The following is a 144,179-nucleotide window of genomic DNA, read 5'->3' as shown; positions in this document are numbered from 1 at the left end:
TGATATAAAGCTGCTGTACTCTGTGCCCTAATTGAATGAAACTATTTTATAAACACGCATTCCCTGAATCCCAGAAAAGATCCTTTTAGAGGGGAAGATATGGGGAGGGTGGTGGGGAGGTGGGGAGCTAGATGGGCTCAGTTCCTGGCAAACCAATTTTGTCTGTGAGAGAAATTTCTTTGTTCCCTGCAAAACTGCTTGTCGTCTATGAGCAGATATCGTGGGGTTTTTTTCCCCTACAAGTCAAATGAATGATCTGACCACCCACTTTTAATCCTGTGATTTTCTGCTTTTGGCCTGGATTACAAGTCACCTATGGCCACCTTTAGCGTGTAGCAGGCTGCAAGTTTACACAAGACACCTAAGGGAAAACATCCGTTCCTCCCTGGCCCTGTTTGTTGACTGTTCATGTCTGATAATTTAACTGTCTGACTTGGTCACATTAATGACCTTTTGGTAGCAACACAGGGAAGAAACCTGCCATCTACCCACCAGGATACTCTCATCTCTCTCATGAGATTGTATTCATGTGTACGTCCTAAACCCACACCACTTATCGCGGGAGCGACACTCTGCAGATGACTCGTTAAGCAGCATCCCTTTTTTCAAGTGCTCTGTGCTCATGCTCTGGAATCTCCACTGGTGATTCACTGTTTTCCAGGTTAACTTTTAAGTGCTGATTTTGACCCATATTCCTGTCCTGGCTATTTCTCTGTTCCCATGCAATATAACTGCAGCTGTAGCAGATAGAAGTGCTGTGCCGGAGCCTCGAAGGGTGCAGGATCTGTGCTGGGCCAGTGCCTTCTTGGAAACTGGTCCCCCAGTTGCAGTTCAATAGTTAAACTAATCTTCTGCTATCTGTGTGTTTAAAGGTGAAAGGCTTTTATTGTTAAACAAGCTTTCCTTGGAGCCTACATTTTAGTAAGAATACTCTAAAACTGCTATATGAAATTGTATTAATAGACAACAAAATTACAGCCAATTCCTGGTACTATTTCAATAGCTACGTATGAAATTTACTGCATAAGGGATGTTGAGTTAAAAGTGGTCAGAGGAATTACTTTTATCTTGGCTTACATACAGCATTACATTTACACCTGAACACAGGGTGAATTATCATCCAGAGGAGTTGAGAAGGAATCTCTTTTCTCCAGGAATGGCAATTATATTTGATTAGGTACATGGGAGCTTTTTCCTCTCCTGGCCAAGGAGCTGAGGGCAGTGCTTTGAAGACACCCAGCCTCATGATCAAGGTGTAAAGCATAATGACAAATGTGAAGTTCCTGCAGGGTCAGAGTCAGCTACAATAGTTCAGGGGAGAGGGCATCGGACTGGGACTTAAGAGGCTTGACTTGACTGCCCTGTTCTTCCACTGGGCTGCAGGACAAATCACTTCCTTTCTATGCCACAGTTTCCTTATCTGTGAAATGGTGGTAATGAGCCTTTCTTCTTCATTTCTCTTTGTAATCGCTCCAAGAGCTGCAGGTAAAACATGCTATACAAGCACTTGGTATTACTGTGTTTGATTTGTGGGATTTTTCTGTGTGATATCCTAATGCAAGGAGTTGTTTCAGATTTGCACACACAAGCTCAAGGACCATGGTGTTTGTCATCCTGCTGTTAACAGCTCTTCCCTGAAATAATTTGGATGTACAGGCAGTACTCTGGTTTTGTTTTAGTTAGGATATCTGCAGCCTGCAATCTTAGTGCAACAGGATTTGCTAGTCAAGCATAGTCCTCGAACAAAGGCATCCAGAGGATGTGCCTTTTTAGATGCTCTCCTTTGCACAACAAACCCCCTGTCCTTTTGCATCTGGGCTCTGCTGGTCCCCTGTTGAGAGGCCTCCATGCCTGCAGTCATCAACAGTTTGCCAACATGATGATGAGGGGCAGGAGGAAAAAAAAAAAAACGTTGACATGTGTAGTAACCTAAGCCTCATTCCAAATGTGTTTGCTTAAGCATTGCTAAGAGTTCCCTCCTTCCAGTCCCCACCACTTCTCCCCTCAACCTGTCTTTGTTTCAAGATGGGAGGAGGCTGCTGGAGGGGTGGGGGGGTTTCTGTGATGATGCCTGCTGTGATCTGGGCACTCTTTGTTTGACAACGCGTGTGGAGTCCTGGTCACCGTCTCCTCTTGCTAATGAAATGCATTGGGATGAAGAGTCCTAATTGTGAGGTGACATCCCACTGGGTGTCAGAGCAGGCAGGGTGTGCATGATGCTCTTTAGTTTGGGTCATTGGAAGTGATAGATGCAGGAGGATGGTACATTAGTTCCTGCTGAAACCTGAGAAGCTGCCTGTGTTGGTGAATGTCACCCAGTGCTCTGCAAATGCATTCAGACGAAATTGCTGCAATCTTGGGTTTCAGGCCTAAGTGACCACTACAGGCACTAGGAGTTCCTGCCTGTGGAATAAACATTTGCTGAACACACTTCAGCATACTTTGTGCAGCAAGCAATCGCTCACCACCCTCTGCCTCTTCTCACTGTTGTGACAATCCAAACGCTACCCAGACCACAACTATGTCAATCTCTCCTGGAAGTGTTTTACTAATAAATTGCTTAACTTCACTTGCCTTGGCCAGAAGTCAGGGTGCAATATTTGCTTGTTGAATGTATTTGAGTTTACTGTGTTCCCCTATCTGTTCCCTGGAGCTGGAGAGCAGGGCACTAATGGGAGATGCAGGACGTGCAACCTTTCCACTAGCGTAATATGCAGATAGTGCTTGGTGCTGTTAGTGAGCTGAAATATCAAATGACTTGTCCAAGGCCATAAGTTTCCTCCCCTTCTCCACCTCTCCAGCTCATCTGCTGAACACCATTAGCATTTTGGGGTAGGAGCTGTACAACGCAGATTGTTTATCCAGTGCTGTGGGATATGAGATCTCACTCTAATACAACAAGTTTTTTTTTAGTTGTAGATCAATTTTCAGAAGGTCCAATGGGTGTACCTTTTCTTGACAGAAAACATCACTTGCAGAGTGAGGACTGGAGCCAAGTCTCTGGACTCCTGGCCCATTATGTCATCTGTAATGGGATCTTATTCTGGGGTTGGAGCTCCGTGATGCTACTATGCATTTATGCAAGAGGACTGCCCACAGTAAGAGATGAAGGGGTCTGCTTTGTAAAAATGAAACTGTACCTGTAAAACCCTTATAACAAAGTGTGGACAATGGACAGTATTATGACTTCAAGATTATGAAGATTACAAAAATGGAGAAGTGCTTCTCTTGCATCTCATCAGGCCTTTCTGCAGTATTTAACTCTGGAATCAAATTTCTCCTCCTGTTTTCAAAATTTATAGAGCCAACCATGAAATTAGGGACGTGTCAACTGGAAATAAGGAAGCATTTGACTTTGACACTAAAATTAATTAAACTGTTATTACATTGATCTCTACAGCATCTGTTCCACTTGTATGCAGAAATGCTAGTGTGCGCTACGGGGCCATTTCATATTGGTGGAATTGGATGCTCTGATCAGCCATATGCTGATAAAATTATTCTTTTGTCAGCATGTCTGCCTGGAATTGCTTCAGGAGCTGGAAACATTCAAAGCAACAATGCTCAGTGCTGAGTGCTTAAGATTGCTGATGTGAAAGGGACTTTCAGTCTAGTTCCATACTCCACATACACTTCATACCTCACATACACATTGGCAAGCCTGTTCCTGTGTAAGCATCTAAAAATGGGCTTTTAGAGCACTTGTGATTGGAGACCAAATTTTTTTTACTGAATGGGGTATCACTTGTTTGCAAAGCTCCATCCAACTCTAGTCCAGTTGGATCTGGTAGTTCTGTTTCCACTTTGGAGGGATTGGGTCAGACCCCAGAGAAGTCACGGTAGAAGAAAGCTGACAGAAAAACCCTGCTGACTGAGCGTGTCAGGTGGAAGGTATAGGTAATTAGGTTGGTTTGTTGGATGGTCCTTGGTGACCTGTCTGTATTATGCTTGTGCAGCTTATAGATAGATCAGTTGCAGGCACCAAATTCCATCAGAATATAAAAGGTTTGTGTGGCAAACAACAGAGCTGCATTCACACTTTGCCTTCCTCTATGGTTTGCATCCAGAATTTGCAATGAGTCCCTATTTCACTGCACATGAAGAATGTGAGATTTGTCAGGTGCTGGGAGGGGAACTGGAAAGAAGAAAAATGAACCAGCCATTGCAGCACTTTGTAGAGTAATGATAGAGGAACTGTCTCAGTCCAGAGGTTATCTCTGTTCCTCCCGGTGTGGTCAGCATTGCATGTGGAGCCTTGTAGGGATTTAAAAAAAAAATAATGATGATGACATAGGCCAAATCCATCCACAGCTAAAGATACCCTGATGATGAGCACAGCCTCATCTGATTGTCTGGGTACTGTCCATATCTGTAGTTAGTCCCTAAATATGTACCTGAAACACAGCTGTTAAAAGCTTTTTTTAGGAAAAGTGGCCATTTAAAAATGGGTATTGTGTTGGAGAATTTTCTTTTCAGTAGTTTCTCTTTACAGTTGAAAGCAATTCTCTTCAAGCCTTGAAAAGGATGTAATTATTTGCTTTTACAATTAAAGCCATAAACCAGCTAGCTATTGTTGCATGCTCCTTGAAAATATGCTATCGCTTTGGTGACTGTGATATTATTAATCAGTTAATTATCAACACCGGATTAAAATTAAAATGCCCAAGTAAACACAAATGCCTTCTCTTTAAAGAATTCATCTGAATGCTTCTGAGTTTGCATGTGTGTTGTTGAGCAGTTGTTACAGCTGTGCTGTACCTCTATGCACAACCGCCACGCTCTTGCACGCAACGTGCGCAGGCAGAACCTGCAGCTCTGAAAGCGTGCAAGCCCCTGAAAGGTCGGTGCTTTGTAACAACCCCATCAGATGTCACCACAAGGTATTTGTCTGTCAGCAATGGCCAGCTAAGTGATTAGTTGGCACAGCTACTCACTGTATGGGTCACTGGCAAAACAGACAGGTTCAAAAATTTAAGACATTTGTTCCAACTCCTCCCGAATGTCTTGCCTGCTTCGTTCAGCTATCAGTCTGTTGTCTTGTGCAGGCAACATAACACATGTTGGCACTTAAAACGAGCTGTTTAAAAATAGCTGGTCAAGCCATAGTGGGCATAAATACTGAACTTTGTTTGTCTGGAGGGGAATTTTTTTGGCCTTCCTAGGGCTGTTTGCTGCCTCTGGTAGAGTGGAAAGGAAAGGCAGCCCCATCTTCCATGCTGAGCACTGCATGTGTCCACACTTGCACTTGTGCTACTTGATAACTATATTAAGTTTCTTAACTCTGGCCTCAATTTTGTGTCCTGTTTTCACAGTCATAGGAAAATCCACATCAGCCCATGAAACTGGTTCTAAGAGACAAATTTAGCTTGTGTGTCTCCAGAAGTGCAGCTATCTGAATCCACAGTGAAATGGGAAATCTGTTTTCATCAAGTTCCGCTTCAAACTTGCACCTCCCATCTCCTTTACTCAAGCAGGATTTGCGTGAACTATAACCAAGGGATAGTTTGGTGGTTTAAAAGAAAATTAGTGGTAATGTCCGAGCCCTGTAGATAAGTGTAAATGAGTATGATTGCAAGCTATAACAAGCCATAAAAACTAATGCCCAAAGACAGTAATAAGAAGTGCCAAAGATCTATGGCGGAGCTGATAGCTTAAGAAATGGACAGCCCATTCTTGTTACAGCACAAGGAAAAAGCTAATCTGCTTTTCCTAATTAAAGCTGCTTTTGGCACTTAGTTAGGAGGGTTAAAAGTTGCTTTCCATTTAACTTTTTTTTTTTTTTGAGAATTACCTTAATGATATGGTACATCAAAGTTTCATAAGGGCCTGCTTTCTTGAATTGCCTCCTCTGCACTCATGCATGTGATTCTCTCTTGAAGTGGTAATGGCTGGTGATGAAAGCTAAGGGATGGGCACAAGGTGATTCTGCTGGCCAAAAAAGTTGCATAGAGGGAGGAAGCTCAAGAGCAGTTTTCATGAAATATAAGAGGCAAGTGTGATTGAAAGTCGGGGGATATATTTAGATAGAACAGGATCATGGCCTGTGTCTAGTTTCCATGGTGTCAAAGTCTTAGCTAAATCCTCATATCATAAAAATAAAAGTAGACAGAAATGTACTGTTTTAAATTTCGATTATGTGTCAGAGGGGAAGTAGGATTTGAAGATCTTGTCAACAGCAAAACAGAGAAGTATTATCCTTTTGTAGGATTCATCACACAAAAGATACTACTCAGTTGACCACAAATACAAATGTTAGGAGAGACAAGCCAAAGAACATTTTGTACCATGTCTGTAAAGGACTTTATGTAACTTACACTGGGCTTAAAGCACCCCAAAAAAGGCCCATGTTCTCCTAATATTAAGGGTTTGACTTCAGGCTGAGAGAGCAAAGCTATTCAGATCCTGAAAGCAAAGTGTTCTGTTGTGTCAGTTGTCTGAAAAAGACATGCAGCATCCTACTGAGAGACATGGTGGAGTGAAATAAATCTACCACTCCTCCATCCATCCCTCCAGCCCTCAATTTAACACCCATTTTTCACAAATCTTAGCAAAAATCAGTGCCTGTATTTCAACCTACCTATCTTTTTTCTTCCCACAAAAAATGGGAAACCCATAAATACTTTCTCCTTTTTTTTTTTAAACCTGAAGAAGAGGAGAATATTTATCAGAGGACACATCACTACTTACTTCCATGTAGTTTGTGAGTGTGGTTGAAAGCAAAGACGGCCTCATTTTGATGAAGGTCCTGTATGCTCTACTGCAGTATTTTAGCAGTCCTGTCCTCAAGACTACTAAGACTCCTTGAAGTTACACAAGTCTATGGATGCCAGCAACTCTGCAATAACAAGCCATGGCTCTGCACTCAGGCTAATTACTGCTGAAGTCAAAGGCAGCCGGATTATTTCCTGCCAGAAAGTGCTTGAGCTGCAGCAGAATGAATTCTGTGTGCAGAACCATTTGCGTGAGTTTTACTGTTTTCTATCCTGAATGCTGAAATTGAGGCAGAACAGAAATTAAGCGATTTGCCAGAGGCTGAACAGAGAGGCCCATACTACAAGGGGGAAGAGGTGGGGCTGGTGACTCCCAGGATATATTCATCGATTGGCAGATTGCTCTGTCCTACCAGCATGCATTGCAAGGAAAATTAACTACCTAGTTGAGATGATTTTGAAAGGACTTTTTTTAGCATCTCCCTCAGCTGTTTTTTTGGTAGAGGAAAATATGGGATGGTAGCCAAAACTATGTATTCCTGTAATGGCCAAATGTTATTCAAGCTCCAATACCAATAAGAGCAGGATTTGGCCCTGTATGTTTGTGTCGTGCTTTTCTCTCTGCTCTATACTACCTGATGTTGGATCAGCGGTTACTCCCCATTGTTCAGAAAACAGGAGAGGTACATTTACATGAGAAGCTCTAAAACTCATTGAATTCATTGTTAATTAGGAAGGGGTAGAGGAAAGAGCCCTGTGTCTAACTCTCTTGCTGAATTCTTGCAAGAAAAAGTCCAGCCTCAAGTATATTTAAATTTTTACTGCCAAGTTAAATCCTTGCAAGGAAAAAAGTCTTACAATGGAAATGCTGACAGGTCCTTAACTATAGTAGCAGTAGCAGTCTCTGCCATAATAAAGATATTGCATGTTATCAATAATCCTCTTTTTGCCTGAATCCCTGTCTTTCTAAAGAGAAAGGGCTTACTGACTGGGCAAATCTATTTATAAATTTTGTCTTGGCACAAAACGGAACATATCGACAATGCAGTGGAGATCTGGGGAGGCAGCTGGTCTGACAGCACGCAAGCAGCAAGCTGAGTGTCAAAGCAGGGCACTTAAATTTTCTCTCATTCCTCTAAAAGAGGGAGTGGGGGGAATTAAGAAGGAAAAAAAAGCTTTCCTTTGAACAAGGCAGGGTCAGAGGAGTTACAAAAGATTGAGTAAACTGTCACACTTGGCTCACTGAAGAGCTTTGAAGGGCTTTCACATACTACTCACCATTGGACGGAGTCATCTGAACTGGGAACCAGGGTGCGCGTGTATTTATACCGTGCAGAGGCATGTGCACCACAACAGCCCTAGCTGATAAGGATAGCTTTTCCTGGGGTTTGATGATACTTTGCTTTGAATAAAACGATAGAAGGGTAAAGCTGGAAGGAAAAGAGATAAGGTCTCAAGGAGGACACTCACTTTTTTTCCCCTCCATGCCATTTTTAAAGGATGTTTTTCTTTGAATATGCTGTGGTGGATTTCACATCTGTTCACTTCTAAGCAAAGTCTTACAGAGAAGATGTTGGATTCATTTCATCAGCAGCATAAACTGGCAAAAAAAGTTGAAGTTCTGTCATTTACCATGTTTTCACATTAGTGATATTCCAGTAGAAACTGCACTTTTTCCCTTCAAATGGTAAGAAATAGAGATGACAATGCTCCTTAATGTTCCTGTTCACCTGCAGCTGAGCAGTACCAAATAATTGTCGTATTTCCTTAGGTCCTTGGCCCATTTCTAACCAGCGTGATAGAGAATAAAGCCACCTAGATATTTATTAAGTGACGATGTTCCTGTGAGCACCAGGGCTTTCTTTCTCCTTTCTGCAGTTACTTTTCACAATTCATTGTATGCATAGCATCAATACTGCACATGTACAAACACTGAGCTGTTGTGCGCTACGAGTTACCACCTTAACCCTGCCTGCAAACTTTCCTTACAATTCTTCACAACCCTTCTGTATGTAGTCTCCTGGAAATGCTGAGAAGTTGATAAGAGAAACTTTTCACTCTTATTGATGGGGTTGACAAAATGATGTGGTAATGGAGTGTGTGTAGAACAAAAAAAGGGTGCACCGAAACGGTGTGCAGTCTGAGCGATACAGCTCTGGTAATGGTAAGGTGGGTGTTTCGATGGAGGTGAGGATGTGTGCTCTTAGCTTTGCTTCTCATTTTCTGGCAGCTGTGTTGCTTTGCAAATCCCACAAGTGCTTCACAACAAAGTACTTTATGTATTAGTATACCTTGGGCAGGATTTTTTTTTTAAAGAGCTCACTGTTGTCCTAGCAATGTTTGATTTCAGGCCAGGGGTGAATGGTTTTGAATGTATATGGCTGTCCTCTATTACATGGATGTCAAATTTTCCTCTTTTTATATCCAAAGGCTAAAGTTTACTCAAAGCAGAACAGCAAGGATCACATTGCTCTCGTCAAAATAGCTTACAACATGCAACCAATAAGTAGGTCACTTATCTGAATGGGATACTGTATAAGTAGCATGTTTGCCACAAGAGACTTATGAGCGAGTCCCCTATGGTGTATATATAATAGTCTGTCAGTCTGATTCAATTCCCACAGATGTTTAAACTAGACCTTGGTTTAAATGGAGATGATGGATCAAGGGGTATGTATCATGTATGAACTATGGATGTGTCTTTTTCTACAAGGGCTTACTGAAGTAACCAGGGATGTCACAAAAGGCTAAAATTGATTGTATAAGTTCACTTTCAGTCTTTACAAGCCATTTGAATGATCCGGACATATTCCTCCAGAAAATGCAGGGTATGCAGGGGAGGAGAACAATGCATGTGGCAGTGTTAGCTCGGGACATCGACGAACTGTTCAAATCTTGCAGGTGACCTGACTCTGACCCTTTTAGTGACTAAAGAGACATGAGTGTTTCTTTCACATTTCTGTCTTCATTCTCGGCTGGCTTTGGCAGAGCGGCTCAAAGTTATGGGGAAGATGATAAAGACAAAATTCCTAACTAAAGCAAAGAAATGCTGAAAATCTTGCTGGAGAGGCTGTAATTTGGGCAATAGTCTGCTGACTGCTTTTGCTAATGGAGAGCATTACATCCAACAGCCCTAGCTTGGGAAAGGAATCGCGATTCGGGGCCCAGGAGCGGTTAAGCTTCCCTTCCAGCACTGCGCGTTTCGGCAGCACTAGAGAAAATCTCCCTCCCTCTGCAGTGAAATTCCATCTAGGGAAGAGCATGACCCAACACATTTAAGTTTAAACTTTGACATGGCTTACGTGAAAGATAACCTTTGACTGCAAGGACCCAGGAAAGCGCTTGCCACAGGAGTCGTCCAGCTGAGATCCCAGTGCCGAGTTTGCTTCCCTCTGAGTTTTGAAGACTGTGACTATAATTAGGAGGTGCCTTTGATGGATTCCACCAACACCTCTTCTCCCAGAGGACAGAAGTCAGGCTTGTGGCTAGTGGGAGATCAACTGTGAAAGCCAAGACTCCAACTGTATTGCACTGGAAAACCATAAAGAAGGGGACAGTGTCATCATTAATTTAAAACTATATTTACAGTGCTGATAACATGACACAGAGAAAGGATTGGCACTGAAAAAGGATTGTTCTGCAGGGACGAGTTAGTTCTACAGTTCTCATTAGAGGAATTGCCTTGCTCTGGAGGACTGTTATTCAACAGTAAAGTACAACATTTCCAACTGATTTAAAAAACCAAAACACCAGAAAAAACAGCCCTCTTTGCCCTTTGTATAATTGCATACATTCAAAGTCTGATCAGTCAATCTAGGGTGGAAGAGTTGAGCACTGAACAGAACTGAACAACACCAGACTGCCTGGCTGTACACTCTGCAGCTATCCATTTTTTTTAAGGGACAGGAGGTGCATGTGGATTTATTTCCCTGGGTATCCAGCGTTATCTGATTTCAACCAACATAAACAGGGAAGAAAAAAGATGTGCCTTATTAGATGCTCTGTATATACCTCCCTGACTGGGTCCTCACTCCTCACTTTGTTGTAGCTCTCCCTTCTAGCAGCACAAGTTTTATACAGGTCTACCTTTTGCCCTTGGTCTTTGCACAAAATTTCAGTGCTGACAAATGCGCTTAAACCAACTCTTCTGATTAAGGTGTAAAATTAATTGTGATTTTCTTTCTCTTGCCTGTACTGAGATACTTCACTTCAAGGAGCACCCTTTAAATCTGTGTACAGGAACCCTGGGTGCCATCACCACAAATACTGTGTATGTATGTGGTGTGTTACAGAGCAGGAAGGGGTGACCAGGACCTTCATTAGGTGGCATATTTCCACATTAAAATGAACATTAGCAATTTCAGCCTCAAAAACACTTCTTCTGAAAACAGTTAAAAGGCACTGAGAGCGATAAAATATTAATCATTGGCAGTTTTAAGAAGGTAAAAGCATTTCCCAAGGGGCATCTTGTGGTGCTACAGCCTTTCCTTATGCACAGTTTCCTACCTCTCACTTCCTTCCTCATTAGGTTGGCATTGGGATAAAAGAGCAGAATGGGTCAGGAGGTCCCGTTCCAAGTAATTAGAGTTGCTTCTTTTATCTAAGTGTACCTTGTTAAAGTATATCAGTGTCAGCCAGGTTAATTGGAACTTTAATACATAATTGATGCTAATTTATGGCCCTTTTTGTTCCAGGATGCTCATGCAGACCCCAAAGTCAGGATACAGTTTTCTTGTTATTAATTATATACTGAAAATCAATATCCCATTGGGAGGAGACACACAACTTATTACAGTTGCATAGCTTTTCTGCCCCTAAACCCCTTGGTTCAGTAGTGTTTCATGTTTTTTTAAAAAGCTCCTACTTAGCCTCCGCATAAAATAAATGTAAATGTTTATTTCTGCTTTCACCAGTCAACTTTCCTCAGCTCAATGGAAATGTTCCTCAGTTGTGCTGCTATGAGAAGGGTAGGACTCCAATGCTGTAGCTGACACTATTGTTCCCACAAAATGCTTTTCCCCCTCAAATTGATTAAAAAAATCCATGAAGAGTGAAGTAAACGCTATCAATGCCTTTTAATGAATTTAAAGGGTGGCGTCATGGCTGTGCATTGCTTTTCCAGGTGGATACTACTGAGAAGGAAACACCTACAAAAGGCAAATGAGGGCTGAGTACTGCGCACCTTTGAGGCACAGTGTTTTCACTGTCTGAGGTTTGGAGTGCCCTTGGGGGGTAGCAGCTTTCCCCCAAGCAGCAGTATTTAGTGTAGTTGCAGAACTGAGATTCTCATGGTGACATTTCATCCGAGACAGCCGGGAGCTGGCATCCCACAGTGGCCAGGAAGGACAGCAGAGGTGTGGGTCGGTCTGCAGTTCCCATGTAAGATAGATAGGGAGCTGCTTAAGAAAATCATGGGTTGTATGGGATGGCCAGTTCATTAATTTTCCTTATGGTCTGCACATCTCAGATTCAATGTCTATGGGCTTTCAGTGGTTGTGCAGGCAAACTGAGAGGAATACTTTTCCCTCTCGTCAGTTTAGCTGAGATTTTAGTCAGATTTTTTCTCGAAAGTGTTCTTCTAGCACCTAAGTATAGCAGGGGTTGCACAGATAATATGGTGTTATCAGATGACCCTGCTTAGACTTATCCAAAAATAATGCCATTTCTGGGCTTAATGATGGTCCTACAAGTACACTGGAAGTTCACCTGCTCCTGTACACTGCCAGATATTTGAACTGGTTAGATCTGATACATGTACAACTGGTTCCTCCTTTAATTTGCTTCTCGGTTCATTTTGCTCTCTGGAAACCAGATGTGACATAACATGATAACATACCTGTAGTGGGTTATGCTGGAACATGACACAACATGTGTCAAGTTTCTTTTGAACCTTTCTGAGATCAGGTATCAGTCAAAAGGAGGTCATTTTAATTATCAATGATTAATTAATTAGATGATTGTTGGACAGATGAATCCAAAGATTATATAGCACTCTTGATCAGTGTCTGTAACATAGAAGAAAAATTAAGATTTTTAAGTTGAATGAATGGAAAGAGTGGTGCTCAAAATTTCAGCTACTCGTGTGACATTTGTGTAGCATTTCAGAGGGTCGAAAGTGATGAGATGAAGTAGCATCTCTCAGTACAGCCTCATGAACAGTGGCAAATAATTAGAGATCACGCTGCATTTTAGAAATTACTTTTTGATTTAAATATATTCCTATGCCGTTTTGGTTTCTAGATGTCCCAACTGACCTATTTTTATTCATACTGCTATTTAAGGATTTGAGTGCTGTGCAAAGCTGGTCTGTGCCAGCAGTGCTTGCCCAGTTATCCCACGTGGATTCTCCTGCTGATGCTGCTGGCTGGTTTGGCTGGGGATGTGTAGGACAGACTGATCCTGATCAAATTGAAGGCAGCACTGATCACAGAAGGCAAAGCGCAGACGTTGGGATGGGGATGTTTTGGCAGCAGAAAAATCCTTTTGGTCAGATCTGTTGTTTTTAATGATGCCTCGTGTGTTCTGCAGCTCTGTATATGCCGGGGACCTGAGGGCACTAATGGTCCTTGCTGGCCCCATTTCAGCCCAATAGTGTGTACACAACTCAAGCGCTCATGCGCCCAATATAGTACATAACCTAAAGTGTTGCCAAACTTTGATATAAGATCAGTGCCTTTGATAGTACAGCCTTTTGGAGACCACTTTACCCAGGAGGAGCTAAGGGGATGTTAACTCTTAACTTTTTTCAGTATTTCAGCTGATGCAGTGTTTGCTTTTGCATCATGTGAAATGTTCACGTTAGACAAAGGTCCACCACTGCCCCAGATAAGGTGCAGGTCACCGCGAGAGGGAGCGTGGGGAAAGCCTGAAGGTCAGTCCATGGCTCCCATCAGGAACAGAGAAATACGGAGGCACCAGTGAGCTCCAGCTGCTGCAAGGCGATGGGCCTTTCAGTAACAAAACTGCATTTGTGAGTGCCCACTCAACAGAAATTGTGTTGGCAACTGTGGCAAAGAGGAAAGAGGGTTTGGCAAGTTGATTAGGCTCGTTGTTGCCTGGATGGCTCAATGTTTAACACATCAATCTCCATGTGACTATAACCACTTGAACTAGCTTCCTTGCATTCAATGCTTTCTGGGTGCCAGGCTGTACAAGGTGAATCTCTTCACAAAGTTTTGGGAGCTCTAGGTAAGACAGCATCTTGAGCAGTTCTGATAATTGACATGACGTTGCACTGTACCTTGCTGTGTAGTGTTTTAAATGTGGCACAGACTGGGTGTACTTGGCAAATTAAAGGTGCAGTTCAGTATTCCGGGTTGCTTTATTTAAGGAATAATATGAATATCTAGAAGCATGCTTTCCAAGTAGAGTGAGTCTGAGACAAATACCACTAAAAACTGAAGCAATCTTGAGGCTAGAAAGATTGCATGAAAACCTCCCTTGGCTTTTTGTCTCCTTATTCTTTCCTGTCCGAGGATTTCATGAGAGAGGACTGAGTGGAATCGATTAACCTCACAGAAACTCCAGCAAGACTTAATATTCTCAAAGGAAGGTCACCAGGTTTCGGTTTGTGCCAGCACTCACTGTCCTGAGGTATTGAAGGCTGGGGAGCTGGAAGTGAACCTTGGTCTCCAGCAAAGGAACTAGAGAAATCTGCCAAGCTATTTGAATAGAAATTGATGTGACAGTAATTTTTTTTCTTTTTTTTTTGTAAGTTGCTCCTGTTTTCAGGCCCGTGCTCACCTCAGAAAGGAGGCTGGGGAATAATGCTTCACACAGCTGATTGTTACTGCTTTGGTGGCACAAAATAAACAGAATGGGGAAGGCAGCGAGTGCATTAGGGCAGGGGAAATAAAGAAGCGTTTATAACCTCTCGCAGCAATAGGCAGCAGGGCACATAATGAGCTCCTCTGCACTAGTGTGAACTAAAGGAGTTTTTTCTTTTCCCATCTCCCTCCTAATGCCGCATCTACCCATGGCCCGTGGAGAGAAGTCAGCCAGGTTTAGCAGCAGATAACCCTGTCTTACTAACTGCAGGGTCTGATTTTAGGGTTTTTTAATTTGATTTGATTGGAGGGTTTTATTCTTCCTAAAGGGTGGCTGAGAAACCTGCAGGCCGTCAACTTGGATGGAGTTGGCTAGGATTTTTTCAAAGTTGGGCCAGAAACTGTCCCTTGTAGCTGCAGCAAGGCTCCTCAGGTGAGGAGCCAGTGCTGGAGCAAATAACCCTTAAGAAAAACAAAGCCCCTGTTTTCCTGTAAATATCTGCAGTAATTAAACACAAGTGAATCATCAGTTGTCTGACATACCCACAGCTTTGCCTCTATACAGGCACGGGCTTGGCATGACAGACAGGCTGGTGGTGGGAATTTGCTTCCTCTCAGACATTTCTCAGCTCTTGCTGAGACTGCCTGCTTGTCCCTACTGCTTTCTGCACTGGATGTACTGCTTTGAATTAAAAGAATAATGATAACGAAAATAGTATTGACTCATGAGTCTCTTTAAGACAAAGAATGTGCAAAACGTACCTTAAGGTTGCCTGTTTCTAACCAGCCCCACAAAGAAGCCCAAGGATTTTTATTTTTATTTTTTTAGGAACAGAATGTAGAGAACAGGGGGTTTCACTTATTAATAAACAGTTGACTCCAGCAGTGACTGAACAAAACTGGCTAATCAGAGCTCCCTCAGGAGGGCCGGCAAAATTGGGAAGGGCACTATTGCTCATACCAGTAAAGTACCTCCTTCTATAGCTCCATCACCTGCTAGAAACACTTAAACAAAATGAGAAATTCTCTCCCGCCTGGTCCCCAGCCCCGGGAGCAGCCCTTCCCAACCGCCACTCCACCCGTGGAGGTCCTTTCTGCCTGTTATACATGTTTTGATTTTTTTACCTTGGGGACACTTAAATTATGAGGCTGTGCTTGCCACACATAGCAGATGTGCTCCCTGGGGTTTTTAGCTGCTTGGTTTTTAAATCATGCTGCTGCTGCAAACCAATTAGGTCTTTTTCTGTGCGTTGTTTTCCTGGTCAGAAGAGTCCAGTGGATGTTTCTGCACGAACTGTTCAGCTTACCTGTTGCAAGGTACTTGCACTAATGGGCACTGATTGCACTGGCGATGCTACAGGCATCTGAAAATGACTTGTGCTCTAGTATGAAAGGGTAATGTGCGACTCGGCAGACACTGGCTTTGTAACTCTAAAATATTCAGGTGTTATACATCACCTCTTCAAAGCTGTTCAGATTAAATCAGTAGAGATGTACTTTATTTCAGACTCACAGATTTCTGTTGTAAGCATCGCTGTATGTGTTGCATAGCACTGTTTTTACAATCTTAGCTTTCAAAAAGAGATGAATGGTATTGGGGTTTTATTGAGTCTGTGTTGACAAGCTTCGGCTCTAAGTACTTTCAAACACCTATGACTGTGTTCGACTCCAAAATAAAATGTATCTCAAAGACATTCCCAGGAAATACCTAGTGAAATGCTGTATAAGCCTCACGCTTCCTCAAGGTGTGACAAGTTTCCCAAAGCGTTTGTAGCCGCTGTATTGCAAACCCAAAGTTAAGGAGCAGATTTACATTTCACAAATGTCCCTATAAATGCACCACTTATCCTATGTAGCTAGTTACTGCAAGAGGAAAGGAAACAGTTTGGGTGACATTTGCTTAAATGGGAGGCAGCGCTGAGCTCTGAGCCTGGAGCTCCCTTCAGCGGAGCGAGGGGTGCAGTGCACTGCATCGGCTCCTTTGGCTCCTGGTGACGTCAAACCGCAGCAGCTTAGACAGACAATATGAAACGCCGTTATCCGACCCATCTCCCTATCCGTGGAGAACTGCTAACATAAATCCCGTGTTTCAAGAGTGTTGACTTAAAATGAAGTCTCTGTTAAAGATGGGGACAGATGCCAAGTCTCCCAACTTCCACCTGGTAACCGAAAGACCAACCTTTCCTTCATTTGTGATAGTCTGCTTAGCAAAAAGCTGGACTCCTTTCTTGGTTCTAAGTGTGGACTTGAACCCCCCAGCTGAGCTGGTTCTCCTGCTTGATTTGGAAAGCAGGCGCCTCTTTAATGCTAAGCTCATAGAGCTGGGACTGCTGTGACTTGAAACAGTTCTTTCCTTCCTTGGTCAAGTGGGTTACAAAACCAAACGTGCTCTGTCACTGTGTGGCTCCAGCCCAGAATAATGGAAGACCTCAAGATCGAAGTATTTATCTGCAGGGAGTAAAAGAGGCCACCTGAGGAGGTGACGGGTGGAAGGGAAGGAATTGTCTCCTCTCTCCAGTGGGTGTGAATTACCCTGTCACTACAAGGACACACCGTAGGCCTCTTACATCTCAAGTGCTGAGCGTGTGACTTGCTTGTTTCACCTTCCCTCTCCCCACTTACTGCGGTGGCTGAGTCTCGGGCATTCGGAGCACTGTATCATATGGTCTCTTTCCCCCTTCTTGACCCCATGGGCAGACTGTGCTGACTTCTCTGGAAAAGTAGGACAGGATGTAGGACAGTAATGTCAACGATGAGTCCTTGGAAATAGATAGGCTGTCTCTGGCATGTGACCTCTGTGTACCTGAGCCCATGCTTTGGGAGTCAATGCTAACTCAAGCCTCTCCTGCACACCACGGCTGTCTATGTGGTGAGGTGAGGTGGGGCAGATAGCAAGTTTGTACTCCAGCCTATTCCCAGCAACTCCTGTATATCGTCATCAACCCCTTGAGTTGATGATGTAGAGTCCTTTTGTTTATACATCTGAATATGTTACAAAAATATTGTTACAAGCCTGATCCTTTGTTTACTTACGTTGCCTACTGAGGGCACTTAGGAACTCCCAAGGAGTTACCTGCTTCTGCAAACCTTGACATACAACTTACAAACCATGATACAATTCTGGAATTAAAAGTGCTCATTAAGAGCTACGTGAATGACCAGAGCAACTATGAATGGAAATATGGACAATGGCAACCTGATTGAGTTATGCTTCTGCAGATAAAAAGCTTGAATGTCAAAATCTTGTATTGACTTTTTCAGGTATGACAAAAAATGTCCTTCTAAGATTTCTTTTTCCCCATAGATCCAATGCAAATTTTAGATTTGCATCCATTTTTCATGGGAACTGTTTTATTTTTATTGTTTTTTTTGCTCTGTGAGTGAAGTCATCTTCATGTAGGAGCTAGTATTTGGCCTGAACTGCTGTGTGATGAGTATTGCTTACATGTCTTTCTTTGACAAATAGTTTATTCTTATTTTTACACACCCCTTTGCAATCCCTTACCTTGAGTCCAGCATGCCAAAGTGCTTGCCTTGCTGAAGTTCAGACTTCCCATTAACCACTAAAATTCACACTGCAATGTATGGCATCATAGATTTTTAAGGAAGTAATCTATAACACTGAAAATAAATATTCAAAAGGCACAGATAAGTGTCTCTTCCCTGAAAGAATGTCTTGATAAGGAGACTGCAAGTCTAGTCTCCATATCCATTCAGTATAGATAAGTGAAAACCAATGGTCTGAGTTGCTGGCAGCCTATACTGAGTTTGGACTGGTAGCCTGTATGCAAAAATGTTTGATTTCAGTATCAACTGCTCCAGCTGTCTGGTCCCCAAAAGTTTTTCTTTACCATCCTTCAATGCGATGTGATGGAAAAATACTGATAACATGCAGGCATATTGGAGTAAATATGCGAATTTGAACCCCCCATATTATAGAAGTTGTTGCGTTTTAGAAGAAGATAAAGAATGAGTGGCTTCCTCGGGAGCAGGAGCCAGTGCCTGGCTTTGGATGAGAATCTAAATTTTCTAAGTCCCAAGAGTGGTCAGGTCTCATGTTGGAAGTCTCGTCTTCCAGCACACTTTGGGGAAGACTGGTTGCGTGTGGTAGCACATTCGACAAATGTGCAGGAAATCAGTAGCAAGTCTGACCGGTGACTTTGAAGAATGGGGGAGCTGGCAGGAGAGAGCAGGGGATAAGATCTTGACAATGTGGCAGCTTCCCATAAGATTGTTTTGTTTAATTCCATGGTTTTGAACATACGGTCTATCTATTGACTTCTCACAAGCATTTAAATTACATTTCCTAGTGACACTGAGGGATACATTATTAATGCAGGATGGTGGGAGGTGTGTTCACAAATCCATTTATCAGATAATGGGATTAACACGCATACCTCCCGAGTGCTGCCTTAAAAAACTTACTTCTAAATCTACATATTCAGCGACTACAGCAGCCACATTACAGCACAACAAATGAAAGTGCTGGACAAGCATTTTGAAGGCCTTCTCTCACGGTTCTGATAATACGGCAGCGGCCCGAAATGGTGCACAAGCTCTCGTGTTACCGAGTCGGTTGGAGGATGTGAGCTCCTGAACTACTGATAAAGTGAGACAACGGTAGAGGAGATTGCAGTTGCGTTTGAAGCAGAAAAGAGCAACACCGAAACACTGAAGGACATTGTCCTGTCTGTACCAGCATCTCCTTTGCTTCCAGTTTCAGTGGGAGACAGAATGGGCCCAGGCAGAAAAGGGGAAAGATGCAGATGATTTAAAGATAGGATCAGACCTAAACTTCACAGTTATCTTCTGCTCTATCCTGTATAGGTCCAGCCAGGCCACAGGCTACGTCTGTTTCCATGCACTGGTGTATTACAGCTTTTTGTGGTTTTATTTCTTATCCCACCCAAATTCTATATTTTTTTCTACTTTCTCCTGTATTCTTTATAGTTAACTGGTTTTTTAATACGTAAATTGTGGTTTGATGTGTTCCTTTTCTGAAAAGTCTCACCTCTAGAAGCAGTTCTTTGAGTTTAGAATATGATTAACACTGCATTTTCACTATTACCAGTTTTCTACTTTTATTTTACAATAAAAGTACAAGAAAATGCATCAGAGACAGGTTCTCTATGAAAATTAGCAAAACAATGTCCTGTTTGTACAGGGACATGTACCTTACTTAGCACAGACTTCTGTTTTGTATGTAGCCAACCACAAAATTTATTGAAAAATTATTTCCATAAGCGAATACAGTTTAATCCAAACTTTATTGTTTTTCTCTCTTTTTAAAAAATTCCTTGAAGGGGAAAAGAGTATGGTTTTTTTCAGGAAAAGAATTGCAAGTTTCTCTTCATCTGTGTTGGTAGACATGAACAAAACTCCTCAAGCTGACACCACTGAACCTGTGTTGTAAACACAACCTGTGGCTTTGTAGCACCAGCCTTTATAGTTCTCTCTTTGCTTGTTTCATTCTTGCAATGCAGAGACAAGGGAACAGTTTCAATACGCTAAAAACATCCCACCATTTGCAGAACAAGCTGTTTTCTAAGCGATGCTGGTTTCTGCATCCATAACACCCTGGCTTTGGCAGGAAAGCACTGCTAACAATTCCCCTCCCCTGTACAACCTGCTGCTTCTTCTTACTCCCCTGCTGCAGCTCCTGCCCCAGCCCCATGGTACTGACAGTGCTGGTAGGCACTGGTGGGGGAGACGTTTCTCACCCTGACTTTGCTGCTGAAGCCAACACATCCGGCATACTCTAAGTTTAATACTCTCACAGTGCGTGTGTTAATGTCTACCTACTGAAGAACATGCACAAATTTAAAGATTAGCAATAACACAGCAAAGTATATTGTGAAATAGGATATGGAGTTTTATGAAGGAAAAGGATTAGTAGATATTGAAAAAAGCCGCTGCAGTAAAGGAAGTGCTGAGATTTTAATAACCTAAGGTATTAAGTTTTTATCTCCGTTTTTCTAAAGCTCTGCATCAAGGTTTTTTTGGTGCCATAGGGAGGATTTACACGTACGCATCATCTATTAATGGAATCTGGAAGCCGAGCAGAAACTCTGGGCATCTTGGGACAAGCTGGGCCCAAACTTGGTTGTTCTTCTCCTGATACAAGTCCAGGGTGTGGACTGGGCCATGGCCCTATTAGGAGTCACTGTTCTGTTTGGCTCCTAACCTTCAAATGTCAAGGTAGATTGGATCTGTGCGAGTCCGGCACATGCATTTCTCCCTTTAGACAAGCAGAACATAGAAGAGTAGCCACCATTTACTCACATGGTAATTTACTCACCATTTACTCACACCTTACTGCTGCAAGGCCAAAATTGGGAAGAATCAGCCTGGCATCAGTATGGGATCCAGAAGAAAACATCTTTATCACAAGCACTCACCTTAGCTGTGGCACTTGCAGTGTCTGACTGTGTTTCCCTTCCATAACTCTTCAGGGATCTCTACCTTTAGTGCCATTACCAGATTTTCTTTTTTTAAAAGGTGTAACTATTAGAGTACACCAAGCTGCTCCTGTCCGTGTTCATGATGATGAGACCTCCCTTGCTGATGTGTCTTCAGGAAAAATGCGTATGCAAAGTGAGAGAAAGGTGTTGAAAGATTCTACAGTTTCATGACCCAGGGCTGAAGAGGTCTGCTCTGACTTCAGGAGTAAAAGCTATGCAGTATCTTTGTGAGGCTAAAATACAATATCCTACAGATTAATCTTGTATTAATCATTGGTTTTTATCCTGGTACACATATGCATGCTCTGTCCAAAGGAACCGATAAGGAAAATTTATGGGGAAAAATCCTTGTTTGGTTGGGTTTTTTAACTGAAGGTAGACTTTTTGAAGTATGACATGTAATTGATGTTCTTAGATAAGTACCTGGGCCCAGTGAGATAAATAACACAGCAGTAAGTAGAGGTGGCAATAGATGACTAAACAGGGACAGGAATATTGGCCGTAGCTCTGCTGGGTTGGCTCTCCACATCACCCCAGTACAGCATAGACGGGTGCTCCTAATGCCATCTCGCAATAGCCTCAGAGATCTCCATCTAAGACCTCTCTGTTGTGTCAGCTCAGCAAGGTGCTAGCTGCCATCATGACTCTGTCTACTGGAAAACCCAACCATTGCTTATAGACCTTTGTGCCACCTTCGGAGGAGAAGGACTGCTTGATTCATGTTGTCCTTGTTGGGAGAGCCCTGGCTATAAAGGGATACATTCACAGAGCCAGTGGGACCCCTGTGCTGTTGGACCCTACGTGTGCTGGGAGAACAAGGCCTGCAGAGACTGAGTCACTGCATGTGAAAGGGTGGTTTACTACCCCATTTTGATATGGTAGCATGGAGCCAAATGAACAAAAGCTTTTCCTTAAACCCCCTTGGTCCTGTTTGCATGGTCAGCCTGTGCCAGCCGGCACATGGCCTCTGATGGGGGAGGACTGTAAGCAGCAGTGAGAACACATGAGAAGCTCAAGGTGGATACGGCAGGAGCAATGAAGAGTAAAATATATGTGCAGGGAGCTTAAATCCTTAATTCCCCGTAGGTTGTCACCTTTTTCCATTTTTTCTAGCCCCAACTTCTTTTCTCAGTTGTGATTATACCCTGATTCCCTCCCAAAGAGAAACAAGAACATTTACTCCCAGGGAATCAAGGCCATACCCGGGCTTGTTTCTTTTTCCTTAGTGCATATTGCTCCCAAACAAGCCATGTGTCCATGTAAATCTGACCTTACACAGATTATTTTTTTTCCACTAGATGGTGCTTGAACATCTCCTGACCGCACGCCCCTGCAGCTGCAGCTCTTCTGCCCTGGCAATCCGCTCTCTGCCCAGGGAGCTCAGTTCAGGGGTTTGGAAGCAGAAGCATCCAACAGTGCAGGTCTGGCTCTTGGCCTGCACCATTGGCATCGTGCTTGCCATGCCATATCATTAATAATACATTTCTTTTCCTCTCCTGAAAACAACAGCGGCAATAAATTATTGATTAGTGGGAAGCCAGAGACCCCACAAGCTACTTCCTTGTGAGAGGATTCCTGAAGTCACACACCTGATTGCAGAGCAATCATGTCCTATATATAATAGGGCAATCTGCATGTCTTTGAGTGTTTTTATTTTGGAAGTCTGCAGTCTAGCTGTGTTCCAGCATCAGCTTTGGGCTGTATGGTTTGGGAAAGTAACTTCCAAAATATGGCTGGACTCTGTTCTGGTACAATGCCATTTGACGGCAGACTGAATCCACAGATCTCTAGTGATAATAGCACTGGGAGAAGGAGCAACGCCTGCTAGTCAGGCTGTGGTGCATGTTAGCTCTGAAGCTCAGATACAGTATGGCTCATGTCAGTACTAAAATTCACTGCAAACGGTTCTAGACAGATATGAAAACCGCTCTGTGAGGGGCTCTGTGAAGACCAAACTGAGAGTCATTGATATTTTTCCGGAGCCTGATGGGAATGAGAAGTTTAACTGCATTTCCTGAAAAAAAAAGTAATTTGATTTTACTGTCCACAAAGAAAAAAAACCACATCCCTTTCCTCGTATCTTCTGAAAATCATCAATACTGGGTATTTTTCTTTTTCTTACATTCTTTTTCTTACATTCTTTTTCTTACCTTTTATTTCTTACATCAGCTGGGTATTTTTCTGAGTTTTTAAAACTGTGTCTGTGCCCTTCTCAACCCTGGCATATGCTAATTTCAACTGGTTTTTTACTGTGTATTTGTACTTCCATGAGTGAAATCTTAAAGTTCTCTGAAAGGGAAAGGAGTTTCTGTTAGTGAGGGAGGAGGGAATTACCAGCTGCAGAAGGAATTCAGTACTCAGGGAAGTAAAACTTAAAGTAAAGCTGCTGATTTTCCCAGATCTGGGCCTCTCTACATCATTGAAGGAATAGTAAATCAATCTTTTTAAACAAGCTCACACAAGTGAAAAAATGTGACTGTTTCCTTCCCATGTAGGTAAAAGCTGAGAACTTGTTTATTTGACTGAAATGGTCCTCTCCTAAGAATTGTTTCCCCTATACAGTTAGGGAAAACCATGTTATTAATCTGTATTAATCTGTGTCTATATTAAATCTGTGATATAATACTATGGGGAAGTGATGCTTCTGTAATTTTTAACAGTTCTGACTATAGGATTGAACACCCTCAGTGGGACTGAGCCCACCTGGCTGGTTCCTGTGAGTCTGTACAGCACCTAGCTCAGCCTGAATAGACTGAAACATCTTGTAAATCACAGTAATAGCAATGTGAAGCGTGCATAACTGGAGGGTGCACTGAGCAAGCACTATTCCTTAGGGAAACATCAGATAGTAAATGTTATTTCCAGGCTATTTTGTTCTAAATCAAAGCTTTAGTTGCTAGGCAATTTATCAGCCTTAAAATTCAAGATGCTCCTCAAGCTGAATTTTACTGATCATCATTAAACTCCGTAGAAGAGTTGTTTTCCCTTCTCCTGAACAGGAGGTTTGGAAACTTGCTGTTGACATAGCAGTCATTCTGCTGCAAATGAAGATTTCTGCCAAAACTGCATCAGACATCCTTGAAAGCCTGGGCACGTTTGCGAGCTTGACAAGCAGCTCACCTCCAGGCCTTCCGTCGGCACTGGCGTGGCTCAACGTGGGTGTCAGTTTTCTGGCTCCACTTGCAAAGTGCTTAATTGTGATTGAGCCCAAAATGATCAGCCTATTGTGCACTGTCCTCCCCAGCGAAGGGTGTCCTCGTGAATGGCTCCTATTACATTAGCTTCCCCAATGTACTGATTGCAGGGATAAATAATGTATGCTGGGAACTACCCAAAGTGATGGGTGAGCTTTTTGGAGCCTGCCTCTGTCGCAGGCTTCAGTCACAAAAGGCATTGCCTTTTTTCTCCTCTTGTTCTCTGGTTATTTTGAAAGTGTGTTTGGTTTCCAAAGCTAATGGCAACATTGTTTGCTTGCCAGTCAGCTGATTAGCCATTGTTCTTTTAAATTGGAGGGATTTAAACTAATGCTCTTTAACTGTTCTGGAAAAAATATAACTTTACAACTGGACTCAAACAGATAATGACAGTGAGAAATGCCACTCAGTGTTGCAGGAGGGCTGCTTTTAAAATGGTTTGAGGTTGCAGTGGAAAAAAAGGTTGACTGGCAGCTGGTAATGTAATGATCCACCTGATGTATCTATTATGCTGTTATAGCGGGTTTGTAAAGGGCACCTGAAGAGTCGGCTAGTGCACCAGAAAAGCGAGGGAAAAGTTATCCTGTGAATGCTCAGAAACAAACATATCACCATTTCAGGGTCATCCCCCCAGTGCTGCTTTGCATTTCCAAGACTCACTTCTGAACGGAAAAGTACTCGGACAATATTGCTCAGCTTTGCTGTTTTCAAAGGCATCTCCATGGGTTAGATGCCAGACCAATAAGATGGAGGCTGGCTGTATGAGTTGAGCATCTGAAAGTCAGAAAGGCAAACGTGTTTAGGACTGAAGTCAGAAAAAGTCCAAGATTTGTTCAAAGGGAGGTAAGAAGTCTATCACATACCCAGAACACCTCTTCCCCACGGAGCACTGGAGCTGTCAGACAGACATCTCCAATCTGACTATTTAAAGCATTCTCACACTCCTGTTTTTTTCCTATTTGTATGCACAGAGGAGGACAGAGAAGTTTCTGTTTTCAAATGAGGCTGGAACAAGAGAGTAGGAGAGCATGCCTAGTGCTCCCAAACCCTTTTTATCTTCCACCTTTTCATCTGACTGCCTGCAGTAATGATAATACCCACAGGGATTTGCACCTCTCAGCTGGAGCAGGGGATGTCCTCCAAGCACGGCAGGGAGAGGCACACAGTTTTAGAGCATACCATAGATATACCTGCCAGGCTCAGGGCAGCACAGCTCAGAGATGTTGATTTGAAGAGTTAGAAGGTGGAGAGCAAGTCACCCTTGGGGATAAGGATCCAGCTACAGGGCAATAAGAGTGCTACGGATGAATGCAGAAGTCAGAGAGAGTCAGTGCAAAGCTCGTAGCCAAAGCCATGTAGCAGGTTCTTGGGGCTGGGCTGTGTTTCTTCAAAGACTGCCATCTCCTCCAGAGGGGAGCACTTCATGTCGCAATCGGTGCGTGAGTTTGTCAGCCGCCTTCACACCCTGCTCTCCCACGCTCAGCAGTGACTTCCTGAACCCTCTAATGCTCCTGTTTCAACTGTATTTCCTTATTATATTCACCAGAGATTAATCTCTCTTGTCACTTCACTTCAGGCTATGCTGTGAGTTGTTTTTTTGTTCTGTTACTTTTTGTAAGTGCTGGTGTGTAACTGAGCTGTCACAAGAACAAATCGGCAAAATAATTGTCTCTGACTGGGTATTCACATCATGTAACTTGCAGTGTCCAGCACAGATATTTAAATTAGCCAAGAAAACTGCTCTGAATCATGGAAAAGCTTTGATTTTTGAATATGTATGTCATACGTCTGAGTGTTACCTCCCCCCTCAAGGTCCCACTCCTACCCCTGCAGTTTGGAGACAGCCTTTGCATTGCCACCATGTCCAACATGGAATATTAATTGAATATGTGAAAGATGAAGAAATCATGACAGCTGTCTCAAAACAAGTCTCCCCCTGCCCACTACCCATAGTCCTGCTTAGTGGTTCTAATTCACACCCAGGGATGGGGCTAAGGATCTGATTTAGTAAAGCCTTCAACACTGTCTCCCACAGTATTCTCCTGGAGAAGCTGGCGGCTCGTGGCTTTGACAGGTTTAGTCTTCACTGGGTAAAAAACGGGCTGGATGGCCGAGCCCAGAGAGTCGTGGTGAATGGAGTGAAATCCAGTTAGCAGCTGGTCAGAAATGGAGTCCCCCAGGGCTCAGTTTTGGGACTGGTCTTGTTTAATATCTTTATCGAAGATCTGGATGAGGGGATCAAGTGCTCCCTCAGCAAGTTTGCAGAGGACACCAAGTTGGGCAGGAGTGTTGATCTGCTCGAGGGTAGGAAGGCTCTGCAGAGGGATCTGGACAGGCTGGATCGATGGGCCGAGGCCAATTGTATGAGGTTCAACAAGGCCAAGTGCCGGGTCCTGCACTTGGGTCACAACAACCCCATGCAACGCTACAGGCTTGGGGACGAATGGCTGGAAAGCTGCCCTGCAGAAAAGGACCTGGGGTTGTTGACTGACAGCCGGCTGAATATGAGCCAGCAGTGCGCCAAGGCGGCCAACAGCATCCTGGCCTGTATCAGAAATAGTGTGGGCAGCAGGAGTAGGGAGGTGATCATGCCCCTGTACTCGGCACTTGGTGAGGCCGCACCTCGAATCCTGTGTTCAGTTTTGGGCCCCTCACTACAAGAAGGACATTGAGGTGCTGGAGCGCATCCAGAGAAGGGCGACGAAGCTGGTGAGGGGTCTGGAGCACAAGTCTTCTGAGGAGCGGCTGAGGGAACTGGGGTTGTTCAGTCTGGAGAAGAGGAGGCTGAGGGGAGACCTTATCGCTCTCTGCAATTACCTGAAAGGGGGTTGTGGTGAGGTGGCTTTTGGTCTCTTCTCCCATGTAACTAGTGATAGAACGAGAAGAAATGGCCTCAGGTTGCACCAGGGGAGGTTCAGGCTGGATATTAGGAAAAATTTCTTTACTGAGAGAGTGGTGAAGCACTGGAAGAGGCTGCCCAGGGAGGTGGTGGAGTCACCATCACTGGAGGTGTTCAAGGAACATGTAGACGTGGCATTGCGGGACATGGTTTAATGGGCATGGTGGTGTTGGTTGATGGTTGGACTTGATGATCTTACAGGTCTTTTCCAACCTCTTTTTCTGTGATTCTGTGATTTAGAGGTAGGGCTGGCTTAGTCCAAGACAGCTGGTGGTGTTACTGCTGCCGGCTGTCCACCCTCCCATTCTGCTTGGATGCTGGGATGGGTTGTGGGTGAGCTCCAGCCCAGCTGCAGCTTCCAGCTCAGCACTGCAGAGCCAGGCAGAACTGGTAATACTGGGGAAGATATGAGAAACTGCACTTCTCACATGGGCATCTTATTTAGGCACACAAAATTAGGCTGTCTGATTACATGCTGGCTTGTAATTGGTCCTGTTCTCCCCCCACTTTGATCTTAGAAGGATTAAAGACTAAATTTTATGAAATGTGTTCAAGTATTTAACTATGCAATTAGGAAATGCAATTTGAAAGTCCCACTAATTGCCTGTCTGCACCATTAGCCATTTAAATAGTTTTAAAATCTATCCCCTCAGTACTCGACCCTGTTTCATAGAGCAACCTTCTTCCACTTGGGCACGTAGCCAATACTGGGTGCAAAGGCATGTGCGTAACATGGTGCAGGGGATTCTGCCTTTAAAAAAACCCAGAGTTTCTCCTGCAGTTATGGGGCTTCTTTCTCCTCCCATTTCATCTGCAGCCACTGTGTCCTCACTGTTTCCATTGCAGAGAGACTGACTCAAGCCATGAGCAAGGGAAATAGGTGGCAGTAACACAGGGAGTATATCTATACTGGAAGGGATGGTTAAGAAATACAAACAAAGCCGTAACGTTCCTTTTCACCCCACCTAGCCGAGATCAATTTCAAAACTACCACCCTACAGAATAGCCAAGGTTGACAACAACTACAATGTCCAAATACGCTGCCTAAACCCACCATCAGATTACAAGGAGGGGTCCCTCATTGTGCCCCTTGTTCTTAGTCTCCTTCCCTAATCTGCTGCTGACTATTTTGGAATACTGATTTGGACCAGCTGTTCATATATATATATATGTATTTATACACATATCTATTTTCATACGTGATTGCTTTATGGCCATCCTCGATAGATTCAAGAAAGCCATCAACCTCAGACAAGATTTATTAAAGGTTTTAAATTAGCAAGTTTGTTTAGAAAACATAATTGTTATCTTAATAGTATATATTGATAAGGAGATAATTGTAGCCAAGATTCATGTATGAAGATATGTAATTTCAGAGTAGCTCAAAATTTATAGTTAATATTGTGTATAAAGAGAAGTAACGATTTGTGATGTCCTTAGGTAGACTTTAGTACTAGAAAACTGCAAGCTACTAGCTAATTATCACTCTTATTAAATGTCTGTCTTAGTGCAGAATACAGCTTATGAGCTTTAAAGCTTACGATAATCAAGAAGCAAGATCAACCACTGATGTAGGTCACTTATAGCTCAGCTAATACAGAGCTGCTCCTCACTGACATTGCCACTTAATCATTTATATTGATGAAATAAAAAAAGTCACAATTCTACCATCTGAAGTAGGGGAATAATTACATTTTGATTATTAGAAAGTCAGTCACCAGTCCCATTTGCACAAACACTCAAGCAGATGAAAGGACAGAAAACTAAATGGATTCAATGATACATCATCTGAATTGAATCGCTTACAAGAATTATTGGAGCTTCCATGTAAAAGTCTTAATTGCTTTAGTATTGTTATTCTAACCACAATTATTGATTTATATTGCGGAAGTGCTTAAAGGCATGTAATCACTGGGCTGTGGGCTGTTGAGAGGAAATCTTTCTAAATCTCTCCTTTATTTATGCAATGCAGAGATGGTCCAACACTTTTATGGAACAAGAACCTGGACACACATCTCAAGTGAGTGTCCTAACCACCACATGATGTAACCCAGCCTCTCTTTCTGTCCCAGTGATTACTTTTTTCATTCACTGAAAAACTGTTTCAGCAGTCAGGCTGCATCCCACGGGACACTGTTGCTTAATAGTCAGAGCTTTCTCCTAGAACAGAAGTGATGCAGATTCGGGTCCGCATTTCTCTCCTGGCTCAGGTTGCTCTCTTTGCTTGGTTTCTCATGATATCCCCTCCTAAGTGCTTAACATGCTTAGAAAGACCTCAGATTGAGGCATGAAAATGAGTAAGAAAGAAATCAGAATATGTCAAGCAACTGTAGAGTAACTCTGCATCCTTCCGTGAGCTACCTAGCTGCTAATTCCTACTTACATTGGTTCCCAGGGAATGCAATTGCATTATTTTTATGTATTCTTCATATTATGAAAACTGTTGCCTTAGAAGTTTACAAACTTTTGTGCATGTTAATCATCATTAGTAGTTGATATTTATATCCTGGTTCTCCTTTCACTTGGGCTGGTGTAGCTGGGGAGTGGTTTGGTGAGGGCAGATCTAAAGCGGATGTAGATCAGCACATCGCTACTGATTTTTAACAGTGGTTCATAGTAACTGTGGCTCTGCCCCAGCAGAGTTACACCAAAATAAAGCATTACAATTCAGTTCTTGAATTCAATACCATAATTGACATCTAAAAGCTTGAAAATGGAGGCAAGTATCCCATAGCTGTGAGCTCTAGGGCTACTCAGCACAAGTATAGAAGGAGAATATTGCAGGAATAATACAAAAGGATTGAGAGTTTATTAAAGCTTAGAAAGTCATTCACACTCTCTCCTTGGATTACTTGGACATGTATTTTAACACTCTCCTTTCTAGTTTAAGTAACGTTGAGGTCATGAACCAAAGTAGCAAAAGCAAGAAAGTTCACAGTTAATGGTGATATTGTCCTTAACTTGCCCTGAGCTGGAAAGGTGCCTTCATGACACAGCAGAGTACTCTAAGGACACAGCAGCAGACTTAACTCATGTTTCACCTCTGGCAGTGTACAGCACAAGTATAAAATAACTTAAATAACTCGGGTTTCGTTGAGAAGCAGGACCAGTGAACAAATGTCTGAAATGGACTGCTAGAGACAGAGCCAGTTTCTGATCCTCAGTTCCTTACTTAGTGGTGCTATCCTGAATTTGCATTTATGCAGTAATTTGGCCAGGGTTAAAGGATCTTGCGAAGGCTTGGTCTGCCAATCCTTGCGCTTACCAGTGATGGCTTTCCATGGAGTGCAGTGAGTACTGGGTTAGACCCAAAACTAATTAATTTTCCAATAGCTTGTTCTAGAAGTTATTTTTAGTTTATCCTGACCTAGCTGCATTGTCATTTTGTTAATAGCACTTTGATAAAGTAATTCAATCGGATGTACTACTATACAGCAGAATCCATAAAGCAACATCTTGTGTAATAAGAGAGATACAACAAGAGTTATCAGGTAGGAGCTAGCATTTCCATCTGCAGTATTCAGCTCATCGTATGAGATTCTGGGTAACATCAAACGATCGTGTTTCACAAGCTGTAACTAAACAGCTGCCAAGAATAATAAACCTTAATTCTTGCTTTTAGCTGTCTCTGGTGTAAGGACACATCCTTGTCTTGGAGAAGCCTGTTCCATTTTCCAGGCTCCTGCACCAGGAGGTTAGCAAAGCAGTGGCTGACTGAAGTTCTTACCATGTGGCAAAGAGCCTTTTCTTTTTCCCCACCTTCATTTTTGGAACTGGCTGCAGTTGTTCAGAGATAGCATTTCTTTTCCACAGAACTTGGCCTGTGGCTGATCCCAATATGGAAAGTCACAGCACAAGTTTTAAGGTGGAAAAATTGGCCTTACTCCTTTTAACAATTTGTTTAGGCCACAGTTTTAAAATCAGGCTGCCTAAGTGTAGCACTCTAACATATATCCTTCGAATCCATCTGCAAGGATTTAAGAAGCAATTGCCCACGTGTTGATGTGGCCTTTCTGTCAGGAGATACCACATGCCAAGGAGGGCATGAGCCCCTAATTCAGGGGCTCCAGTTCATGCTGTGGTACCAACGTAGGCAATGGGAACTGATGATTTCTGTTGGATCGGCAGTGGGAATAACAGAGCCTGAAGTTAAGCATCTGCGTGAAGTTATGCATGAAACCAAATTGGCACTTTAAATCTGCACTGAGGCCTCTTAACATAAAGCTGAGTGCCTTGGCAAGCTTATGTCCACATTAATAACAAATCCTGGTGACACAACCCCTTTAAGAAGAGCAGTAAGAGCTGAAGCCTCCTTAGTGGAAGCAATCTGCTTTGTTTTGTTTCAGTGCAGCCAGAATACTTGGAAAATCTTTCTATTTTACTCTGTGCTCTCTCTTATTATCAGTGTTTCTAAAAAGAGTATGATTCAATCAATATTCTTTTAACTAGCTTGTTACTTATCTGGTTAGTCATTTTAGGGGCTATCCACTTGCCTGGGCAAGTCTGTGTGTTTTGATTTTATTTTTATTCTGAATGACTGCAGTCATCTGGCTGTTTACGTGAATGATTAAAGTCTTTAAAAGCCCTGATGGATTTTTTTTACTCCCTTGCTCCCATTACATTCCAGATTTCTGCAAATGCAGACTAATGATTGTCACTTTGTTAAAACAAAGGCTATTATTAAACAGTAAATAAACTAAACTCAACAGACAGACTAATGAGCCAAGTAATTTGAATTTGAGTGGTATAAATAAGGAATGGCCAGAAAGTGAAGGAGGCTGTAACATTCCATTGTAATAAGAGACTGAGTTTACCAAAGTCTTTCAGCGGAGTCATTATTTTATAAAGAGCCTTACAAGCAAGGTCCTAGGCTTGAGCCCGCTTGTACCTCTGTATTGCTCATAACAGGAGAACCCTGTAAGTGTTAGTGAGATCTGGTTCTCTTGGGTCCCAGTAGAACTCCCAGGAGGGGAATCTGGTCTCATGGCTGATGTCGCTCATTGGTGGTACCAGTCGACCTGGAGTGCAAAACCAGGCTGGATTTCATGTGAAAGAACCATTTACGTAAGTTACCCAGCTCAGACATGGCCCTGGCAGGGGAGGTAGCATGGGAAAGGCCCCCCAGCTTGAAGCTGCACAGTGGGACAGAAGCACCACTTGCACGGGAGAGGGTAATACGGGAATCAGGGGAGTAGCAAGATGTGATTTGAAGGGGGAGGCTTGGTGGAAAGGACGGTATTAAACTACCTTGCCTCTGAGATGAGGCAATATGATGCATTTATCATGTGTGTATATACGTCAGTTTTACAGAGCTTGTTAATAGATTTTGGAGTGTCAGAGTATAGGAAATAAACGGGCATAGACACTGGATATGACACTGAGGGTGTAGCACCAGGTAAGCAGGACACCTTAAGGATTATCATCTATATTTGAAGAATAGAATGGATCTCGTTCCACAGCACCAAGCCCTATACAAACATATTGTAGGACAGAGAAATGTTTCAATTATATTGTCTTTCATAACAAGCAGTTAGGATTGGTATACGGATTTCTTTAAGACAGTGTCTTCCTTGCAGAGTAGCATGACATGGTGTGAGTCTCAGGTCCAGACCAGGAAAAGGAAATCCTGCAAAGGTGTGGATATATCCAGGGTTTCTATTCGAGCTGAAGATGTGCTGATAAAGAGTAGCCCCTGCTATCCCCACATGAGCTCTTCCTTAGCCAATGCTAAACATTTTTCCTAGTGTATTGGCTGCCAACAAATGGCACAGGATACTATAACTACTTTTCACTCTTGTCTCATACTTTGCTGATGATGACTTTTGACTATGCTTACTTGTGTCTGTGTTGAAAGAAGATGGTGAAAATCAGAGAGTTTTGGTTGTTCTGTTGTTCAGTTCTGTCAGGTTTTAAACGACTATAAGCTCATGCCTATAAAAGTGTCCTTGTTTCCGTCACCTGTGTTTGGCTTCCAAGCTACATACCATGACTGAAATTTGTATATATTGTGCAGCTTACAGATGCTTTGTGGAGATTTTTGAGGAACTGTGCTCTCCATAGGCTTTGAAACTGACACTGTATTTGAGTGAAAATGGTGTTCAGGGCCCAGAAACAAAGAACAGGCAGAGTAAAAGCACTTTCTTGTGAGCATAATGGCTGGAAGTTTAAAGTGTTTGAAAATGGCTGGTAGTGTAAAGCAGTTTAAAAATGGCTGCAAGAGTCTCCTTAATTATTTCAGGCATTGCAGAGTAAACAATCATACCCCATTTGTACAGTCTATGACATAAGAACAGAAATTCGTCATCTCAGTCCAGAGGTGTCCTTGAGCAGGTTGATGCCATTAAGATTCATATTAGCTCTTCTATGTGCCACTGAGCACTGTGAACGAAAGACATGCAGTGCCAGTGAGAATGGTCCACAGAGAAGGACCAGTGAATGTCAAACTTAGAGCCAATGTCTCTGGGTTTTGCTTTACCCCACAGCTGAATATTGTGTCATCCTTTTCTATTTAGATGCTGAATGCCACCAGCAACGGTCTCCGCTCCACGCAGGAACTGGTCTGTCCTCCCATGATGTTTCTGAGTTCTCAGAAATGACCAGAGAGCTCTTTGGACCTTGCTGGACCAAGCAAATAGACATCAATGCTTTTACAAAAATACGTACAATTGGCATTTTTTTTGCCTGATTCTTCACTGTGCTTTAAACTGAAAAAAAAGACCTCCTTCCTGTAATATCCTTCAGATATTTGTAGCAAGTATCTGAAAATGTAAGTTAAGAAATGCTGATAATATTGATTAGTCCAGATTGTACAGGAATATCTGTGCTTTACAAATACTGACCACCCTTCTCTGGAATGGTTCAGCATGCTTTTGGTTATATTTTCCAGCCACATTGAATTTTTCCCTGTAGCAGGTGCAGATGAGTACAAGAACTGAAACAGAGAGCAGCAATGTGCTTCTTGGGGAAATGGCAAGTGACTATATAATTTACTCAGTAGTGTGTTTCTACTTATAATTATTGCTAATTCAAAAAAAATGAGCGCAAATTGCATGACAGCTCTGTGTAAGACGGGTGTAGAGAAAAAACATGAATACAACACTTATCTTGTAGGCTGACAAATGAAGTGTAAAACGCTATTGTTTGTTTACTGACTGCCTAAGCATGTGATGAACGATTATCTCTGCCTCAAGAGGTAGCCCAAGGTTTCCAGTGGTATCAATCTTCCTGTTTGTGATTCACTTGTGCAAACAATGGAAAGCTGAGCGTGTAACCACGAAGGCCATTACCTGATTACGTCTCAGCCCCTTAAAAATTGTGTTGTTTCTCCATCCTCTTTCAAAACTCAGGGTTGCACTAGAGCGAGCCTGGGAGGGTGAGCCGCCCTCCAGCCTGAACAGGACGGGGCAGGTCCAGAGCCGTAGTCGTGCCTGTAAAACTCTCCGCTGCGAGTTCCTGCTTCGTGGCAGCAATATTTTTCTAATGAGCTCACGGGGAGTGGGAGGAGAAGCCGGATTCACCACTGTGCATCCAGGGCTGCTGAGGGGCGGGAGCGACCTGTCGTCCTCCCAGGCGGAGGTTGCATTTATGTCCGTGTCAAGAGACTGTTGGACGGGGTTGTTTTTAGGGTGCGACATCCTTTTTCTGCTTCCTGCGCGGAGGCGTGAGGAAGCTGCAGGGGGTGAGGCTTCACCCCAGCTCACACAGCAGCTGCCACGGCAGGCCGTGCCTCTGAGGAAAATGAAGTCCCGGGCCTGCTCTAGGCTCTCCGTGCTGGCCCAGCTAACAGCAAACTCAACGGGGAAGCTGGTCTGGACAGAAAAAAAAAAAAAAGTAAGTCAGGTGTGAGCCTGATGGGTTCCTGAGTCCTCTCCCCTCCAGTGCAAGGTGAGAGCAGAGCAGCAGCGGGTCAGGGAGGACCAAGTGCCCGGGGCGGCTCCTGCCATCTTAACCCAGCTGTGAAACCGCCATGTTGCGCTCACCCCCAGGGGTTCAGCTCACAGCACCTCAACCAGGCACTTTGGGAAGAGCCCCTCTCTCTCTTCCTACATCATCCCGCACCCTAAAGAGTATTTCACCTCTGAAGTGCCGTGGTGCAAGGACTCTGCAAAACCCCCGCGGCAGTGTGTGCCAAACGGGAGGTGGGTCTCGGCGGCATGAAATCCCCGGTTTGGCCAAGACATGCCAGGTAGCATTACCATTTTCCCACAGCCAGAAATTACGCTCAAGTGTTGTTTTGCCTTCACAGGTGCTTCTGTCTTTCTCATTTTGATCTGAAATATTTTATTCAGTCCGTTTCTGGCCATCTGATTCCCCACAAAGCACTGCCTGTCTGCAAACCAAGCTGGGAGAGTAAACTGAGATCTGGAAAACAAACAAAGTTCCCCGTGAAAATTGCGGAAAGCTTAATCCGTTTAGTGGATTAACGCGAAGGTGAAGTGGTGACTAGACAGTAGTTTGTAAATATTTACATAAATAAGATATCTGATAGTATTGGACTCTCTAGACTTTAAAGTACAAGGGACTGCTAAATCCAGCGGGTACCTTAAATCGGATTCAGGTTAAAGTCTCGCCTCCATTTTTAACAAAGACATGATTGGACACTGCAACAGCTTCATAAGGGAGGGCTGGGCTCCTCCTCATTTGCAGTCATTAAGTAAAGAACTCGTTCTTTTTTTTCTGTAAAGGAAAAAAAATACCCAGTTTCACCAAAAAGTAGGGTCTGCATATGGGAGGTACTGAGTGAAACTGCCTGGCTGGTGGCAGGAGGAAGGTTAGACTAGAAGGTCTGACTGGCCTGTGAATCTGCAGTATCATTAACTACTAAAATAAATGCTTTAAAATTAACTTAGCAATTACCCAGCAGCTCTTGAAGAGAGAGTTAAAAAGCTAACTGTGGAAAGGTAATGAAAACAACATTATGACAAGGCACAAAGTCCTAATCTCCCAACTCACCAGGCCAGTGAGGACCCCAATGAGAAGACTGGAATGGATCATTTTCCTACAATCTGCAAAATGGATTGTCACTTCTTTGTGTGTGAGAAGTACCTCAGAAGAGCACCTCTGTGTGGCAGATCTGCCCCCTGAGGCAAATAAAACACCAATGATTTAAAATTTTATTCTGTATAGTCTATGTCAAGTGTTGTTAATTTTTGTCAGAACCAGAGAAGTTAAATTTCATCTGCCACTTCAACAAAATGGAAAGCCGTAAGCAAAGAGGTGACAATAAAATAATAGAATATCTTGAAGCCAGGTTGTGACATTTATAGGAACACCTTGCCTTTCCTTTAATTGCAGCATTAGAAGGATGGGGAATAGTTGTCTTGCAGGAAACACACTGTTGGTGCAGCCAGCTTACAGCCCTATAGACTAAATACGAACAAAAAATGCAAATACAAATAATTATTTGACCATACTACCTTTCTTCTGGAACTCAGTTTGGGTGCTAAAATAATGTGCACCTCATTAACTTTGGTTCTGAATGCTCCTGGTTTGCTCAGTCCTTGCTTGTGTAGCCGAGTGCCTGCAGGAGCATCACTGGAGCCTGAGGATGATGGAAAGAGGTTCATTTCCACGGACATGTTAGAACTGATCTCCCAGGAGACTGACTCTCCCTATCCACACATCATTTCCTCCTTTTGTCTCTCCAATTCAAACACTGATGTTCAGCCTCTATTAAAACTGAAAAAATGATTAATTATTCTCCAGGAAATAGGGATCTCTTGCAGGACCATTTTTTTTAATATTACTTTTAACCTAGCAGCATCATTACATTGCTACCAGAGTGGAAATGTATACAGTACAGGCTGCAGCCTTAGCTATCTGATCTTATATAGTACAGTCTATCCGTGTACCAATTTGTAACATGTCCAAAGCCTTGTGAAAGCATCCCCAAGTGTAGAATTACATTTGTGTCATATTTATTTAATGATAGATTTGCTAATACAGCACCTGCTGAACAGAATTGCAGACTACATTGAAATCAATCACCGTATGCAAACTGCTTCTAGCAAGTGGGATAGGATATCTGCCCAGCTTATTTCCAGTCAGACAGTTGAGTATAGTTTTAACTATGCATATCTCTGTGTGTTTAGTCATCTTTTTTAACATAGCTAATAATCTTGATTGTAAGTCTTTCTGGACACAAATGTTTTTCTGTTTCTACTGTGTTTAACTGAATGAAAACTGGTCCTTCTCTAGACTTGGAACCAAACTGCTGGGAAGTCAGTGGGTATCAGAAGTCAGGGCCTCTACGTAATTAGAGAGAAAATTCAGTTTCCAACTAGAGCTCTAGCTAAAGCTATAGTTTCTTCTAAGTCTTTGTGTGCATGTCCTTGGAGATGGATTTAGAGAAGTTTGAGCTTGAAAAGGCCATGTTGGGGTTACCACTTTCTGGCGATGCCTTTGTGGAATGCTTGTGGCTGCAAGGAAGTATCGTGGGCTCTGACCTGCTGTCAGACTGGGATGCATTCTGCTCACCCTCCACATCAGATATGCCTTTGGGCACATACCTAAGAAAGGGAAAAATCCCTTTCCCCAGTGCTATGTTGACCTACAACAGCCCCTGGGGACGGCATCATGTCTGGGAACCCAAGAGCCTCATTCTCATCCCATTTACATCCCTGTTTGAACTCCACTTGCTTAACTAGACTTCTTCTTGAATGACTACCGCTCCTAAATACCTCCAAAATACATAAATAAACATTTGTCTTTATAAACTTCAACAGAGTTTCCTTGGTTTAGAAAACCGTTTTATTTAATTTGTGTTTTTAATACTTACTCAGAAGCTGGAAGTACTTGAGCTATAAAAGGAGTTTCACGCACTTGATGCAGCTGACTTGATTTCCATCATGAAAAACATATTAATCATCAGTTGCAGGAGTACATCTTGAATGTTTCTGATTAAAGTGTCCCCCAGAAAGATGTTCTAAAATTCAAGGTAACCAAAAGAAATATGGTATTTTTTAAGACACTGGTATGAATTATAGCATAAACAATATGTTATATTCAATAAGTATGACATCAATGATAATTAATTAATTAGTAATTATTGATTCAGTAAATAAATTAATTATTCCATATGCTACCAAAGACTGACATGGGGTTAATTCTGGCCATGACTGGAGGAAGAGCCAGAATCCTTCCATGATTAATACTAATGCCTTTTCTTCACGGTTCTGGATGAAAAATAAAGTCGGTATAAAACCTCACAGTGTTTCCTTAGCTTTAGAGGTAACTTTCATATTGACATTACAGGCCCCTGCTGTCATAAATCAAACAGGATGGGACGTTGGTTCCTTTCTGTACACACTTCTTGCTTTTTAGTAAAAAAACGGTTTTTCAGATCTGCCAATACAGAAAGCTTTAGATACTCAAATATTGGAGACCTTTTCTGTAACAGGAGATTCTAACAGAAAAACTGTTGCTCAGCTGTATGCCATCATTATCACGGTAAAGGGCACTGGCAACAGAAAAATATCTGACAAATTGACAACTTGACAGGAATGCAAGATGGTGAATTAATCTACCTTGGCAGAAGGCTGTTGGTGAATATTTAAATAGGTTAATAGTCAACATTAGAACCCTGAAACCAAATACAGGCTGGCAGCAGAAGAGAACAGGAAAATCTGATATCTAAATTATACTGTTAATTGTGTGCTTCAATCTCAGAATGAAAATCAGATTCTCAAATCTGAAATAAAAGAGTTAATAATCTTTCCTTACAGATTCTTTTCTGAGCAACCGCTTTTTCTATCAAAAGAAGGATCTTTTCCTTTAATTTATGTTTGTCTTTACACAGGCAAATGCCCAGTTCCTTATTCAGCTCAAAGAAATATGCGTTCAAATAGAAAGACAGGTAAGGTCAAGAAAGAAAAATCTATTAAGAATAAATAAACTCTGTCTGGATTGGTTTTGATAAATTTTGAACATGTCCATAAGTCCTTCAATTCCTCTGGTCTTTCTCCCAAAATATCATGAGAAATGCCTGCTGGTCTGACCACGTATGACAGACAGGCAAGAACATGTCTCTTTGGGGTGGCTTTCACGGTGATTTTACAGCCAAGATTTGCATTCCTGAGGGTAGCATCAATTCAACACCAGAGCTGGAAATGCAATAAAATGAGAAGTGAAAAAGGAACATAAGGAAGTTTAGCAATTGTGTAGATGATCTAACCTCGGCTGTTAACTGCTGTACTTGCTGGGTCACCTGCAGTATCTTTCTGGCAATATGCAGAAGGGCTGACTCACCTGGCACCAGATACATTTACCTTGCAGAATATCATTAAAACTGTACAAGTTGGACAATGGACCTTGTCTGTATCTGTTTCAGGTACTTTCAGGTGGCATTTCTCCAAAGGGCTGAACAGTTCAATAACAATTGTTTTAGCCATCTGTGTGCTCTGTAATGAATTCTTTGACTAATCCAGAATGCTGTTTATCTCAAGAAAGGCTCCAGGGTAGTCATGCAAGTCAGGTGCACTGAAAACTATCAATTTTCTTAAGGATAACTCAAATACAAATAAGAGCTAGAGCTGGTCAAATCCATTTTCATTGTGAAAATGGAAGGATGGTTCTTACTGGAATCTGTTCTGGATCCAATACTAATCAGTACTTTCATTTAGCATTCAGGAATACTGTGTTATTATATTTGCAGATGATACCAAGCTGGGAGGCACTTTGACTGAGAAGAGCAGAACTCAAAATAATCTTGGTAAACTAGATAAATGGTCTGGTTGGTGTTAAAAAATGACCAATGAAAAAATAGGAATTACTTAAGAATAATAAATTGCATGAATATTAGATATAAAATGACTGATTTGGCCTGCAGGAAAAAAGGTGAAAAAAAGTCATAGTAGGGCATACATTGACCAGTAGTCAACAGTGTAATAGCTATGGGGGAAAAACCCACCATATCTTGTTAAAGGTTATACAAATGTATGCAAGATAAGTGAAAAGATTTTTCCACTGTGTGCAGCACAGATAAGGACTCAGTTAGAGTACTGGCCCTGTTTGGTACTTGGCAATTTGGAAAGGAGGTGGCCAACTGGTTAAAGTCCAGATGAGAGCAACAAAAATAATCACAGATTTTATGATCAAAGCTTGAGTAAACTGGGGGTTCTTCAGGTTAAGAAAGAAGGACTGTTATGAGATAATACAAAGCTATTGCTCAGTATTGTTCCTCATATTTGGGCCAGGATAAGAAGCAAAAAATCTAGCCTCTGGCAAAGATCTAGGTTAGAGGTTCAGATAAACTTAATACTTCTGGGGATGTTGACCCTTTGTCCTTGATTTTTAGGAGCAGCTGGATAACCAGGATTGGCCAGTGCAGCAGGTCCTGCCTTGCGCAGGAGTGTGGGGCTGGAAGACCCGTGGCCATTTTATTTGCTGGAAAACAGTTGTTTAACTCACAACTTATGTCAGTGATATTGAAATATTTGAATATATTTTTGTGGAATGATCACAAAATTAACAGAGTGAGCAAAACAAAAGAAAATACAGTTACTTAAAAAACGTGAAACGCTATTGTTTTGCTTGCTATTGCTCATCATCCAATAACATATGCTTGAGTACTATTTGCTGAACTGTTGCCTTACATTTTAGCACAGGATTGTAGTACCTGCCATGAAATCTGTAAAGTAGCAAGTGGCTAGTAAATTCATTATTCAGAAAGCTTTTCTGTTAACTATAATCTCATATTAAATTTGAAGTCTTCATATTATTAATACAAATAATCATGTCACCTGATCCATCATTATCATTGTGATGCTCTAAGTCCCATCTGTGAAAGAAGCATGATTTGTGTGGCAGTGCAATAGCAATGATTAAACTGATTGATAGAACTGGAGAAGATGACAGACACCCGAGCTCTTATTTCCATTGCCAGGCACTAAGTTTTTGACTGCATGTGTTCTTTTAGCCTCTGACCAGATAATATTATATATCACGTCACCAAGGGTTAGTTATGCAAGGCAAAAGAGTACTTAGTTAATCTGTGTGGATTCCACAGAAAGAATTACTCTAAATATATGTTTCAATTTGTAAATACATTTACAGTGATTATGTTGGGTTTCTGCCACATATATTTTAGTAAACAGATTCATGGGCAGGCATGATAGCAAAAAAAAAAAAAAATTGGAGAATATTTGCAGGACTCACTCACCAACTTAAAAATGTGTATATTATCTGCTTAAGAATGTTTTCTGTTTTCGCAAGCAAGAAATAGAAGGAATAATATGTCAAATGTGAAACAGCTCATTCTTTCAGTAAGAATAACTTTGGTAACATTTACAGAGCAGGAATAAGCCTCCAGTGGCCTAGCACTGTTCCCACTCAATTCAATGAAAAGCCTGCTATTTATTTCAGCTGGACGATCTCAGAGCTATTGTAGCAATTAGGGTCATATAATGAATTAATTACATAAAATTATAAGCAATTTGTAGACCAATACAAAGAAATTAAATTAACTGGATAAATTATATGCTGTGAACCACTCAGCTGTAATACTTATCTTTTGCTACTGTGCACCCTTAGAAATACTCAAAATAAAATATACAGTTCAATAAAAGGGACTTTTTAATAAAAATTAAGAATAATAATTGTCATAAGATGATTTAATTGATATGTGGATTATTTTATAAAGTTTTTGGTGAATTTTATTAGGCTGGCAAATTCCAAAACGTCTTCTGCAAATGTATCACAAAACACAACCACTAGCGCACTCTCCCTTGTTTTACTGAGTCCAGCGTTTAAATCTGTACAGCATCCAGTCCCTCCTAGCCATTTTTCATTGAGCCAGTGAAATAATTTCTTATTATACCAGTGTCACAAATCCTAGGGCAAAAGCAGAAACAGTGTCAGGTTGCTCACAGAGAACTTAGTGCTCCAAACCTAAAACTGATTTTTTGCCAACTAGTTTGTTTAGTTATCTTGGATATCTTCTGGCTACTTTGAATTATGCATTGTTGACATACCCTCAGCCAAACCCTACTGATACTAATAAAACATTGAAAACAACAGGTATTCAACTAAGGACAGAGTAAAAAGTTTTTAAAGACCTCTAGATTTCTTCCAATAGGTGCTTCAACAGGGTGAGGCTTAACATCTTACAGGATTGGGCACCAGGATAGCAATAGCAACAGTAAAGCATCTTTGCTGTGATCAAGCACACAGTACCATAAGGAAGCTGGTAGAAGGCTAAAATACAGACCTCTCATTCCATTAGAACCATTATCAACTAAAAATTTATGCTTTCAGAAAAAGACAGGAGATTGGGGAACCAAAATAAAAATATGAGGGGAAACCCCCAAATACGGGAGATTTATAGATTTACAGCTGCAGCAGGCCTAGATGGAGAAAGTGAGACAGCAGAAAAGGGATTAGGATTAGGATTGCTTATGCACTTACATAACATTTGTTCTAAATGTTATTACAGTACTCAGTAAAATGAGAACTCAGTATTCATCATGCACAGCAAAAAACTTTACATGTCAGCATCATCATTTACATTTGCAAAAATAATTAGGAATCATTTGTAAAATGCTTTAATTATGTTAATCAGCCAATGTTTTGCTGCACTTTGAAGACATAAAGCATTGTAGGAACTTCAGATGGAGAAGCCATTTGTTTCTTTGTCTCTTATGGATGCAGGAACATCATCTGTCATGTTCACAGCTACTTTTTTTGTCTGCAGAGACTGCAAACATCCCTGCATGGTAGATAGATCATTGCACCCTACTTCCAGAATAGTATGCCACAAATGGATTTTTTAAAATGAATAAATATATATATGCACACACTAAAATTTTAAGTATACAGTTTCAGATTTATAAAGCTTGAGTTTAAGAAGTGCTAAACACTTCCTGTGATTTTATTCATTACCGTAGTTAGTTCTGAAGTTTGACTCTGAAATTATAGACAGGTTTTTGAAACTCTGAGTCTATGTGACTCTTCTTGAAGCTTAGCCAGAAGCGAAACGCGGAGGTGTTGTGGTATCAGTAGTACCATGATCTGTCATTAGACTACACATATACTCCTGCATACACATATACTCTTGTTATATGAAATAGTATATATTAGTATAATAGTAGTATATATTATCCCATTTTACTATGTTTACCCCAAAGTAAAGAGGGGGAAAAAAAAACCAGCCAAAACCCTTTTTGTGATTGCCATTCAAAACAGTCAGTGTACATCAGTGCTAACCTAAACTAAACTACAGCGTGCTGTGTCTGGGGGTGAGGAAGACATGACTGACGTGCACAAACCAGCACAGGGCACAGCACGGGACGGGGGCTCCTGGGGGGCCAGGGAGTGGTGGGGGATCCCTAGACTGACAGGCCAGGATCTATCCCACCACCCTAGCAAGGCAGCAGGGCCAGCCTGGACATGGTGGCCACATTCAATCAAGACACCAGATCGTTAGTTTGCGGAGATGGAGCTGGGATGAGGTCAGGGTCAGGATGAACAGGTCCACAGCCGGGCAGGGCTGGAGATTGGCATTCCATGGTGTCGTAGGGCAGGATTGGCAGCCCCAGGCTGCTGAAATGGAGTCCCCAGGCCCACGGACAGGATGCGAGGGAGGCCCTGGGGGCGCTGCTGAGGTCCACAAAGGTCCATTAGCACCCTCAGGGCCCTGATGGGGAGAGGTAGGTGAGCAGCTGTTTGGAGACTGCATGGCATTGCTGGTGGACACACCTACACTTCTTGGGAGATCTGCCTGGCGATATGGAGTGTGTTATTAGCACACATGTTAGCACTTGGTTTAGGTAGGAAGGATGCTGGTGCTTAAGAGAATGAAGATACTAATTCTGAAATAGGTCCCACAGCAAATATCAGCTGGAGGTGTGATTAATTTACAATTTCTGAAGCACCAAAAACTTTACTGTCAACATTGTACTGGAAGGAAGAAGTATTTTTGCCAGCTTATTCTGCTTGGCAAATGCTTTTGCTAAACCCTTTTGATGTATAAAATGCATCTCTATTAGAAAAATCTGCTGTTACAGCTGTACTAATGAACAGCCTCAACAGTGTTAAGTGTAAGCTAGTGATTTTGTCTTGATCTGTGAGACCTTCTCATATCCGCAGATATATCTGAAACCTGTGTTCATGGCCAACATTGGCAAAGCTCTTCTATTTTGTCCTTTACAGCTCAAGGTGGCTGTATCAGTTTTAGATGAGGCACTGAAATTTTCTTTACCTCTCCAAGGTGTTTGTCTTGCCCCTCCAAACTGTCTCTGCCTTGTTTGCTGAGGCTTTGCGTAACCCAGACACACTGGAGCCCCATGCTTTGTCATGGACATGCCTGAGTGAGGGAGTAATCATTACTCTTTAAGACACCTGTACAAAGCAGCTACAGAGTTAGAGTCACCATCCACCAGTTTAATCTCTCACGCTCTAGGGAAAGGGACAAACTCACTGATACTGGGTAATAGCCTGTCACTTACCATTGATGCACATGCTTAAATGGTGGGGAATGCTGAATTAAGGGACTCCTAAATTGTCTTGCCTTTATCCTTGGACGAGTTGAGAGAAGGGAAGAGTGTTGAAGAGTAGCCTTTGTAATCACAGCTGATTCCTGCTGGAAGTGGTAAGATCCATAGGCACCCAAGTTAGGTTTTCAGTGTTCAAGCTGGCTACAATCCAGCCAGCAGCACAGCAAGGAACACTTGAGGAATATCTACTACGTAATTTGAGCGCAGTATAGGGACATCCAAGCTAGCTTTATATAAACTAGCTCAAATACTACAAAAGCTGAGCCCTGGAAACATAAAAAATATATAGATACACGCTTAGTTATGACAAGTTTACTTCATATCTAAATCCCATTGAGATTTATTAACAAAGCTTTTTCCCACTTATGTGACTTGTAAAGCCTCAACCAGAAGGCGGTCTCAGAAAACCTCTATTAAATTCAGTAGTTTGTCCTCCAAGACATGGGAAACAGAGGTTCTACGTGAGGGTGTTTGAAATCCTACCTCCCACTACCTGGAGAACGTCCCATATAGTTGATGTCACACTATTTTGAAATAAGCAATTAAGCCAAGATAGAGTGTGTACAGCCATGAACACAATTCCTACGTTCCTTTCCCACAAAGATCTCAAACTTCTTTCCAAAGTAACATACCTAGGTGTGTAAGTGTTTGTATTACAGTTGTCACGGTACTGTCCTAGGAGACTAGTGTCAAGAGACCTAGATATTAGTCCCTGTGTTTATTCCCCAGAATTCAATCTTTCATTATCCACTCAGTGGTCTTAACTGAGATGCTACAAACCAGAAAAAAACTTCCCTGTAGAATATATTATGAGATGAGTGTTTATTAAGAAATCCCAACATTGAGATGCACCCTTTTCTGCCTGGTGATTTTTTACAAGGGCTAACCATGAGATGATGTATGAATGTGCCTGATAATCACTTGAGCATATAAATTAGAAAAGTAAATTGTTATAACAGGGGAGTATAAGAATGAAATAGTTGGAAAAGTGTATTTTTATAAATAATTCAATAAAGAGTCTGGATAAAAATTCATATTTTATAAGGATATCCATGTTTGTAATACACAATAGCAAAATTATGTCACTGTCCAGGATATAATAGCAATTAACTGACTAATCTTAACACATTTCCTCACAAAACCCTGCTTTGCAAGATTATGAGTCCGCCAGCTTCCATCAAGACCAGGCCATTGGAGATGTTCCAAATCTTATGAGCCATGGCTTCAAAATTTAGCCTTCCTTTAAAAAAAAGAAAGAAACAAAGAAAAAGGGCATGAACAATCAGAGTTTTATCTTTCATCCTGGTCATACTCAGCTTCATGAAAGTAAGGGATGGCTTTTAAACATTTCCTGTTTCCTCTAATCTTGGACTGCTTCCCTAGGGAAAAAACCCCACAGTTCTAGAGAAAGCCACAAGCCAAACATTATGGTTTACAGGCAACACATAATTAAAAAGTTAATAGTGAGGCTGAAAGGAAGGATGAACTATAACATTTTCCACAGATGGCTGTTATCCTGGGGCCTTGCAAACTGAGTAGCACTGACCCTAAACCCTCTGACTTGCATTTAGAAGGCCAGGCTATTCCACACAGCCAAGAGATCATGTAAGTGCAGAGCATCGTTTTGTGGAGTGCGGTGCAGTGCAAAGTCCTCTGTGTGCGTGCAGGGAACCTGACACTTTTGACCTTCTGTATGCTGCATGGGGCCCCTCACCTGGTGCTCTGGGATCCGGCTCCGTTGAGCTTAATGTGTTGGGTAGAAATTGAAGCTCTACACTGCAAGCAAAGCTTTCAAGTGAAAAGAAAAAAACAGTAATAGAAAGGTGAGGTTTTACATCAGGATCCAGGTTTTAACAACTGAGAGAATGGGTAGTAAGAAGAAGAAATAGTAAAATAATGTACTCTTGGGTAGATCCAGTAAGTGTCTTGGAAATGTCACCTTGTTCATCCTGTAATTTAATCTGATCTTACTTCTTGCAGGGCACAAAAAAAGGAATAACAAACTACACACAAGGTTTTCCTTTAAAAAGCTCAGTTCATTTTCTAACTCCTTTACTTTTTCCCTAAACACTGGTTGCTCTAGGCAAGAATCCACATGTGTGTTTAGATGAAGGGCCTTGTGACTGAAAATCAGCCACTGATTATCTATATATAATTGGTGCTTCAGCCAGTAATTGAATGCCTGTGGAATAAAGATGCCTTGAAGAAACCCTGTGTCTCTCAGGCAGCTCTTTCTCTCTATGGATTAGAAACAAAACGGGCATTTTTATAGTTAGAGTACCTTTTTAATTAGCACCGTAGTTACCTAAGTAAATAATGCATAGATTAAAATACTCATTTAAAGAAATGACAAAATAGTTAATTAAAACATAATGATGAGTGAAAGAAATTATCCACCAGGAAAACAATGAACTGTAAGGAGCTATTACCAGTCCTTTGCTACACAAACCTACATCCCTGCTCCACTCCTCTTCGGCTTTGCTGTTTTTCTGTTTGGCCCCAAAGGATGCTGGTGCTCACTAGCAGCAACACAAGACCTGGGCTGCCTCCTTGCCACGCAGCTGAGTGCTCCAGAATGCACCAGCCCCCTTTGCTATCACGGCCCTCATTTGCACTGTGGCAGCAACCTGGGATGTGGCTGGTGCGCCCAGGAATGTGGCTCAGGAAAGGGTTCAGCTACCGAGCTGAAAAGTTTTCAAAGGCACAAATGCTGGAGGCAGCTCACCCTCTGGCATCAATGCTGTACTTCCATCTCATCTTATCATATACTAGATGTGGCCGTACAGCCATACAGCATGCCAACACTTCACCAGCTCCTGCTGAAGAATGACCCCAAAGCACCATTCAGTAATAATGGAAATGCATGAATGTCTCCGACAAGAACAAGCCCAAGGAGTAACATCAGCAGCTCCAGTATCAATCTGATGGTTTCATGTTCAGGCAATGATTCTGTGGATACCAACGTTTAATTTTATAAACCTAAAAGTAGTACCATTGATTATATAAGAATTACTCATGCACATATAATTAAAAGCTTGCTGGACCTCACATTTAAGCGTGAGCTTTTATGTTTGTGTACGCGTTTTTATATCAGACAACATTTGTGTCCTCATCTTGCTAAACAAACATCTGAAATCATTGCTTCCATGGATACTTAACTGGAAAGCTTGGAGTCTCATCAAGAAAGCCTAGGCAATGGGTTAAGCCTAATCTTCAGGTCAGAAGGTAACTTTTTTCTTCAGCAGTTGCTTTGTTTTCTGTATAAGCCAGCTGTCCGAATTCAGGTGAGGCTTCAGGGCAGTATTTTAAAGTGGGATCTCTGATATGGGAATCTTCATTCTTAATACAGTTGACCTTTGATTTCAGAAGTTCTGGAGTGTTATTGGCTAATCAATATCTGGCTTGGCTGCTCTGCTTCAATTTTTCTCTTCTGAAAACTATTTACCTCTCAAGGGTGAGATGAAACTTCATAAATGACTACTGTGGGCTTTTGAACAATTTAAAAGGTGCAAAGGTTTACTAGCCAGAACGCTAGGCAAGGATATTATTCTGGTGGAATTTTGCTGTATTGGAAAAGAAATGCGGTCAGAGCCTTCTGCCGCACACAGCAAAATAACTTCATCCTATCAATATACTTTCATCCACTTAAATATATACTTTTTAAAGTGAAAAACATAAACTGCAGGGTTCAAATCACTTGTAAATTGCTTCCAAGTTTTGTCTGGTGAAATAGTAACATTACAGCAACATGGTACAGGAAGCTCAAACTAGCTTTATGTAACGTAACTGCAAGCCGTGGAAATAGAGGCTTGCAGAAAGTGCAGCTTATACTTGAATCTGGCAGGGACACAGCAACAAATATACTTGCACTTCAGAGAAATGGCATATGATTGTTAGCGTGCAGTGGTCAGGACCCTGTTCTACATCTGATGATAAAGGACGAGCACAAGAATATTGAGGATATCAGTTAAGCTTCTGGCTTAAGGCCACTCTCCAGGCAACGTGCCACAGCTATGAAATCACTATTATTTTAGACTTCACATTAGATGAATAGGGTAGTGCAAGCTGTTTGAAACTCAGCTTTGATGTATTTAAATGTTTTGAAATAATGCCTAGCATTTAATACAGAGTTTTGCTAACATTAGCTTTCCTAAGTGCCTGATGAAAATAATCTTATTCCCCACTGCTTTAAGGTTATTTTTCTAATTAAATGCAGATGCTTAAACCATCAGCATTCACCACCAGATTCAGTTGTTCAGACATTATATTGTCTATAGCTTAAATCCTGAATTATGTTCTAAATTTCTAACTGAACAGTAAAAACTACATTAGCTCTATGGCAGATACGATTATGATTTGTTGCCATATATCATAATTACCTGGAAATAAATGGGAACGGTAGGAATAGTACTCTGATCTTCACACGCAGAAAGACGTCTCTTTAAGTCAGTGTCAAAATTGTCATTGACTTCACTGACAACAGTACTCGGTCACAAATACCCAGGTACTTACTGCTTAAAATAATCTCTTTCAGTTCTTAGCCACACAGGCCCAGGAGCTGCAGACTTGTATTGGTGAAACTCAACAGTTTTGTTTTCGTAAGTAGTAGCTGGTTTTGGAGCAAAATGGAGGATTTCAAAGAGATCACCACCTGACGTCAACACATTTCAACATCCAATTTTCACCAAACAGCAGTTTAGCACAATACTGCCAGTAGCAGGAAAAGAGAAAGATGCCAGATCCTCCCAGCACGTGTACCTTGCTTTGGGATACCTGCACGCCGTGCGCTTGCCTGTTAAGTTTACATCAGTGGTTATCAGGCCTCTTTTCAAGGTCTTTATTCCAATATGTGCATGTTTTGCATTTTTTTACCAGAAAACAAAGACAAAAATAATGAAGTTGTGAAGTAGCTTCACTTCACTAGAGAAGGGGAGCCTCGGAGACGCCCAGGCCCCGGCTGAGGGGCCCAGAGACCTGACAGGCTGCGGCTGGAGCTCCTGTATGGGGAAGGGGGCATTTCTTCCAGGCCACCCCCCGTCCCCGTCCCTGCAGGAGGCCGCTTGGACTCAGGTCACTCGGGCCCACGGACGGCCCTTGTGATCCAGCAGCGGCCCCTCGGGGCAGTGAAGAAATCGGGACCAGCGATCCACCCCCCGCAGACAGGGCCCGGGGTGGATCAGGCGCGCCGCCCCCTCCTCCCTCCCCTCTCCCCCTTCCTCCGTCCCGCCGCACCCCACCGCCCTCAGACGTCACTTCCTGGGGGCGGGCCGCAGCGCCGAGAAGCGGCGGGGTGTCAGCGGCGGCCCGGTGATGGCGGCGGTGGGGCGCCGGCAGCCACGGCGGCTGGGGGCGCCGGGGGGGCTGTGCCGCTCCTAACTCGGCGTCGGGCCCCTGCGCCATGGAGAGGAGCCGCGGCGGGCGGCTGGCCTGAGGCGGCGGCGACAGCGGAGGGCGCGGCACTGCCGAAGGGGCCCCGCCGCGGGGGCCGCGACCCGCGCCGCCGGGGATGTTGCGGTGGGTCCGGCAGCAGCTGGTAGGTGCCTCCCGCCGCCGCGGAGCGGGGAGGGCGCGGCGCTGGGCCGCGGCCGGGGGCTTCCCCTGCACCCCACGCACCCCCGGGCCGGGCGGCCCCTCGCCTCGGCCCGGCTCTCCAGGGCGGCCCCGTCCCGCTGCCTCTGCCCGGGCCGCCGCCGCCGCGGGGTCCCCGGAGGAAGCGGGGGTGCGGGCGGCCAGGTTGGGGGGGAGCAGGGCCGGAGTGTGTGAGGGAGGGGAGTCCTTCCCCCCGCCGGGAGCGGGGAGGCGCAGGGGCCGGGGAGACCTGCAGGCTTCACGTGGATCGTTATTGGCATTTTTGAAAAATTAATCTTAAGACGTATCAGAGGGTTTGGGGTGTTTCGGGTTTTTTTGGTTGGGGTTTTGGTTTTTTTTTTTCTTTTTCCTTGAAACCGCGTTGACACAGAGGAAAGCACTTTCCCGTATCTGTGGCCCCCTTTGGGAAGGGCTCCCCAAACTTCTTTTCCCAGAGGAATGACGGTGCCTTTTTCTGTGGACTGACACTTCGGGGATTTGCTGCCTCTCTTCCTCCTTCACGTTGCGAAATCTTCTAAGGTTTTTTCACCTGCTCTGCGTCTGTCTCATTTAATATTTCCCTGTACCTGAGAGCTTTGCAGCCGTTGCCTCTGCGTGTGGCTTAAGGCTTTGAAAGTAACGAGAAATGGAAGAAAAACATCCGTGGATCGCTTTTCGCGGGGGAAGGCACTTGAAAAAGGCTGCAGGTGGAGGGTGTCTCCCTCTAAACAGGCGCTACTTGCTGCGCTTGTATTCTGGCATGCAAGGGAAATAAGGTGTCCGTGACGGTGATGTCTGTGGTGCTGAAGAGGGAAGTACCTTGAGTTTGGCTGTTCTGATTGAAGTGTTGGCCGGCTTCCTGCCACCTCCAGCGTTATTTCATAGAATCATAAAATCGTTCAGGTTGGAAAAGACCTTTAAGATCATTAAGTCCAACCATAAACCTATTTCTCTTGTGTTTTCTTAAGGGGAGAAGTTACTTCTAAATGCTGTATTTACAAACTTATTTTTTCCATTCATTTGAGTTACCTTGCATCACAGATGTTGCCCAGGTTAGTACAAGAACTTACATTAGTTAGGTTTTTATGTTTTAATGGTTAAAGCTTTTGTCTCACTGATGATTTGTTTAATTTGTTACATCACTTTTTGCACAAAAAGATAACTTGGGTTTGTTTTTTTTCCCTTCTCTCTGCTTTCCCATGGCCCATAGATTTTCCCAGATCTGTGTCTGAAGCACAGAGCTTGTGGTGATGGTCTCAATGCCAGCTTGACAGTGCTCCCTAGTTTGGTGTGACACCAAGAGTTATTGACCTGAAAGTTAATTGCTCTGTCTGAGCTCTGACTGCACTCTTCTGTTCTGTTACAGTCATACAAAAGTTTTTTTAGAAGAAGGTCTGTTTGGCATAATGTAGCTATCATTTTTTCCCCTTGAAGGTGGCTTGAGGTTTGTGTGTGTGGTTTTTAAAGCACCATTCTGTAGAGTTTAGATTAGGACTGCATCAGTGCTAGGAATTCATGTATCAGTCACGGTTGCTTTTCTCTCTGTGAGTACACTGACCAGCTTTCCAGAAATATGTTTGCCCTTAATAGAAAGTAAAAACTCATGTAACAAAATGAGCAATAAACCTAGCACTAAGAGGTTTTTGTTCTGCTACAGAAAACTGTTTGATGGGAAAATAACTGCTTAAAACTTGCGCTAGTTTTGACATGGAAGGATTAGTGTAGCAGAAGAAAGAGATAATAAAAAGTCAAGATGCTTGAACAGAGATTTAAATATGGTACTAAAGAAAAAATTATTGAAACAATACATGTTTTGTGTTTTCTTTTCTATAAACCTCACTGACATTAATGGCTTGATTGTTTCACAGTTCATAAAGATGAAAAATAGCCTAAGATAAGTATCTCACTGCGTGTCTCTTCCGAGGGACACTCGGACAACTCATCCCTGTGTGTAATCATTGGTTGAACATAGATCCCACCATACATTTTCTTCTTCATATGTCAGTGATGTTTAGTTTCTGAAAGAATGTCAAAGGGTTGAGAACCTGGGGAAAGAGGCTGAGAAAATAATCGGAGCGAATGGGAAGAGTGGGGTGGCAAAAATAGGGTTGTACTGTGGTTGTACTGTGGATGGCTGTGGAGTTTAAGGAATACTCAGATTATTTGAATCAAAGGGTGGCAAAATCTGTCTGATTTATTTCTGATAGGAGAAGAGAAGAATGTGTGGGTTTGTATGCCTTTAGAGCATGTATTTGTACCTGTGCTTGTTGTGGCAACAGGTTTTTTCAAAAAGTGTTCTTCTCCATACGGGAGGGTTGGAACCAGGCAAATATGTGGGAGTGATTTAAGTGGGAAGTTGTAGTAGTATAAAAGAACGTTGCTGTGCAGGAATGTGGAAAGTAGTAGGGGATTGGGGAAAGGGGGAGGGACTCGTACTTTGCTGAAGGTGCTTTTTGGTAGTTATTAAGTACTCTTTATACAAAACCATCAAACGTTTTGCAACTTCTTGTTTGTTTAAGAGGACAGTATTTCATATACTAATTAATGAGATTGTCCTGAGTGTATATGGTCTTGAGAACTTGCATTCTCAAGAGTTGTAAAAGGGGCAGGGAAAATGAAGCAGGTGGTCTTAGAGGTAAGTAATGAGAGGACCTGGTATGGAATTAAAATTATTTCAGCTGAGTTCAAGTGGTGATTTTGCTCTGCTTTAGTCTGTGAAGATCTATGCATGCCTGTATAGCTACGTAAAGGGATGACTAATCCTCTGAGAACAGGAGATGTGCTGAGAATGGTCTTACAAATCCAAAACAACTTTCTGAGGTATTATTTCTCTTTTCAGTGATTTGTTGTATAACAGAAATTGGTGACAGTAATACTGTTGCTCATTCTTCAATGCCTGTGTGTGACTCTTACAAATCATCAGTTTGCTTTGGTACCTTGGCCTTCAGTCTGCTTTGTTTGCTCAGAAACAATTAACACCACCCTACACAGTTAGTTTCTCAGTTTTTCTTCATCTAATGCTGTCCCGTAGTAAATATAACTGTGTAGTAAGTCTTTAACAGCATGCAACTTTCTAGTTAATACTATTATAATATCATTATCTAGTTGGAAGTACTTAAGTTTTAGTAATAAAAAAAGTAGAGACAAATGGAGTACAATTCATTTCTTGCAGTAAAATGCCCTGATGTATTTCAAAGACAAGCTTTGAGCAGGAAAGGTGCCTGAGCTCCAACTCTGTTACCTTGAGATCTCAGAAAGACAGTAGGCATGCGGATATGCTGAGGGTTGCATAACACCACAGGCACAGCCAACTCTGCTTGAAAAACGCAAGCGGGTAAACAACGGTTGATAGGAAGCATCATTAATATTTGGGAATAGTACACTACATTTTATCTGCATTTCCAGATATGATGGGTTAGACTACATAGCTGATCTGTGTACAGCAGAGCGCTATTACGGCTCTCCTGGTCAGGTTGTGCAGTACCAATACAAAACAAGAGTACAAAGTGGCATTTGTAATGCTCAGTGACTTTCTGTACCACTCCTAGTTTGATAGATTTATGACAGTGTTTGGACTGTGCTAATGTCCTGATGGTGTACATGGAGTGTAGGAGCTGTTGCGGTCATATTAACAGAAAGTAATGACAACTTCAGTTGTCTGGCAAGGAGGCCTCCAAAAATTGTGATAGAATACCGTTGTATGTATGATCTTAGCTGCATGGTAACTATTAGTCAAGTGAAGAAGGTTCTCTGGATTTCCCTTCTAGTTGCTGTTACGTGGAGTTTGAGCCTTTTGATCTATTATCTAACAGTTCAATGATGTACAAAAGATGCTGTGTGGAGAAAACCTAAGAGCTACCTGCCTGGTTCCTCTTTTATAAATGACAGTTCAAGAGAAGCAGAATTATGCTGTATTTGGCAGAGTATCTTCTTCCTGCAACGTAAGAACCTGAATGCTGTTGTGAGCTGACAGCAACTTTTACACTATGCAGAGTAAGGCATTCAGGTGAATGCAGCTTTGATATTTAACTGGAAGTCAAAGACAAATGGTATAGATTAATTGCTTTGGACTGGTGTCTTTTTAACTGGAAAACCTAGTTACCGGACTATTTTATTTCGTGGTTATAGGAAGGTTCAGATTGGGAGGGACATTAGGAGTTTATCTAGTCCAGAAGTTCTACATAACCTGCATTGAGAAGTGATCCCAGGGAATGTTTTTCACTGTTTTGTGTTGGTTGTCCCTGTTACACCCCATCCCCTCCCTCACCCCCGAGGGGAGTAGGAGTGTTCTTGTTCATCTTTTGGATGCGTTCTAATGAAAAGTTTCTTCTACTAATAAGAGAGATGTTCTAGAGGACTGTATGTTTGGGATGTTCTTCCCTTTCCTTCCAGGTGTTGATGTCTGTTAAGATGTTCTGAGAGGGGTAGATGGTATTCTGTGATAAATCGCAGTTATTGACATTCTGAACAAGGTGGACAGCATTTGATCTCATTGTTTGCACTGACATGTGTGTATTATTTTCACTTAATCATTTTATAGAATTGAACAAATACAGTTACTTCTTCTCCCCTCCCCCTGCCCCAAGAATTCTCTGTATTTTTTGAATCCTGAAAGTACTTTGAACTAATCCAATGACTGAGAATCCTAGCTTCTGAAATCACATGTCATTTCTGGAGTACTATTTCCCCCCTCTTTTCTTACTTGTCATTGAAGCCTGTTCCCCTTTTTGGCTAAAATTAAGTGGGTGTTTGTTATTGTATACTAGAAAAACAAATGCATATTTGCTCAGAAGAGTTCCTCTGGTTCAGACTGCCCAGGTGATACCTTCTGTATTGTCGCAGGAGGATCAGCGAGATGCGTGTTAGAACAGCCCAAAGGTTGCACTGCTTTAGTTAGAGTAGTTTGAGAACTGGGGATTAATGACCCCCCTCATGTAACTTCACACAGGAGAAAACGTGGCCCTATTTTTTGCTAGTGATCTTCTGTGATCTGCTGGACTAGTCCTCCCATTGTGTTTGGGTCTTTTAACCTTATTTTCTTTTTATATTCTGTGACTGCTGAAGGTTAATACATTTACAGCACAGTGTGTTCCAAAGCGTGCAGAACCTGGCCCTGTCTCCAGCCAGCTGTCTGCTCCAAACGGAGACATCCGTTGTGTCCTGTGTGTAATTTTTAAACCTTATCTCTTAAAAATTAAACTCTAAATTTAAGAATTGCCTACCAAAACCTAATCAAACTAGTCTGGACACTGTTTCTTTCAAATACCATTTTAAAAATGGGAAATTCAGGGTTGCCTGATGTGCTGCCTTGCTGTGAGACTTGGGCGTTTGACCTGTATTTTGTCCCATCTTTTTTTTTTTTATAGCCATGAGCCTTTTAAGCAGCAAATTTTTATTGTGGCAAGCTTCCACTTGTCACACAATAATGTGACGATTTAATTGACGGTATGATATTCCTGCACTAACAGGGTCCCGCTCCCTTATTAGCTACTGTCCATTTATGTTTTATGTGACTGAGGGAGGAAAGTATTATTTTCTTGACAAAGAGCAAAAGCTTTTTGTGTTCTGGTCAATAGGTGGTATCTGGTGAGATGGGGGAATGGTCAGGGTGGATACCTCTTTGTTTATTGCTAAAAGATTGCCTCTGAACTCTCATCAGAAGGTAAAATTCATAATCTAAGGCAAGTAAATATGTGCTGAATGTAATAACATCCAACATGTGTTTTGGATATCATTGGTATTTGTTTTTCTGGTTTTGGTTGGGTTGGCTGAATTCATTAAAACTTTTGTTTGTTTTCTTCTGGGGTGGAGAGATAGGAGTTGTAAGGGAAAAGTATAAGGTGTTTATATTTCATTAAAAGCATTGTGACTTGTGCTTTCACTAGTGATGTGCCATCTGTTTTTCTTTGTTGTATTGTGGTGTCCTCAGTAGTTATGACTGGTTTTGTAACTATTTCACCAGGAAAAAGGTATCTACCTTATACCTCTAAAAAAAAAATCCTTTAATTTCCAGCATGAAATATGTTTGTAAGCCAGTAGATAAGAACTGCAGCAAAAGAGATATGACAAAGTGCCTCTGTAAATGCAAGGTCATATCTGCCGGCTAAACAGAGGTGACATATTAGCAGCTAGACTTTTTTTTTATACAAACCTCTTTGCAACTGCTATTGAAAAAAAACACTTAGCAATAGTACAGACCATGGTAGAAAAGATAGAAAGTAGGGCTGACAGCTACACCATGATTTAAAAAACAAAACCCTGCAATTCCTTGGCCTCCCACATACTCTGACTTAAGAGGATTTTTTTTCTTGTTTACTTTGAATAAAAATAAGCATGGGAAAGGAGAACTTTCCTGTAAATGGGAAGGAGAGATAATGATGCAGACAAAAGGCAAGCTCTTAGTTTTCATCCTGAAATATTTTACCAGGGAAGGAAGTTTTATATGGTTTATACTGAAAAGTATATTTTGTTATATGTTGTTACATTTTGTTACTCTTTTACTATCCCCTTTGTGCATTTTTGTGTTAGTTTTATGGATGGCTGTGCCAGTTTTTGCAGATATTTATGTATCTGTTTGGAAAAAGAATTGCAACAAAATAGAAAGGAAGCTTAAGATTTAGCAAGCTTTAAGGATAAACTAGTTTGTAGACATGTCTGAAAGCAGGACATTAAACTGATACTTAAATCATAAATCATGTTTGAAATGGAATTAAAACTTGAAGTGGTATTTGAGGAATGGAGTAGACTCAAAACTGTAATGTTAAGTTTTACAGAGCAGACTTTATCAAAGCGTGTTAAAAGGAAGAGCTAGACAGTTCTAGCTATGAACTAAATTCTCTCCCTGTTAAATTTGTTGAGCAACAACTGTCAGAGCAATTGTCAGTATAATTTTGGCACACATCTTGAAAAAGCCTTAAGATATAATATCTAGGGGTGGTTTTGGGGGAGGAATTTTTTGAGAAGTGTTTTTTCCATAGTGAAGGAATATGTGAATTAGACTTGCAGTGCAGGAGCTGTTCGGCCTAAGTAGCTATTGCCTACTACAACTAGTCTAAATGTTGAAAATGGTGGCTTTCAATATTCGTGTGGGATAATGGTGATATGAGTAGCCCAGAACAGGAGCCCTTCATGCTTGTGTAAAATAGTTTTATAAATTACTTCAGAGCAGTGGGTAAACAGCATTTCATTTTAAGATAATAGTGCCCATAAGAATGTATGATTCTTCTGTATTTGTCCTGTCATGGACTTGACAAATGTAGTTTTTGTATATGGTGAAATTGCTAGCTACAAAATGGGAATGCTTTCTAATTTTAAGTGAAAACAAAGTTGTCACAGATTTGGATGCCTTATTTAATATTGAAAATCAAAGAAAAATATTTCTGCTATATAATGACTTAAACGAATCCAGGGACTGTGCAGAAAGGATACAATTAGATTTTTTTTTTTGAGATACTGTGGTTATGCAAGGTATATGAAGGATTTGTGTGTTGAATGTTTCATTTACTGTACTGGTTCTGTATTTCTTAGTGTGACTTTGTTTAGTAACTGCTATTTCTGTGTGATTATTGCAGAATTGCAGCACTTCCCATGTTCAAAGTACTTTATGTATTTTGAGCAGCGTTCTTAAAAGTGGCTATTGATTTTTGAGATCTCAATTCTTATTTTATAAAATATGATGCCCTGTAGTTGCCTCCTGATGGGTGTCTAAAGTCACCCTTCAGCTTTGAAAATCTTGCCTGCTCTCTGTTTGTACATGTATGAGAGGGAGATGATACTGTAGATAAGGATAACTAGTTGCTGGAGCCCACAGAGGAAAAGTGTTAGTTTTGAAATTAAAACTGTGTAGTTGGAACTTTGAAGGCATCTTCATTCCCACTTCTTCAGAGCAATGGGCTGCTTTGGGAATCATGGCAAAAGACCAAATATTTTGGACTGCAGATACTGTCAAGCCTTAACTTCTCTTAGACCTCTTGAACTTTATTGTAATACATTTGTTTTTTTAAGGAAAAAATTTAGAGCATTGAATGGCCTTGCAAAGTAGTTTGGGAGCCACTAGCCATTTCTTTGAGATTGAGGCTTGCTTTTAGTATCTGAATGTTAACTAAATTGCTTTCTTTATTAGAGTTGAATATACATTTATTGTAAAGTCTGTTTTCTGTCAAAAAAAATCTGAGCAAAAGTATCACTGAACCTGTTCATTATTGATAATTTTCACAATCTGTGTGTCTGAGTATGAAAGGGAGCATCCTAAAATAAAGCTACGAATGAGGAATGTATTATAGGCATTTGGTTAATTAAATATATTGAATGCAAGAGAATAAGAATTCTAATAATCCTGTAGAAACAAAAAAAAGAACAAACAACAAAGCTTGGAATTCTGTTGAAGAGAGTAGCTGTTATAAAGTGTTAGGTTTGTTTTATAATGATGTCCAAAATGGATTATGCTTTGTAAATACTGTGATTTGGATTGTAGGGGAGGATAAGAAAGCCAGTTCCTTAACTGATGCAAAGTTGGGTTATTTTAAAATTAAGCAGCATACCTAAATCTCTGTTAAAATTCTTCACTGCCAAAGGAAACTGGACATGTCAGTACAGTCTTTGAGAGCGTTATCTTAGAAAGCCTAACTTGCCTTCTCAGCTCACTTTTCCTTTCTGATTTTACTGATGTTACAAGACCAGTATGTTTGGCATCAGTCACCTGAATAGAGAAACTGGCACAGGGAAGTATGTTAGCAGTGAATGAGGCCAGTTTAGCTTGATTGTTATTTTTGCAGGTAAATAAGGAGAAGATAGACAGCTTTTTAAGTTTTAAGTAGAGATTTTTCCAAGTTATTTTTGTGGGCATTTTGACAAAATGAGCTAAAATACGATGAGCTGGAGCTGTATGTAACTAGGACTTTTTTCCAAGCACCAGTATGACTTTTCTAAATACAGTACTAGGCATTTTTTTAACTTTGTGAAAGGAAGGATTATTGCTTCATGATTTTTCAGGCCTTGTTCCTAGAGTGTTTGTTTCTACAAAATAATGTAGTCTGGTTATAGGTCTCTTAGGAGGTTACAACATGATTTGTTATCAGATATTTTAAACAACTGTAGATACACTAAGCGGGAAGAGGAAGTTGCATGAATAGTGCATAACTTCTAATACTGTTTTATTTCTTTACTGCAGTGATATTTAAAAGAGGAGGAACAAATTGCATGGCACTATGTAAACCTCAGGGTGCTTCAGCTGATTCACTACTTTAGTTGTTAGAGCAGTGTTTAAAATTGCTGTGAGAGGCTGTTTCTTCCTTCACGCTAACCTTTCATATAACAAATTCAGTTTGACTCCTGCCCAGTTATATGACTGAAAGAATTATTGGCTGACTGTTTTGAGTACAAATTTACACAGACTTCTGAAAATGTGCATGGAGTGTGAACAGATCATCTTATCTGACAAAGGGAAAAGTATTCCATGTATTTTCAGAAAGAAATCCAAAGCAAGAAGATCCATTTCCTCAAAACACCTTGAGTCAAAATATATCTTGGCAGCAGTGTAATAGCAGGCTTTTGGGCTATTTGCCAAGACATGTGGTGTTCCGTTTCTGCGGACACGGTCAGTCAGTCACCTCTCTAGGAAAAAGGCTTCCTGAGATGGAGTTTTCTTCTGTTTGTTAGTTTTATTAACTAGTATGTGGTGTCCAAAGGGCTTTTGGGGGAACTACTACTTTGCTTAGCAGTGTTCAGTGTAGTTTTTGAAAGGAGGAAGAGGCTCTAATTGAGACTTCCTTCTTTCAAAACCCTTTCACTGAAAACTGGTTACATAGCAGAAGTTCTTTTAGCAAACATAATTTTGCTTTTTTTTTTCTGTAAAAGCTGTGAATGATGAATAAGAAACACTGGGAGATCAGGTTAAAGTATACTAGCTTTATGCAAGTCATCAGCAAAAATTGCTTGTCAGATGATTTGTAAATATCTGTTCATGTATTGCAAAGCTTGAAACAGCAATCATTTGTTGTGTGCTGGTCTCATGTCACTAATCCTAGCTGAAAGATCTGTGGACTTCTGCTGTCTCAGTGCTGTAGAGTGTGTGGGGAGGGCATGCAGCCATAAGTTAAACTTTTTCATGGTGGTATTTATGAAAGAAGAGTCTGCAGTAGATAGTGTATATTGTACCAACAAGTTGACTGAGAAAGTTTTTTTTTCTTATTTTTCTATGCTTGCAGGTGTTGAGAGGGCAGGCTCTTCCTTTGCACTGTTCTTTTTTGTAGTGCTGCTTCTCCTTTGCTTACTCTGCCTGTTTCTCCAGTTGCCTAATTCATTGTTCATGCTAATAATGCTTCCTCAGCAGCAGTATAAAACTCTTCTTCCACGCTGTACCCTTTTTTATACTATACTATAGGCATGACCATGCAATTGTTTTAGGGAACTGATACATTTGAAAAAAAAAAACCCACACAACAGGGAAAAGGTGGGGTTTCAGTTGGATCAGTTTTCCAGTCCACTTTACCCTGTGGCTGCATGGGCAGTTCTCCTAGCACAACGGTGGAGATGGAGTCAAAATGTAGGAAGGAGTTATTTGGAGGAGAGATGGCTGTTGAAGCCTGTTTCTTTCATGAAAGAAGTAGCATGAAATCGCAGTCAAAAATTTCTCCTCAGTTCCCCAGGATATGGGTTTTTATGCTGTTTTAAGGGAGCCTAATTATTACACAGAGGATGTCTTTGTCTAACTTTCAGAACACTAACAAAATCGCTGCTGAAGAGGTTTAGTAAAAATGACTTCAACTTTGGTTAGAGTCATTACAGATTTATAAAAAAAGAAAGCTATGAATTATTATTATTTTGGTTTGTGCTTTATAAATCAGCTTAACTCAAACATCTGTGTGTTGTACGTAAATTACATTCAATTAGCCTATTTTCAAAAACAAACATGTCAAGTTTATCTGGGCACAGAATTTCTGTTGGGGAGGTGTGTATCGAAGATTAAATATGAGAGCTGTATTCCAGGTGTGGATAATGTCTGGTTAATGTTGATAAATCAGCTAAATGGCTGAACTTTAGCCAATAAATCCAGATTTAATTTGCAGCCTAAAGGGGGGTTGGAATCAAACAGATTTATATGTTTTTTTGTGTCACTTAATCTTATGGTTAAATTTTATTTTTATTTACAGTTGATTCATGTAATACACCTGATTAAGAAGCCTTAAATATCAGGATTTGTAATAAACTCAGCTTTATTTTTTTATGAAGTCAAGGTTTTATGCACTTAGATAGAAATCACTTCACTAGATAACTGCAGAAAACTAACTTTTATTGAAAGATATTGTTGACAACTGAATCTTTTTGCAAGACTCAATATTTAACTTAGAGATTCTCTGCTCATGTGATTTGGCTGCAGAAATCCTTTGACAAGGGCGTGTTACCCTAGTTTTGCAGCTGAGTTTAATAATGACATTAGAAAGAGAAAGAACTGTCTAAAAGTGAAATTAGGAAACAGTGTGGTTTCTGAAACTCTTTGCTGGCGTCCATATAGGTGCTATGCAACATCCCTTTGCTGGGCAGAAATTTGGGCTGCAAATCAGTTTTGTGTCAGGAGCAGGATCTGTGACCAGCCCCATAGTTACAGAAAAGTTAAAGGCATTTCAATTCTTGAACAATTAAGTTCAATGTCTGTGCAGAATTTTCCTTGGAGAGACGTATAATTAAAATTTCTCTGGAAGATCTGCTTGGTTGCGGCCTCACCAGCTAATTATGTGATGACAGGGTTGTTAGGCAATTTCAAATGATCTTTTATAGTTACAGACATGAAACTTAGGAAACCTGGGTTCTGTTCCCAGCTCTGACACTTACTTCCTGCGGTGCCTACAGTCGAGTCACTAAGGTTGTCAAGGATGTGTCCTTTTCCAACTATAGCTCTGACAACTTGAAGAGGTTCTTGTCCCCAGCCTGCCTTGCTTGGGCATTGCCATCTCCTAAGGTCTGCTGACTGCAAAGCTTCTGCACTTTCTCCATGATAAATTTCACCAAAACAGAGTTAAATGTGTGTAGATGGCAATTTTAAGCTGGTTTAGCTGCACAACTGCAGCTGTAAACTCGTATGGCCTGGGATTCTGATTTGGAAAATAGATTCCTCGCTTTTGAGCCTGCTTCAGTGGAGGTATCCGTTCGTGCAGTTAGGCTTGACTTCTATGGAGGTCTTTACTCTTCGTAATAAAAATGTCATTAAACTCATCAACTTCCAGGTGCTCAGGTAGTGGCCTAAAAGGGGCATTTAAATACTTTGGAAAAAATGCAGTGATACGCTAGTCACTCTGAAATTTTTCATTTATCTTTTAATAACTTCAAGCGAGTGGCATGGAGATTAGCATTTATCACCATCAGAAGACTGCCAGTCGCTTTCTTTGCTTTTTCTGTGGTTTTTTTTTTTTCCCCCTGCTTTACATCTGTTTGCTTTAGAGTGGAATTTTTTCAGGCTATAGAATATGACTTTCCAAAGTGAGGATGTCTGGCATTTTGTGAGTGCCAGACATTTTCTGAGATAGAAAAGAGCTGTGTACCTAGTCTTACTAATGAAGCACATTTTTTTCTTACTTGCAAAACACTTTTATTGTGGCATCTTCTGGATTGATTTAGAAATAATGTCACTAATGTCAGATATCCAAAGTGCTTCTGCTACAAACATTGTTCTCCTTTTAAATATTGTGTCAGCATTTAACAGGTACATTTTTTTTTTTTTCATCTTACTTTTCATGTTTGTATTTCCTAAAGTTGTGAACAGTTCCTTTCTTTTTGCTTTTGGCATCTTATATAATTCTTCCAGTCCATTCCCCTATCTACTTTTTGTCTCCCTGCTCCATTCTTACCTTTAAATAAGCTTTCATACTGGAGCATGTGAGGAAAGCAGTCTTCCACTGCTTGTCATCTAAAGTTTATTCTCCTTTAAATCTCTCTGAAAAATCCCCCTTCCTTTCTTTCTCCCTTCCTTCTTCTAGACCTCTTTCTTTCTGAAGTGGAATGTTTCTGTAGTAATGATGCCAAATACAAAAATTTGTATGGTTGAGAGGATTTTTTTAATTATTCCTTTACTTTAAAATGACACCATCCTGAATGTGAACACACCTAATGCCCTGTCTTAGAGAACTTTACTGATTAAAGAAAATTCTTGGTTGATTATACCAGCCACTTTTTATGTAGCTCATTGTGCTTGCTGTTCATCACCCTCTGTAGTTAAATGGTACAGGAGTATCTTCTGTTGGAGTTCTGTGAAGTGTCAGTTTTTATGACATGAATCAAGGTCAGAGCCTGGTTTCACAAGTGGAACAATACAACTGAAAAGGTAGTTTCCTTGCCTCCAGTAGTGGAACTGGTAATGCCCTTTCTACCTGTTTCATCAGTTGTCCTTTCGCTTGGCATCAAAGAACAAGGAAACTTTGTGTGTACAGCGTAAAGTCGGTTCTAAGATTAGGAATGTGTGACGCTCATGCTGAAGTTCACCACTTCCCAGGCAGTCATTGATTCCTTATCGAACAACTTAACAGTTCCAAATTTAATTTCACTAGTTTGTTCCATGTCTTACAGCTTTTTGGGTTTTATTTTAGTAATTTTCTTGGCCTGTTATCTGAATTATTACTGTTTTACTGTCTTGCTTGTCGTCTTTTGCCATCACCTGCTTCTCCAGGTCAAAACCTTAGAGCTAGGAAGGATTCTGGTGAGTCACATAGCCCCAGGAAAGGCTCAATTCAAGATAGAGTTGAATGACCTAGATATAAGCCCTTGTGTTACAGAGACATTGCAACCTTCCCATGTGACTTATTTTGGGTTTTAATTACTCCTTTCTGTAAGAAAGGAATTTTTGTTTGTTTTTCCAATATCCAAACTAAACTTTCCTAGCTGCAACTTAAACCTGCTTCTGTTTGTCTTTGTCCTTCAGATTACTCCTTTTCTCCATGGAACAGTCTTTTCTATATCGGAAGATGTGCTAGTATATCCCAAGTTTCTTCTCCCCTAGGCTAAATGAGCCTAATTTGTTTGCTTTTTGCTTTTTAGATTGTTTAGCCTTGTGTTATAGGTCATGTTTTCAGGATCTCTTGTGGCTCATGTTCCACTCCTGTGGATGCTGTCCATTGGTTCACTGTTCTTCAGCTGTGGCTCTCACTCCTCCTCCAGCCTCCGTAGTACTGAAGGCCTTTTTCTCAATGGGGTGACATTATTGACTCATGTTCAGCCTGTGGTCAGCTATAGCCTTCTGATCTTTTTCTGTGGAATCCTATACAGGCTTTTAATCTCTTTTTGTAGATGCAGTTAATTATGTCTAACTGCAGTATCTTTTAGTCTTCCGTGCATCTGGTTGGTCAAGATGATTTTGAATTGGGTGTTCTTGCAGTCCCGAGGTGGTGTCATCTGCAAATTTAACACCTGTATTCCCCTTCCTCTCGCAGAGGCAGTTGGTGAAAATACTGAACATTAGGCCTGAAACAGGGCTTTGGTTCCAAGGGACCTCACTCAGATCTTCTGTTTTGGCAGGAAACTATTGATAAGTATTTCTGAGTAACTTTTTTTTTGTTATGAGTTTGCTTTCAGTGTGGCTACCACTCGTATGAATTGGTGGTAATGGCAGGAAGGCTTAAGAGTTGAATTTGAGGTTAGGAAAATGTTTGTTCTTCGAGATAGAACGTGTTTGGAAAAATACTATTGTCTAGTCAGATGCATATGTTTTTGTTTTTAAGCTGGTGAGAATCTTTTCAAAAGCAATTATCACAACATACTAGTATGATTTGTTTGGTTTGACCTTTTACTTTTCTCGTAATCTGTTTTATTAGGGTTATCATGAGCACGGCCGTGAGGTTTTGTAATTTATATGTTCTCATCTCCATTTCTATTTCTTCTTTTTTGTTTCACAGGGCTTCAAGTTTGCATGATAGCAAGTATTCTCTATCCTTTTTGAGGCTTAGGATCTTTTCTTTCATTTTCCAGAATGAGTACACAACTTCAAAATTGAGATTTCCCCCCCCCCATTTTTGAAAATTCTGTGGACACATCAGACTTTAATTTACAGGTTAATTTTCTTTGCCATTCAAAAGCTGCTATTCTAAAACTGGTGCTTGATATTTGGATATAATTTTCCAGCACAAACATAACAATTTTACAAAACTTCAGTTAATAAAATAGTCTTTCTTGATCATCTTTTTTATTTTGTGTTTTAGGGTTTTGACCCACCGCATCAAAGCGATACAAGAACTATTTATATAGCAAATCGTTTTCCCCAGCATGGCCATTATGTTCCTCAGAAGTTTGCTGACAACAGAATCATATCATCCAAGGTAAGGAATTGATTTGTCATGGGAAAACCACTTGATATGTTACTTAAGAAGTTGTGTAGCAAATGTGCATGTGTGTATTATGTCTAATGGTGCATACACAGTATTCAAAATGAAACAAGCTCAACTTTTTTTCAGGAAAAAGCTAGGTTGTTTCCTATGTAGTTTTTCTTCTGCTCTCATCCCTCTTTCCTCAGAACTTGACTAAGTACAGAACAATTAAGCATGTTGGTCAGAATTTCTGAAGAAAAGTAGGTTTTAAACCAGTGTTGCCCATGTCTGGATGTGATGCATAGAACCACTTAAAAGGAAGGATGAAGCTGGTTGTGAGGATTTATAAAATAGCCAGATTGTAAGCTGGTACTCTGCATAAGATAAATCAGCAATGGACTGCAATTGCAGATTCCCTCCTAGTGTGACCTTGGATTAGAATCAATAGACTGATGGTGGAGATGTGTCTTGTCGCTGTAGTGTAAGAGAGAAAGTTAGAGCTGCAAGAATTAATTTCGTCTCTGCTAGCCAGGATGCAAGCAGCCAAATGACTCCAGCTGCTCCTATCCCAGTTGGTAGGAGAACATTTAAGATTTTGACTGTAAAGGCAATGCAGTTGCTACCCCTGCTTCCCTGCTAGCTGTACTTAAATAAATAAATAAAAATTGGGTACAGCAGTTCTGTGTGGGAGTAGGGCAAGACCAGAAGAAGGTTTGGGAGAGGGGAGATGGAAAATGAAAATATTTAGGTTAAGATAGATTGATGGAAGTGGAACTGAATTTCACTGAAAAATTGTTCGGTGTGTCATAACTGTTCTCTCTCTCTCCCTTTTTTTCCCTTCAGTATACAGTGTGGAATTTTGTTCCAAAAAACTTATTTGAGCAGTTCAGAAGAGTAGCCAACTTTTATTTTCTGATTATATTTTTGGTTCAGGTAAGTTGAATAATACTCAGGAAGTTGCAATTTATGTTGTAAATTCTGCCACTGATTTTTGTTCTATGAATTTAACTTCTCTACTTACATATTCTTGCTATAAAAACAACACATTTCCAACTTCTCTGGGAAAATAACATAACTTCAGAAAGAATTATATCCAAATTTAAGTACTGTCCTTAGGTTTTGTCTTCATGAATGCTAATGTATTTAAGTGTGCAGCTTCGAAGTCCATTGCACTCCCAGCACAGGGAATCAATTGTCTGCCTCAAAATACAATTTTAAATCTGTTAAGTTAGTAATAAAATTCCAAAGATGCTTTTTGATTTTTTTGTGGCCTTTGGTGGTGTTTGAATAAACCAGGAGTTTTGCTCTCTGTGGTTTTTTTAAGTGCTTCTTGGACCTTAGTGTGCAGAAATGCAGATATTCAAGTTCGCTTTCATCAAATTGGGCAGTATGCTTGCTCTTGAGCTGAGCATAGATTATTGTATATTCTCATTGTAGGTGGAATCTTGATTTTGTAAATCAACACACTCTTGTCACACAGTTTTAAGATCCTCAAATTCAATTTGTTCAGCTAAAATGAACACATAAAAATTTACAGCTAGGATTGACAGTTTGTCAGTTTCGAAGACATCAGTTGATGTTGTTGATACAGTATAGGTCAGAAATATTACTGTGGATTTTACAGCAGAGTATATTTCTTCTAATTAAGAACATCCACAAGTATATTAAAAGTATGACAGTTTGTAAATTTTCTGTGATCTCTGCACCTCCAACTCTGTAATTGTACTTGAATTCTATTGAGCTATTGCAGACTTAGTAGATGAAGGATAAGTGAGAGAAAGGTTATAAGGAGAGATAATAATTTTTGAAAGAACATTAATACCTGAGACAGACACAAGATTTTGGGGCACACAAACTATTCTTTCATTATAAAATAGAATGCTTTGAACACGTACAGCCCTCCACAGTGATTAACCAATATTTACAGTATGTATCTGAAAAAGATGGTATCTCATTTCACAAAAAACAGGAATAGTAAAGTGTTCATAAGATTTGTATGTGACTGTGCAAGATGTCAGTAGCAGGGCCAGTTCTGCAATTTTTAATCCATTGTCTGCTGTGTCCCTTGCTCTTGTTCTTTCACATTTAGAAAGAATGAACTTTCTAATAGGCTGAAAATTCCTGTGTTGGGAGCTATTAAAGTCATATAGTTCTAACTTAGTCTAACAGAATACATTGCCCATCCTATCTTCCTAGTTAAGGATATTGGTTTTGTCATACCTGTTATGATGTTTCATGCTGTTTAACATATTGTAGCATGAGGAAGATAGGGGCATGCCGGAGACGGAACATAAATGTTACTTACAGTAACCACAGACGGTGTTGCATTTTTAAAGCTGTTATGCAAATTTACCTCTTTAGCTCAATTTTGAGTCACATTCCTTTCAAACTCTAGACTTCAGTAATCTCTAAATGTGATGTCCATGAACAAATACGGATCTAAAGGGAGAACTTCTGTTCAGAGTGTAATTCTGTCCTTCTCTCAGTTTGTGACTCAAGGGGATGCCCTAATTTGTATGGGAAGTGTCTTGTCTATATGTCTGTATTCTTGGAAACTGAACAGGAGAAAAGCTGCAGTCATTTTGTTCCTCTGTTAGAAAGGAATTCTGTTTTTATTCAAATCCCATTTGGAAGTTCATTACTATCTAATATTTTTTTCTTTTTATAAGGCAAAGGTGCCTTCAAAAATTGATCTCCTGTCATATGAATCTCATGTGACCAAGATGCAGTGTCTGTCATTACCACCTTACTCCACTGGGGATGACAGAGCTGGGGCAGGTTCTCATTGCGTGATTTAAACATGCAGCACAATCCAGTCCACATTGTTCACCTCACATATGCATGCCAGAAACATGGTGACAGACTGCATTTTGGTCACGTGAGGCTCCACACCAGTTGTGCGATGGATGTGTGTCCATGCTGTGTAGCAGCCTAAGGGCCATGGTGTTCTAGTAAAAAAGGCAAAAGAAGTAGGCTGCCATGGTAATTCCACCAGCATAAAACTTGCTCCATTTTCATGTATGAGTCTCTCTTGAGAAAGAAGGAGAGAGTGTAGATGGCAGAAATGCCACGGTTAACCCTATCCAGCCAAAAATCAGATGCTTTTGGCATGGGTTTTCTTGGACAACATGCTGCCAAGCAGAAATTGCAGTGCTACAGTTGAAGAACAGACAATATTGCAGGCTAGATCTGATTTTTGTTGTGTTCTATAATTGTCTGTGTTTCAGTGGAAAAAAAAAAAAGCTCATGCATGTGTTGTAAGGTGGCATAATCTGTTTTCTCTGAGGTTCTTGGCTCTTAAGAGTAAACTTCATGTATGATTGGTTTGTTTTGTTTTTTTTTCTTCTTTAATGGTTCCCAAAGCAATGCCATAAGTCTCAGGTAAAGTGGATCAAATCAATGTCCGTGGTTTTGAATAGTTCTTGTGTATATTTTCATTACAGCACTTGACCATGTTGGTTTTTTCCTGCAGCAGAGGAGAACCACTAACATCCCCCCCGCCACATACAGAATTTTAGTGTATACACTGCACTTTTGGCATGCCAGCGATAATAGCACAAATTGTAAAAACTGCATGCTAACTTGGGGGAACTAGAAGGGAGCAGTCTAAGAAAGTGTTCTCTAATATCTAAACTTTTGGAAATTACTATTTTTAACTTTATTTTCACTTCTGAAGTGGATGTTATTGTAGTCTACATTGCTGTTAAGCAGTAGATTGTATAGAGTATTGAAACAGCTTTGTGAAATGTAGGTTTCCTTCCTTTGTAATATACTTTTGAATTCATCTTTGTAGGATGAAAACATATCTTCCTTTTAGTAAGGACTCTTAAAATTGGCACATGCATTACAAATGTGATTAAGTCTGTTCTATGCCCTAGAATCTTTATTTGCATCATTATTGACATGTATTATTTAGGTGTCAGGACTGAGTTTTGCTCCAGAAATACTGCAGAAAGTGCACTAAAAATACTCACAGGTTATAATGAGGAGTTTGGAAAATAGTTGTCATCTTGTTTCAGTGAGGTTTTTTTAAGTACAATTGTAAAAATAAAATTGGGGCTAATTTTCATATTTTCTTCTCTTTTAGCTCATGATAGATACACCTACCAGTCCTATTACCAGTGGATTGCCATTATTCTTTGTCATAACTGTGACAGCCATAAAACAGGTAAAGAGAAAAAATCTGTAGCATGAAGTCTTTCTAAGGTAAAGAGGTCTGACCAAGATGTTTAGATACTAAAAATAAATTAAAAATGTGTTATTTTTAGAAAGGATTTTGTATTTAATGTTTCTTGTTAGATGCTTGAACTTGAGCATTTTGGTTAGTTGTCAAGCACTCAGTGACTCACTGCGGTACCCTTAAATGGACAGTGAATGACTGTCAGACAGCATTTTTGTCTAAACATTACATGTCGCTTGTTATAAGACCTTTCTGAAAGTTCCTCACTTATTCCTTTGGCACACCTTGCTGCATATTAAAACCAATCCTCCCACATGACACACTGAGAAAGGAGCTTGGGTAGATGAAGCAAGGCTGCAATCCACGTTTGTCAGTAGTTAAATGGCAAATTTTGCCCCAAGGAGTATGTTTCGTGGTGTAAAATATATATTAACTGTAATCCTGTACCAGGTAAAAGGTCCAGTTTAGAAAGCTTCTGGTTTTGTTTTCTTTCTTTGGTTGCATAAAACATTTTAGAGTGCTTTATAGCACTTGAAATAAAAATCTTCTGAGTTTAATAGAAATCTTGTTCAAGCGTCGTACTACATCCTACTGAGACCTAGAGCCCTTGGAAGGAGAATGTTAAAAAAAAAAAAAGAAAAGGGGGGGGAAAAAAGAGAAGAACAATCTTCTGTTTTCTTTAAAACCTTAAGGCAAGAGGAGAAAGAAACAAGCACATAAATAAAGAGGTGATGTGGATAGAAACTATAATCTCTTCTGCAGGGAGGTAATTTTCAGGAACTATCCCCTTCAAAGGGTTTGACAGTGCTATCTGGGGAAGAGATGCAGTCATAGCAACTGAAAAGTAAGCAGGAGACTGTTATGGAGCTACAATTGGAATTTCAATTTGCCTTCTGTGCCAGTAAGACCCAAAGCTACCCTAAAATAGGGCAAAAGTAAAAATAGCTCTAGCTTTCAAACGGCTAGAATGGTGTTTGGGGCAGAGGGGATCTTAATGCTGGAGTAATATTTGAACTAACATTTCATCTTGTTGCTGTGCAGTTTGTGTATGTAGAATGCCCTAATCCTATTCAATTGCACTTGTTATAGCCACCCCTAAAAAATCACATATTCAAGAGCTATAGTCATAAGTAGGCAATGGAAAATATCCCTTAAAGCTGTGTGAACTGAAAGAGATTGTGCAACTTAGTTATGAATAATAGATTTTTTTTCCCGAAGGAAGTTGGACTTGTATAAGTATAAAATAGTCCAAAATAATCTATTACCACGTTGTTTCCAGATGTCCGATCTTAAATTGGGAAATTTAAGTATCTTACCATCAATTGCAAAGAATAGAGGTTCTCGCATTCCTTCTAGAAGTTTCAAGTCATTTGTGACTTGCCAAGCATCAAGAGTTTTTCTGATTGTCTCAATATCTCTGCAAAGGACTATTGGAACCACCTAAACTGATCTAATGGACTCTTGTGTTTATCCTACCTGCTGCAAAGTAGGCAAACAGGCAAGCTGTTATCTTGGAAAGACAATTCAGTGTGTTATTTCCAACAGGCTGCCCTTGGACAAGGAAGATAAATCTTCTGTTGGAATGCAGAGGGGAAAATACCCAGTATGGTCTCAAAACCAGTGCCCATTTTCTCTCAAACCAGAAGTGGAATAGGAAGCAGATTTTAGGGGCAGAAACCCCTTTTGAAAGCTGTGGGACACTGGCTCCATACGAAGTTACATCAGGTTAAATGTTAAACTACAACTTAGTAGTTTCTCAAAAGATGAAGGGGAAAAACAGCAGCATCAACCGTATACGGGTTTGAGAAGCTCAGCAGTTTGTGGAAAACCTCTCCCCTGCTTCCAGAAGGCCAGCAAACGTGCCATGTCTAGCAAACCTCAAAACTCAGCCTTATTTTAGTCTCAGCCAAGGAGATAGAACTTTTTCTTCTTAGAAGTGTAATTGCACCTAGGTCAGAAGAAGGACATACAAGACTGCAAAGCGATGCGGCTCATGCTGTGTCATTTTGTCTGTCTTGTTAGCCAGAGCGCTTTCCTCCTTATGTCTATGAAGATGTGTATGCAGTTCTCAGAATTCTGAGTCCAAATTTAGAAAATAAAACAAAAAATAAAGTTAAACCCCAAAACAAAATACAACAAAATAAAGGTATTTCCTAAGGAACTTTAGGGAACTTAGTCCATTTCAGTAAGTTCATAGGTATTTAACAAACAAGCTGATTGGACACAGATGTTTACATGACTGTCAGGTAAATTAGAAACAACTACTTTGCAGGTTTTGATTAAATATAGACCTAAACTGAGAATGAAAAACCTGGTAATAGAATATGCAGGTGTGTGTTAATTTTGTCCTTTTCTCAAGTACATTCTTGCAGGTATTTAAGCAGGACTTAAGAATATAGTTTAATTGAGGGATTTTATTCTTTAGTTTCTGTTCATGTGATTAAGTAATGTTCCCTGTATTCCTATTGCATCTTTCTTTTTAACAACACTTTCTCAATATTTGCAAGTGAGGATAAGGAACTGTCTTAAAAATGCTGCAGTAGTTAAATTTTGGGGGAATTGGAACTGACCACAGTAAGTTGGCTCTTAAGAATTCCCTGGTGTGAGGTGTTACCCTTGTGTTGTAGGCAATAGGTGTCAGATGGAGAAAGCGCTGAAATCTGTACTTTCTAAAGATGGTAAATTTCAGTTCTTTGCCAAATGCCCATATTGTTCAGCTGTTCAGGTTTGAGACAAATGCCCCAAGGTTACTGGATGTTAGTTAAGTCCTTGTTTTCTTCTGTCAGTCACCTTTAACAAGGAGCTGTAGGTACTGACTCTTGATGCTTTTTCATACTGATTAGGAAGGGCTCTTCAAGAGTCTTACTTAGGGTTTTAGGATTCTGATCTCCCAGTATCTCTGTGTGTGGCTGCTATTACTACACACTTCTTAATTATGTATTTTTAAGCAGTTAGCATATAGAGCTTCCCTCTTTTCTTTTCTTTTCTTTTCTTTTTGTTTTTTTAAACCTAGTTAGTGCAGTTGTGGTGTCCGTACTCATTTGTGCTAGTAACACTGGAGGTGCATAAAGATAGAACTGCAAAACTATACTTTTAACATGCCAAATTCATCATATAACTTTCCTCCAAACTCCAGTCAACCGCAGAATTCTCCAAACTGCATCTGCGTTAGTATTCTTTGTATTATGACATTCATAGATAAAGTTCGTAGCGTTCTAGGATGAGTTGGGATTATGCCTGCTGTTTCAGAGGGCCCTTTTCTTCTGTCTGCAAACTTCCAAGGAAGTGGTTTTAACTCTTTCACATTTTTTTATACCTACAGGAAAACATTTTAGGAAATGTCTCTATTACCGCAAATCAGTTGTAGGAGTCTTGCCAGCATGTAAGAGGCAGTTGAACTTCCTGCATGGACTGATCCATTTCTTGTGCTTGCTCATGGGGCTTTCCAATCAGTACCTAGACTTGGGGATCAGAGATCATGCTATTGACAATCATGCTATTAGATTAAATAAGCAATTTATTAATAGTTTAGGAAAATAGGAGGGGAATAATATACCTGGATTCAATCTCATTAATGTTTGTATGTGTGTGCATGGGATAAAGGGTGCTTAAAGAGATGCTGAATATCAGGTAAAGGAAAACTGCTTAGTTTATCAATTAAAAACTCAGTTGCTGCAAACTATTGCATTAGGACTCACAAAGAACTAAAACCTCAGTCATCTTCTCATGCTATACAGAGCTGATGTGTGAATAGTATGTCATAAAAAATTAAGAAATCTTAAGATTTCATGCATAGGCTATGGCAGTAACTATAAGAAGTGCTATATGGTATGACATGAGGAAGTAATTTCAGTCTGTTATTTCTCTCAAATAAAAAAAAGAAAATAGAACCCATAAGAGAGACTGTTCCCAGTTTTGTGGTATATTAATCCATGTAGATAAAAGATTGAATGAGTGCTTGTTTATCTCATCTGCAGAAAATGTCACTGCCTGTTTGTTTTAACAGAACGTGGGACTGTTAAGTTTCTTCACCACTTCTGCTACTTTACACAAATAAGTAAAGGTAAATAAAGTGAGTGAAAATTAAGAGGTTTCCCAGGTTCTTGAGTAACAGTTGTAGTAGAAATTCAAGAAAAGTTAGTAACTGTATTCAGGCTATGCAGCAAGTAATGCGAAGCACATTTGCTTAGAAATATTTGTTATGCTTTATAGGTTTCTTGCTTAAAAAGTAAATTTGTATGCTTTTTCCCCAGGGTTATGAAGACTGGCTACGACATAAAGCAGACAATGAAGTAAACGGTGCTCCAGTTTATGTTGTTCGAAGTGGTGGCCTTGTAAAAACTAGATCTAAAAACATTCGGGTACGTGCCTAAGAACAAAATTGAAAATTGTGTTTCTATTGCATGGCTAAAGCTCTTGTTGCATTACTAATCATTGTGGGGCTAAACCTCTTGTTGCATTACTAATCATTGTGGCCTCTTTCATGTTCATTCGGTAACAATGCTAAAATGAATTCTTCTCTTTTAAAATTCTTATTTGTACACTTCTCATTTGTGTTCACTTCATTAGGTGGGGGACATTGTCAGAGTAGCCAAAGATGAGACTTTTCCTGTTGATCTGGTGCTTCTGTCATCTGATCGAGTCAACGGTTCATGCCATGTTACTACCGCAAGTTTGGATGGAGAGACCAATCTTAAGGTCTGGGTTACTGCTGTGAAATAGAATGTAGTTAATTTGCGATGCCATTTTTATTTCAGCCTGTTGAAATATGTTCCCCTGCTCGGTAGTCCTGTGCCGTTAGCTTAATAGACACTGTTTTACAGACACATGTTGCAGTTCCAGAAACAGCAGTGTTGCAGTCTGTTACCAACCTCGACAAACTTGTAGCTGTTATAGAATGTCAGCAGCCAGAAGCAGATCTATACAGGTATTGCTTTATTGGTAAATATTTTGAAATTAAATTAAGATTAAGTGTTTAATATTAGGAATGTTATGGAACTCGCTGGGATTAAAAGAGCTTCAGACATCTGCTTAAATTTTAGGTTTTAATAATTAGCATAAGTGTTTATACATATGTGCTCACTGAAAGTTGCAAGTGACAAGTTAAATTTGAGTATTTCAGTAGTAAATCAGAAATTACAGGATAATATTTACCTTTTGGATTTTAATTGTGAGACTTATGTATATTTCTGTTCTAACCAGTAGATTTGTTTCCAAATTAAAAAAAATTAAACGGCCCACGAGCCTGAGCAGGTTGGAGAAAGAGTTGTATAAGGCTCTGTCAGGAGATTTCAGTACTATATAGTGTATTTTTTTTTTTCATGGAATTAACTCAAACTTTAACAAATTGTTGTAAGCTTATGTTAATTGTAAGGATATGTGTTGGTCACATTTATGTTGCCTATGCTCAAGAGAAGATTTGGACTCTGTTCTTCAGCAGGAAAAATGTAGATTAAGAACAGTTGCATCTGATTTCATCTTTTACTGTCAGCAAGCAGTGCCCTAGACTCTGTAAAACAGCATCTGTCGCATTAAGAGTACAAGTCTGACACGCAGCTGAGGGAAACCCTCCCGTTGAGTCATGGGGTTCAGGACGGACCCCCTTGCTTTCTAAACTCCTCCTCAGAAGGGAGCTTAGGTGTGGCTGGATCCGGCCTTAGTCCCAGACTTGGTCAACAGTTTGTGGTGTTATGTGGTTAGCCACTTATCAGAGTCAATGTTTGCCTGTGAGAGCCCTCTCAAGGACTTTCACTGAAACAGTTTTGCAAAGTTGAAAACATAGATAATTTATTAAGGCGACAGATATAACAAGTTTGGAATGGCCGTTGATAAATACGCTTATTGCAAAAGTCAAGCTCGAGTTAGTAATTCAGCGCTTTTGTTAGTAATATTTTCCTGGGTAACATCTGACATGGTCAGAGGTGCAATTCTTGCCAAAGAGGCGTCCTTGCTTGGGGAGGAGAGAGGTCCAGACCCATCTGATAGTTGGAGTTCTTCTCCTCAAAATGGAGTATTCTAAATGCCAGATTTATGCTCTTGGTGAGGTGGAACTGAGTGAATTAACGTGTGCTGACTGGCTCTTAACAAGGCTTGTTGCATTGTCGATCAAGGTGAGGGGGGCAGGGAGAAAGGCATTGGGGCTTCACTGAAGCAGCATCGGGCTGTGAGGCCTCCATGTCACCCCAGGTGTCACGCAGTTGATATAGGGTCTTTGAGAGTTAGACTACGAGTCCTCACATCTTTGCAAGATAAGTTGTTCAACTCCTGCTCTTGCCCAAGGCTGGTGCTTATGGGTGCAAGATAAGCATGCCGCTTGACTTGTCTCAAGTCAGATTCCGTTACTTTTTAGCTAACAAGCCCTGCTTCCCACAGCACCATATGTAACAAAAGTTATATTCCCATCCAAGTTTCTCCTGAATTGTGTAATGGAATATGGTAGAAATCAAGTAGTAGTTTTCAAAATCCAAGTATATCACTGCAGTTATTCTTAAGTAAGCTTTGGGATCTTTGAGAAATGTTAAATTCTTAAAAACTAAGATACTTAGTGTGAACAGCTGTTCAAATATTTGATCTTCAGCTTGTAGAAAACATCAAGTTAAGGCACAGTTACTATAGAAGCTTATGTCCCTAGCTGGGGTCATGCTAAATATGCAAGTGTCAGATTTTAAAAACAGAGTGGATTGGCTTTATTAAATGAAAAATTATATTTCTGATGGATAATATGCTAACTTATATTGGACAAATTATTTCTTACTGAAGCATCAAGAAGTCACAATCTGTTTTAACTAAGTAAGAAATATAATTTTTTGTGGTTTTATTAATGAGACCTAATAGGCTTTCTCAAATGACTGTTCTTTTCAAGGATAAATGTTTCTGTTGTTAAATGTCTCTAGTAAAATTATTGCTGGTGTTGCCATATTGTTTTAGCTTGTTTGTTAATAAAAGTTGATTATTTTGTACTTGTGAACCATTAATGACTTTTTTGTAAATATAGAGGAGGTTTTTACATTTTTACATTTTTTTAGTCTTTATGTAGATATTTCTAACATATGGCCATCTTTCATAGATTTGTTGGAAGAATAACTATAAGTCAACAAACTGAAGAAATCGTACGGTAAGTAAAATTTTGTAAGATTAATGTTTAGAACTGATGGAGGTGGTTAAAATCATGACCATCACGAAAAAGAGCTGCTTTGAATATATGAAAAGGAGGGGTATTTTTACTGGAAGTATCAATGGTAGCTGCATACTTCAGATGGAGATGAGAAAAAACTAGTGAAAGAAAGTTCATTACTACCCAGTTTTTCAGATTTAATGGGACAATTCTGGAAAGCTTGGCTGTTCTGAAGGGCATAATTTTTAGGCACTTGTAATCAGCTGGTAACTTTGTTGCTATTTGTTATTGAAAACATTTATTGATCTTAAACACTTTCCAGAGGCATATTACATAGACTACAACAGATCCCCTGTCATCTGTTTATCATAGGCACTGGGCAGGTGTTTTTGCAGTTGAAATTCCTAGAAATTATTGGTCAGTTTTAATAAAGCCTCTGCTACAAATTTGTAGCTTCTAGTATATATTTCAAACTACTGTACTACCTAGGCTGTAAAGGTACGTGCGTACATCTGTAATAGTCAACACATAATTGTGTGCACATAAAGCTATGTGCACGTAATCATGTCCTCACAACCTCTGCAGTCATAGCAAGTAGCACACACCGAAACACATGTGGAAATACAAAAATAAAGATGTGAAGCCACTTACAGACCTATATGTGGACTTCCTCCAAAGATTGCTAATTGCGGTGGGTTGGCCCCAGCTAGCAGCCAAGCATCCACACAGCTGCTCATTCACTTCCCCCCACCACAAAAGGACAGGAGAGAAAATAGGAAGAACAGGAGTGAGAAAGGTCATGGTTTGAAATACAGACAGGGAAATCACTCACAAGAAATGGCCAGATTTTCAGCAATATTTATCATGCAAGTTATTTAATTGTTTTCGCTTGAGAGTTGTTGATAATCAAGCTTTCAAAAAATGTGGTCACCTCTTCTTCATATGTGAAGTGCTATGTTATGATGTATAAATGTGTCACAGAAACAGATAAATCTGTTACGATTCTTTTGCTCTTCTAATGTCCAAAATGTTATCCATTACACATTTTTTTAGTGAAATTTCTACCTGAATCAAATAAAAAATAATACTGCTTTAATAAGTAATGTGTGCCTTCAGTCTGAAGAACTGAAAGTTTTTCAATCTGAGAGCCTCCCATGAGGCTGGCAAACATCTGTCAATTTTAGATAGGAGTAACATGGAGTTCAGAGGGTATGAATGATTTGTCAATGGTTTTGCAGAAATACGGGAATGTAGAAGGCAGATCACTTGGCCCCAAGTCCAATGCCTTAGCCAGCCCCACAAAAAACCCCACCCAAACCCCTCCAAAAACCCACTCAGCTGTTTTCTAAGGTCCCCTGATGTGCTACTTCACTTAGAGCTTTTCAGAATTCATTACTGCCAAGCTTGGCAGGTTCAGCTTTGGGATAATCTATCAAAATAATTTAGTTGACAACATATAACAGAGCCAGTTTAAAGGGAGTGTGAAAAGCAATTGCAAGTTCTGGTTACTGGTGGAGCTGTATCTTCTGACTGTCAAAGATAAACTTGTCTAGTCTGTGTTGCACTGATTCAGGTTTTGTATTCTGGGTTTGTCACACTGGTTTTACAAACTGCAAAAAACACTTGAATCCAGAAAAATACATTAAGTTTCATATAAGAACAGGTTAAATGCTTGAGCATTTACTCCCCTTTAGTTCAATTTTTCAGTTAAAGTTTGAGTCTAGCCTAAAATACTAACATATGTATGTGTAATGTAAAGAACCTATCATAATCCATGTGCATAATTGGTGCGCACGGTATTTGTGATGGTAACTGTCACATTTGCAGTAACATTTAAGTTAAATGTTTAACTGTGGGAGGTGGGTGTGGGTTTGGGTTGTTTTTTTTTTTTTGTAAGTCGGGTTATGCTTTCAAAGGAACTTCAAGTATAAGAGCTTTGTTTATATAGTAGTGATCATGGACTGCTTGTGGTGCAGCTAGTGGAACAGTAAGACAAACGCAAGGGCTTATATGCTGTAACACTTAGTATATGCTCTTTAACTCTTTTGCTTATACCCAGTATGTCAGTCTGGCCACTGCAGTTGTTCAATTTCTGCTTTCATTTGAAACACTGGCAAAAATAGTGACTGCACCTTTTGGATTGGGGTTTTTTTTATTTCAAATGAGTCATGCTGGCAGTTTCTAAAGATGATATAGTTGCTGGAATAGAACATATGGCTCTAACCTTATATGAACCTTGATTCTAACTGGACCTTTATTTTCACACTGCTGTTAACTTAGCCAATGAAATGAATGTATTATTGTGATGAGATAGGTGTGAGGAAAAAACATTTATGAAATTTTACTCTTGTGTTAGGAAGCAGAACTTGCACTGTTGTGGTGGTGTTGTGTCCATCTAGTTGTTTGTGTTTGTTTCTCTGGTATGAATAGCTTTTGAACTTGCTGGATCATTTCAGTTTGACAGAGCGGCAGAATTAAGATAGGTAAAATAGCCAAACCTAAAATAGCACTCCTGTTGTGGTGTGAGCTTGACAGGTTTTTTGCCTGCTGGCTTCTCAAGTAACTTGCAGGTCTCTCTGAACCAGCCATTTCATATATTTAGCTCAATCGCTAATTATGGGATATTGAACAATGGTCGGAGAGTATGGCAGTGACCAAAGGAGACATGAAAGGAAATAGAGAGCTCTGTGGAGATGTGTGGGTGAGGTGTGGTATAAGGGGTAAGAGGATTGAAGATGGACCTAAATGATGGTGGGGATGGAGTTGTTGCAGTGGGAAGTCATAGGGGATACGGGACAACTTTGCATAGGAAACTGGACTAGTCCTACAGAATACAGAACAACTAATTTTTAAATGCTGATATGTCTATTTCTTTCTAGACCTCTTGGGCCTGAAAGTCTCTTACTTCGTGGAGCAAGATTAAAAAACACTAAAGAAATATTTGGTTTGTAGACATCTAAATATTTAAAGAGTATTCTTTTCTTAAAACATGTTGATGAACTGTGGTTTAATTCTACTTGCACTGCAGAAATTGTAATAATCGTGCTGACTGTTACCTGAGGGGATATGATTATAGATGAAAGTAATGATATTATGTTGAAGAATCTCTAAGGATATAAAGTTCCAGCTCCGCCCTGTGAAAATATTTGAAGTGGTTTGATAAAGGAATAGCTTAACTTCAATGGATAAATGACTGTTGTTACTGTTACCCATTGTTCAAGACTTTCTCCTGAGATTTACCATTCTGATTTCCATAAAATGCATATTGAAGAGCAGTACAGTCATAATAATGAACTGCGGTTTAGTAGGTGTTAAAAGTACTTCAGTAGTAGTGTTCTACTGTAGCAGAATATTGCAAATACTTACAACGTACTGTCTCACCATTGTACTGAAGTAAACACAAAAGTAATATCACCTCTGGATTTTATCCTATGTCTCTTAAAATGAAAAATTCTGCAAATTGTACACATGCAGAAAATAAAGTATAACTCTTTTTTTCCGCCCCCTTCCTTCCCAGGTGTTGCAGTGTATACAGGTATGGAGACAAAGATGGCATTAAATTACAAGAGTAAATCTCAGAAACGGTCAGCAGTAGAAAAGTATGTTTATTTTCTAATATCTTTCTTATTTGTAGAGTTTTAACTTAGTTTTTCCTCAGTAACTTTAAAACCCCGATGATCTCATCATTGGGTTGTAGGCAAGGGAAGAGAGTGTAGTTGCTTTGCCTTCAGCAGGAAGCTATAAAGATAAAACCCGTTTCTTGATATTTCATCCTTTATTGATTCTTTCAGCAGTGTGAAAAGTTGAAATATCCAACCTTAAAAAGGACTAAAGCAGAAAAAGTTAGTTCGGGAAGTTTGTTTTTTGAGATGTGGAGATCATTTAACAGTAGGGGAAATGCTGCTTGAACCAGATGCTCAGAGATAGTTTTCACAACAGTCCCAGCCTCTGCTGTTCTCTGCATCCTATACTGTAAAACTGCATCGTGCCTTTAAAGAGGATGGATTGAAATGAAGTCTTAATCGCTTACAAATCTTTGTCCTGAATCATGGTGTTTGACATAATGGAAAATAGCTCTGTTTCACATAGTCTAAAGAATATAACCTATGCAGATATGTTTTGCAAAAAATCTTGCTTCTAGCACTCAGTTTTAAAAATCTTTGCTCGTAGTTAGGGGATAGGTGTTACTATAACAAAGCTTTATATGTTGAACCTTGTGAATTATTTTAAAAGGAAAAGGAGTTCTGCTATGTTGCCTTTATTCCAGTTACAGAAATTCTGAGATAGCCTCCCGGCATTCTTTTGCAAACATGGGATTAATTATTCTTCTATAGGCAGATATAAACAGAACTGTAGAGTGCACAAGAAAAGTTCAGCTACCAAAGCTAGGGGTGGAAAGATGGTCTGGCTAGCATTACGGAATATAGAGGCAAGTTTGACTATATCCTGGTGTAGCATGGCCTGGGTTATGTAATCAGATACACATGGTAGTGTTCTTATAACTGAAGAAAAAGTTGTAGCCTTGGATTTCCACTGTGGTTGTTTGTACTGCCTTCACATCCTCTTGTTCTCTGAGTATCTAGCAAGGCTAAGTCAGCCCCCAAAATCTTGGACAACAGGTGTGACACAAGTTAGCTGTTGGGGTATTCTTGCACTTTAATCTAGTCTTCCTGTTGCTTTATGTGGAGTATATCTTAGTCAGATGTAGGATTTCTTTTCACTTCTGTTGCTTGCTTGTCCCATAGAAACTTTATATCCATATCAAACACAGGATACATATTAAAAAAACTTGTCCAATAAGTTTTTGATCAATTCATGTAACCACAGTGTGCCAACAGATGAAGTAAAATAAACTGAAGTTGCGATTTTTTTGGCTCTTTGTAGGTCCATGAATTCCTTTTTGATTATTTATCTAATAATCCTCCTCTTCGAAGCCATTCTGAGCACTATTTTAAAGTATGCCTGGCAAGCTGAAGAAAAATGGGATGGGCCTTGGTATAATGAAAAAACGGAGCATGAAAGAAACAGCAGTAAGGTAATGTAGTTCTACCCAGTTGCATATCTGAGGAACCCTCAATCGGTATACACTGAATGTGATATTTATTATGTCTCTATTCTTGGATATAGGTGTAACTACCACATGATCCATTTGCAAGTCTGTGTGCTATTGTCTCAGTATTTTTGAGAGAGTTAGTCCTATGTGGCCTCACCCTTGTGTAGAAATACCTTATCTCTGTTACTTGTTAGACTTTTTCTTCCTTTATGAAAAAAACAAGCTTTTTGAAAATTTTGGGGTTTGTTAGGACATATTTCTGATGTTCTGTGTTCTTATTATAGTTATTGTTCTTATGGGTGTCTTTTTGTCATTCCTAAAATGAGGAGCAAAAGAGGAGGAGGATGGCTGTTCTTGTGCATGTTCCATTGCAGTGATTTCACAGTTCAGGCATTTTGGACATTCTGTGATGTTGAGATTGATCAGACAATTTTGTAAGGCTGTAATTTTGCTCAAGCTCCTGCTTGCCTTCTCACTTTTCTGTAGAGGTTGGAGGGATACTTTGAAGTCTTCCTTAACTCTGCAGTTCTGAGAAGCTTTTTTTTTTTTAATAATTCTGTATTTTTCTGTGTTCTGTTTAATTTTTTGTTTCTGTACGAGTCTGCTTTCTTCCAAAGCAGTTCAGGAGCTGGCTTCAGGTTCTAAGAAGTAGAGGGGATTTTCAAAGCACAGAAGAATTAGAAATCCAGTTTCCACATGTGATGTCGTGTCAGATGTTTAACATCCACGCACCCCCACACCCTCCCCATCTCCCAGAGAGTTGAGAATTGAATGTGCTCACTAGATGCCAGTGTGCAAAAAGGTCCACACCCCAAGTCAGGAGAGTTCTGTTCTGCTTCACAAGTAGAGTGAAATTTACTATTAGTGTGTAGCGGTTCAGGAAGGAAAAAGAAGTAATTCGAGAATGTCTTTGGTTCAAGGAGAGTTAAGAGTTGGCTGGCATTTCAGTGGAATCTGCAACTTTTTCAGAAGCTTGTAATGTGAAGTGTTTTTGTGGTTTAACTGAAAAAATACCTTTACCTCAGTGCTGTGTTTTATTTAAAATTATTAATTCAGGTTATCACTACAGTTACCAAAAACTTTTCAGTGTATTCTAAAATAATCTTATATGAAAGTGTCACTGTTGAAAAGTACTAAATTAATTTAAAAGTTTTCAGATTGTTTAGTGACTTTTCTTTTTAGTACCTGCACCACTTAACGCACTTTCAACTGTTTGAAGTGGTCAGTCAAGTAAATTCTTGGCTCGCCTAAATATGAGGTAGTTGCTATGTAAGTTAGACTAGCCTGTGGAGCATTTTCAGTTCTGAATAGAATCGGGATAAGTATTTACTCAATCTTTCCATTCTTTTACCTTTGCCTTCAGGAGCATACAGAGCTATCTGTGTTTCTACAGTGTCGCTCTCCTTCTATCATGTTTTTGTTTTTCTCTGTCCCTCATTTACTTCCACAATCTGCTTTGCATTTCTCAATATGCTGACATCCTTACTTGGAGTGCTTTCTCAGTTCATTTGTCCTGTGTTGTGCAGATTGTTATTTAATAGACAGTGCTTGAAGAAACTCCCTAACCTTAGTAATTGTCACTTGTTCTCAGTATATCTTCTCTTACGTGAATTACTGCTCTCTGTCTTTATCTGTCTTTCCTGGTTTAGTTTGGAAGATCTCTTAAGGCACAGAACTTTCTGAGTTTTTGTCAGAGGACTTAATTGTTAGTACTGGTTTTTATTAAGTAATTATAGCAACACTCCCTAATTAGGAAGAATAAACATTATTTAGCTTTGCAAACTGTTGACTACTTTTATACTCACTTTCTTCAAAATGTTTTCCTACACCAATATCTGGTAGAGTTGAGACGTCCCAGTTTTTCTCATCTCTAATCTCCCTTGCTTAATATTCAAGTGTTGGTAAGAGTCTTCCCGAAGTACAGTTTAGATACTGAGTTTGTTGTGCAAATGAAAAAGAGACTTCAGAGAGACTTTAATGATGCATTTTGGAGTTTGTTAAAATTGTCGTACCTAATAAAAATAAATTTCTATCCTATTACATAGCTGTTTACCTGAAACGTATGTGTCGAACACAATGATTTGAAGAGGCATGAAAGAAGTCTGTGCCATTGAAATCCACACGGTCTCTTTCTTGTCGCGTTGTCTGCATCACCCTTGTCCCTGGGGGATGCCAGCAGACAGGAACCCTCTTGTTGCTCTGCGGTCCTAAACCAATACAGAATACTTACAGATTCCTCTGACAACATGGAATATCAGTTGTTTGCCTTCACCATTTACGGTTCCTTAAAAAAGCCTATGAATGGTGCTGTTTGGAATGGGGAACACATTAGTTTTTTTCAGATCCAACTCTTTCTAGAGACCTGTTTGAAACCAGAATCACCATGACAGTTAATATTCCTTGGCAGCCCTCCTGACAGATTCAGTAGAAGGGACAAAAATTAATGAACTTGAGAATTGAAACATCCAGTCATAGCTTAAGGCAGTGTTTTTGCATCAGTCTGAAGGTGTGTTACTGGGGCAACCTGAACTGCCTGCATTGTCACTGTGAGTTGTCTCTCTCACGTGTACATGGGACTTGGTCTCCTCCGGCTCTGTCCATTTGTTATTTTTCATGCATACTGAAACATAACTAAGTAACCATGTTTCACCTGATCGTTGCAGTAATCTTTACATTTTCTCTTTTTCACTTGCAGATTCTGAAATTTATTTCAGATTTTCTTGCTTTTCTGGTACTTTACAATTTTATCATACCTATTTCACTTTATGTGACTGTTGAGATGCAGAAATTTCTTGGATCTTTTTTTATTGGCTGGGATCTTGACCTGTATCATGAAGAAACAAACCAGAGAGCACAAGTAAATACTTCAGACCTCAATGAGGAATTGGGACAGGTAGAGTAAAAGAACACTGTCTTTTTTTTTTTTAACCTTCTATTTTTTACTACTTTTTTAATATTAAATTTCATTACTGCAGACTTTTTATTAGTTGAGCTTTGATTTCTGATTAATTTAAAAATAACGTATAAATATCTGATGGCAGAAATTAACATTTTTACATGATCAAAAAAGGTGTGTAGTAGAGTGTGAGTTGAGATTTTTTTTTTCTTTTTTAATTCTAACAAATACATACAACTCCAAGTCTGTTTTTGTTTTATTTTACAAAAGGTAGAGTATGTGTTTACAGACAAAACCGGTACATTAACTGAAAATGAGATGCAGTTTCGGGAGTGCTCCATTAATGGCATAAAGTACCAAGAGGTCAACGGTAAACTAACTCCAGAGGGGTTTTCCGAAGATTCTCCAGATGGAAATAGGCATAGTTTGGTAAGACTGTTTTTCCCCCCATTAGGCATCCTAGATAGAAAGTATTTTATTTCAGAGAAATATTTTTCTAGCATTAGCTTTTGCTTTTAAAAAAACCCAGAATTTCTGAATAATTTGAAGCAATTAAGTGTTACTGAACAAATAACATTTATTAAACATGTTAAGATGTGATTATTCAACATAGAATACTTGGCAGATTTTTAAGTAAAAACAATTTTTAAGTATGTTCAAAACTGGGTTGATATGTAAATGTTACAAATAAAGTTTTTTCTTTCTCATAGATGAAAGAGGAGGAACTGTTCTTGAAAGCAGTTTGTCTTTGTCATACAGTGCAGATCAATGCAGATCAAACAGATGGTGCTGATGGTCCCTGGCATGCCAATGGAATAGCATCCCCATTGGAGTATTATGCTTCTTCACCAGATGAGAAAGCTTTAGTTGAAGCTGCAAGCCGGTGAGTTGTACTGCCAAAGCTATGTAATGTAGAAATTGCCTACTAGGGAAGGCAATTTGTGACAAAAGCAACCATAAAAATTGCTTAGAAAGATTGACAGTACCAGGCCCTGGGCTTTACTGTCTACTATGAAAACATACAAAAATAAAATACATAAAAAACAAGGCATTTTATAAAGTGATGATTTAAAATATTTACGGAAATCCTAGAGAAACTATAGTGGACAGAGTATGTTGCTATTAATATATTGTAGAAAGTGGGCATTCTTCATTTTCTCTGGAAACAGAGAGCAGTAATGGGGTATAAGTCCCTTCTTGTCTTCTCTCACTTTTCCTTTTCTCTTCTCTCTCTCTCTCTCTTTTCCTTTTCTCTTCTTGCCTGCTGCCTCCACCCCCCACCCCAATCAATAGGCATTATGTCTCAAGTGATGATTAAATGTATATTTTCTTTTTCTTTTAGGGTTGGAGTAGTCTTTACTGGAACTAGTGGGGACAATATGGAAGTAAAAAGTCTCGGAAAACCAGAAAGGTATTTGTCTTTATTCCTTGTTTCTTTGGAAGGATGGAACAGTAGTGAAGATTCATATAATGTTCTCCTCTTAATCCTCTCTGTTCATAAGAAAACCTTGCCTTTCCACAGCATGCTCTTTTTAATGCTTTTCCCTTGATGTCTTCAAGACAGCTTGCATCTTATTCCTTACCAATTGAAACTGAGATGCAAGAATTGTGTGTGAGTTACTCTGTGTAGGCATGTATTATAACAGTTCGTATCTTTGCCCATTCCTCAAAGGTTGAGACTGTAGTAGAGTTGGAAAACTGGATTGCTTGTTCAGCTCTAGAAGTTCCCAGAATCAGTCTCATGTATGCATAATATAATGATATATTTTAAACTTTCCCAAAATGAGTAGAAATATTATTGATAACTTTATATCTGCAGTCAGATAACACCTGAGTCATAACACCTTTTTATCCATTTGATCTGTGTCATTTAGTTGGCAGTACTTTAAACTTAAATGTTTAAAACTAATTTTCTAAACTAGTGGTAACATAACAAAAATAGTCTAGTTATCAGGGAACATACACTCTTTTTTGACTGTGTAGATTGTTTACAAGCATTAGAAATAAAATGTAGTTTTCAAAGGTATGCCTGAAGTAATGATAGAAGGATAAAGGAATAGGTAGGAGCTGATTGTAATCTCCAGATAATAAAGCTAGTGTTCAGGAAACTATTCCTATTGGTAGAAGAACCTTTTATTCTTGTAGAATGGAATTAAATATATTTAAAGTGATGAAAAGCAATCAATTGCACAAACACCGATAACAGTGATTGTTGCTCAACAGTGGTAGCATTACTTTTAGAGTTTCTGTATAAAAATGACACTTTGGGGAAAGCTTTGTGGGATAAAAGTATATTTATAAGTAATTGTCTTTTGGAAATTTATTTCTAAAAATGTTTTCTTCCCCTTCCCTCTTCTATTAAAACACAAAATACAGGTATAAATTGCTTCATGTTTTGGAGTTTGATCCAAATCGCAGACGAATGAGTGTCATTGTAGAGAGTCCCTCAGGTAAGTGATCAGAAGTTGCATAAGCTGCAGTTGAGAACTTGTTAAATAGTATGTATTCTTAATTTCTGTTCTATTTTACTTTTTAGGGGAAAAGCTTTTATTCACAAAGGGAGCAGAATCTTCCATTCTTCCTCGTAGTAAGAGTGGAGAAATAGACAAAACAAGGATACATGTGGATGAATTTGCTTTGGTAAGTGTATATGCTTGCCCAGCTGATCACAAGAAAATTCTTCCAGTACAAATTCTGTGACTTGGAGTGAGCAAATTGCAGGTGACACCTTCTTGTTAGATGAGAATCTTACCTACTCTGAATGTAGTCTTTATTTTCTCACAGAAAGGACTAAGAACTTTGTGCGTAGCCTACAGAAGATTCACACCTGAGGAGTATCAAGAAATTGGCAAACGCCTTCATGAGGCCAGGACTGCCTTACAACAACAGGAAGAAAGATTATCAGATGTATTCAACTTCATAGAAAGGGATCTGGAATTACTTGGGGCTACAGGAGTAGAAGACAAGTATGCAATGGAGTTTCTGCTAACTACACTCAAAAACATAGCGAGTTTAGGATTTATAACTGAAATGTAATGTGTGCCGTGAAAAACTCTTCTGCCGCAACCAAAAGTTCTGTGCTCTTCTTGTTTAGTACGTTTACCACTCTTTGGATTGAGAAGCATTCAAAACACATGTTGTACCAACTGATTTTGGCTTAATAATGATGACATACAGTGTGCTTCGTCAGGAGAGATTTAATGTATGTGAAACAGAATAATTGCAGTAAATATTGAGGGTAGCTGCTAATTGCTTGGGAAAACTTCTATACATAGCTAGTTAACAAAGCATTCTGCTTGCGTAGCATGTATTCTGTAAGTCAGAGGATGTATTGTACACTGGAGTGTACAGATGGAGCGCTTAGAAGCTTTTCATGTACCACAGTAGATAGTAATTGTTGTGGACTGTTTTAAAGCTTCTCAAATGCAGCAATGGTGCCTAATTGAAGATATGCTTATTACAAATTTTTGATCACTTAGTAGGATTGAAGTTCAGTTTTTGTTTCATCAAGGCCTTCATTTTATTGCTGGTAATAGAATGTAATCTGCCAGACTATGATTCTCTGAAAATATATGTAACATTGGAAATGCAGTCTTAAGTCATCGTGATAGTGGGGTTACAGGAGTAACATGGAGTTACAGTGTGAGCTTTTTTGTGAAGTGTTTGATTGGTTATTTAAGATTTTTCTTGTTTCTAGACTGCAGGAGAAAGTCCAAGAAACTATAGAAGCACTCAGGTTGGCTGGTATCAAAGTGTGGGTACTCACTGGAGATAAGCATGAAACAGCCGTTAGTGTCAGTTTATCATGTGGACACTTTCACAGAACCATGAACATCCTCGAGCTTGTGCAACACAAGTCAGACAGTACATGTGCAGAACAACTGAGACAGCTAGCCAAGAGGTAAAATACCTGAGATGTCATTATCTCAGTGATGATCTTAGCTTGGTTTTATTTTCAAGTTTTGTAACAATCTCTTTGATATATGTGTGAAACACATGAAGTTGCCTTTTCTAAAAATGTATTTGTTAATATAATAACAGACTTGAAGAAGCAGTCTGTCTAACAGACTTCTTTGTTTATTTTATGGGCAACCACATAGTTCATAACAGAATTTGTATTGGTGTGACAGAAAAATTTAAAGCCAACATTTTTGTCCCTGAACAGAATAAAGGAAGACCATGTTATCCAGCATGGCCTGGTTGTGGATGGGACCAGCCTCTCTCTTGCACTCAGGGAACATGAAAAACTGTTCATGGAAGTTTGCAAAAACTGTTCTGCAGTGTTGTGCTGTCGCATGGCACCCCTTCAGAAAGCAAAGGTAAGTGAGAATATAATCAGGATTGTCTTGCAAGTAGTTTTATCATGGTTTGAGGAGGGAAGGATTTCTGGAACTGCTTTGTTTGTTTGCCTGACCTTTTGTGTGACTTTTGAATCTTTGTTAAATTCAGTTGATCTGGAGTAGCTTGCTCAGAAGTTTCTACATGGCTTTTGTGAAAATTGGGAAGTGATGGAGGAGAGAGTCAAAATACTGCCACTGTGCAAGGAAAAGGCTAATCTTTAATCAGCCTCTTGAGTGTTCTGTAAGGCAGTAGCTGTCCTGATCACCTGCATACTTTTACGTTGCCTGTTCCGTCACTTCTCCAAACCAAAAAAGCTAAATTGAGAATTCGTGAAGTTGTGGGGAAGAAATGTGCTTCTCTAAAGATTTAAAAAATACCCAAATTAGAGGAGGAAGTAGAAGGGAAGGGAAGCTGAGGCCTAGTCTCTAGGGGAGGGTTTGCCTTAATGCTCTCTAAGACCATTTTTCCTTCACGTATACTTAATTTTACTCAAATACAGGTCAGATAAAATTCAAATTCAAATTTTGTGGGTTTTTTTTACTCTAGAAAGCTAAGCTCTGAAAAGCTGTAATATTTATTCTTTCCTTTTGAAATTTTCTCTCAATTCTATGCTTCTCTTCCTTTTTTTTGACTAATATTCAATTGTATACCTCTATTGGAGTATTTCTTAATTTATTATACTTTTAGCTTATATGTATGCTTTATGTATGCATGTATTTCCAGTAATATTAAACCTCTGAAAGGACACTGTTGCCCACTCTATTTTTACACCTTGTCAAAAAGAAAAGGAAAAAAGACATTAGATGTGCAAAAGAGGGCAGGCTGTTTTACCTGGCATGAGTGACCTGTTTTGAGGTCACTCTTCCTGCTTCCAACATTTAGCCAGACTTTTAATGCAGTCTGTAGAATCACTTCATTATAAAACTGTTCAGCTGTTTATAAAACTGATATAATGTTAGTTTCAATAAAATGTTAAAAGGAAGTTGTTTAACTAGTATGAGAAAAACAATTTGTTGGATCTGTCTACTTTATGTGCACTCTTTTAGCTGAAATTTTCGCCATCCCCTCTCTAAGGTGTAGTTATTTACCTATGTTGTGTCCTTGTTCTCATTTTGTCATTTAACTTGATTTGTAATGTGTGTTGTACTGCCAAGTGTGACAGATAGCAGCCAATAATGCTTTCCTCAGTTCTTATCCTGTGCAGCAGATAATGTCCATTATTTCCTCTGTTTTGCCATGAAGTACAGTAAAACCTAATTTTGATGGCAGTGACTTTTTAATTTTAAACACTGAAGTTATTTAAGTCACTGAGACAAACGCCATACAACATGGGAGGGAAGAGTGGGGAAGGAAGTATATGGCGGTTTATTCTAGCCTTGCATTTGATTTTCTGCTTGTAGGCACGCTTTTTGTGAGGTATATTCCAAAGTTAAGCTGGAACTCAGCTTAATATTTCCCACATCTTTTCCTTTAATGCTTGTTAATATATGGCTAGCAGTCTCACTAATTATTTTTGTATATTTTTATGTCTCAGAAATCTTTTTAAACATCTTTCACATCAGTCATTCAGAGCTGCTGCTGATTGCTGTTGGTAAAATTTGCCAAGAGATTTGTCTTGACCTTTTCGCTTAGATGTTTGTCTGTCTAAATTACCACAGTCTTTTGGATCTCATGAGGACTCATCTGGGTGACATACTGCAGCCTTGCTACCTCTTTAAGGCTGCTTACTAAGATCTAATCCTAAATGTACTTGAAATAGTTACCCCTTAGGAATGGGGAGCCTTTAAACTTGAATATTAATATCTGCAATTAGGGAATGTATTCCCACAGTCAGGTGGATTTCTCTGAACTGTGGACTGTATTTAATCACTGTTGTGTTCCTCATGTGAAGTGAGTTACCGTTCCTACGGATCAATGCACTGACACTGCCAGCTAGAACTCAATTACTTGAATACAGTTGTTTGTGTCTACTTACCTCGTGCAGTTGTTGATCTCTTGATACTTCCACTTCGGGTTTTCTGGAACTTCAGGGGGAAAATGCAGTATTTTTTTCGTAGGTAAATATTTTTTTGGTTTTAGAAAGCCTTCTGGATCTGCATTCACACCTTTACCTCTGCAGCCTGTTTAGGACTGAATTAGTGAAGCTTCTGCCTTTAGTTAGAGCTCTCTGAGGTTAATGAATTACTAATTCTTCTTAACCAAAAACCTTATCTAACTAACTCCTCTCTATTTAGAATGTTGTTGGCACTTACATTAAAGATCTTTAATGTAAGATGTACCTTTCTGGGAAGAGTGGGATATCACTACTGCTCTTTCGAGGATTTTAGAGCCTTGTTCGTAAACAAATTTTTTCCTCTTTCTGTCATATCTTCTTCTGTGACTTTTCCAACTGAGAATACTCATTGGTGATAATGAATTTGCTTTAAAAAGAAACTATTTTCCTTAATAACAGCATGTATTGATCTTTGAGATAATGGATTGTTTTTTCAGTGTTCTCTTTTGCACTGATTAGTTCCATTAATTGAAAATGTGAAGAATCTGGGCATGTCTAGTAAAGGGCATTAAACCTGGATTACTCCCAAAGTCCAGTTCCAACTTTTACTTGACTGTTTTTTATGATAAAGAACTAAATTAAGAGTTGTAAAAGAACATCTAAATAAGAATAGCAAAATAAGCTCAAGGTAGGCATAATATTTAAATAAGGCTTGTGCCCTAAAGCAAGCAGCTTTTCTAAAGGAGCAATGAATTTGCACATGTTATATGCCAAAAATGTTTTTCACCCAAGCGAGCACATTCATAAAACATATTTACAGGTAGGTAGCTAAGATACTGGGGAATTAGTGGCATGGTTTGTAGATAGACTGTCTGTGTAACCTGAAAAATGTTGCCCTTTTTTATTTTTCCAGGTAGTGCGACTGTTAAAAACGTCTCCAGAGAAACCTATAACATTAGCGATCGGTGATGGTGCTAATGATGTGAGCATGATACAAGAAGCACATGTTGGCATAGGTAACTTTCTTTTGTCAGAAGAGATAAATGCAAATAAGATGCAAATTTTAGTAGAGGATTAGCTCATGAATAGTGTTTATAAACAGATAAACTTCTAACATTTTTGTACCTGTGAATGACAGGGTGTTAATCTGAGTCATCTGTTGTAGCAGAGTTTTCTCTGTTTATATTGTCTTCTGTAATCTGGCCAGGACCTTCTTTAAACTTTTTTTTCAATTATGTTATATAGCAGAGTACAAAACATACGTATAACTGAATTTATACCTATTACATAGTGTTTTGGTATTTCCTTTGCTGACTTTGTTGGATGGTGTTTGTTACAATAGTAAATGCTGAAGGTTCTTACGTAAGGTATTGGTACATCAGGATATTCAGTCTGTCACCCTTTTTGATTAAGAATGTGTAATTACAGAGTAATGTTTATCATGTAAATCATGTGGCCATGATTTTTAAGACCATGGGTATAGCCTGCTTGAGAAGGTTACAGGCCAATAGCAAATGATGCTTTATTCTACAGCTAGTTTGTCAACTAACTGAAGCTTATTAAAAATAAAATTATCCAAGTTTTTCTTGTAGTTTGTAGCATATTAGACATTACATGTATGTTGGTCAGAACTAGCAAGTCTGCCATGGAGGGTGATGGGACCTTTAGACTAGTTTTTTCAAAAGCAACGAGCACTTTTAAGTGTCTGGTTTTCAGGAATCCTGGGCCACTTTTCTTCTGTAAAAGAGCAGTTTGTGTTCTCTGTGTATGCTTATCCTAATCTTAATAATAGTTTTTAGAAATGAATTTGTGTTCAGCTGTGACAAGCATTGTCAGCCCATCAGATTAAGTAAACTGCTATTGTAAGAACAGCGTTTCTTTTATTCTGCTCTTGGGTATAGGTCATATATTATTCCCAGGAAGTACTGTAAGAAAAACCTCTCTGAAGTAAAACGTACTAAGTTTGATAATTGATGATGGATTGATAATGGTTTGCTTGGTTTGGGAATCTTGGTTTTGTATGAGTGTTATTATTTCTATGTCTTCCCATAAATCTTTTCTTAAGCATAGCTTATGAAAACAGTCTTTTTTTTTTAATTGAATCATCATCAAATGAGCAGTTTCCCTTAGTTGTAAGTGTCAGGAATAATGCCTTCTTTTGGAACTGAAAGTTGCTGAAGTCTTTATAATGTTGAAGTACAGGAAAACAGAACTGTAGCTTCAGGTGTATGTTGTTGGGGTTTTTTTAAACTTCAATTTTTATAATATTTAACCTGTTTTCTGTTTTGTTTCCCAAATATTACAGGAATCATGGGCAAGGAAGGAAGACAAGCTGTAAGAAACAGTGACTATGCAATAGCACGGTTTAAATTCCTCTCCAAGTTGCTTTTTGTTCATGGGCACTTCTACTATATTAGAATAGCAACCCTTGTACAGTACTTTTTTTATAAGGTAAGTCTTCAAAGAGTGCCAGTGAAGTTCACAGAAAAATGTGTAACTTTTCCCAGGAAAAACTGTTTCAGATCTAACATTTTTGTTTGGAACAGACTAAAGATCTCTGTTCAAACATGTTTTCTGGGCTTTTTTTTATATTTTCCAACCAAATGCAGTAGTTTAACTGTGAAACTGTTTAGTACTTCCACCTAGAAATAGGTTTTAAATACCACAATGAGTTTGCCTAGGCTGACAGGCAGATGTGTTTGCTCTCTGAAAGCAGTGTTACTAGCTTGAAATTGAATGTATTCTTTAGCAAGATGTAAAAGTATATCCTTTTTTGTTCATTGATTCAATATGAACCAAATCCATTTGTCTTTCTTAAAAGGAAAAAGGAGCACAGGAAATAATTGAGGGAGGGAAGGGCCCGTGTGTGGGGAGAAAGCATGTTCTTTGCTGGCAGGCTCACCTTAAGAAAATTTAACAGTCCCAGTCTTGACTTAAGAAGTCCTGAGGTAAAACACACTGCAAGGGAAGTAAGCCCCGGGGACTGAGTTATCTCCAGATGCCTCTCAGGGAGCTATGGGCATGGAGACACCAGGGTGAGCTTAAGCAAAGTTCTAGAGGGAGGAGTGGGGGTGACAGGTCTGGGAGCTCGGTCGTGGGCCGGGGTGTTTGAAATGCTAATAATGTGGGGTGTTTTTTTTACTTGATCACCAGTTGTGATAAGAAGTCAAAATTCACTATCTTGAAATTTACCTGAGATTCTAGCATTGGCCACCAAGCCACTTTATCTTCTGTTGGTTGCTTTCATTTAAAGATAACAGCATGGTGTTAGGTTTTGGTTTCTCTTTTGTCTACTCCCATGCAAAAAGCTCCCATGAGCAGGACACAGGCTTTCTTAAATGAAACGTGGAAACTATTTTGCAGAGAAATTCTTGAAAAGAAACTGAGAGGAAAATGGATGGATTTATTCTCATTTAATACTACTGGTATTCCCGTAGTGAGATGTGTTCATCAAGCACATATAATTAGGTTTATATTTTTCAGGTTCGTTGTCCCAAAGGACAAACAAAATATGCTCTCGATCAAAGCGTATTGCTTCACTTTGCCAAGTAAAACATTGAAATGCTTTATATTCTCCTTGTGTATTTTTACCAGCTAGTAAGAGTTAGCAATTTCTTTTAGGGTTGTGAGGCATATCCTGAGGATTAACTATTTCCTTCACTTTTCTTTTTCCAGAATGTGTGCTTTATTACACCACAATTTTTATATCAGTTCTTCTGTTTGTTTTCACAACAAGTAAGTGTTCGATGCCTTACATCTTGGTAAATGTGTGTGAAACACTTAAGGTAAATAACTAAAAAAAATGGGAAAGAACTACACAGGAGCAGCACAGATTTTACACTTAACAAATACCCAGCTTCATTTTCTATATTTGATAGCTTGATGCTACTAGATGGTTATGTGATTATCGCTTTTTTTCTAACTAGTAAATTCACATAATTAATTATTTGTTGCTGCTATTGGTGTGCTAATAAATTTTAATAAACAACTTTTTTCTTTACAATACTCAAAGTAATTTTTGTTTCCATTTTCAGACGCTCTATGACAGTGTATACCTGACTTTATACAATATTTGTTTCACTTCTTTGCCTGTCCTCATATACAGTCTTTTTGAACAGCATGTGCATCCGCATGTATTACAGAGTAAACCTGTGCTCTATCGGTATGTATCTCTTACATATATTGTCACAGTAGCACATCGTTTAGAACAACAGTGGCATCTGCAGAAGTCTGAACTTGCTATTATGCATTCCTACAGTATTTTTATCTGTAATTTATGCAATTTTTAGTAACTATCTTGATAAGGAAGAACTGCAGCTGCATACCTTTCATCCTAAAAGTTAATTAACTTGAGTATTTTAAGAGAAGCACCTTTTTATGTCAGTCATGTTAAGACTGGAAGAGAATTGAGCACTTGGTCAGCTGACATGGTTGGCCTTCTCCATTACGTGTAGGAGGTGAAAATCACTCAGACACACAAATGAAAAACTAGAACACTGTGGTTGGGGGAATCACCGCAAAAAATGCTTTACTAAGAGGGGAAGTGATTTCCTGTAGAATTAGATGTCGTCCCAGTGGTAGCATGTTGCACTGCATACTGCTTTTTGGAGAAAAAGTATGTATTTTTGTAAAAAAAGAGATGTCTCTTAGATGTTTCTCTTTTCCTAAAGGTCTTTTAAGGAGAACAAGGGGCATATCAGGAGATCTGGCTTTTTCCTCCTCTTGCAACTGCAGCTCCAGGGAGAAGAATTCTAGTTTGTGCTATTCTGAATTTGACCCATTAGAGAGACCCTTGCCATTGGTGATCCCTGCATAAAGCAGAGGCAAATCATGAGAGCTCAGAGTTCTGGTTTTGCCCATGATTTATGTGGGGTTTTTTTCATATGTCAGCATTCGTTAAATGTATCTTGGTGCAGTTGAAAGTTATATTTATTCAAAGCAGTAGCAGTCGTGCCATGTGAATAGCTGATGGGTTGTATAAAGACAATCTGAAATCCAAAATGTGTTTTATTTCTGCAGTGACATCAGTAAAAATGCCCATCTGGGGTTTAAACCATTTCTTTACTGGACCATCTTGGGCTTCTTTCATGCATTTGTTTTCTTTTATGGCTCGTATCTTCTAATGGGCGAAGACACTTCTCTGCTGGGAAATGGCCAGGTACAATATCATAAGAATTATTCTACTACTGTATTTTTGGTAATATTTCTTAATGGTTTTTTGAAAAATCCTCTTTTGTCAGAAAAATCTAAGATCTTTTTATGAACTACATAATTACCAAAGATGCTTTGCCAGTATTCATGTGTGCTCTCAAGAGTAACAATTCTTAGTGTGGAAGCTGTAAGACATGTCAGAAAGCGTATGTACATGAAGAACATATCTTTCAAGATAATAAATGTATTGTGGTTTTCTTAAAGTTTTGTTTTATTTCGTATACTGTTTTTGTCAAAATCGTATGCCATAACTTCAGTAAATGAGAATTTATATTCATTCATTCAAAACTCACTTTGAGTTGGACCTAATTGCAGTGTCAAACAATGGCTTCTTTTTAGCATCTGTTATAAAACTAGGCTTAAATCTGAAAGTTGCCAACAGTTAAAGCTTCTCCTGAAAATGTATTATTTTAATTGCTCAAAATTTTTAAAAATTAAGTGGTGCAAACTGCTTTTAAATTATACTTTTTATTCAATAAAAGTTTTTAAGACAATGACTTAATGAAATAATCAAATACTTATTTGACACTTTCTATTTTAAAGATGTTAAAGTTAACACAAAAAAATCATATACAAAAAACTCTAAAGCTTGGATGAAACCATTACAAGTCTGCTTCCTCATTTTTCCCTGGTTCTGAGTTAGTTAACCCAATTTAGAAAAAATTAGATACTGATTTTTCTCTCATAAAACTGTTATAGGTAGCGATGCAAAAACACATTTGCTTCTCTCATTATGCCATTCTTACTACTGACGTGAAGTGCTTGCTGATTCTCAGGTAGTGCTTGGTATAGCTGCAAGTTATGGCACAAGGTACAAAAATAGCATCGTGCTGTATTTGTAGTGGTCACCTGGTGAGAGGGAGTGGGCATGAGCTCAGGAAGTTTAGCCAGAAAAAGGGTTTCCATATAATGATGTACAAACAAGGGCTGGAATTGTCTTGAGTGACTACAATCAGAGAGCATGTGAACTGGTAGTTGGCATCCCTGCAGAGAAAGAAGCAATAAAGGGGGAGTGGTGCAGCTAGCTGGAGTACTTACTTCATCATGAAATGTTTGATAAGAACGTTAAAATAGTTGTGGTTTAGACTAAAATGTCTCTAACAGCTGAGGTATGAGTGTGTCCTCTCTTGCCATTTGTTACGAGCTGTGTGACTTTGAAGTTCTTGTGAATTGCTGAAGGACCTTCAATACTCTTCCAATGAAGTAATTTTACACTATGAACGAGTGCACTTCTGTGCAACTGTCTTAGTTGTCAAAGCACCTCACTTCAAAATTGCTTAGTAACTGTCCACAAGGCAGGAACAGACTTCTTTCCTTGTATTTAGTATTTCATTGTGTTTAGTTTGGGGAACAGATTATATTCTATGAGTCTAGACTAGTGTGTTAATGCAGACTTTATGGAAAAGATTTCTTTTAATGGTTTCTTGTATAAATTAACCTCAAGATTTTTTAGATACACTTAGTGAATGAGCGTACTGGAAAGCTTTCAGATGCTTTTTGGCTTCTCGTGTTTTCTGTGATGTGACTTAAAAAAAAAAAAGTCTTACAATTTTTTTGGAGCTACTGTCTACCTCTTTGTGTTTGCTACAAGATGGTTATTGGAACTGGTAGAACTGTGTGTTGCAGTAAAATATCTGTGGTCCATAAAGTATGCTGCAGATTTAATATGTGCCTGAAAAAGTCAAAGTTAAGGGCAAGAGAAACTCGCGTACTGCTGAAATGCTTTCTTGTAAGAAATCCTCAAAAAGTGATCGCTGTGCACAAATGTGTGATGCAGGGTAGTGCTGGTGCAAGGCCTCACATTTTCATTCCAAGTTCTCAGCTTGGAGCAAAGCAGAATAGAAGAGATTGCGGATAATTTGTTAATACTGGTGGTTTGTTAGGCTTACCTCAACACATTCTGCAACAACTTGATCTTTTAGTTCTTTTTTCTCCCCCCTTTTTCATGCTGTGCATGTCGTCAGATATTGAAACCTAACAGGCAAATGGTAAGAGTTTAGAAGAGGAGGAGATACAAAGTATTGTATCTGTTACTTCACAGGATTAAAGGGTGCAGCATCCACAGTGTAAATATGTTCAAAAATAAAATGGTGGCAAGAACCTGTTCACATTTTGCATTCTAACTCGGTGACCATTGAGAGCAGTGTTAGCAAAGACACTTTCTTTCACAGGTCACTCAGGAGCAGTAGTCTGAGTTGTACTTCAGCATCATTGTTGCAGCAGTTCACAGCAAGCATGATGCTTGTTTAAACATTACCGTCAGTGTGAAAAGTAAATAGAAGCGTTCAGAAGACGTGTTATAACAAAGATCTTTAAAATTATCAGTAAATCCAGACTCATGGCTACCTCAATTTTGTACCTTGTGTAAAGGTGAGAAAAGCAGTTGTGAGATCTATCATCAGACTGTTGGGATTTTTTTTGTCAGAGCTCTGTAACAAGGACTACAACTGTGTGAATCCCAGTTTCGTGCCTCTGTGCTGTACTAACAAATCAACTCTAGGATGACTATTGATTGCCTGTCTGCATGTGGTACCTTTCTCCTTGCTTGCTTAGTTTGCTACTAGTAAATACCAAGTTGAGGGTTTGGTCATTGTTCAGTATGTCAGTGGCAAAAACAGCTACGAAACAGCAACGTCTTCAGTTTCAGCACCCAGGCTGCTTACTAGAGCAAAGCGGTTGAACCTGTTGTAGAATGGCAGCGTGTGTCCAAGTAGCATGTGTGTAGATAGATTACAAACTCAGCACCCCTGCTTGGTTGTCAGAGCTGAGATTTTATTGTTGTAGAGCTTGTTCAGAGTTTTTTGATAGTTTAATTTACGTGGGCAAGAGAATACAAAAGTGACAGATACAGGGTTTTAGAATTGAAGCTTAATTTTGTCTTCATTAGCCTTGAAACAAAGTGTCTTTTCCTTAGAATTTTCTTTGAAAAATACAATGGCACCATTATTTTTGAATTGTAAAATTGTGCTCGGGGTAAAGAGTGAACTTTCAGGTGATGCTGCATGTTGAAAATCATCTGGAAATGTTTAAACTCACTGTTGTGCACTTACGTTAAAGTGAATATCTTCCACCCAACATTTGTTTTCTATTGGATGCTTATACTTAATTGATCAAATTGATATATTCATTTTCCTATCATTTCATGTTACTGTTTTGAGCTTTCTTCGTATTTCATGTAGCCTTTGTTGTGATTTGTTTTGAACCAAGAAGGAAGATGACTTGTGGATTGTTAATTTTGCTCTTACAAGCTGTATTGTTTTCTAGTAGTTTGTGGTGTATCCTTCTTGCTTTTTCTCGATATTATTTGTTACAAGCTTATGTCCACGGATTTGTTTCATTAGTGTAGCTGACTTAAGAAGAATCTAACTTACCGTGAATGCTCTTAACTGATTTTTTTTCTTCCATGATTTTTGCCTTGCCGTTTTCTTAGATGTTTGGAAACTGGACATTTGGTACTTTGGTCTTCACCGTTATGGTTATAACTGTTACGATGAAGGTATGATATTACACTAATTACTGTTTGTGTTTTGCGGTATAGGCATATGTGTAATAGAGCAATAATTTAAAATTTATTCAAAAATTATACTGAAGTAATTGATTCTGGAGGATTCCAGATACGTTATTTTTATGTTTCGGTTTCAATGTTGGTTAGAATTTTTCTTTGTGGTTTTTGCCTGTTACAACAATATTTAGTGTTGGAACTGGAAGGTCATAAGTACATTCAGACCAGTATTTATCATTTTCTGTGATGTGGGGGGAAAAAAGGAAGTTCACTGAAGTTATCTTTGTTTTAGATGGCACTAGAAACTCACTTCTGGACATGGATAAACCATTTTGTTACTTGGGGATCCATTGTATTTTATTTCATATTCTCCTTGTTTTATGGGGGAATTATCTGGTGAGTGATATTTTTTATTTTTTTTTCCTCTCTCCTTTCTATAGCACAGATGATAGATAAAGCTATGAAAAAACACTGAAGTATTATGTTCTACCCTGTTGCTCTGAATTTTGTGACAGGTGTTGGAAAATAAATTTTTAAACCTAGAGCGGCCACTCGGTTTTGGTGATACTTTTAGAAATTTGAGCAATTCTGCTAAGCTGTCCTGTGCTCAAGGACAGAAATTACTTGTCTCTGACAGCCTGTGACTATAAAGGCATTTTTGTTTTTAAAAAGTAGATAGGCTCCCAAAGGGGCTATGTAACAGGTAAATGTTTGCAACAGAAATGAAGACGCTGGGGTTTGAGTCAGTAAAGTGATGTATTTTTGCTTGTATTTTGGGGTCTTGGACGGATAGGATGGTGAATGATTTCCTGCAGCACAATTTAAAACTCAACCAGAGCGTTTCCCTCCAAAGTTCAGTGCCCTCCTTCCCCAGAGTTTCTTTGCAGGTCAGTCCCAACAGATTGCTAGACTTCTTCATGGACACCGTGCAGTTGTAACATTGCATCGTGAGAGACTTGCTGCTTGATGTAAAAAAAGATGTGCTTGAGCCTGCCTGTGCTGTACTTTTGTTTCTAGAAGTTCCTTTTAGTAATTGCCACTTCTTTTAACTTTTCAGGCCATTTTTACATACCCAGGACATGTACTTTGTATTTGTTCAGCTGTTGTCAAGTGGTTCTGCTTGGTTTGCCATAATGCTCATAGTAGTTGCTTGTTTGTTTCTTGATGTTGTGAAGAAAGTGCTGTACAGACATCTACAACCAACAAGTACTGAAAAAGCTCAGGTAATGTTATGCTTTTGTATCCAGCTTGATCAATAGTTAAAACAACACGTTTGCTACAATCTGTCTTGTAAACTAATTACTTTCCTGTGATGTTTAATTATCCTCTTACTTTGCTGTCATATTTAACGTATAAGTGTTCTCATTTCAAAAAATAATTGTTAATTTAAAATTTTAAAAAATGACACGATTTTACAAGGAAATAACATTTATGTTTAATTGATATTAACTAGTAGAATTATTTATAAAGGGGTCACTCAGTCTTTTGCATCTCAGCTTGCAGCTGTATGAGAGGATCATACTACACATTTTTGTACTGCATTAAAGATGGTAACTTATTCTCATTTTTGTGTAGGTATTAGAAGCTCTCTCGGCAACCATAATTGGCACTGAATAGTTCTTAAAATGTGATGAAAACAATAATTTTAAAAATTACTTTAGTAGGACTTGTTTTAATTAGTATTCCTTAAATCTTGATGATATCATATATGCTGTGTATTTGATTGTTGATTATGTAATTAAAGATAATTACCCATGTGGCATTTTCATAAATTCATAGAAGAGGTCTAAAGATAAGCTGTGATAATAGAATCTCCCTTTTGCCTGACACAGGCTACAAAAACTCCTTGAAATCATTATGTTGAAACTAGGCTGCCTTTTTAGGTATATATCTTATCTATGTTTGAGTATTTTCTTCTTTTTAGTGACAGTTAGAAAGGTCATCCTGACCCATTGTTCTAATAGTTACTGTCTCTGGTTTCAGTTTTGCAGCATTTTATCTTTTTATACTTTTTCTGCTAAACTGAAAAGCTTTCTATTAACAATTTTTTGTTTTATTCACGGTTCGTTTTATGATCAAGCTAATTTTCTCACTGATGAGTAGATTGGACTTGCATCTCTTGTCAAAAAGGTTATTTTCCAGTCTTTTAATCATTCTTGTGTATCTCCTGTAATCTTCACCATTCCTCAACCTCATCTTGAATTTTGGATTTCACCAGTGGACACAGTATTCCAGCACAGCATACACCAGTGCCAAGTATGGAAATAAGGAATTCCCCAGCTGTATTCAGTTTACAAAATAATATACATCAATAACCTGTTATCTTCTGCATCTTTTTCTCATCTGCAAGTGATTATGTTGGTTTCTTCCAGGTCATTGATGAGAGGTCAAATAGCATAGAGCCAAAAAAAATGTGAAAGTGAATGAAGAATCCAGTTGACAAAGATATCCCATATACAGTTACATTCTGAAACCTGTTAGCAGCTTTTAGTCCATTTCTGTGCCATACTAATTTTGTGGTGTCCTCGTTGCATAATTCAAATTACACTGTGCCATACAGAACTCTTAACTGCATTACATCAATACCGTTACCTTTAGCATCTAGCCTTGTGGTTGCTTTGATGTAAGTGCATGTTGATTTACTTAAATTATATTACCCTTCTAATTTGTGTGTTTAAAAAAATCCACGTGAAACATTCTCTTAATTGGCCTAGGATCAACATCATGCTGACAAACCTATTGCTAGCCAGAATATCCCAGTTTCAAAACTGGAATATTAGCTGCTTTTTCCAGTCTTGGAATTCAGTAGCTAAAAGCCAAGGTAAATAACCACTAGCTTTCAGAAAACTGTTCAGCCAGACCTGATAAGACTCTTGATGGCATGTTATTGCACTTTTTGGATTAAAGAGTCTTGATGTAGGAGAAATTCTATAGGTAATTATAGTTACTTTTTTTTTTTCCCTTCAAGAACTAGTGGCAATATTTATCGAACACTTCCCTTTCCTTCCTTCCTGTACATCAGCTGTTTCTATTTGGCAGTGTATCGGTATGGTTACTGAGGTTTCTCATGTTCCTAAAGTGCTCGAATTAAAAGTCAAAAAGCCCACATCTTTTTTCTACCCTTACCTGTATACTTCTTGTTGCATTCTCTTGCTTTCTGAATCAATTGTAAAGAACTTCCAGGTTCAGTTTGCCTCCATTGCAGTTATGTTGTCACGGACGCAGTCAGACTTCTTATTTTTAAGAAAGCTTCTTGATGAATGTCTTAACACCGTTCCTGTGGCTATAGCTTGATCATAGCCATGGGGACTGTGCTTTGTGCATCTCTCTTAGTCATATCTTTTTTTTTTTTCTTATTTCCATTCAACAGTGTCAGTATTAGGGTCTATGTTTACCAAAATACTGTCTTTTTCTGAAAACACTTAATTCCCAATCTTGCAAATTTGAGGTATCTAAAATCCGATTTGACCAGAAAAGCTTCAGCAGCCATTCAGTGGTTTCTCTGTGTGTGTCTGATAATGAAATCATATATGTATTTGTGAAAAGAAGGCACCTGTTTGTTGCTTTCTTGAAGTTTAATCTATTGAGATTTTCCCACTCTCTCTTTTAATGGGACAGTCGGCCCCACTGAATTTCATCAGCTAGTCTTGTCGTGAGGAAGTAGACATAAGTGAAGATGAACAGATGACCAACTTAGCATGTTTACTGTCAAGAAGTGACAGAATGCTTCTTTCATGATTATACCTCATTAGATTTGTTTAAAATTCCTAGTAAATATTTTTCTTTCAGTTTCAAAGCAGAGGAGAGGACTCTGTCTTTCAGATAGAATGAGTTTGGAGAATGTCTTTATCCTAAAAGCTAAGGGATTTTCTGTGGAAGTCATTCAAAGAGTGAATATGGAACTTTGTATATGGAACTTTGTATATTGCCCTTTTAAATGCATTTTTCATAGTGTAGGTGCACCACCTGTATAACTGAATATCTTTAATTATTCATTTTTACTTGTAGGACTAAGTTAGTATATTTGCATATTGAGGGAAAGAAAAAGTGTAGTTTACAGTTACTAAGTTTTTATCAGGGCAAGATAAATTGTTACACGAACTAGTCACTAGTTTTTTAAATCATAGCTATTTAAGTTACTTGTTTCTGTCCCCCAGCTTTTAAATTCTAAAATATTCCCAGGAGCAGTGAGCAAAACACAGGTTTCTCAGCTGAAAATGCTTGCCCCTATTGTTTCAATCTTTCAGAAACTAGGAGCATACTAGTTGTGCAAGTTACCCAACTTAGTGTTCTGAATTCACTGTATCTGTAGGCATCTGCCTTACTCTACTGGGTGTATAAGGAACTTTATTTTATATCTTTTATTTAATGTAAGGTCATAGCATCACCAGTCAGTCTGTCTGTCATCAGTTAGATGTTACATGTAGCTAATTTATTCATAAGAAAGCAAAGAAATTTAACTGGTATGAGAGAGAAAACACTTGAGAAATTCTGCTAAAAACAAACTTTTAAATGTAAATATTGTTCTGTGTCATAACATTGTAAGAAAAAAAAATCTATGTTCCATTTTGGGAAGTCAGTATATTAAAAATTTGACAGGCAAGCATGAGTTGACTTTTACAGAGGGATAAGTTTGGTTAACTCTACTTTCCTTAATGCACTTAGGGTGCATGTGTGTAAATTTTTTTTTTCCTATGCGCCAAGTTTTTTTGCTGGCCTTAAAGAAAATCCATCTTACTACTTTTGACTTTGGTCTGTTGCCCTGAAGTAGCTTCTGGGTAATTTCTGACTACAGGTCTGTAACAGAATCATACAGGAGGAAGTGGACAGTAAGGTAAATCTGAATCAAAATATAAATCTTTGAGTAAATATAAATCACAGCACTATTGAGGGCAGAAGGTAATACTGAATAAAGATGTCTGGTAAAGCATAGATGTAAAAGTGTATAGGCCTTTTTCTCAGTATGAAAGCTAAGGTACTCTTAAGAATGGTCTTACCAAACTGTATCTGGCTGTGATGATCCCAGGAGCTGTCCTGAAGGTATCCAGCTTGTGTTCTGTATATTATGTGTATTCCAGTTAAATAACAATGTCTTGTCCTGTGTCTTTCTCTTAGAAAATTACTGCTGCTACTTACTGACATGTATGTTCCATCCCTTCTCTGTCCAATTGTAGATGTACTCCAACAGAGTTGCTTTAAATGACGAGTTCATCGCACTGCAGCCATTGTCCAGGGCAAGGAATCAGCTGAGCAAAATTAGGTAGAGTAGGAGGGACAGTTCCTCATCAACTCTTATGCATGCTGAAGGTGAACTAACCAGTGCTGAGAGAGATGGGAAGAGGCATGAATATTAGTGGGTTGAGAGGGCAATATCTGTAGTGCAGATACATTCAGTTTGGTTATTTCTTGGCTTTGCTCTGTGTTTTTGAATCAAATGCTTCTCCTAAGTAGCATGTGTTGGACGTGCTTTTTTAGGAAAAAACATCCCTAGCATGATGCTCAACTTTCAGAATACAGATCTAGCTCTTCTTGCATTCATTTTTAAATAATCTCAGTTTCTAGCATGGTTATAATGCTTTTAATTTCTTTATGATCAAAATTAACAGTGCTTTTTGCATGTCGGATAATTTCAGCTTCATTAAGGCCGTGACAGGAAGGTCCATATATTTCAGGCAGCAATTTCTTGCAAGTTGTTTGCCCGTTTTAATTTGCTTTCACTTGCGTTGAAAGGGCAGAAAATGTTTTAAGTTTGGGTGCGTACATACACGTGTGCGGCTAAGGCTTTTTGTGTTTGTTTTGTGCATCTATAAAGTGAGTGTTGTTTGTTTTCAGTGTGTACGGATACATATTGCTAAAGGCATTTGGCTACAAAGTCCTAGAAAATTATTCAAAAGAAGATCAAAGCATACATGTGTCTGTGTAGGTGAACCATTGTGATTCTGAAACTCTTCAAACACACTGAGTTCAGTACATGAAATGCTATCAAATGCTGATTCTCATGTGTAAGACTAAAACACTCATATGCATCGATAATATCTCAACCTGTTTGATGTTTTATCCCACCCCTATCTACTTCTATATTCTGTAGCAAGAAATAATGCGAATAACTGAATCCTTTTAAATACTTTTAGGTGACTGTTGTTTAAAAACATGCAAATAGGTGCTAGGAGAACCAACCAACCTATATTTTTGGGACCTAATTGCTGTTTGTTTAACTGAGGGGAAGGTAGGAGACAGGAGGCTGACATTGTAAATGATTAGCAGAGAATTTTTAGCAGTTAATTGGAACAGATGATACAAGTCATTTTAAAGAGGGGGAAAAAGAGAAGAAAGCTTTGTATTTCCTCTGAGAGTGTGCTATACCTTTGCAAGGCAAAACTTGAAATGGCTATTGTGTTTAGCTGTTAGTTGTCCCACTGTGAAACATATCAGCTTAGATTTCAAAAAACCCCAGGAAGGTAGTGGTGGGGTGTTTTCATTTTTTTTAAATTCAGCACTTACTGCAGTTTGCCTGTTTTAAAGCTAGTATACCTCTTGAATATTAGTAAACTTAGCAACATACTGGGAAGATTCCTCTGCAAAAGCTTTTACCAGTTAGCTTTTAAAATGCTTGGTTTATCAGTGTCATGTAAATAAGTTACCTTTTTAAAACTTTGATAAATACATTTCCCGCAAACCTCTGTTTTCTCACTGAATTATTAAAGGGAATTACATGGTGCATCATAGCTACACCGAAGATTTTATAACAAAAGATTCTTTTAAACTTTCCAAAACTAAACATGTTTTAAGGGTTGTGCAACTGGATGGTGAAAGAAAAATAAATTATATTACTTTGGACGAAGTTCGAAAGCTATCCTGTGGATCCTTACCTAACACAGTAAAAGGGAAAATCAGTTAATAGATGGAAACTACTCACTTCACTATACTAAATAAAAACTAGTCTGTAGCGAAGGCCATGGGTTAGCTTCTGTGGTGTCCAGGGCAGCTGTTTTCCAAAAGCAGTAGAGCAGAGAAAGCAAGGAAAACTGTAGGAACATGAAACAAAACAGCTGCTTGGTGAATGTGGCTGTAAGCAGCTAATTCTGTCACACCTCATTTGTACATCCCCACCCAGTAATTGCATCCTTTGTGACTGCAGAATGCATGTAGGTTGATGAACAGACTTTGGCAGCTTTTTGTTGTTTGTTAAATAGGTATTAAAAACCTCAAAAGGAGTATAGCACCAGGTTAAACTGAGCTATGGCGCCTTCTGCAGATGTGCTTACTGTTCCGTTGATATACAAAAGAATATCTTTATGGATGCAAATTAAGAGACAAGTATGATGTTATAATCAATTTTTATGTCTATAGGCTTCACAGTGCGCAAAAAATTTTCAAGTTAATATTAAGTACATTTGTGATGTACAGTTAAGAGCTTTGAGGGGGGTTTTTTAAGTGTCCATGTGATTCCTGTAAGTCAGAAATGCAGTCTTGTGGGTGCCTGCTAAACTCTTGCCTCTGAACTTCACTGTCCCTTTTGTACCGGGATGAAGAGGAAATCGGGCAGCACAGGTCAGGTGCAGGCTTTCTGCTTGACTGGTGGCTGAGCACTGCTTCTTTCCTCTGTAGCTGTCTCTCCTGTTCTTGGAACATGTGAAATATGTATCTTAGGGTACTAACTGTATCTCCCCGTTGTATCTCATTTCAGTTTTTTCTTTGTAAACAAAGTTTTGTGTGTGAATGTATGTATACATGTCTGTGTGCTTTATAAGAACTGTCAGAAATCTTAAGCCACATGTGAGAAGTGTTGCTTGGACAGATGTTTTAATTCTACTTACTGATGGGATTAACTATGTTTATAGAGTTTTTACCTTTGGACAGTGTGTTATGACTGTACACAACACTAGGGAAACGCAAAATACAAAAAAAGGTTTTTATTTACAGGGAAGGCTGACAGTGCATAATGTTGTATCTGGGACTCTCAAACTGTAGCGTTTACCCTAGCACAGCCAAGACCCTGTTCTTGCCCTGTCTACAGGCCCATGAGTCTATTGTTGCCTTGTTTTCCTTTCATCTCTGTACAGATCTACTTGCTTTAGCTGTCTCCAGGACTCCAGACTCCTGGCCCTGGCTTTATGGCCTTCATTACTTGTCTGTATTTTTTCCTCTAGTTACTGTTTCATAGGATTCCCCTCCAAATAGCTTTCATATCTGATCCAGCCCAGCTGTGTAGAAGTCAAGAACAGACAGGTTTCTGTTCCTTTTACAGCATATGTTTTCTGTAAGGAACGTATAATTTCCAAGAAGACTATTCAAGTGCAAACGTGCATTCGCACTAGTGAAGTATACCAGAACATCTTAATATGCTAAATTTTGAACAAGGGTAATCTCTTCCTTTACAGGTTTGTATATTGTGTTAACACAGTGCGGTGCTGATCTGTTAGCTAATCTATAGAATCTATCGCAGGAAGAGGTAATAAATGAGAGAAGAATAGACCATTTCATATTTACCTTCAGTCACAAAAGTGCACATATTTACTTACTTGAAGATACTTTTGTCTAATGACTTTGAAATAACAAAATAATTTGGGATTTGTAGGTTTACTTGATTCAGAGGTGAAGAGTAGAAAAACGAGAAATATGTTGAAAACATAAGTGTCAGTGAAGTTGTTAGCAGTCGACATTCTTGTATTTTCTTTTAAAATTTTAATTCTAATTGGGTTTTTGGTATCCAGTATATAAAGGGTTAATAGAAGTGAGCTTTACAGTAGGGAGCAAGTTTTAACTTAATTGTGGAGTAGTAATAATGATCTCATATATATATATTTTTTTTTTTCTGAAACATCCATGTGGCATCAGACATGTTGGCAGCTAGGACCTGGGCTCAGGAAAATATGCTGCAGTGCTCTTAACTTGATGTACAGGATTAAATAAATTTCCTGTTCAGCAAAGTCCTAACTGTATATTTCAGCGTGATTAAATGTTTAGTTGAAATGTCTGTCTTGTGGCAAATAGAATACCCTGTAATAAGACAAACAAACTGAAATGGTCCTTTCTATTGGAAGGGGGAAAACAAATAAAACTCCAAAATTTGAAACCAAAATCTGAAAATTTGAAATAGATTTCAAATTTTTTGGGTTTTCCCCTTTTGTAGTCTATGGTGCGCAAAAAGCCCAAACACTTCTAGTACTTGTGCACTGATAAACTGTGTTTGATCCACTGATTAACTTGAAAAAATTGTCTCTTTACCTTGCAAATATGCCTTGTTCTCTCAAGAACAGATCTGTAAAATGAAAGTTTATATAGAAATGGTAACTGTTTTAAAGCAATGCGAGCATGGTGCTTTATAAGATTTGTTGCTTTTCTGTCATTCTAGATGGAAGAAGATAAGGGTTCAGTCAGCTCAGCATGTGACTTTGCTGAAAGCAGGCACAGAGGGGAGGACAATAGGCAACTGCTAGATCCATCTAGCCTACCCGACAGTTCTTACGTTCACTAGGTAGTACTCCCACTCTACCCTAATGTGTGTGTATATATATATTTATATATATCATATATAGACAGTCATGGAGCCATCTCCAAATACCCATATTTTTTGTATCTACGACAAAATTTGCATGATAGTATGTGAGTTTGATTTTTCCTTATCAAGCTGAATCATTTTTTAATTCCGCACTTCAGTTGCTTTTTTGATTTATTACATGAAATGGGCCATTATCATATAAAGTATTATGTTTATTGTGATCCAGGATCTTACCTTATGAAAATACTTTATTTTATTTCCAATTCAAATATGAATAATATCAGATATTTCTCTATACTTATTAATTTTTTTAAAGCATTGTCTCTCCTGCCTTTTGTTTCCTGAGGGTTTGTTTCAGGTCTTCAGAGACAATTATGCTCTACTGCCTTACCAAGCCAAGTTTTACTTCTGTATAAAACTATGATCGTAATTGTCCACCACAGAGAGAAAAGTGAGAAAAGGGGACTCTTTAGTATAATATAAGTATCTTCCTTCCAGGTAGTGGATATAAATATAAAAATCCATGTTCACCAGGCAGTGATATACAGTATATCTACACATAAAATTGAATTTATTCTTATTGTTGTCCTTAATGCTCTCCCAGTACTACTTTACACTTAACAGTGAGTTTGAGAAAACATAAATGTTGTTTCCAGGGTTATCTAAGGTCACATCTGCTGTTTTGTTGAAAAAGAGTAATATTAACTTTTCCATAAATTGTGGTTCAAGCGTGATCCTAGCTTTTTGTGAGTATCTAACTTGAGAAGAACAAAGGAGATTCTAGCAAAGAAGAGACACCAGCCCTCCAAATCCCAGAGCTGAGGGTTTACTCCTTGGAAGTTAGTTTGGGTTACTCTTGGTTCCTCTTCCTGCCAGTTTTTGAATAATGTCTAGGACTGCTAGCTCTGAGGTCAGCAGATTCTAGGGAAAAAAAGAAGTCTGGTCCATTTGATCCTACATACAACCACTGTAATATGACCTTTTACAGTAACTTTAAAGATATTACTTGGTCTGCTTCAAGATAATGGATGGACTAAATATTCTTTTTGAAATCCTAAGTGTAGGAATGTTGAGAGTTTGTTTTGTATTGCTGTGAACACAACCGTGAAGATCACTGCATATGCAGCAGGGAGCTTGCTTTCTGACCTCCTAATAGGAATTCCTTCTGCTCTGGGTAATTTCTTGTCTGATACACTCACTGTGCGCACAGTATGAAGTGGCTGTGAAGGTCATATTTGCTAGTACTGCAATGCTGCAAATTGTGCTGTTCCTAATTACGGTATCTTCTGTGACATTATAATCGTGACCAGAGGTGATGGTCATCAAGTAAAGGTGTGCAGGGACTCAAGCTCTGTTGAGGAGTGTTTTGTTTTAACCAAAACCCCTTTTAGACCTGTCAGTTGCAATGCTTCTGCTCCTGTCTCTCAGGTATTTACAGAAGTTCATTGTCATAGTAAGTGTTCATTTTGTGTCCAGTAGACCTCCCAAATGAGTGCGTGTTAGAAGTGTGTGTTCTGCCTGCACTCACCCATGGCCCCTGAGGTGCAGCAACTGAATCGAGGGTTTCAGTTTGTAATGCTTTCTGTAAGTTCATACAATTGTTAACTGACAATCCTGTAAGCATAATGTTACGTGGCGTGATGGGAAGATCTGGAGGGACCATGGGGAATGTGGAACAGAGCTGAGGAAGGGGCAGGCATAGGAAAAAATGCATAGAAACACCAGTTCTGCTTGTGTGGTCCCCCCTTGTCCTACCACTTGAGATTTTTCTGCCTCTTCTTTTCTGTTAGCTGCCTCCTCTTTGTGGTATAGGAGTAGTTCTGTTAGGAAGCTGTAATCTGTCCAGTCACCTGTTTGGGGGGATTAGGAAGGAATGTGTCCACTCACAGTAAACCATTCCCATAGGAAACTCAGAGGTTCTTTGCTTTCCTTGTAGTCTTGGGCAAGTGTGGGTGACATGAAAGAAATTGGGGTTGGAAACCAAAGTCTTTAGACAACAGTCATCAACCTTTGGTCACACGGTGAAAAGTTGGGTGAAGCTCCTAAGTGAGTTGTGTCCTATCATAGACTAAGATGCCTCCTCCCAGATTTCCTCATTTACTGGTGTCTGAGTGTGAGGTGAGGATAATGGATGCTTAAATTTAGCCTGTGTGTTCGGCACTTGTTTGACAGGATGCTGTCATGGAGAGTTTCAAATTACATTAAAAAGCATCCCTATGCTCTACATTTCTGTTGCCTTTTGGAAAGGATACTAAAGTCAGTTTTGGATATTCTCTTTCCAGCATTACTAGATTTCAGTTACATTTTGGTTATGCTGCGGTTGACTAGTGTGCAAAAATAATATAGAGGGGCACACTGGCACTTAAATGCATACATCTCTGTATTACTTTCATTTTGTTTGGGTCTTTTTCTCACCTACTAAGACTGAACAGTAGAAAGTTTGTTATGCTAATGTTGAATTATGCTTTGTGCTGGCATGAACGTGACTGAACCTATCTAACATCAGCCTTGTTTGCATTTAAATGAATGATATTCACAAAATCAGGAATGTGCTTTTGTTCCTTGCCAAGCCAAGGGTATCTATGGTAGAGATATAATGTAAATTATTATAGGAAGTTGCATTCTACACTTCTTGAGGAAATTTAAGATCAGGTTGCTGCATTATATTCTGCAGCCCTGGTCTGAAGCTTTCTCTTGATAGATTTCCCTTAAAATAGGGCAGACCTGTAGCTTGTATAAATTGTTGTACCTCTGCTGAGGTTAATCAAGGCATCACACCTTAAACTGCATGGTGCTCTGCTCCAGAGATTCATTACAGCTGTAACGCAGAGAATTGCTAAGCAGTTTATTTCCAACATTAAGCAGAGATGGTGCTAAACAATTCCCATACGCTCACCAAGGCTGCGTGCAAACCTTGGGAAGATCAAATTTTAGTGTATATAGACCTTAGGAAGGGAAATGGTGATGTTATTAATCATTGTAGTTCTCCTATAAAATTGAAAAATATTCAACACTCTAAGAAAACCTGTTTTTCCTGTTTTCTGATAACATTTTCATTGCCAGAATCTGCGAGTACTGATTTTTTTATTTTTTTTTTTTTTTTAATTTCCTCCTTCCAGCTTACTGAGGCAGGTTCAGGTATCAACTGCTTGGACTCCATGTGCTGCTTCTCAGATGGGGAAACAGCATGCACATCTGTTAGAAGAATGCTGGAACGACTAATGGGAAGATGTAGTCCAACCCGGGTCAACAGGTGTGGCATTTCTCTCAATAGCCTTTGCTGCAGACGATTCTCCTATAAACTGGAACCCGATGAGCCTGCAGCAATAGATGTCTAGCAAACCAGCTGCAGGTTTTGCTTGTTTAAGTAGGAGATGCAACTCTTTATTGTACTTTTTTCATCCTAAAATATTAGTTTCTTGTTTCTTTTTGAGTGCTTTCTTTTGGGATGGGGAGGGGGAAAAATGGTTTTCAAAAGATTTCTGTTAAAACGTTTAGTTTGGCTTGCTACAAGTTCTTGTGTTGTATCTATCGTAATTTCTCTTGATTTGTACATTCTTCTCTTTAGAAAATCAAGCCTTGCTGCTGTTTTTGTTCTCCTTTTTACAATTATTTTTTTTTTGCCTTCACAAATCAGGAGTTGTTTGTAAAGTCGAAAGACTTTTCCCTTTGTTTCTTGATGTACAACCTCCAAATATTTACCTTGGAGTTTGCATTACTCCTGAAGATATACAAAAGGCTCACACTCCCCCCCTTAAACATAACTTCATTGTTAGAAGGAGAGTCTTTAAATCTTTCAGCCATTGATTGATATGAAGATAAAATATTTTTATAGTATAACTTTTATAATCTATTTCTAAAATCAGAGTAATTGACGGAACAGAGCCTTCAGGTTCTAAGAATTTTAAACGTTTTTTCAGTTCTAGAAGGTATATTGTCAAAATCATGTGTGCCATTCCAAAGTACGTGCTAAATAAATCTTTTTCCTTCACAACTACATGTGAAACAAACATCAATGGGATAAAAGCATGTTAGAGTAATTGAATATGTCTAAGGAGCAATACTGCTCTTGCAGTCAGCATAACTGTGAGAAAAGCCCTTCCTAAATCTGCTGATGTGCCATCTCCCCATTTCCAAATAAAGAGGGATAGCTAATAAACATGGAAATATTTGGGGGTAGAAATGAAAATAGTCTTTTGTACATCTTTTTTTTTTTTTATTGTACTCTTAGTCCCTGAATGATATCATGGTCCTTCACTGGTCAAAAGGCAAACCTGAAAAAAGTTGCACTTCACACATTTTCAAGGAAACTCATTTTGTATTTGAAGAACTTTGGTCTCTTTTGGTTAAAGGTTGTGATATCATTCATACAGTATAAAATCTTGTGTGGGTAATTTTCACTGACAAGCTTTGTCAGTTCTGATTCTGCCTTTAGGTATTGACTTGGTATGTAGTACCTCTCTGTTTTGAACTCTTGTGTTGAACACAGCGTCTGCGGTTTTGGTCAGTTTCTCTCTTCTGGCTTGCTTATGAAATCTATCCAACATTTCTACAAATCTAGGGTATGATTATGCAAAATGTTTCATTCCATATGAAAAATGAACTGTTACGATTAAGTACATTTTTAATTCAAACTCTTGCTGTATAGAAAGCAGGCTTGATGTATAAAATAAACAATTTAATAGAATTTTTAATCTACAAGGTGAGCATTTAATTGGTCTAAAAATCAACATTTTGGTAGCAGTTGCTCTAAGGTTTTTTGTTTTTTTTTCATTTCTCTGTAAAACTGTCCTTTCCAAATGAGGAACTTCTCATGCTACTTTTTTCATTTATTGTTATCTAATTAGGGCAGATTTTTACTTAACATTTGCCTTAGTAATGTGTAGTCTTATAAGGTAGGTATTCTGTGTTTTATTTTCTGCAATGCATTTACACTTTTACAATTTCCTCTGTTTTCCTCTCGATTTTTCTTTCTTTAAGAACTTACACATATTTATTGAAGATAACTCATATTTGACAGAATATTAAATGCTTTTTGAAGACTGCTTTTTCTCAGGTTTCTTGTCTGCTTACCTCATGTAATTTACAGAGGAAGTTCCATCTAGTGAATAATTGAGTTGTTAGAACACAGAAGTTAGTATTATATTTAATGAATATGCAAAACTATCTTGGTGCTACACTAAGGGCTTGAAGTTCTATAGTTTTTGCTTCTGCCTCTGGTTGAAATTACTCTGAACCATCTTCTAGTTTCACTTAAATTTATGTACAGTACAACTAGAAAAGACTTTTTTTAAATTTCAGTCTTATTTGCTTTCTTCAGTGACTTCAGTTCCACTCAGCATTGACACTTAAAACCTAGTCTAAAAGCCAAGGTACTAATACTATTTTTCCCCTACGCTTTACCAATAATATGTTGAAGTCTTTGTTTAATTTTTAATGTGCTAATTACTTAAATCACATGAGGGAGTTAAAAGTTGAGAAATGTTGAAGTTACAGTTAAGAAATCTATTTGGTGATTTAAAAATGCTTGTAAAATTGTTAGCCTTTGTTCACGAGCTTGAGCTGCTTTGGTTTTTATCTAAAGCTGGTATCTTCAGAAGATTGCGCGGTCCCAAACAGGATGGCCTTTTCCGTACTTGTGCTTTATAAAACAGCTTCTTACTCAACCAGGAGGTAGCTGCAAATTTATTTTTGTTGAATGAAGTGATGCTTATAAATACGTTGTCTGAGAGTGCTGTAGAATGAAGAGCACTATTTTAAATAATGTCGCTGTAGCTAGCTTGTTGTTGTATTCTGTGCTTCTGATATTCTGTCAAATATGATATTCTGTCAAATACGATAACCGAACATGAAATCAAACATGGTATCAAATTCTGATAGAAACTTTGATGAATCAAAGTTGTACAAATGCTTGGAGTAGCGGGCCACAGGAATATAGTCTCTTGTACTTAATTTACTGCTTGTAAAATGCATTCGAGAAGTATTTTCTATAGCTTCATTCACCAGTTAGAATATAAAATGTGTGTTGTGGTATGATAAAATGCGTTTTTGTCTGTCTGTTCCATTAAATTGTCTGTCAACTTGTCAGTCACTAAAATGTTAAGAGTGCTGGATCACATACTTTCTTGTACAGTAGGATTCATTACTGAATTGTTTGGATCTCCCACTAGTGGTACCCGTGTCAAGGCATCGCATGGCAAAATTCTAAAGAAACAGCAGATTTCTGACAGAGGCAAATTTGGAGGATAAGTTTGTTACATTTCCTGCCTTCCAACCTTCGATTTTTCAGCTTTTCACATACAGTCCTATAATATTGTTCAATCAAGAACAGTATTTCTTCCTAAGTAGTAATCTGTCCTTAAGAGAAAGACATCGCAAGATCCCATCTGAATCAAAAGCTGTGACATGTTAGGTAGTTTTCCTGATGCCTTAAATTTTAACTTAAGTTTAACAGTAAGGGATTAAATAGATTCATGGCTGTAGATAAGTTTTGCCTGCCCATAACTTTAGACAGCATGGATGTTTAACATTAGAACAGTATGCTGGGTTACCACGGTTAGCTGTGCGTACCACAAGGCTTTACTAGAATGACCTTAGGCTAAATCAAATCGTAGCATTCACAGTGCCTCAACTTACACATGCAGCATTCAGATTTTCCTTGAGGCACAATATTAAAACTTCAATTGTAAAACTGCCGTATAAACCTCTGGTCATTTTAGTTCATAGTGATGAAAATATCTGTAGCTGTGAGTAAACTTTGCCAGAAAGGTAAACATAGAATTGTTAATTACATAGTTGGCATGATTAATTGCAGTATATTTTCAAAAGTTTGAATGAATTGCAGGTCCCTACCTGAAATTAATAGATTAAAAGAGGTAATTAGAGAGAGTCACAAATAATAATAAGAGAGTCACAAACTCTTTATTTAAAAGAGAAATAGAGTTACATTTGCCTAATCTCATAACACTTCTACCTTTTGCTTTCATAGACTTTTCTCCTCACCTCTAGGTTATAAGTTCCCAGTCAGCCAAACTTTTCTTTTATTGTTACTTTAGATCATGGAGTTCATCGGATCCCTTCTATGCCAACGACAGAAGCATCTTGACTCTCTCCACAATGGACTCACCCACTTGTTAACCAGGGACATTTGTGAATGCCTTGTGGAAGCCATGTGGTGCTCACACACCTATAGTAGGTTCTGAAGCGAGTTCAGTGCTACATCCCTGCCCTAGAAAAGACTAGCATAACTTCTAAATACAAACTGTGGCTTGTCTTGTGGCCTAGCCTAAGTCATCTGGACAGTAATCGCTTCCAATGTTTTTTCTAATTATATCCACAAATTGCTATATAATTTTTATTTGTAAGGAACGCTTTTACCTCTGACCATTTAATCTTTGTTGTTACTGTATGAACAGATTGGAATCCTGCATCTGATACTGGAGGCGTCATTATAGCGCAGTGGCAAAATCTCCTCCCAAATCCGAGTGATCCAATAGAACTGAATTTGCATAATGAAACTTCTAAAAGTTGCATTTTTCATGATGACCCTTCACTTTAAACACACACATTAATTTTGAGCTGTCTCTTACAGATGCTGTCTTAACAGTTTGCAAATGAATTTTGTTATTTTCATGGACGGTTACAATATTCTATAAGCAATCAGTTTAATAATTTTTGAGAGTTAAATGCAATTCAAATATTTATGCTGGTGTATGAATGGCAATATATTAGTCATTGCTTTGAAAAACACTGTTAACTTTGACAAATTGATGATTTGGCATAATAAGGGATGTAACAGTTCATTGTTCTCTTAAAGTATAATTCAGAAGCCAGTCATCTTTTATTATGCCCTTTGTGTTTTGTTAACAATTCTTGATCCTGACATGGAAAAATGTGTAAGAATTGGTGGATTGTGTGGAAGTCTCACTAGCATAAATTTTTTGAATTAGTAATCCTTTTGAAGTTGGGGAATTTTTGCATGTTTTACTCTTTTTCATGTATTTATATTTGGTCACGTTGTACTTTGAAGATACAATTAAAGCTTAATTATCTTCATATATCTGAAAGATCGGAGACATTGATGGCAATGTTTTGACACCTAAGTATGCCAATAAAAACAAATAGCACAGATGGAGCTTTGAATGGTACGTCTTGCAGGTACATCTGTTGTCCCAGTATAAACGTGTTTGCATGTTTGGGGCTGGGTAGCAACATTTGCCTGTTCATTTGGCGGGGATGACTAAACCTATTGGTTGTCTTTAGATGTGGGAGATAAAACGGAGGTGCTGCCACCAGGGACGTCCGTAGAGCACTGCCTTAGGTAGGGCAATTTTTATGGCTAGAGGCTGGTTAAAATGCTGCTAGTTAAAATGCTGCTGCTTCTGGACCCTTGTTTGGGAATCCAATTGGAAGTCAGTCTCTGACACTGAAGTCCCATAAATAATTGGAAGAATCTTCCTCTCAGACAGTTAAAGATGTAAAGCTGCATGTTAAAATAATCTCTGGGTGGAATAAACTGTAAATCGAACATAGGCTGTAGATAACTCCTCTAATAAAGATGCGGTTAAGCATAGGATTTGGACAAAACCAGTATTAGCTGCTTTCGCCCTGCCTGCACAAGTTTCCACTGTTGGCTTAAGAGCTGTCTCCCAAGCAAATTACATGGCAAATACTTTTTATTTCATAATTCAGGCAGACACAGCTTACCCTCCTGGTATGACATCTCAGTGGGGCCTGGGCTGCTGCCAGAGGAGTGTATCCCTCTTGTTATGATCATCCCAAATTCTCCCAAGTTCAAGGAGTTGCAGGAGAGGAAGTGTTCAAGAGGTCCGACTTTCTGTGTATCAAATGCTTTGGATGTTCCTTACCTATGAACAGCTCTGCTGTTCGTTATTCTTGTTCATGACTTTAACTGGTATTATTTCAGTTCTCCTTTGGAACTTTATTTTTGCCTTAATGACAGGAAGCTTCACTAAACTGAAAGCTGCAGATACTGTGGGATTTTCAAGATTTCATTGTTCAAGACAATGTTTGTGTAGTAAAGAAATTGTCATTGCAACCTTGTTTTGAAACTCGTAGTGACTTGAACATGCAGTCCATGAGGATCATTCAACACCAGATCACAGATCACAAATTGATTAAGAAACGCTAAAAGTGAATGCTGAAACAGAAGAAACAAAATCAAAATATAGCAGATTTTCCTTTTAAATAAGTGTTTAATTCAGTGTTCATTCAGTTTCAGTTCAGATCTGTATCATGCCTTCAAATGCGCAAGTGCAGTGAAGCTTAAGCTTGAAAATTGCAGTTGTACACCAGACCCCCACACCAACTGTCCAGATGGTCAAGAATCGCTGAAAATGGAGTCTTGCATACTCCATGTAATAGGTATTATCATGTAACTCAGCTGACTGCATATCGTTTGAAACCTGGTTCCTATGCGGAGGTGCAATAAACTGATTGTCATCTCTCCAGTCTCCAAGAAAACTTTTATTCAGATACACAGTAGTAACAAAATACACTTGGATTTCACCTACTCCTGTAACTTTCTTTATATATCATATTACTTTTTTTAAAAATGTAATATTATGTATGATTTTCCTCTTAGAATGAGAAGCTACTGAGAGTCTTCATATTGCCATGGATATCTAGGAAATAAAGAATGTTTTTAAATACTCTAATCAGATATCTGCTGTTTAGCTGCATCTTTTATGTCTAAATCACCTTTCAGAAGTACTTGTTTGTCCATGTCAACCACAGCATTCTAATCATCCCGTTGGTTTGTGTAACCTCATTACCCTGTGTGGTTAGTGTATCATGTTGAAATTTAAACTGTGGTTTATTTTGTATAGTAGAAGGCAGAGGCTTTGATATACAACCCCACTCCAAGCATTTAGATTGGCTCAGCTCTGTACATATACATATTAAGCTTTTACCACACAAATATGTTAATTGTATTTGCACAAAAGGAGCACAGTCCTATATTTGAAGAATAATTTACGTTCATTATGTGTTTCTTTAAAACCTTCCATCCTCTCTTCTCCCTTTCCCCCTACTTTCCCTTTTCCCAGTGTTTGTAAGGTTACGGAAGAAACATGCATTTAAACAATTCAGGAAGAACTTAAGAATCCATCTGTCTGCCAAGGTATATTTTTCTATTTGCAGTAAATCTAAATCAGTAATTTCTCATTTAGTAAGAATGTAGAATTGGTTTGCATAAGACCAGATTTTTTGGTCCGCCAAATATTTTGGATGGAAGAAGTGACTGTGTTTTTGTACTGATGTCACAAATCTTAAAATGGTTCTATTCAAGGAAGAAAGATTTTGTGTATTTCTTTGACAGCTGCAGTGTATGAACCCATTCACTGTGCGTTGTGTACAGTGTAGGATTTTTCATGAAGACCACCGAACAAAACACAGCTAATTCAGTGTAAGGCTAGCATTCATCTCTCTGATTTAGAGTGAATGGGTGAGGGGGAACTTGCCCTAGAGAGGAAGTGTTCTAGAATTGCCTCTTAGCCTTGAAATCCATCAGGTATGGCAGGAAAGCCTATAGTAGATGATGGTCTTAGTTAAAAGCAAGAGTGGTGTATAGTCACTTTGCTATGCAGTGTCTCTGAAGAAGGACCTTCTCCGTAGCCACTGTCAGAACGGGATTGAGTTCTCAGCAGATTGTAGTTCTTGTTCTGTGAAAAATAAGGTTTGGTTTTGTTACGTAGAAAAGCATTGGTTTAGTTGCCAAACTGACGCTTTTTAAAGGGTGCAGTGGAAAAGATTAAGTGAGCAGATGCTCTGAATTGTTTCACAAACTAAAATGTAAATATTCTGCTTAAAATATTCTGTATATTTTTTAAGGTTATAAGGGGGAGGGGGAACAAAAAAAAAAAAATCCAAAGGAAGGAATGCTGAAGACTTTGGCTTTACATTTTCAGAATGATTTCTTGTTTTCTAGAGCAAAAGAGGATTTGAGAAAAGATGCAACTTAGAATGCATATTAGGCAACTATAATTTCTTACTGGAAACCTTTGGTAATACTTTCAAACATGTTTTTTATGACAGTATAACTTCTATATTGGAAAAAAATAATCTCATTTTCTAGTGTTGGAAATGTCTCAAAGCTGTAGTCTACATTATTTTTAATGGTTTTACCTGATACTTCTGTACTTCTAAATATTAGTGATTTTGGTGAAATTCAGTGTTCAAAAGTGCTCAATGATGATGTGCTTCTGAACCATTTATTTTGAGATTCTCTTTTTCTTGGTATAGAATACCTAGTAACTCTCACACTGTGGTCACTGCACTGGCCACTGCCTTGTTACACAGACATCATTGTTTTAAAGGAGTTATTCCTAGAGCTGGGCGAACTGTTCATTATGGACTAATTTTAGCCTCCTTTCTGTTCCTAAATTATTTCCCAGTTAGACTTTCTTCTTTGCAGATCTGTTTTTTTCCTGCAGCTCTTTTTATTGTTGGTAGTTTTGTATGTACGATGTTCTTTGCTTCTGTTGTTTGCTTCCAGTGGCATGATTAGTCTGGTTTCTGCTCTCTCTTGGAATGACTCAATTTATAACAGGAGGAGGAAGGATGGGATGCTTGTGGCTGCATCAACACTTGCCGGCAATCGTCTTAGAAGTGCATTTGCATCGGTATTTGCAAGGCTTCTGCTTTCCATAGATTTTTTCCTTCAGCTAAATACTGCTCGTTAGAGGCATCAGAAATAACTCACTAGAGAGACCTTGTGTGCTGCCCGAGCTTCTGTGGCTTTCGTTAAAAGGAATGTTCTCATCACTTTGAAGTATTCGCCTTGCTCTAGCTGTTGCTATGCTATGATGTTGTATTACAATAAGTACATACAATTGTCATAACTGTAGATATGATTTTTTTGTTGTTGTTTCCAGTTTGTATAAATGCATAGGCATGACTAAAATGGGAGGGGCCATGGGCTAAAGACCTCTCTATATGTAACGTGAAGGGGAAAGAAATGAAACATACTGTTGTTCATGACACAAAGTGTGACCTGTCTGAAAGAAACCCTGAAGTGCACCTAAATGGCCTGTGGCGTACATTAATTTTTCCTCAGCAGTTTTAAAGGAAATTATTTTGTACAGCAGTAGGTTCTTAACCTCTTTACATTTTGGCAATGGCATAAAAGATAAGCCACGGGGCATATAGTTTAGAAAGAGGAAATTGGTTAAAAAGGGGACTCACTTTCAAGTATAAATGAGATCTCATTATTGCAGCAAAGAATATATTTTTACAATTCCCAGTTATGGTCCTATGAAAGATTAAGTCCTATGCATACTAAAATAAATCATCTCCAGTCCTGTTTTTTCACTGAAGTGTGATCAAGTTCTGCCTTTTTGAAGAAAAACGTGAATGATACCGTCTCTGCAAGAAGTACCTTTTTAAATATGTTGACCCTTAATTTTAGGCAAATAAGGGGCATTGACAACTGGAAACTGTAGCAATAATTAGTACAAAAAATTTTGGACCTCTGACACTGTGGCTGCCTCATGTTATTTTTGATTCTCTGACAGCGAGTCTGTGTGCTTGCTTATTGTACAGCTTGGTCAGTAGAAGTTGTTTTAAAAATGGTTTATGAAAACTATATTTATTAAATAAAACTTTCACTTCTAGCTGAGTCATTGTTTTAATTATGTAAATGTTAGAGGCAAGTGAGCCTTGCTGTTCCTTTTCCCTGGGGATCGTTCAGGAGCAAGGCTGAAGATGCAGGTGCAGACCTACAGTACCAATATACATACATGCATGGCCACCTACATAGACACAGACAGGCACTCAAGAGCACTGACAAGCGCACGCATGCCCTCACCTTGCTGCCTTCTGTGGCTGGAGAGAAGTCCAGCGGGGGGTGGGGTGGGGGGAACAGGGATGACGGACAACTTTATACACCAGCCCCCCATATATTTTTTTAATATATATAGAAACACACATGCATGCATGTGGGTGTGTGCCCCTCCAGTAGCTGAGCTCACCATGAGGTATGGTTAGTGATGAATTCCAGCAGCTTCATTCCTGTTTGTTTCTTCAAGGGCAAAGGTAACTGGGACTTCACTTGCCTGCCCAGCCCCAGCCCTGTCCTCTCTCCACATGATGTTTACAGCTCCATCATCTCGTAGGCTTCCTGGGCAGGTTCCTGTTCATAATTTGATTTACAGCTTTATCATTATGACTCCTGGCAGTTGTCCTGAGAACTCTTCAAGGGAGGCAGGCTTGAAATTTTACACTCTGAAGACATAGTATTGAGTTTAGAAAGGGAACAGTTGTAATTTGATGTAAGAATATTCACATTACAGTCCCGCAGCTTCTGTTAAATTGAGAACTTCTGAAGACATGTTAGTGGAAGAACTTCCAAAAGCAGGGAGTTGATTTTTGTACCAGTTTAAATGTCCAGACTTGGGTTTGTATTACAGGTGTCTGTTTAACCTGTCAGGAGCAAAACTCTTTGTGTTTACTCATGCAGATACTTCAACATGTTGGTACTGAAACAGTCAGCTACCTATTAAAAAGCTATGGCCTAGTTCTGATTGATAGATAAGATTATAATTTCATCACGTAATTAATGGTGCAGTCTACACTTTTGAGAGCTCAGAGGACTGAATGGCACCATGGGTTTACAAACCAAACAAACATCACCCATGTACCATACTCAAAAAAAATCTACAGAAACTTCTGGCAACATTATTTAAATAAAAGTGTGAATGACAGAAGTTTATTAAATGCATTCTTGAAAAAATTGTATCTTTCTTAAGTAAGGATTTCTCAGTATGGATGTCATTGTAAAACAGTTTTGAAGCAAGTCATAACTTAGTTAGTTACTTATTAACAGGTTGATCAATAAAAAAGTCACTTTACTTACTTATGTATGGTAGTCTTCAACCATATTTAAACAAATGCACTGTGTGTGCATGAAGGTGTCTTCCTTCACATGCTAATGTCAGTGCAGCATAGCTGGAGAAGATCAGCCCCGGTGTGTACTTCTAAACATTTAGAATAAGCGCTAGGCAAGATGTTGCAGCAGTTCTTAGATTCCACCCCCCTCCCCCCCCCCCCCCCGCAAAAAAAGACAGACTTACCAATAATGTGTAATTTCTGCAGAAGACGACAAGTACTCCAGACTCTCCCCCACCCCACCCCTTAAAAGCACATCCTAGAAATAAGTAAGTTTTACAAATAACACACTGAAAGAGAAGACTTAGTCATGGCAATTTCACTGGAGCTTTATTGCCTCTGTTGGGAATGAGAGGGATTGTAGAAGTTACATTTGAACTTACAGAGATATGTAAATGATGGGGTTTTTTTACTAAATATAATCTCAAGATTAAGTGTTTTATATCAGGGCACTTCTAATTTTGTACATATTTATTTGATGTATAAAAACGGGTTACAAACTTGATATTCACCTTCTATTTTTTCTTGACATTTGGCAAAATTAAATTGATCCATTTAAGGGGAGGTCATCAAATTGAAGACATAAGCACTTACAAATTAAAGCAATCCAAGTAAGCAACTGTCTGCATTCTTAAAAAAAAGAAAAACCACACAAATATATAAAGGAAAAAAAAACACGTGTCCACATCTGAGCACATCTCAATACAAAATATTCCCTGTAACCAGGCATTTTGTCCTTAGAACAACACCCTGTTAAATCAATGTTTCTTTCAACTTCAGTCACTCATTTTGAAAAACTTAAGATGCCATCATAGTACAAATAACCCTTTTCTGCAACATAATTAGTCAAAGTTTTATGTATTTCTTTATAATTACACAGTAATTATAAGCGTGTAGTACCAAACTGATGACAAGACTATTTTGTTGAAAAGATCTTGCATTCAAAAGGAATATTCTTTAAAACACCACGGCATAGCGCCACTACCCAATCTCAGACTTCTTTCTTTGAGGGACAAGTCTGTATTGGGATAAAAAGCAAGTCAGTTCTCCTTCCAAACACAGCATACTTGAACTAATCAATCTGAAACTGTACCAAAACCCTCAAGACAGAAAACAGCACGCAGAGATACCTTGTAGAGCTTTTTTCCACCCACACCCCCCCCCACCCCCGTACGTTCAAATCCCCATTTATATTTACACAAAACTGAGAAAGGAAATACTGAAAGCAGCAAAACACACAGTTTTTTTGGCATAGCCAATTCCAGTAGCTGGAGAAAGATTGCTATGGGTTTTTTTGGATCTGTAATCTTGAAATAAATGCACAATTGGATTTCCTTAAAAGAGCACTGCTATAAGGGGAACTAGCCTTATGGTCAACTTCAGAGAATACAAATAAAAAAATTTTTAGCAGTTTAATAGTAAATTTTTTCCTAAAATATTTTTAGCATCTGCGTAAAAGTGTTCTGCTGTTTAGTGCAAGTACCAATTACTCATTTCAAAAGTAATTCTGGCCTTATCATGGGACTATGTAGAGCATGGACTTAAACCTCTATCCTTACTTGTAGCTATAGTCTTTTTTTTCCTGGAGCTTGGTATTTTCCAGCTTGGTTTATAGAGTAGTATTTATCAGATCTCTTCACAAGTAACTAACTGAGGAGAAAAAGACCATGTTTAGCACAAAAGCAGCTCAAGAGCTCTTGTAGTATTAAAAATAAAGAAGAATTGCATCTGCTAAAACCTGTTTTGAACAAAACGAACGATTTAGTTAAATGCAGTAAGACAGTAAGTAGTAGTGATGGATCAACAAAATAATTTAAGCAAACAAAGCCAGTGTAGTATTTTGTATCTGATTTGCGCTTGTTTGGGAAAGCTTTACTCTTAATTTCTGTATTTGGCAACCACAGTGATATGTCAATTTAAGGAAAACTCAACAAAATAATTAAAAAATGGGTGTCATCCATAATGGCAGTACCTATATGTTATAAAGATTCAACTTTCTTCTCAGGATAATGGTTTCAAAACCTAGATTCACATCAAACTCACCACCTTCTTGTACAACAGGGCCACTTGTTTCGTCATACCTCAACCATAAAAATTCCATGTCTCAATTTAAAATACTGTATTGTGTAGCAAACATTTAAGACACAAATTCAGTATATTCAAGTTTTAGATTTCCACAGAAATGAAAAACCTTTCTTTGATAGACAGATAAGCATTTCAAAACTGTAATGAAATCTGATTTCTTAGATAATAACCTAGAGAATATTAGATTCTATCAGGACGCACACAGCTTATCTCAATAACGTTCACTGAAGGCTGACTATAACATTAAACACGGGTGCTTTAAGTGCACAGTAGTTGTGTCGTACTTCAACTGTTCTCACAGTCAGCTGATGTACAATCAAACCATTCAGATAGGCACCTAGATACCCCAGTATCAACAACCTTGGGTTTTCTTGGTTATTTCTGTAATTGTTTTTACCAGATACTCAAACTCACTTAGACGATACCTGCACTTTTCCAGAAAAGAAAAAAATATATATATATATATCGGACCCAGTACACTTAAATATATCACTCTTACAGGAAGTGCTATCAATACAGTCTTTGCAACTAGCCCCAAGTGTATATTTAAGAATTCTTTTAAAAATTGTTTTGATGTTGATCTGTATAATTCAGATGCCATACAACAGTTGTCTGATGATGACCAGCATTGTGCTTTATGTGAAACCAGAAACCTCAAAATAATTATAAAGCTTCTAGGACTTACGGGAGATGAAACTAGGGTAGTCCACAAAAAAAAAAAAGTAAAATCCATGATGAATCCACAATGTTGGAATTTTAACGGGCAAGAGTGGTCCAGACTAGAAGAAAAGCCCAAACCACCAGTAGAAGAATGAAATATGATATGGTCCAAGATGTATTCTTAAAGGTTTGTCTCAACCCTCAGCCATACTGTGAGGATTGATCTTCAGTTCAGTCCAGCCAGCAGAAATTGACTGTGCAATTTTCCATTTCAGGTATTTGTACAGACTATGTACACTCTAGAAGGGTCCTTTAGTGCTACACTGTCGTACTTTTTGTCCCAGCAATTTGAGGGCGTGCAAATTCCACAAAGTCATCAATAAGAACTGGCCATGCCCCTAAAAGAAAAAAAAAAAAAAAAAAAAGACCACAACATAAGAACTCAGCTCAACAAGGCATTCTTCTCAAAGCTTCAGATCTAAACAAGTTATTTACTTTCCAGTCTTAACTAGGCATACTTTCAAGCAAAACATTTTAATTTGATTTTCTTGCTTGAAATTTAAGAGCTGGTTAAAGATTTCTACTTCCTTTAAACCCAGTTAATATACATCCCTTTCACAAGCCATACTTCCTTCATCTTCCTGACCAAAAAAAGAAAAAAAGCAGCAAGCTAACAAAAATTCTAGCTTAAAACTGTCCCGGTTTTGGCACCAGAACTTGATCTCCAGGGTGGCAATAGCTGCTTAAAAAATGTTGAGCACTGGATGAAGCATTCTGTGCTGTAAGCAGCAGCATATCTTAACACAGTACAGCATTTACTGCTCACAATTTAATTTTGCATGAATGCAATGCTCATCTGTTAGCATCAGCATACTTAGCCATACCTGAAAACAGCAAAATGCATTCTGATAGCCAGCAGTATAGTATAATGCCCTAGAAGGCTGGTATTACACTACATATACACTCTTCCGTATTCCGTATCAAGAGATAGTTAAAATGCATATCAATATTTTACATATTATGGGCAGCCATACCCAAAGAGGTCCCCAGTCATGTGCATGATGGTCATGTGAAGGTTAAAAGTAATTGTGGGCTGGGTTCTTTTTTTTCCCCCCTTAAAATATTTTTATGCTAAATCATTAGAACATGTTTTCTGCCTTTAATCTTTCTAAACTACATTGATTTATTGTGGGCAGCAGCCCATATGCTCAATGGTAAGGGAATGAGAACTGTCCATCATTATTAAATAAAGTTGTAGAAGTTTGCTCCCCTCTGCTCTGGAAGTATCAGAAGTTTAGTTTCCTCCACTCACTGAACTGATCTGCCGCCAACGACTGAAGGTAATTAGCTGTTCTTGGCTACAGATGGACTGGAAGAGGAAAGATCAATACAAAAGTTTACAAGAAACACAGTTTGTAGGAAATAACTTATGTTTAGCAATCCCTGTATGCTGCCAGCTTCACTTTAATATTACTACATGTCCAATCTTCACATAAACTGAAGCAACCAAACTTAAAAAAATATTCTCAGCTAAGAGATGCAATAACCAGAGGACCCTACGAAGAAATGCACAGGCCATGAATCAGTTACTTAGTTGTAGATGCCAAGAACTGTGCTGACAGAGAATCTGTGTTTTTTAAATGGACAAATATCAGGGTTTGTCTCAATAAGAAAGAATTGGTATTTGAGCTCAGACAGAAGAAAAAAAAGAAAATGGATTTAAGAAAGTTTCAGCATTTCTTTTTTAAACCTGCAGTAATAAACAGATGATAACAACATGCATTAAAGTAGCCCTAACTGAACTTTAGATCACCAGTGATATTCTAATTATGCTGTTGTTAGACAGCTGTGCCAAAGCAGATACACAGTAAAAAGATGTAGCATAAAACACAGTTAGAAGAAGTTAATAAAAGAAAATGGAAACGTTTACCTTCCTCATCATAGTTAGACATATCATCTGCTATCATTGTACTAAAGTCTAGAAGGAGATTCCAGGTATCCTTAGGAATTGATCTTTTATGATGTTCCTGTTTGGAGGGGTGGAAAATTTATGTTTAAAAAAATAAATTAAAAAACCCTTATACCCATTCATTTTTACTGTCTTGGACGCATCCGTATCCCCAAAACATATTTCTCTTGTGCACACTATGAAGTGCAGTATGTGGAATCTGGGTCAAATAGTCTATTTCATCTACTCAATAATTTAAACATATTTATCCTCCAAGTTTTGAAAATACTGCAGTCCAGTTTATATAAAGATTTAAACTTACCAACAAAAATTTGTTCCACAAGTCTAGAAATTTAAATCTTCCATTAAGTACTAAATTCCAGTAGGCAATGGCCATTTCTAAATCTGAAATATTAAAAACATTACTTTTAGAGATATACATTTCAAATATACCGTCTCCACAGGTATCCAGGATGAACCATATATTCATAAAGGTGAAAAGATTAATCTAATGCATAAATACTCATGGATCCTTTATAAAAAGGCAACCATAAACAAAACGTTACACAAATATTTTATAGATTTTGATACTATCGCTTGAATATAGAAGAACTGAAAATTGCCCATATTAGTATCTAAAATGTCCAAAACACACAAGGATATTTCATATGCCTTTTGCTATCTAACAATATTTTAGTTAACATTCAGTGAAATATTTTTGTCTTAGAAATGTTATTGACTTGAAAAGAAAATTTGGAGTATTTTATAGTAAGATCTGCTTTAATTTTTTTTAATATATAAAATACAACTTACATAAAAGTAGCTTTTTATTATTTCATTTTTAGAGCAACCTTGTTACAGGTGCTGGCTTTGTAACATGGCTTTTGTCAAGTGCTCGTTTCTGCAATCAGGTTTCCTTTTGAAAAAAATCTTCAATTACTGTACAAGCAGATGGTTGATAGTTGGTTTGTTGGTCTTTTTTTGGTTGGGTTGGGTTTTTTGTTGGTTTGGGTTTTTTTTTTCCCCTGAAGACTCCTGTTAAGTTCTTGCTTGTTTTGAATCTCTTTCTCAGGATGACTGAGAAACCTGAATTGACACAGCTCAGAAACAACAACCTACTGCCTGTCAGGCAACTGCGCGCTGCTGTCAGCAGTGGGTGCTGTTACAGTGTAATAGTTAGAAAGAGAGACTGGTTAGTCTAGCACGTAAGGGAAAAAAGAAAAAAAAAAGACAGACCTCACCTCCCTGGTATTTGCCAAAGGCTAAACTGACATGCGTTTACTGTGTATTAGTGGCGTACAGTAAGGTGTCAGCTGATAAAAGAAAGTTATGTATCTGAGCTCTAAATCTCTACCTAGCGTGATCTCCGTTACCAGGAATTAACAAGGACCTCTGTACTGTATAACAAAATGCTATTAACTCTGACCTTACTGAATTCAGTATCCACCACCAAGTACATACCCTAACCCCAAAAGGCTACCTAGTTAAGTGACCTCTTTTTTAACAAAAGCTCATATATTTTGCAGTCTAGCAAATCTCTTCTTCCATAAACAATCCTCTTGTGAGAGCAGAGAGGCACATGATCAGCTGCACCTCAGGAAAAAAAAAGAAAAAGAAAAAACCTGACACAATCCCAGAAAACCACTCCCTTCCCCCAGACACCCAAACTATTTAAAAAACCAGGGAGGTGGATCTTAGAGGTGACAGCAATAGCAAACAAAACAAAGCATGAACTCCACATTGCTGGAGGGAAAATAGATGGTGATGGGGCGAGTTTATGAATTTTTAGTATCTTTGATATTAAAAGTTCTTCTCGAACAGCATATTCACATTAAAATGCTTCCTGACCAAAGTAAAGAATAAAATTTGTGGAGGATTTTCCAGCAGCTGCAGAGGGGTGTGATTTCAGACAAAAGTGTAAGTTTGAGTTTTGAGAAGCAGAGACTAATTAAACAGAAGTCACTACTCCTCAGTAAATAAGCTAGATGTGAAAATGACAACTTTTTAATTGAAGAATGTAAAGGCTACGTATCTCTCTAACAGAAGACTCAGACACAAAAATATGTACTTCAGCTTTCAACTAAAACTACTATCTTTCTAAAAATGAATAGATACAAACTTCAGATTAAGCTGATCAGTTCCTCAAGGAAACAGATTAGAAAACTAAGTTTTATTTACTTGTGATGCATTAATAGCAGGCATACAAAACATGCAAGGTCATCAAATTGCTGCATATTTATAGTGGTTTATAAACAAATACTATAAACAAACTGTGCATTTCAACATGCTTATAAATTTTTGAGATTATTCTTGTGGGTAAGCAAAGGCCTTTAAAAAACAGATCTCAGGAGGCTGCAACCTCGAACTCATTATGTGAGTCCAAACATGTAAAGCACAAAAACATAATGTCTTGAGACAAACTGCATATTTTAAAAGAAATTTTTATGAAATCACAAAATTCAAAAGTAAAGATATAATTTTAGGTTTTCATAAGAAAGTGAAAGAATGCTTAGGAAAGTCCTTATGGATCAAATGTGAAAGTCTCAAAATGTATGTTCCATTCTGAGTTTTATCCAGAGAGATGCAAGCGAAGCAAACAATGTTTAAGATGAACCTCAGCTAAAAGGTATTCTCAAATCATACGAAAATATCACAAGAACTTTTAAGACATCCATAGCACTTACATGGCAGTAAGGATTATGAAGAGGAAATGCATTTCCAGAACCATGCCTGAACTACTACACAATGTTTGGAAGACTAGAGACCAATATACATTAAAATCAATTTGCAAGTTCCTACAAGCAGTTATTTAGACACTCCAAAATTAATTGCCTAACTAGGAGCACTTACTTTTCAGCACTGTACTTCTCCCAATATTCTTTTGCTTCAGGGTTGCCAGAATTATTCTGCCCTATCGTAAATTCATGCCTAGAACTGTGTATTTATTGGCACCAAAAGGGTTGGTAAGCATCCAGATTTTAAGCTTAGTTCTACATCACTTCCAGACACAGATTTTTAAATAAATAAATAAATAAATAAAAATCTTACACTATGTATATGCTATATGAATCTGAGAAAACTATACTTGTCTTTGTCACTCTTAAAGCTTAACCTGCATAAAGAAGCTTTAAGATGAATGAGAAAAAGCAAGAGACTTAGTTTTCCTGGTAAATAATTTTTACTGAAGTCTGTTCCATCTGGGATACTCAAAAGATTCATTTCCATACAGGACTAGGGGGAAAAAATTTCAGAAAAAGAATGCAAGTCTTCCTTATACCTTAGAAATATAGAGAAGAAAGTAAGAGGCAAGTTCTACATCAAACAGTTCTGTTATTCTGAAGCTTTAAGAAAATATAATTAAAAATGATCATGCAATTATGATATCATTGTGATTTGTCATTTCACTTTTACCACCTTACAAGGATTCTGCAAAGTACTCCTTGTTGTATAAAGCTGTTTAAAGATTAAAAACAACATACAAGTGTTACAACAGTAACCATAAAAAAACCCCAAAAATAAAAACAAAACCCTACAACCATTCACATTACATAAGGGATTCCACACTGACATTCTCCATAACCTAACTTCTATCTTCTCACAATTCAATTACTGTCCACATTTTCCTTGTTGTAGCAGCCTAAAAAAAAATACGAGTTTCTGCAAGAAATAAGACTCAGCCTATTCATTTATTTGCAGGATTCAGTTCTGACTACATGCATGCAAAAGTATTTTTAAACAGTTTTGCAGTGCTCTTTTAGCTTCTTCAAAGACAATGAAACTCACAATCCAACTGAAAACAAAAATCAGGATACAGAAAGATGTTAAAGAATGACACAGAGTCAAAACTAAGACATGGATCTTTTGCTCATCTACTTATTTTTCAATATTCATTTTAAGCCAGAAGTTGGTCCCCATATAAAAGACAACAAAACCAAAGCAGAATGCTCATCTTTTCACAGTGCATGAATGCAAAGCTGGTCAGTGGCAGTCAGTTTAAGGCATTTTCATTACTGAGAAAAATAAATTCACAAGCTGCCAAGGAGGAACCTACTTTCAGTATTTTATTCCTTCTCAAAAGTAGAATAGTTAACAGTTACAGAGTCAAGAAATTCTAGTTACAGAGTCATGAAATTCTAGTTATGGTTAACATCTCAACTACACTGTATATAAATGAATATGCATTCTGGTTGGTTAACATTACTGCTTGAAAGAAATTTTTGTTCCCTCATTTTTGCTGTTTTGAATCTGTCGATCTACAGTTTGTTCATTTAGTTCCATCCGAACTGTGGTGTTTTGTCATGTTTTTGGTGACGGTTTTTGTCTTCCAAAAAATTATTTTTGGTAAGTGATTCTTCCACTTCACCTGTTGCACTAATCAAAAGCACAACAATCAGCAGAAGAGCTCTGAAATAACAGCGGGGGGTGGGGGGGAAAGGCTGGTAATAGATGCCTACCTACAACAGCACAACAACAGGCATCAAGCCCAGAATATAGAAATCTATTTGTATTATTCCAATTCTATTTTGGCAAGACATTTGCAAGCATTTTTGGTGTTAAAAGAGACTATACAAGTGTACGTTCATGGAAATCAGTTCTACAGCTTAAATTTATCCTAAAAGTGAAAATTCAATTAATCTGCAAATTCCGAGGGGTATAATCATGCCTTTAATGTAAGGCCATAATCAATTGTGCTTACTGAGAATTGCACACACTCCTGGTGAAAGAATAAACGCTCGCTCATAAGATTTTGTAGTCTATACTAATGATGCAGACATTTCTATCAATTTGAACACCTTAAATTGACATCTATCTTTCACAAGAGAGAGAGATGTATTTTATCCCAAGGGTGGCTATCTTTCAGACTCATTGGATCACAATAATATTTTCACTTACTGCTTTAATCAGTCATTTCCCACGTTTATGAACAAATAATGTTTATAATTAAGAATACATACCTAAACCTTTCTGTCCCGGATTCTTTGCAAAGTTGAAAGTAAACTGATAAAAATCCTTAAATCTTCCTGGTTCTTTTAATTCTTGTTCCATTTTAGGAATCTGGGCCTTCAGTTTTTCTATGCTGTCACATCTGTATTTTATAAAGCAAGTTCATGTTTATTTGTGTATTATTCATTTTGCCATAAAATACGAGTTATAACTTAAAGAAAAACTTATAAAATTTTTGTGGAATACAATACGATTATCAAAACAAAATTCAGGAAGCCTTTAATTAGTCTGCACCTATAACAACAAAGAAATGAAATTGTTGTGTTTCTTCACATTGCCATTTGCACACACTAGCTGATACATCAGATTCCATAATCCACAAGATTTTTAGAAAAATGTGATAAAGAATACTACATTCTCATAAGGCAGAGAAAACCCAGGTACGCTAGACTGCAGACCAACATCCTTGCTTTACCTACTTGAGTAGCTCTATGGCAACTAACTGAAATACTCACACAACCAAAGCAGTAGCACTCAAAGTTGTCTCCCTTTTTTTGGTCACTAAGCATCTAGCACATAGACAGCAGATGCATTTTTACAGAGGCAGACAAGCGATGCTAGACTCTGAAAAATCTCTGAAGTCTGAAAGGACAATGTGATTGTGAATGTCTCAAAATAGGGCTGTTTCACTATACGTTCCATTTTCTGACACTGGATTACACTGTCAGTGTCTAATACTTACGGCACACTTACCCTAGCTCAGTCATTCCATCCATGAATTCCAGCTTTGAAAATTCACACTGTGTTGCAGCTCGGAATTTCCATGCAATAATGAGTACAGTAATGCTGGCTGGGTCAAGAGCTAGATCATCACAGAACTGCTGTATGCCATCTATACCAATTTTGTTTTCATCTTGAGGATCTTTGGGATATAAAAGTAAGTAGGAAGGAAAAACAGATTTTTGAAAAAACTAGTTTATTCAACAAGAGTATTTAAGATAAGCAAACATTTTCAAGAAGTCATTTTTGGGATCAGCCCTCATGAGCGAACACCTTAAAAACAAAATTAAATCAGTATTTTCAATGGTTAGGCTTTAACAATTGAGGAAGTTACTACAATAAAGCCTCCTATACAATGAAGCTTATGTCATTTTCATTGAGACAAAAGCACCACAAACATTTGTTTTCTGCCTAATAATATGCATGATATCCTGAGTCATTCCATACAGAGAACAATAGTCCTTTCCCACCAGCACACTCAATTATTGGCATCTTTGGTAAGACTGCCAATCTGTGTACCATTATAAACAATTCTGCAGTGTCCATTAGCAAGCTGTACTGATACAATTACCAAATCTGCCCATAAACTACTAAGTCAACACCAGTTTTATGCATTTTCTGGTATCACCAGCATGCATGAGATTGGACATGGTAACCTCCAAGAGGAAAGTTATGTTGCCCCATTACCGATTCCAAGTCAGCCAAGCACACTCCTCTTTCCCCAAATGAATCAACATCTGGTCTGGAAGTGGGATGCTCACATTTCAAGTGCACTAACAAAGATATACTAACGCAAGCCAACAAAGACTTCAGGAAAATGGTATTTGGATTATGCACGCTTATGAAAACTGACAGAAAACGTAGCACTCATTTTTAGATTTCTTTAAAGTGCTAAAACACAAAATTTGTTCTACTGTACTGAATCCACTTTACTATTTGTGGTAGGATATCATCAGTTAAACACTGGCTATGTAACAGATAAAGAGACTTTGTTTTCTTTTCTGCTCTGTTTGTAACTATCGGATAATAAGCACAAGCTGAATAAAAATTAAGGTAGAATCCATCCTTGGTATGCAACCTTTCACTTTGTCAGGAGCAAGTCCTGAGTGATGTTCTTTCCCCAGAAGAATCACCTAAAATCCATGTTAACCATTACACTTACTCACTGTACACACAATTCCAGTTCCAGACCCTAATCTTGTATAAATGTACCTTTATCTAGAGCACATAAAGCAAACGCTTTATGTAATCCTTGTGAAGCAGAAGCCTACATATATTACCCTTATAATTTGTATTATTAGTAACAGAAAAACAAAGCTGAAAGAGTCAGTTAGGATTTCCAAGCACAAGAGCACAGCTGCAATGATACATTGTAATTAAGAACACATACATACAACTAGGCAATATGCCTTAAAACTCAGGGTACTCACCTTTGTATCTGTTATATAGTTGTTCTAACTTCTTTCTGTCCAATGATCCTTTAACGGTCTCTCGTATATAAAGTTCAGGATTTTGGAAAAAGTTGTCTGTTGCAACATCTAACTTCCAGTCATTTTGAGACAGACAACTCACTGCTGTCTTTTCACTAGATTGTGTGAAGACCATAAATTGACGCACTTTATCCTTCTGTGATGATTTCAACTTGTTCTAGTAAAAACAGACAATACTGTAACTAGAAATGTTTTACTGGACAAAAAAAAATCATCAGTACTGTTAATATTTTTAAATCAGTACCTTTTATAATTTTCCCAAGCAATTAGACTTTCTGTAACTGCTGAGGCAGTTAGACACTCAAACCAACACTTACTTTCTCTCTTTTTTTAAAAATTTAAACTTACCTTCATTCTAGGTACTTTACATTGTAACAAAACTGAGTTAAATCATCACAAAAATCATGCTGGCAAAGTAATCACAGAAAGAAGAAATGGGTACTCTTACTGCATATTTGGAGAGAGAGCTGAAGGGCATAGGAAATTCATATACAACTGTAAAATGGGACACCTTTCTATTTAAACCAAGTTTTGTTTTTTACAAAGAAAAAAAAAATTCTTGTCTTAATAGAAGAATGCTACACCTACCAACAAAGGGCAATTCAGATTCCTAAATAAAGCCCATGGCTATCAAAATATTTGATAGATTAATTGCCTCAACAGATGTGGCAGAACAGGCCCTTTAATAGCTTACCATCACCGAATGAGAGGCTGGCATTCATTTAGTCCCAGCTGACCGAACTAACAGCTGTTACTACAGCTAAACACCAGCTAGTGCAGGACCAGGCACAAGACCACACTGCCAGGAACAGGATCTCTTGATGTGCCTCTTGAAGGCAGCAAGGAACTAGGCTGGGTCATCCATTTCAGGGAGCAACACTCCAAAATATCAAAAAACTTTTTTTTTTTTTTCCTTAAGAGTTTTTTCACTTTGAAGGTGCTCAACTCCACCTACGTAATTTGCAAGACATTCCTGTGAGAAGGCATTGTCTCCATCTCACAGGTGCAGCAACTGAAGCTAAAAAAAGGGGTAAGTAATTTTGCCAGAGGCAGGCGGGGGAGTGAGTAGCCAAGGTGAGAGCTCTGGAATTTCAGGCCTCCTGCCCAGACCAAGAGACATCCCCCTCTGCTCTAGCACAAGACTGAATGGAGAACTTGCTGCTAGTAATTTATCAGCATAGAGCGATTCCCAAGGATATTTCTGATGAGGAGAAGCACACTCAGTATTTCAAGGGTATTAGTTACACAAAACTAACTGCTGATCAGGAGAAAGCAATCATACAGCTCTTGCACTAAATCCAAATTCAGTTCTAAAGTTCAAAGCAAAAAGACTCCTAATGTTACAACTTGGTAAATAAAAGTTCTCACTTTTAAGTCAGGATTGGATTTCTCACATAGCACAAATGTTTCATTTGCAGTTTACCTCATATTCTAACCAAATCTTGTATATTCTGTTCACTACTGTAATTTCCAAGTGCATGGCTCCTTCTCAGGGAGTCTGGGGAAAAAAGGTCAAAAAATCTCTAGGCATGATAAACTATACCCAGCCAAAGAATGAATGATTTAGGAGGAGGATGAGCTCAAACTCTTCATTCCAAAGGATAATTAGTGTCCAATCACATTATCATTAGAAAAAAAGAACTAACGCTTCAGAACACAAATTCATCTGCCCTAAAAGTCAAAATCAGTTTTCTGCCGCTTGATGACAGTGAATGTGAACACTATTATTCCCAAGAGTAGTTAAGGTACCAGCTTCAGAGTTACACCTTTAAAAAAACCCAAGGGCATCACATTTGGCTTAAACTGATACCCACATAATATACTAAGCAGACCAATACCCTTTAATTTAAGATCCCTTTAAAAAAAAAAAAAAACAAAAACAACCAAAACAACCCTGTATCTAAAACACTTAGCTGAAGCCAAAATTTTAGCATACACTGCAAACTTAAACAGTGACATTAGTGAGGCTATACTACTTCTGAAGTTACAATGTGTTGCTTCTTTACTTCAGACTCGTGAATAAGTTTCTCACATTGGACCTTTTGCTACAAACGTGTTTCTGAAACTCAGATTTTCAGAAGGGGTTCCAGGTAAAGGTCAAGCCATCAGAGCAGGTCCTGCAAAGACCCACAGCTGACAACTTGTGCACACTTCGAGTTTCACAGCAGACGCTCAGCACCTTACAATACCGAGCTCAAACTATCACAAAAATCACTTACGCTGACAAACCCATGTGGAATGACTTCCAAAACTGACTAATGCATGTTTAGTTCCAGGTTTTAAAAATATACTGTGAACTTAGATATAGTAAAAAAACCTACTGAATGAAATCCCAAATGAAGATGAAACAATCCCAAGTTTAATTTTCTGTATCAATTACCAGCTTCCTCAAATCATTTCCACACAGCCAGACTGCTGCATCGCCATAGACTCAGCTGCGCTATAGGGCAGAGTCACACTTACGACCTTAGCTTTTCTTTTTTTGACAAAACTGGTGCCTTTAATCACTAGGTTTTTGTTTGTTTGTTAACATGTACACATAAGTATGCATATCCCTTTTAATAGTGAGTATTCTGTAAAACCTCAAGAGGCTTTGTTCTGCCCTACTCTTGCAAGGGTAAACTCTAAAAGCAATGACATACAACAAGTCGTCAAGGAACAGGTTTACAAGTGTTTTGCGTGTTGTCACATAAAAGGAGAATGCAATTTATTAGATAAAAAAATTGCAGCTTTTATCACTTTTATTATAAAATTTAAATCCTATATATGTACATGAGATCTTCCTGTGCTTGAGGCTCCTTAAGTGATAGGAACAATATAAAACCTTTTTTAAAAGAACATCAAATTTGCCAAGAGTCAAGCAGCTAATGACACTAATCAGTATAGCATTCAGTAATATATTATGATGCAATAAATCACACTGTTCAGCCGTAATCTTTTTCTGGAATAACTATATTTTTACTGGTCAAATACGAGTTTATTTTTAGTGAAGAAGTGCCAAAGCCCTTTCTTTATATTTGATTAATGTTTCCGCAGAAGCTTGCCAACGTGGACGAGACACTCCACATCCTAAGTGACTGGACAACTCTTTGAAGGCCTACTACAAGACAGCAAAAAATGAAATTACTGCTGAGTTTTTATTATCCTATTATAGCTCTTCTTTCATCACATTAAAAACCCACACTTCAAGCAGGAACAGGTTCCAAGCCTTCTGCACTTTAAGGGCTATTTCTAGAAGCCGAGCTCTAACAGTCTATTATTGTTCTAAGTGTGCAATACAGAAGCCAGAGCACCCTATAACCTTTAATCCTGTAGTCATCAGGCAACAAATACCTTACACTGCAATTGTATGTGCCGTAATGCAATGCAATCCATTTAAAATATCTCAACTTTAACACTAGTTAAAAGGGAAGATAGAATTTTATTTATCTTTCTTGCTAAATACACAAGTGAAAACCAATGGAAAACAAATGCAACAAATTTGCCAGTGAGTCTTACCCCTTGGGATAAGGGGAAAAGGAAAAATTCAGATCTGCAAGCCTTTGATCAAGTTTGTGTGATATCCAAACTACCTTTTATAATGAGGATGTCACAAGAGATGGGAGGTGAACTTAGTTTTAAAACACAGAATATTGTGTAGATTCTTAAAACTATAATAATTAAATCCTTCCAGTGAACATCTGATGATACAATATTAATTTTAAAATGAAAATTTGCCTCTCCCCATCAAGTACCCAATTTGATAATTCTAATTCAATAACCCATCCTTGACAGTGACTAGTATCAGGTACTTCGGTGAAAGATTAAAAATAAAAATTTTAACAATACTTGGGCTTTTTTTCCCCGAGTATTTTTTTGTCTGGCCTCAGACTGAAACTCCCCCCATCTAGGGGAATAAGCTTTCCCAGTCTAGGGAGAAAAAAAAAAGAATGCTAGAACTGATCTGCCAACTCTGACAATATGGTTGGTTTTCCTTATGTTCTATACTCAATTTTTAGTCACCTCAGATTCAAAGGCCAGTTCTGCACACTGGTCATCAACGTTTTCTGGATAGCTGATAGCCATATGAGGGCTCCACTCTCCTGGATAATGCCCATGGGAAACAATAACAACCTTCGTCCCACACTGCCTGGACTAGAGAGCTGAGGATTCCTACCAAAACCCTGTTCTTGGACTTGGCTCAAAGGTTATATGCAGCTGCCAGCTAGACAAGCAGTGCACAATCAGTTTGAAGTGTCCCTGCCCAAAATCCCTTATGGCCCCCAAAGAAAGCATTCACACAGTTCCTCCTTAATGAGTAACTGCTTTTCACCTTTCCCTTCCCAGCTACTGCTTACAGATGATCTGATGCCTGCTAGTTTCACTGCTAACTAAAGGAATTTGAACAATGTGACATCTGTACTTTTGTTTCAGTCAGGACTCAAAGAAAAGCCTGTTAAGTTCTCATGCATGTGACAGGTAAAAGCCTTTTCCAAAATAGTATCAACCTCCACAAAGTCTAAGTTTTTATACAAACTGCATTTAAACTCTAGCAAGAGATCTGGCTACGGGAAGCATCCTTGCACTTTCAAAGCACCCCAGTGACATCAATTCAAACACAGAGTAACTTCAGCCTGCACACAGAAGAACAGGCTTGTGCATGTAATAACCTTACAGATCATGACTGCCAGTTTTGTCACATCTTTATGCACGCACTAATGGTCAAGAGAATATTGCTCCCTTACAGTGTCTGAATCATTCCACGTTGGGCTCTAACCATTGAAGGAACATACAAGACACCTGCAAATAATCTGGTTTACTGCCTGCATTCAACAAACACATAGCTAAAGCTTAAAAGTCAAAATCATGAGTATTTTTTTTTGTTTCATAAGAAAGCAAAAGTTGATCACAACAACAGAAGTCTATGAATACACCGAATTACATTTTAATCCACCAACTGTGATGGCATATATGTATACTACCAAAAAACCCCATAAAATCCAAGTTAAAGACAAAAACAATTAAAGTAAATAACCAAGTTTCTGTATAATGTAAAAAAAAAAAATATGCCCTTCAACTATATTTTATTTTCTACAGCAGTTTTTTGAAAAGAGGGCACACAAAGTAAGGTAGTAAGGACATATTTAAGCTTCTATTTCAAACTGATGTGAAATCCATTTCTCTGCAGTGGAACAGAACAAAACTTAAAAATTTACAAGGTCTGTTCAGATATAAAATCCAAGGAAAAATCACAAGCCACATAAAATCGAAGTTGCTTTTTACAGCCTTCTTTTAGTGGATAAAATCATTTTAGTACTTGCATATGGGCAGAATTCTTTCGCAGAAGAGCAATATATAGCTACCCAGAAGAATGCAATAGTTGCAACAGTGTTTTAAGATAATTCATGTTACCTGAGAGGTGAAGGAAACAGCAAAAATCAGGGCTTTTTCAATTAAAAAAGGACAAAAGAAAGCTGTCAGGTTTTTAGCATTCTTAACTCTGGTCCAGGGCAGAAGCTCTATTTAGCCACTAGAAGCTGCATTCATACCTCGTATTTGCACCGGCACCATAAAACATGAGTAAAATATCAAGAGCTACATAATAAATTTCACACCTTGTTCTCAGAGTAGTTCATATTCCTGAATAATTTTTTTCATGGCTCTAGTTAAAAGTGATTTTACAGTATAAGTTCAAAGGGTTCTCTGGTAAGCTGGGAGAGGAAACAAGATCATGCACCATCTTGTCTAGCACTCAGACTACTCCGTCCTAAGCATAATGCCAAGGATCTGCAAGTTTTACTATGGGAGAACCAAAACCAAAAACATTTAATATCAGCAAACTACTAGAGACATGAATACGCACCATACAAAATAGCCTTGCAGAATAGCTTGTTGAGTTAAACACTACATAACAATGTCATGAATTGCAATAACATTACAGGACACAGCATCAGACATGAAATTCTTGTAATACTAATTTTTTACAACTTCCTGTCACCTGAGGCTTGCAGTAAGAAAGGTATTTATCAGCATAGATGTATTCTTCAGAAAACACAAATTGGATAATATAATTGATAATGTAAATAGAGATAAGGTTAGCATTTGGCTCTGGATAAAGATATGGATACTCACAGACTTGCTTTGATTATCACACATAGTCCTAAACTCACTAAATCATTCAGGATAGTACAGGTAGTAGCTCTTCTCCTCAGAGAAGATGACTTAGAGTACCACAGACCACCTTGCTGCTCCGTCTTGATTCGCAGGCATGCTACTTGTCCTTGTAACGAGATGAAGCAATAACATACCAACAGGTAAGGTAAAGGAGACCACTTCTACAGATGCTGCTCAGCTCAAATGAAAACATGGGTAAGAGAGGGAGATTGCTATGAGCAATCCAAGGCACGCTGCCAGGGTGGTGTACCTGAGCACTGGACAGAAAACACTTTTCAAGTTACCTAAATGGCCCGAGTGAGCCTAACAGCCTGCTGTAACGGCCTCCCTTCCAGATATTGGACAAAGACAGTTCGAAGCCAGGCAACCTTTGTCCTGAAAGCACTGGCTGTACGAACACTGGTAAGACTAGATCAGATCCAGAAATGCTCTAGCTGGCAGTGCTGTACGGGTGAGTAGGAGCCAGGCCCCAGCTGCAGGAGCCTCTACCGTAGCATTTGCTGTGCTGGACAATCAACCTGGCCCCAGGAACCTGCCATAGCCACTGGAAGGACTAGCCAGGGCAGTAGCACATACAGGCAGAAAAATGGGATGTTGAATCTCATGCTGCTCAATGGGCATCTTCAGATCTCTGTGAAGAAGCCTCCCTACTCTTTCCCCTAACTAAATAGAGGATTTTGACATACCACAAGTACAGCTACAGAATCCTATACCTGGGCACTAGAAACAATTCATTCCTGTATTCACTACTTATAAAAGCTGCAGCCTGTCATTTAGTCCCACTTCAGCATCTATGTCATCCTTTCACCCGGGCGTTGGAGACAACAAGCACAACCTGTAAAATAGTTTTTTGCATAGAGCCTAACAACTATGTTTGGGGCCATGACTAGAGTATTCAGATACTCCCTCCAATCTGATAAATACCAATCTATCAATATAGTATTGTTCCACAGAATATATCTGCTAGTTCTTTAGTTAAGTATTTCCAAGAAGACTAAGCAGACAGAATTCCGCATTTTCTCACAGAAAGCTATTCTCAGAATAACGTGCCTCACTATTTCTGTTATACTGCCACTTACTACAGTATTGTTCAATTTAAATTTCTAACTACATAGCCTGTCAGTAATGTATGTATGTACAAGACATCAACTGTGTATTTCTTTTGCATACCTACACTGGATATACTGTGAGACAGCTCTAGGTGATTTTTATGGAAAACAGTCTTCATAAAAAGTTGTGTAACATTACTGCGTAAGTGCTATTTGAGACAGTCACAGAACTGCAGAATTACAATTAGACACCTCTACAGTTTGAACTTTGCCTAGACTTCAGTTTTAAGCTCACATAAAAAAACTCAAGTGAAGATCTACATCAAACTATTCAATTAAAAATTATACCAGTAACACAGTGACAAGTTTATTAGAGGTCTACAGACTGCACCACTAATTTAAATCCTGGCTGACCAAATTTTTATGCCAACATAACTCCATCAGTTAAAGGTGACATTTTTATTTTTTTAATATGCTTTTAACACTGCCTGCCAAAATAATATTAACTGCAGGTACAAGATGTCTTTATACCAATAAGTGTACACCAGTAGATCTTAGACTCCCTCCTATACCCTTCCTAAGACAATACAGCTGCTATAGAAAAGTACTACTTTAAACTGTACAGCTACAGTTAAAGCTGTACAACTTTTGTATGCAGAATCGGCCTAGTAATATGACTATGAACATGTTCCCTCGTGTGCATAAGACACTGTGCAAGAGACCAATAGGACCTCCCTTATTTAAAGCCTAAGGAATGTCTTTTTCTTTTGTTTGGGCAAACAGAAATAGCAAATTTTGTTCCAACCACTGTGGTTTCCCTCTAGAAGAGGGAAGGGATAAAGTCAGTCGATCTGAGAGTCCACAGCAAATCCTCAGCTATAAGGAAAAAAATATTATGGAGAAAATGTGAGATAGGTAGGTCCTCCTTTACAATGCTTAAACAAATAGGCGCCTTATCAAAACCACAAAACAATTTCCCAGAAATTCTCCAACGTAATCCCAGTTCAAGAAGGATCAACACATCCAAGTTTCCCAGTGAACTGACAGCACTTAATGGGCCCTGAGCCGCCTGAAATCCTGCAAAAACCTCCACGTAGCCCCTGGATTCTGGCAGCCCCCTGCACTCTTTCCAGTCACTGCTGCTCACCACCCCACACAGGGCACAGACCAAGCTGCCCACAAAACGCCTCTATTGCCCCTGTCCCGTACAAAGGTGCCTGAACACTCATATAAAGTGCAAGCAAGACCGAGCACCTCCTCGCCGTGAGGAGGCCTGACAGAGTCCCGTGGGCCGAAGGCCTCCGCAAGATCCCGGCGCCCCCCACCTAGGCCCCGGCGCTCGCCCCTGACCAAGAGCAGCCTTCTGCCTCCCGGCCCCGCGGCCAGCGGCGCCGGCCCGCCGCGCCGCCCTTCCCGGGCCCCACATGCCCTCCCCACCCTGCCTGGTGGGAGGACCGAGGAGCCCACGGCCCCAGGACATCATGCCCCGGCTGCCGGGCCCCCGGGACCGGCCCTTTCACAGCTCCCGTCGAGCCGCTCCCGGACACCCCAGCCCGCCACGACTAGGCCCCAGCTACCCCTGCGGCACCGCCACAGCTGGCCGGCCCCGAGGCGCTGGGCCGGGCCGGGCCAAGAGGCGACCCGCGAGGACACTCACCATATTGAGGGCTGTGCAGGCCTCTTCCCTCCCGGCTCAGGCGGAGACTGAGGGCGGCGGCGGCAACGGCTTCCTCCGTCGGCGGCGGCAGCTCCCGGCTCCTCACGGGCCCTTCCGCCGCCTCCCGCTCATGCGCAGTGCGGCGCATCCCCCGCGCTTGGAGCCGACGCTGCACGGCCGCGGCGCAACGGGCGGGAGCCTTCACCGGGGGGGCGGCCTGGCAGCCTCCCCTGCCCCTGGCGGGGCCGCCCCATCCCGTTCCCGGCCCCGTCCAGGTTTCTCCGGGAGCGGCGGGGAGCGGCCGGCGCCCGCAGCGCGGCGGTTGGGCGTCGCAGGCAGCCG

At 39.0% G+C, this 144,179-nt stretch overlaps 2 protein-coding genes across 2 annotated transcripts; one reads left to right on the top strand and one right to left on the bottom strand.

Annotated features, from left to right (window-relative positions):
• Positions 1–62,163: 62,163 nt before the first annotated feature.
• ATP11B (ATPase phospholipid transporting 11B (putative)) lies at positions 62,164–117,540 on the top strand. The gene is made up of 30 exons (XM_009822032.2): positions 62,164–62,223; positions 65,270–65,386; positions 66,218–66,307; positions 69,462–69,542; positions 73,808–73,915; positions 74,124–74,252; positions 74,378–74,481; positions 76,621–76,668; positions 79,548–79,612; positions 80,186–80,267; positions 81,553–81,703; positions 84,417–84,614; positions 84,888–85,046; positions 85,328–85,500; positions 85,960–86,028; positions 86,994–87,067; positions 87,154–87,257; positions 87,402–87,583; positions 88,315–88,518; positions 88,783–88,936; positions 91,865–91,967; positions 93,257–93,402; positions 94,627–94,686; positions 94,986–95,113; positions 95,971–96,109; positions 99,593–99,658; positions 99,957–100,060; positions 100,722–100,887; positions 112,286–112,419; positions 116,222–117,540. Exons 1-30 carry the CDS (start codon positions 62,164–62,166, stop codon positions 116,301–116,303), a joined length of 3,480 nt encoding a protein of 1,159 aa, XP_009820334.2. The 3' UTR covers positions 116,304–117,540.
• Positions 117,541–124,258: 6,718 nt separating this feature from the next.
• DCUN1D1 (defective in cullin neddylation 1 domain containing 1) lies at positions 124,259–143,918 on the bottom strand. The gene is made up of 7 exons (XM_059822590.1): positions 143,838–143,918; positions 134,919–135,135; positions 133,462–133,630; positions 132,720–132,850; positions 128,087–128,169; positions 127,747–127,843; positions 124,259–126,214 (listed from the first exon to the last, which is right to left on the bottom strand). The coding sequence occupies exons 1-7, from the start codon at positions 143,838–143,840 to the stop codon at positions 126,135–126,137; spliced, it is 780 nt and encodes a 259-aa protein (XP_059678573.1). The 5' UTR covers positions 143,841–143,918; the 3' UTR covers positions 124,259–126,134.
• Positions 143,919–144,179: the final 261 nt, after the last annotated feature.

This window comes from Gavia stellata, chromosome 11 (genome assembly GCF_030936135.1).
Source record: "Gavia stellata isolate bGavSte3 chromosome 11, bGavSte3.hap2, whole genome shotgun sequence".
NCBI classification, from domain to species: Eukaryota; Metazoa; Chordata; class Aves; order Gaviiformes; family Gaviidae; genus Gavia; species Gavia stellata.
This window is presented reverse-complemented; position numbering and strand designations above follow the sequence as displayed.

Coding starts and splice junctions, on each gene's coding strand:
- ATP11B (XM_009822032.2), top strand. CDS start 62,164: ATGGCCTGGGATTCTGATTTGGAAAATAGATTCCTCGCTTTTGAGCCT. Junction 87,584..88,314: donor GCTACAGGAGTAGAAGACAA/GTATGCAATGGA, acceptor TCTTGTTTCTAG/ACTGCAGGAGAAAGTCCAAG. Junction 99,659..99,956: donor TTATAACTGTTACGATGAAG/GTATGATATTAC, acceptor TCTTTGTTTTAG/ATGGCACTAGAAACTCACTT.
- DCUN1D1 (XM_059822590.1), bottom strand. Junction 132,851..133,461: donor GATGGAATGACTGAGCTAGG/GTAAGTGTGCCG, acceptor TATAAAATACAG/ATGTGACAGCATAGAAAAAC. Junction 126,215..127,746: donor GTCTAACTATGATGAGGAAG/GTAAACGTTTCC, acceptor TTTTTCTTTTAG/GGGCATGGCCAGTTCTTATT.